The 132,558-nt window shown below is 47.8% G+C and overlaps 2 protein-coding genes and 1 long non-coding RNA gene across 6 annotated transcripts; all 3 read left to right on the top strand.

The window, feature by feature from the left end:
* The first annotated feature begins 12,279 nt into the window (after window positions 1-12,279).
* Window positions 12,280-14,915, top strand: LOC118476398 (uncharacterized). The gene is made up of 2 exons (XR_004856390.1): window positions 12,280-12,566; window positions 14,655-14,915. It is a non-coding gene; the product is annotated as an uncharacterized lncRNA (long non-coding RNA).
* Window positions 14,916-59,051: 44,136 nt separating this feature from the next.
* Window positions 59,052-68,823, top strand: LOC103647398 (malonyl-CoA decarboxylase, mitochondrial). 4 transcript variants are annotated; one of them, XM_035965409.1, is made up of 13 exons: window positions 59,053-59,742; window positions 59,842-59,986; window positions 60,078-60,168; window positions 60,599-60,657; window positions 60,925-61,002; window positions 61,106-61,189; window positions 61,465-61,640; window positions 67,422-67,544; window positions 67,646-67,718; window positions 67,991-68,076; window positions 68,160-68,244; window positions 68,367-68,418; window positions 68,543-68,823. In XM_035965409.1, the coding sequence occupies exons 1-12, from the start codon at window positions 59,213-59,215 to the stop codon at window positions 68,379-68,381; spliced, it is 1,545 nt and encodes a 514-aa protein (XP_035821302.1). In that variant the 5' UTR covers window positions 59,053-59,212; the 3' UTR covers window positions 68,382-68,418; window positions 68,543-68,823. The 4 variants fall into 4 exon arrangements, with proteins under 4 accessions (XP_035821300.1, XP_035821302.1, XP_008670161.1 ...); XM_008671939.4 differs by having other exon boundaries at window positions 68,364-68,418; window positions 68,543-68,815; XM_035965407.1 differs by having other exon boundaries at window positions 59,052-59,742; window positions 68,364-68,821.
* A 51,075-nt stretch (window positions 68,824-119,898) lies between these two features.
* Window positions 119,899-124,180, top strand: LOC100281696 (EDS1-like protein). The gene is made up of 3 exons (NM_001154616.2): window positions 119,899-120,411; window positions 122,085-122,849; window positions 123,298-124,180. Exons 1-3 carry the CDS (start codon window positions 120,034-120,036, stop codon window positions 124,012-124,014), a joined length of 1,860 nt encoding a protein of 619 aa, NP_001148088.1. The 5' UTR covers window positions 119,899-120,033; the 3' UTR covers window positions 124,015-124,180.
* Window positions 124,181-132,558: the final 8,378 nt, after the last annotated feature.

Here is a 132,558-nt window from a genome sequence, read left to right as displayed (position 1 = left end):
AGATCGTCTACTACGACAGCGACGAATCTTCCTCTTCCCAAAAGGACGACGACGACTACGAGAAAAAGAAAACGGTCAATTCGAACTTTTCTTTTGATTACTCTCGTATTCCTCAAAGTACAAATGCTCATTTATTATCTATTCCACTTGGTAAACCTCCTCATTTTGATGGAGAGGACTATGGATTTTGGAGTCACAAAATGCGTAGTCACTTGTTCTCTCTCCATCCTAGTATATGGGAGATTGTAGAGAGTGGAATGCACTTTGATAGTACGGATAGTCCCATGTTCATTAATGAGCAAATTCATAAAAATGCACAAGCTACTACTGTTCTTCTAGCTTCATTGTGCAGGGATGAATACCACAAAGTGAGCGGCTTGGATAACGCCAAGCAAATTTGGGACACCCTCAAGATCTCTCATGAGGGGAATGACGTCACAATGCTCACCAAGATGGAGCTGGTGGAGGGCGAACTCGGGAGATTCGCTATGATAAGGGGAGAAGAGCCAACCCAAACGTACAATCGGCTCAAGACCCTTGTCAACAAGATAAGAAGCTATGGAAGCACGCGATGGACGGACCACGACGTCGTCCGCCTAATGCTAAGGTCTTTTACTGTCCTTGATCCTCATCTTGTAAACAATATTCGTGAGAATCCTAGGTACACCAAGATGACGCCCGAGGAGATACTTGGAAAGTTCGTGAGCGGGCGAATGATGATCAAGGAAGCAAGATACGTGGACGACGCATTGAATGGTCCAATCAATGTGCCTCAACCTCTTGCTCTCAAGGCAACAAGAAGCAAGGAGACGCTACCTAGCAAGGTGGCACAAATTGAGGCGGCTGGACTTAATGATGAAGAGATGGCTCTCATCATCAAGAGATTCAAGACGACGCTAAAAGGTCGCAAGGGGCAATCAAGCAAGACCAAGACAAAGGGGAAGCGCTCATGCTTCAAATGTGGTAAGCTTGGTCATTTTATTGCTAACTGTCCCGACAATGATAGTGATCAGGATCAAGGGAACGAGAGGGAGAAGAAGAAGAACTATAAGAAGGCAAAGGGCGAGGCACATCTAGGCAAGGAGTGGGATTCGGATTGCTCCTCTTCCGACTCCGACAATGAAGGACTCGCCGCCACCGCCTTCAACAAGTCATCCCTCTTCCCCAACGAGCGTCACACATGCCTTATGGCAAGGGAGAAGAAGGTATGTACTCGAAACTCTACTTATGCTTCTTCAAGTGAGGACGAATCTAGTGATGAGGATGAAATAGATTATTCATGTTTATTTAAGGGCCTAGATAGAACCAATGTAGATAAAATTAATGAATTGATTGATGCCTTGAATGATAAGAATAGGCTTTTAGAAAAGCAAGAGGATTTGTTATATGAAGAACATGACAAATTTGTAGAAGCACAAAAATCTCATGCTCTAGAAGTTAAAAGAAATGAAATGCTTTCTTGTGAATTATCTTCTTGCCATGAGACAATTTCTAACTTAAGGAGCATTATTGATGATTTGAATGCTAAGTTAGAAATTGCTAGAAAATCAACATCTTGTGTAGAAATTGTTGCAACTTGTAATAGGTGTAAAGATTTTGACATTGATGCTTGTAGTGAACACCTAGTTTCAATTTCCAAACTTAATGATGAATTGACTAGTCTTAATGCTCAACTTAAGACTAGCAAGAGCGAATTTGATAAGCTAAAATTTGCGAGGGATGCCTACACGATTGGTAGACACCCCTCAATTAAGGATGGACTTGGCTTCAAGAGGGAAGCCAAGAACTTAACAAGCCATAAGGTTCCCATCCCCGCCAAGGAGAAAGGGAAGGCTCCTATGGCAAGTAGTACTAAAAAGAACCATGCTTTTATGTATCATAATAGGAGACATACTAGAAATGACTATAGAAGTTATGATTCACATACTTATGATTCACATGCTATGTTTGCTTCTAGTTCTTCTCATATGCATGATAGAGATATGTCTAGGAGTTATGTTCATCATGTGCCTAGAAAGAATATTGTTCATGTTTCTAGGAAAGTTATGGATGGTCCTTCCATAATATATCATGCTTTAAATGTTTCCTTTGCTATTTGTAGAAAGGATAGGAAGATAGTTGCTAGAAAATTAGGGGCAAAATGCAAGGGAGACAAAACTTGCATTTGGGTCCCTAAGGATATTTGTGCTAACCTTGTAGGACCCAACATGAGTTGGGTACCTAAGACCCAAGCCTAAAATTGCCTTGCAGGTTTATGCATCCGGGGGTTCAAGCTGGATTATCGACAGCGGATGCACAAACCATATGACGGGGGAAAAGAAGATGTTCACCTCCTACGTCAAAAACAAGGATTCCCAAGATTCAATAATATTCAGTGATGGGAACCAAGGCAAGGTAAAAGGGTTAGGTAAAATTGCAATCTCAAATGAGCACTCTATTTCCAATGTGTTTTTAGTTGAGTCTCTGGGATATAATTTACTATCTGTTAGTCAATTATGCAATATGGGATATAACTGTTTATTCACAAACATAGACGTGTCTGTCTTTAGAAGAAGTGATGGTTCATTAGCTTTTAAGGGTGTATTAGACGACAAACTTTACTTAGTTGATTTTGCAAAAGAAGAGGCCGGTCTAGATGCATGCTTAATTGCTAAGACTAGCATGGGCTGACTATGGCATCGTCGCTTAGCACATGTGGGGATGAAGAACCTTCACAAGCTTCTAAAGGGAGAACACGTGATAGGTTTAACTAACGTGCAATTCGAAAAAGATAGACCTTGTGCAGCTTGTCAAGCAGGTAAACAAGTGGGAGGAGCACATCACAGCAAGAATGTAATGACCACATCAAGACCCCTGGAGCTGCTACATATGGACCTCTTCGGACCTGTCGCCTATCTAAGCATAGGAGGAAGTAAGTATGGTTTAGTTATTGTTGATGACTTTTCCCGCTTCACTTGGGTATTCTTTTTGCAGGATAAGTCTGAAACCCAAGGGACTCTCAAGCGCTTCCTAAGGAGAGCTCAAAACGAGTTTGAGCTCAAAGTGAAGAAGATAAGGAGCGACAATGGGTCTGAGTTCAAGAACCTTCAAGTGGAGGAGTACCTTGAGGAGGAAGGGATCAAGCACGAGTTCTCCGCTCCCTACACACCACAGCAAAATGGTGTGGTAGAGAGGAAGAACAGGACGCTAATCGATATGGCGAGAACGATGCTTGGAGAGTTCAAGACCCCCGAGCGTTTTTGGTCGGAAGCCGTGAACACGGCTTGCCACGCCATCAACCGGGTCTACCTTCATCGCCTCCTCAAGAAGACGTCGTATGAGCTTCTAACCGGTAACAAACCCAATGTATCTTACTTTCGTGTATTTGGGAGCAAATGCTACATTCTAGTGAAGAAGGGTAGAAATTCTAAGTTTGCTCCCAAAGTTGTAGAAGGGTTTTTGTTAGGTTATGATTCAAATACAAAGGCGTATAGAGTCTTCAACAAATCATCGGGTTTGGTTGAAGTCTCTAGCGAAGTTGTATTTGATGAGACTAACGGCTCTCCAAGAGAGCAAGTTGTTGATTTTGATGATGTAGATGAGGAAGATGTTCCGACGACCGCTATACGAACCATGGCGATTGGTGATGTACGACCACAGGAACAAAAGGAGCAAGATCAACCTTCTTCCTCAACAATGGTGCAACCCCCAACTCAAGAAGATGAACATGTTCATCAAAAGGAGGCGTATGATCAAGGGGGAGCACAAGATGATCAAGTAATGGAGGAAGAAGCACAACTGGCACCTCCAACTCAAGTCCGAGCGATGATTCAAAGGGATCATCCCGTCGATCAGATTTTGGGTGATATTGGCAAGGGAGTAACTACTCGATCTCGATTAGTTAATTTTTGTGAGCATTACTCCTTTGTCTCTTCTATTGAGCCTTTCAGGGTAGAAGAGGCCTTGCTAGATCTGGACTGGGTGTTGGCCATGCAGGAGGAGCTCAACAACTTCAAAAGGAATGAAGTTTGGACACTGGTGCCTCGTCCTAAGCAAAATGTCGTGGGAACCAAGTGGGTGTTCCGCAACAAACAAGGCGAGCACGGAGTGGTGACGAGGAACAAGGCTCGACTTGTGGCAAAAGGTTATGCCCAAGTCGCAGGTTTGGACTTTGAGGAGACTTTTGCTCCTGTGGCTAGGCTAGAGTCCATTCGTATTTTGCTAGCATATGCCGCTCACCATTCTTTCAGGTTGTTCCAAATGGATGTGAAGAGCGCCTTCCTCAACGGGCCAATCAAGGAGGAGGTGTACGTAGAGCAACCCCCTGGCTTCGAGGATGAACGGTACCCCGACCACGTGTGTAAGCTCTCTAAGGCGCTCTATGGACTTAAGCAAGCCCCAAGAGCATGGTATGAATGCCTTAGAGACTTTTTAATTGCTAATGCTTTCAAGGTTGGGAAAGCCGATCCAACTCTTTTTACTAAGACTTGTGATGGTGATCTTTTTGTATGCCAAATTTATGTCGATGACATAATATTTGGTTCTACTAATAAAAAGTTGTGTGAAGAGTTTAGCAGGGTAATGACGCAGAAATTCGAGATGTCGATGATGGGCGAGTTGAACTACTTCCTTAGGTTCCAAGTGAAGCAACTCAAGGATGACACCTTCATCTCTCAAACGAAGTACACGCAAGACTTGCTAAAGCGGTTTGGGATGAAGGACGCCAAACCCGCAAAGACTCTGATGGGGACCGACGGACACACCGACCTCAACAAAGGAGGTAAGTCCGTTGATCAAAAGGCATACCGGTCAATGATAGGGTCGTTACTTTACTTATGTGCTAGTAGACCGGATATTATGCTTAGCGTATGCATGTGTGCTAGATTTCAATCTGATCCTAAGGAGTGTCACTTAGTGGCAGTGAAGCGAATCCTTAGATATTTAGTTGCTACGCCTTGCTTCGGGCTCTGTTATCCAAAGGGGTCTACCTTTGACCTGATTGGATATTCAGATTCCGACTATGCTGGATGTAAGGTCGATAGGAAGAGTACATCGGGGACATGCCAATTCTTAGGAAGGTCCCTGATGTCATGGAATTCTAAGAAACAAACCTCCGTTGCCCTATCCACCGCTGAGGCCGAGTATGTTGCCGCAGGACAGTGTTGCGCGCAACTACTTTGGATGAGGCAAACCCTCAGGGACTTTGGCTACAATCTGAGCAAAGTCCCACTCCTATGTGATAATGAGAGTGCTATCCGCATGGCGGAAAATCCTGTTGAACACAGCCGCACAAAGCACATAGACATCCGGCATCACTTTTTGAGAGACCACCAGCAAAAGGGAGATATCGAAGTATTTCATGTTAGCACCGAGAACCAGCTAGCCGATATCTTTACCAAGCCTCTAGATGAGAAGACCTTTTGCAGGTTGCGTAGTGAGCTAAATGTCTTAGATTCGCGGAACTTGGATTGATTTATAGCATACATATGTTTATGCCTTTGATCATGTTCCTTATGCATTTTGTTGCTTAATAATGGTGCTCAAGTTGTACAAACACTCCCTGGACCTCACAAGTCCGTTGCAAAGTGATGCACATGTTTAGGGGGAGATGTGTTACAACTTGACCCTTTGAGACTAACCATGTGCTTGAGTTTGCTTGATTTAGTCTCAAAGGAGGATTGAAAGGGAAAAGGTGGACTTGGACCATGCAAGACTTCCACTGCACTCCGATGAGAGGGTAACTTATTCCAAGTTCATCTTTATGACCTTATTGCCTTTGTACTCTTATTTGAAGATTTTGGTGAGGCAATGGGGTTTAAGGGGCCAAGATTAATCCCGTTTTGGTGCTTGATGCCAAAGGGGGAGAAAATAAAGGCCAAAGCGATAAATGGATCAACTACCACTTGAGAGATTTTGAAAATAGTAGAATAGAGCTTTTGGTTTGTCAAAACTCTTTTATTGTCTCTCTTGTCAAAAGTTGGCTTCTTGTGGGGAGAAGTGTTGATTATGGGAAAAAGGGGAGTTTTTGAAATCTTGAATCAATTTCTCTTGGAATGACTCTCTTTATGTCTTAACATGTGTGTTTGACTTAGAGATAGAAATTTGAGCTTGATTTGCAAAAACAAACCAAGTGGTGGCAAAGAGTGATCCATATATGTCAAATTTGAATCAAAACAATTTGAGTTCTTGTTTGAATTGATTTTGTATTTGTTCTACTTGCTTTATATTGTGTTGGCATAAATCACCAAAAAGGGGGAGATTGAAAGGGAAATGTGCCCTTGGGCCATTTCTAAGTATTTTGGTGATTTAGTGTCCAACACAAGTGCCTAAGTGTAAAATGGTGGACAAAGTACAAATCAAGGATAAAGGTATGTTTCTCAGACTTAGTACATTGTTTTAGAGACTAATGTATTGTGTCTAAGTGCTGGAAACAAGAAAAATCAAATTGGAATTGTCTTGGCTCGAGCAGCCAAGACTCTGCTCAGTCTGGGAGCACCGGACTGTCCGGTGGTGCACCGGACAGTGTCCGGTGCGCCAAGCTGGCTCGAGCGAACTGGCCGCTCTCGGGAATTCACCGGCGACGTACGGCTATAATTCACCGGACTGTTCGGTGTGCACCGGACTGTCCGGTGGGCCAACGGTCTGCCGGGCCAACGGTCGGCCGCGCGATCTGCGCGGGACACGTGGCCGAGCCAACGGCTAGAAGAAGGCACCGGACTGTCCGGTGTGCACCGGACATGTCCGGTGCGCCAACGGCTCCAAGACTGCCAACGGTCGGCTTCGCCAAAGAAGAAAGAAATCGGGCACCAGACAGTGTCCGGTGTGCACCGGACTGTCCGGTGCGCCAGACGACAGAAGGCAAGAATTGCCTTCCTAGATTGCTCTCAACGGCTCCTAGCTGCCTTGGGGCTATAAAAGGGACCCCTAGGCGCATGGAGGATAATACGAAGCATTCCTTGAGCACTCTTGATCACTCACACTCCATTCCTGCGCACTTGTTCGACATTCTAGTGATTTGAGCTCCGTTCTAGTGTGCTAGTCTCTTGAGCTTAAGTCTGGGTCTTGTGTGTGCGTATTTGCTGTGATCTTTGTGTCTTGTGTGAGTTGCTAATCCCTCTCTTACTCCATGCTTCTTGGTGAACATCATTGTAAGGGCGAGAGACTCCAAGTTGTGGAGATTCCTCGCGAACGGGATTAAGAAAAGCAAAGCAAAACACCGTGGTATTCAAGTGGGTCTTTGGACCACTTGAGAGGGGTTGATTACAACCCTCGTCCGTTGGGACGCCACAACGTGGAGTAGGCAAGCGTTGGTCTAGGCCGAACCACGGGATAAACCACTGTGCCATCTCTGTGATTGATATCTTGTGGTTATTGTGTTTTGTTGAGACTACTCTCTAGCCACTTGGCAATTATTGTGTTAACGTTAATCAAGTTTTTGTGGCTTTAAGTTTAAGTTTTTACAGGATCACCTATTCACCCCCCCCCTCTAGGTGCTCTCAGTTGCGCCCTGCCATTGGTCTGCACACTTAGGCCTAGTCATGATAGGTCTTGGGTGCGTCGTAGGCTGAGGGACGCGTGGGCCATAAATGCGCCACAGTTTGAGGGGTTTGTAGTTGATGAGTGCTCTATGGTCCGAGGGGCTCGTAGGTCATGAGTGGGAGGTGGACCGACACCTCCGCTGCAGCCTGGTGCTAGGTGTAGTTAATTGTAACACCCGAAATCCTATTTTAGGATTTATAGGGGTTTTTTCTAGAAAGTTGGAGTAAAAATGTCTTTTAATAGGTTCCTTTCTTTATAAAGTATATCTCTCTAAAGTAAATGAATACTAATTGAAAGTGCATTCATCCCTTTTGTGGGTTTTGGTGATTTGGATAACAACACATTTAAAGGTCTAACAAGTTTGCTAAGTGTTGAACAGGAAATTCAGTATGATGAACATACTTGAATAGTGTATAATGATTAGTGAAAGGTTCAACACAAGGTTAAATAATCAGTGAGACAATGAAAATGGATAAAATATGGTCTCTATATTGGTTTGAATATATGGATAAGACTTGAGAAATCACTATGCATAAATATGATCAGAATAGAGGTTGAAGTGATTAAGAGGATTGGTCAAGCCAAAGTTAATAAGATATGAGCAATCGTGAATTGGCTTGACCATATTACTATTAGTCCATATATGCTTCTATGAGAATCAAACTAGAGCTTGATTGATCTTAGCATTTATATCTAGATGACATTCAAGCAAGGTTCACAATATCAAAGAAATTATTCTCTCAATGGAAGCTCAATATGATGTGACTCAAGAATGGCTTGATAGGGTGAAGATAGCAAGGAAAGGGCTTCGAGGAACTAAGCGAAGGTGAAGGCCAAGCGATGGCTTGTGGATCGAGGTACCATTGCTAAGGTGAAGAAGAGAGTACTTGCACTAAGAGCGTGTTTGGCATGACTCTGCTCCACCCTAGAGCAGCTCTACTCCAAAACTCTGGGTGGAGCAACTCTGCTCTAGAGTTTAGATTGTTTCTCATAACTGGTGGTAGTGACGAGTAAATAACACCAAACTCTATGACTAGGTTGCTTTTTTGGAGTTTTCGGAGCAGCAAAAGAGGTACTCCAAAAAATTGTACTGCAGCTCCAAAAACTCCATAGAGTTTACAACTCTGAAGTTAGGGTGTTTGACATGCTCTGGCCAGCTCCTCCTTAGAAGTTTGCTCTAGAGCCATGCCAAACAGACCCTAAGTCGATGAACTAATCAGCTATGAAGAGTTATATTGTGTTGATGCATCAGGAAGGTGACATGAAGCCATGAGTTGAGCTCATATATGGTGAAATGGTTCAAGTCACATGCTCGATTTGTGTTTGCTTCAAAAGGTGAGACAAAGATGTTTGTGATCCTTATGAAGCAATGCCATGGATAAATCACACATGAGACACCAATGACTCAAGGAGTTTGCTTAATTATATTTTATTTAACATGAGTATTGGAATCGTCGTACTATCAAGGGGATCCAATAAGAGGTTGGTGTTGGTACTAAAGCTCAAAATTGTTGATCCAAAACTTCTATTTTACCCTTGTTAATCCTTAGTGAAAGTATGTAGTACAATCTTTTTATGTTTATCTTGGCCAAAATTGTTGTCTGGAAAATACTGGTTCAGCTAGTTTTCAAGCTGGTTCAGCTGATATTCAAATACCAGCTCACTTGGTTTTTGGACCAGCTCAGCTGGTTTTGGCCCTAGTCCACCTTTCTACACAAGTCTGTGTGCAGTTTTTTGAAAACCAGCTCAACCGGTTTTGGACCAACTCACCCGGTTTTGGCTCTGGTCCACCCACCTATTCAGCCGGTTTTAAAACCGGCTCAGCCGGTTTCTGAGCAGAAAAGTCAAAAATGGCTAGTTTTGGAGCCCCACCTATATATACTCACTCCTACCTCTCTCTCCCACACAATAGCATGACTCAAACTCCATTCCTAACCTAAGAAACACCTCCCGCTCTCTCTCTCACACCTCTTGCCTCTCCCATTTCAAATCTTTGGAGAAAAATCTATGAGTGAGATTGAGAGCTGCAGTTTTTTGTGCTTCATCTCTAAATCCTTCTTGTTCTTCTTGATTCGAGCTTTGGTACTACATCGAGTTCTTTGTGGATTCATTACTCTTGGAGCTTCTTGCTCCTAGACGACTAGGTGTCTCTTGTGAGTCTTCAAATCTTATGGAAGACCACAAGAAAGTTTGTATTATCCGCTCGTTTGAGCAAAGATTAGAGTGTGGGCTTGACCTTTGTGGTCGACAAAGGGAGGATTAGGGTTGAAAGAGACCTGACTCTTTGTGGGCGCCTCAACGAGGAAGTAGGGCACCTTTTGTGGTGTGACCGAACCTCGGGATAAATCTTGTGTCTCTTGTGTTTGTTTGTGCTCTTCGTTCTCTCACCATTCCGTGGAAGATTTGTTTATATCTTTTTGGTGTGTGGATTTTGAGAAGTGCCCTTCTTAGATCTACTACTTTGAACCATGTGGATCATCTAAAACATCTCACTTTCAAAGTTAACTGGGTGAATTTTGAGATCAATTCAGTTTTATATCTCATTTTTTAGTTGAGCTCGTGCAAACCTGTTGAACCGGTTTGGAACCGGCTGAACCGGTTTCACCCAGTTCGTTTCTAGTTTTTGTTGAAAAAGTTTCCGCTTGCCTATTCACCTCCCCCTCTAGGCAACTTTCACTAATATTGAGGGTTGATATTCAAAACCTAGGTAAAGAGAAACTAAAAGTTGGTAGAATAATTAAAAGAAATGCTTTCAATCTATTTATTGGTCCCTTTATAACTATGTAATTAAAGCACTCTTTAAAAATATTTAAACCAAAATAATTCATGGTGAGGAGTATATATTAACTTCTCCCAATCTACATAAAGTGTTAAGCATTGAAAATTATGGCTAAAGTTGTTGCAATGACCACACTTTCAAAAGCAACCTTTTTTCCAAAAATATGGGTTTCTACATAATTAAAATATATTGCACATATATATATAATATGCATTCATGCTGGCACTTTGGTTGAGCATTTGAGTTTTAGTGTGAAGTTTGAAAAATTAGAAATTGAAAATGAAAGAGAAAAGAAAAGAGAAGAAAAGGAAAAGAATACACATTATAAATTAAAATATAAATAAATAAATATAATTCCTCATGTCGGTACCTTTAATTGTGCACTCAATTTGGGAGTAAGGCTCACAAACAAATTTGAAATCAAATTCAAATCTAAAATTCAAATAGAAAATAAAAATAAAGGTAAAAAAGAGAGGAGAGCGTAATCGGGCCTAGGGGCGCCAATTTGGCCCACTTGGCCCTCCTTCCGCGTGGCCTGTCCCGCTCGCCGTTGACCACCCGGCCCCACTGGGCAGCCGCTGAGCCCTCTCCCCCTCGCATCGCGTCCCGTCCGTCTAACACTGTCATGTGGGCCCAACCAGTCTGGCGCTGTAGATCTTCCCTGGCGCACGCTTGCTGCGGGGGGCTGGACATCTGCCGCCAATCTCATGGTTGTTACAACAAACCCGCGAGTTGGCTCCTACCTAGTGAGAGCACCTAGAGGGGGGTGAATAGGTGATCCTGTAAAATTCAACACTTAATAGCACAACTTGGTTATGAAAAGTTAGTAAGATTAAAGCCAAGTTGCTATAGCGAGAACTCTTGAGAAGAAACCAATCACAAAGAAAAGCGACACAAGAGACACGGTGATGTTATCCCGTGGTTCGACCACGTAAAACACTTGCCTACTTCCACATTGCGGTGTCCCAATGGACGAGGGTTGCACTCAACCCCTTTCAAGTGATCCAATGATCCACTTGAATACCACGATTTTCTTCCTTATACTTGTTTTCCCGTTTGTGAGGAATCTCCACAAGTTGGAGCCTCTCACCCTTACAAAGTTGATCACAACAAGAGCAAAAGAGTAAGGGAGGGAAAGAAACACACACAAGACTAGTATTGCAGCAACAATACGCACACAAGTCAAGAAGAGAGCACACAAGAACAATGCCACAAGTTCACAACACACTTAGTGCTCAAATCTCAGTCACGATGATCCAAATGCGTATTTGCGGAGTCTAGGCGTCTTAGGATGTTTAGTGAATACTTGGTGTAGTGCTCCATGCGCCTAGGGGTCCCTTTTATAGCCCCAATGCAGCTAAGAGTCGTTGGAACTCCATTTGGTAGGCAATTATTGCCTTCTGTTCGTCGATGCACCGGACTGTCCGGCGGCGCACCGTACAGTGAACAATATGCGCACATTACATGGAAGAGAATCCCCTGATTGGCTAATTTCCTTTTCTATGGGGCACCGGACCGTCCGGTGCGCCAAGTGGCCGTTGGCTCCTGTCGACGTGGCAGATAGCCTTTGCACGGCTGGTGCACCGGTCTATCCGGCGCCTAGCACGGACTGTCCGGTAAATTATAGCCAACGTAGCCAGGGAAAAACCCGAGAGCGCAGAGTTGCGCAGACCGTGCACCGGACTGTCCGGTGAGTGGCACCGCACCGTCCGGTGCTGCACAATCAGCACCTTTTTCTTCGTTTCTTTGTCTGTTTTCCTCTGACTCTTTTGGCCTTTACTTAGTTGAGTCCTGTCACTTAGACAAGAGTGTTTAGCATATAAAACTATTGATAAAACGTTTAGATCTTACATTTATTCTTTATTTGCATCTCTTTAATACTTGGCACACATTACTTCAATACGATGTGTGTTGGGCATCTAATCACCAAAATATTTATAGAAATGGCCCAAGGGCACATTTCCCTTTCACATGGCGCACGACCGAATGCGGCCGTATGCGCCTCCGCGCCAAATCCGCTAGAACCCTGCTATTTATACCCAAATGCGGCGCTCGTTGTGCATGTTTTTGCGCCCGCACCGGAGCAACAAGAGAACCTCGCCCGCCATAAGCAAATCACGCCGAAGTCGCGTCCCTGCATCCTGACGAAGTTCTCGGCATCGTCGATAGGCGGGAGCAACATTATCGCACCTTGAAACGCTCACCGGTGTGGGGATGGATCACGAATCCACCCCTCATCGTGGTCGGGGGTTCTGCGCGTCTACCGCCGGTGAGATTCAACTCCTTCCCTTGATCTTCCACCGTCAAGTTGGGTCTGTGTCAACCCACCCCGTAGACCAGAATCGCTTGACTGGATCTTGCAGCCGTCGTTTCCCGCTCATCCCTGTGGATGGGAACCTGTAGATGTCCGCTCGAGTATAGGAAGATCCGATCGATTCGCCATGCATCGAGTTATGTTTGGGACCTGACAGAATCAAGAATAGTCGCGGTTTGGGCTGAATTGTCGGTCTCTGCGAGGTTCACCATCGCAGGGCATTGCGTCGCTGGGTCTGGTGTTGGCTGGGGAAGACAACGGTCTGGCCTTCGATCCGTAGATGGATAGTTCAGATCTGGTCAAAGATACCTCTTCGATGCCTGTGATCCTGGGCGTCAAATCGGGCAATGGACGGTGTGGTGTAGATCGCGTCTCATTAAAACTGGGTCATTGATCGTCGATCTGATGGCCGCGACTGCGTACCGGTTCGGTCTAATACTTGATTTAATCTGGAGCGTCCGGAGTCGATCGGACGGATCTGATCAACCGACACCCTTTCGGTCGTGCCATTTTGCGTAAGAGCCCCTGAGTTTTTATAAAATAAACCCCTCATCCACATCAGTTAGAAAGTAATTGCAGCTGAGTCCTAATATTTATGAATAGGACCCGAGCTTTCTAGAATTTATGTGCGCAATCCAAGGATTTAATAAATTAGCTAAATTAATATAGGAAATGATTTTTAGTATAAAAATAATTACATAAACTTGTTTAATCCATATTTAATTCATTTTAACTCGTTTTAGATCCATTCCGGTTGCATTAGTCTTATATTAATATTGTTTACCATCTAGTAAACTTATAATACTATGAAATATATGGTCAAAGTCATGCACTTAATTTGTTTTATATTAAACACTTAAATCATCGAAAAATCATAACTTTATAACCGTAACTCCGAATTTAGTGGTTCTCGAACCTATGATCTAGTTGCGAAGCGTAGATCATTATTAAGCGGTATGTTCTCATGTTTGGTATGATGTTAATATTTTCCTATACTATGTCTGTTTGTATTGCTACGAGTATCAGCGAGGTTTACGAGTCACTTGAAGACCAAGTTGGTACCTTGGAATCTCAAGTCTAAGGCAAGTTGTGCCCTTGATCACTTTTATCTACCTAATAATGTTCTTTGGTAATCACTGTGACATGCTCAGGTTAATTTGATGGGACCTAATAGGTTTCCCTAGTATTGTTTATCCCCCACCTTGCAAACAAATGAACTATTGGGTAGTGTTGCTATTGCTCTATCTGGTTTTGGGATTAATGCTATATTTTAATTATGATCATGTTCCAATTATATTGTTGTTTTAATTATTGTTCATGACAAGATCATTGTGTTAATTGGAAATGGAGCTTAACTTGAGATAACAGTGTACCACAAGGGTGGAATGGGACGCTCTTGGCCAAGTAATTAGAAAAGCTAGGGAGAGATTACCTTACTCGAATGGGGTAAGCGGGGAGGCGTCACTACAGAGTATAGGGAGGTTCTCGGGTTGAACTGCTGCGATGGTAGTTCGGACGATGGATTCATATGCTTCCTTTGTCCTGAAACCGTAGTGGGTACTCTCGAACTAGTGGAACTTTGGAAAGGTCTTGTAGTGCTACCTTGCCTCGCTTCCTTGGTAGAGGTGTATGGAGTCCGTACAACCCCGTGGCAAATGGGTAACACGACTTGTGGGTAAAGAAGTGCAACCTCTGCAGAGTGTAAATTTGGTATATCAGTCGTGCTCACGGTCAAGAGTGACTCAAGACTCTCGCATGATTAATTTATAGAACTAAACTTAATATGTCATATCCATTGCATCGCGGGTGTTATTATCAATTTTGATCTCTTTCTTATTTGGGTTGGTATCTACTTATACTTAGTAACTGCTAATAAAATTTTGACCAACTCTAAAAACAATGCTCAACTTTAACCATCTCCTTTGGTAAGCCTTACACTTCACATGAGCTCCCACCTTTGGTGAGTTCATGCATATTATTCCCCACAACTTGTTGAGCGATTAACGTATGTGAGCTCACCCTTGTTGTACTCACATCCCCCAGGTCAAGAATAGGCACCGCAGGATGAGGCGCATGAAGGATGTCGCGATGATGTTCGTGAGAGGTCTAGGCCGTCGTCTCCCGGTCAACTTTGGTTGCTAGATCATTGTCTTCGTATAATTTAATTATTTAACTATTTTGTACAAAACTTTGTTATATATTAATGATGTGACATTCGTTTCTGTACCATGAGTCATCATATGTATGAGACTTGATTCCATCACACGTGTGAGCCGCACCCGAGTTTGGACCCCTAAATCCGGATGTGACATTATTGTGGCCAGTTATTTATGATGGGTCAGTTTTGGACCAAGCGCGGATCCACTCGAGTGGTTTCCCTCCAATACGCTCGACCCCGAGCTTGGTGTCGTGAGGTTCATCCGGGGGCGGGTGCCTCCAAGGTAGACAGTATCCACCTCCTTTAGTTGATCAATGGGCTCCAATGACCAGAGGCTTTACCTCAGCGCGCTCCCTGATGGATGGGTCCCTGGGAAAAAATTTGAATGCTAGTTTGGGGTATGGTCGATTCACCACTGAACTCTGGGCATATGGTTGTAACTTTAGGAGTACTTGTTCTCCAACTTGGAATTGGCGATCCACACGATGGCGATCGGCGAGCTGCTTCATTTTGTTTTGAGCTCTAGCAAGATTTTCCTTCAGTTGTTGCATATGAGCATCCCTTTCAGTGACCCAAGTGAGAGCTTCGGTTGGAGTGTCTTGTGTAGGAGCAATTGAAAAACCGATGTCAGGCTCATAGCCATACAATGCCTTGAAGGGAGAACAACCCAGGGAAGAATGAAGACAGGCATTGTACCATATTTCAGCCAAGGAAATGCAGTGCTTCCAACGCTTGGGATTGTCATGAACTGCACATCGCAAGTACATTTCAAGACATTGATTGGTCGTCGGTTTGAGGGTGATAGGCTGTGCTCCACAGTAAACCAGTGCCAAATAAAGCAAACAGTTCTTTCCAGAATGCGCTGAGAAAAATGCGGTCGCGATCTGAAACAATGGTCTTGGGAAAACCATGGAGCCTCACCACATGTAACACCCTGAATTTGGGGGTATAAAATTTCTTTGCTCATATTCACAAATTCAGGTGTTACTTCCCTTTTCTCATCCTTCCCCAATCTTTTCTTTCTCATTTCTATAGGAGAAAAGTGCTTATTTTAATTGTAATTATAGTCTATTAACTCAAACTCCAAGGGAGTATGAATTGTTGCATCATGTTGAACCCTAGATTTCACTTTTGTTTGGTGCATAATTCTTGGAAAGTCTAATTTGAGTTTGTGGCTTATTTGGATTTGAATCAAATAGAATAAATAAAAGAAAAAGGGAAAACAATTCCAGAATAAAAGAAAAAAGGAAAGAAGCCCACTCCCCCGCCCCCCTCAGCCTTTCGGCCCAGCTAGGCCCATCCCGCCCGCGCGCGCTCTCCCCCCCCCCCCCCCCGCTCTCTCTGCCCTGGCGGGCCCGCCCGTCAGCGCGGCCGCCTTCCGCGCGCCCGTACCCGCTTTCCCCTCTCTCTCTGCTCGCGGGCCCGGCCTGTCAGCCCCGTCTTCTCCGCGTAACTGCCGCCCGAGCTGCGCGCTGCCGCGGACTCCGCGCCCACGTCGCGCGTGGAGCTCGCAACCGCCCCGCCCCCGGCCACTTGAGCCAGAACCCCACTCGCCCTCTCCCCCTCCCTCATTTGCGCACCAGCAGACCCCTCTCTCTCACCTCCCCCTCGCTACGCACACGCCAGAGCGCCGCCGCCACTAACCATCGCCGCCCGAGCCGTTTCCCCGTCGCCGTCGGAGCTCCGCCGTGCTCTCTGCCACGGTGAGCTCCGCCCCGACGTCCGCAACCCGGGACGCGCCCCAATTCCCCCTCCCCCTCCCTATTTCCCTCTGCCCGCGCTCACCCGCCGTCCTCCGTGCAGCCGCGAAGGTCCGCCACCGTCGCCCCGGGCCGCCGTCGCGCCATTGCCGCCACCGAGGAGTCCCCGGAGCCCGCCTTGAGGTAAGGAACCTCTCCCGCCCCCTATCGACCTTTGTATTGCTCTCTGCTGCGCTTAATTCCTCGTCGGAGTTGATTAACGCCGCCGCCGAGCCGCTTCGCCGTGAACCGCCCCCCTCCGGTGCCCCTGTCCCGACCTAGCCCCCACCAGAAGACTCCCCGCGCCTTCCCCAACCTCCCCGGCCGCTCAGGTCGCCCCAGGGACCCGCCGAGCGCCCGCGCCCCTCGTCTCCGGCGAGTCCTCCGCCGCGGGGACGAGCGCCGCCGCCCCAGCTAGCCGTAGGAAAGGCCAAGGCCGGCCACCCGACCCCCGCCGTTCATCCCGGATCGGGTGGCCCTGATTCAATTAGCCTGGGTCCAATCCTGGCCGCCTACCGGAGATCCAACGGCCCAGGGCCGCTTCCCTCACACCCCGCGCCCGCTCTGCCCGCTGGCCCCGCCTGTCAGCCCGCCCGCGCCCGCGCTGCCCGCTGGCCCCGCCTGTCAGCCCGCCCGCGCCCACGCTGCCCGCTAGCCCCGCCTGTCAGCCGCCGCGCTCGCGCTGCCCGCCCGGCCCCGCCTGTCAGCCGCTCAGGCCGCCGCGCGCTCGCGCGCCCGCCCGCGGATCTAATCCTGCGCGTTGATCTGAGATCCGACGGCCGTAGGAGCCCGATACCCCTTCGTCCGCGCGTTTTCTTAAAGAGACCCCCGATTTTCTGAAATTTAAACCCGCCGTCCCTGGTTTCTTACAGTTAGGTCCTCGGACCTTTTATTTAATTCAAAATAAGTATTTAGGGTATATTTTTAACCCCTAAACTTGTAAAATTCATAACTTTGTCATATGAACTCCAAATTAGGTGCCTCAAATTGCAAAATGCTCATGGTATTTTTGTCTATCTATTTAAACAATGTTTCCCTACTGTCTCCATGTACCAATTAATAGTTAATCATTAGGATAGGATTAAGGTTATTGGAACCCTATTTGAGATAATTAGAAGTTGGTAGACTTTAGTAAAAGTTGGAGCACCTAAGTTTATGGACTTAAACACCTAAGTTTAGGAACTTAAAACCATGCAATGATTCAACCCCACCACTGACTTAAACCTGATTAGTGGATAATGAATCACTTTGTATAGTCCTCTACCCTAGACCTAGGGAACACCAGAGTGCCTATCCCTTTTCTACTATGAACTTGTGATCTCTCTGCTGCATATGTTTGTTATGTTGCTTTTTGTTTGTTATCTTCCCAAGTGCATAGTGTGAATGATTACTTTACGTAGACAACGAGCAGTCTGTGTTTCCCGAGGAGGTTGCAGAGGAAGTCCCTGATCAGCAGTTTGGTGAAGGCAAGTGTCCTCTGTCCCATTATGTCCTATTCATTCATAACTTACTACCCCGCATTACTTACTTGAAACCTAAGGATTTACTAGCTTTCCACTTTACTTTATCCTTGATGACCTTATGGGCTGTTATGGTTAGCACTCTGCTATTGCCTTAACTTGATCAATGAACATGATGTGACTATTTATGATACTGTTATCTTGATGATGTTGATGATCTGGGGATACTCTAGGGGGCTCAGGCTGTTTCCTGAGTACCTCCCCGTAAGGACCTGTTCGTTGAGAGACCACCCGGGATAACAGTGCAACCATGAGGGTGAAATGGGATGCCCTTAGCCAATTAATTAGAGGAACTAGAGGTGTAGTTGCTTAGCCGTCGTGCCGTCAATGGGGTCCAGGCACAGTGCTTGCTCTGCCGAGGCTGAGTGCCGAGGTTCTTTCGTTTTGCTCTTTGTTAGTCACTCTCCTGCGGGGAGGGTACTATGTTTATCAAACTGGAGAAACCTAACGGGCAGCTATGATCTCTAGGGAATCTTTGTAAAAGCTACATAGTGATGCCCTGCCGGACCACCTAGGTAGTGGTCAATGGGGATTAGCTCTCCCCGGGTAGAAAGGGAATCATGACTCATGGGTAAAGTGTGCAACCTCTGCAGAGGGTAGTGAAACTGATATGTCAGCCGTGCTCACGGTTAAGAGCAGCCTTGGGATCCTCTTTGATTAGATATACAGATGGTTCGAGAGACAAGGATTATGTTATGGTTTTGGTTCGACTATGATGATGTTGTTCCTCGATGAGGAAATGGTTTATGGGTTGTTAAATGCTAAAATCTGGCTTCTACTAATGATAAATACTTGACCAACTAAAAGCAACTGCTAGAGCCTAACCCCACATAAAGCTAGTCCACTTCAGCCAAACGGGACATTTGCTGAGTACGTTGATGTGTACTCATCCTTGCTTTACCACAAAACACCAGGTTGTCCGCATTGTAACCACTGCTCAGGAGAAGGTGAAGCCGTGGAAGGAGACTTCCAGGAGTTCCAAGATTACGACGAATTCTAGGTGTGGGTTGGCGGCAACCCCCAGTCAGCTGCCTGTGGAGGCCTTGTCTTTACTACGTTTCGCTAGTACTTTGATTTACCTGTTAAGACGATGACTATGTGGATGTCTATGACTCTGTGATGTAATAAGTTAATACTCTTTTATGTTATTATTCGGGCATTGTGCGATGATGTTCATTTATGTAATCGCTGTGTACGTGAGTTCTGATCCTGGCACGTACATAGTTCGCATTCGGTTTGCCTTCCAAAACCGGGTGTGACACCACATTGTCTAGAACAGCCCGCGCCACTAGCTGTGTTGTGAATGGATGTTTCAATGGAATGAAATGTGCGTACTTAGTGTACCTATCCACGACCACGAGTATGCAATTATAACCCTCAGATGATGGTAGCCCTTCGACGAAGTCCATAGTGATGTCTTGCCATGCGCCAGCAGGAATGGGCAATGGCTGTAAAAGACCAGCTGGATGAGTGTTACTGTGTTTGGCGTGTTGGCATACTGAGCACTGACGCACAAAATCCTCCACAACACTTTTGAGACCTTTCCAGTAAAACAACTGGTTGATGCGATGATAAGTCCCTTTAGAACCTGAATGACCCCCAACCGCAGTTGAGTGAAAACTGTTGATCAACTTGGTTTGCAACGCTGAATTATTGGCCACCCAAATCTTGTTGTTGTAGCGAATGATACCCTAGGATAAAGAAAATCCTTCCTCATCCGGAGAATGGAGGGCCAGTTTAGCAAGTAAGTCCTGTGCTGCTAGGTCCGTATTGTAGCTGTTCAACAGCTCTTGCAGCCAAACTGGTTGGACATGAGACACTGTTGTAGTGCTGCAAAGGTGCCCCACCCGGGACAGGGAATCAGCCACAATGTTCTCTTTGCCCTTGCGATAGACTACTTTGAATTGCAGACCCATCAGACGAGTCATGGCCTTTCTCTGCATGTCTGAATGAAGATGTTGCTCAGTGAGGTATGAGAGGCTTTGATGGTCAGTTCGGATGATAAACTCCTGTCGTTGGAGATATGTGCGCCATCTTTCCACCGCCATGATAAGCGCTAGGAATTCCTTCTCATAAATTGAAAGTTTCTGATGTTGGGGCCCAAGTGCTTTACTGAGAAAAGCCACTGGTTGGTCTCGCTGAATTAGTACAGCGCTAATGCCGATATCACTTGCATTAGTTTCTACAATAAAGGGTTGTGAAAAATCTGAAATAGCCAACACTGGGGCAGTGACCATGGCCTGTTTCAATTGATTAAAGGCTTGTTCAGCTGTTGGGGTCCATACAAATTGTTTAGTACGAATCAAACCAGTCAGGGGTCGAGCTATAAGACCATAATGTTTGATGAATTTGTGATAGTAACCGGTGAGTCCCAAAAAACCCTGAAGTTCAGTAACTGTGGTGGGAATGGGCCACTGTAACATCACATCTGTTTTTGCTGGGTCAGTAGCAACGCCCTCCTGAGAGATAATGTGGCCCAAATAATGCAAAGAAGTTTGGCCAAAGGAGCATTTACTCACTTTCATATAGAGCTGATGCAGTCTGAGTTGAGCCAACACTTGCTGCAAATGAGAAATATGTTGCTGCATAGAGCAACTGTAAATGAGGATGTCATCCAAGAAAACCAGCATGAACTTCCGAAGGAATGGCTCGAGTATGGTATTCATAAGACATTGGAACGTAGCCGGGGCGTTGGTGAGTCCAAATGGCATGACGCGGAATTGAAAATGACCATGGTGCGTCTTAAAAGCTGTTTTGGGTTCATCCTCAGGCCACATGCGGACTTGATGGTACCCAGATCTCATGTCCAACTTAGTAAAGAATTTGGTGCCCGCCAGTTCATCGAGAATTTCATCAATCACTGGAATAGGAAACCTGTTTTTCACTGTTATGGCATTCAACTTCCGGTAATCAACACAGAATCGCCAGGTACCATCTTTCTTTTGAACGAGAAGCACTAGAGAAGCAAAGGGACTAGTACTGTGCACAATCAGACCAGTCTGCAGAAGTTCCTTAACTTGTTTTTCGATTTCGTCCTTATGTAAAGGAGAATACCGATATGGTCTGGAGTTTACTGGAGGTTGGTTGGGCAGCAAAGGAATGCGATGGTCGTGGAGCCTAGGGGTTGGTAGTTTCTTCGGATCCTCAAAGACATCTGCATATTCCTGTAGGACAGGCCGAAGTTCCAGTGGAACTTAGGCATCTGGCAACTGTGAAAGAATTTCGATGACAGCTAAAGCTGCAATATCATTGCCTGCTGCCCACTTGGCCAACTCATGTGGAGAAACCTCTGGAAGAATGGACTGATTTTGGATAATTCCTTGTAGATGCACTGACTGGTGACGATACTGAAAATCCAAAGTTCTATCTTCCCAATGGCAGATCATGGGACTAAGCGGAGCTAACCAATCATAGCCTAGAATGGCATCAAAAGCCCCAAAGTCCAGTGCCAACATATCTGAATAGAAGGTGTACCCCTGAATCCACCACTCTAGTTGATGAACTTGCTGGTCAACCACCAGTAGCTCTCCATTGGCTACTTTCACTGTTAAAGGCGACCGAGGTGTAGATGGAATACCACAAGTCTTAAGGAAAGCGGCACTGACGAAGCTGTGCGAGCTCCCACTGTCGACAAGGGTCAGCATGACCTTGTTTTTGACCATAGCTCGTAGTTTCAATGTATGGCCCGTATCAGTTCCTGCAAGTGCATTTAGGGACAACTGACCAAACTCAGAGGAAAGAGCATCTTCCATGTCCAACTAATGAAGAATATCTTCTGTGAGAGGAATATCCAAATCATTCACCACGACAGCATTCAACTGTGTTTTGGGACGCTTGGGACAGTTGGCTAAATGAGCATGGTCAAAAGGAGCTAGACAATAGAAACATAGATTATTGGCCCGACAATAGTCCCTCTTCTGGCGTTCTTTAGTCAATGGGGAATTGAAAGTAGAACTCATCTTTACCTCAGGGCGACCAGAAATTCCAAACTGAGCCTTGTGTGGAAATGCAGGTTTACTGTACTTGAATTGTGGACGATCGAATAAGGCTTCTTGGATCTTGGCAATATGCACTGCATGTTCCATTGTACGAGGTATGTGAGATTGGACCATCACAGCCAATTCGGGTTTTAGATTGTGAGTGAATTGATTGATGAAGAACATTCTGTCAAAACCACTGTTATGCATCTCTAGCCGAAATTGCAGAGACTAAAACTGGAAATAAAATTCCTCAACTGAACCAGTTTGCTTTAGAGTGAACAAATCCTGCATAGCATGATCATAATCATAAGCACCAAATTTATCCTCCACATCGGTCATGAATTGGGCCCAGGAAGGAAAACCCCCTTTGAGGCGCTGCACCTCCATTGTCACACCCGGTTTTAGAAGGCAAACCGAATGCGAACCATGTACGTGCCAAGATCAGTTATTCACGTACACAGCAGTTACATAACATGGACATCATCACACAGTGCTCAAAATAGTATTAAAAGGGAAATAGTCGATTACATCATACGTCTGAGACGTCCATATAGTCCTTACAATAAATCAAAGTGTGGAAAAGAAACGTAGATAATCGCGGCCTTCACAGGCAGCCGACTGGGGGTTGCCGCTAACCCGCGCCTAGAACTCGTCGTAGTCTTGGAACTCCTGGAAGTCTGCTTCCACAGCTTCATCTTCGCTTGAGCAGTGGTTGCAATGCTGACAACCTGGGGATGGGGGGGTTTGGTGTGTAGAGCAAGGGTGAGTACACATCAACATACTCAGCAAGTATCCTGTTTGGCTGCAGTGGACTAGCTTTATGTGGGGATAAGTCAAGCAGTTGCTTTTAGTTGGTCAGATTATTATTTACTAATAGAGAGCCAGGTTTTAGCTTTAACCCAAGTTATTAGCCCGATGTACCCTTTCCAAACGGAAAGAATACCACTTACCAGCACCATAGTCATAACCAGAACCATCAATCTCATAACCACCTGTACCATAATGTCTCTGATCAAGTACCACTAATCACTGGAGCTCCCTTGGCCGCTCATAACCGTGAGCACGGCTGATATATCAGTTTTCAAACACTCTGCAGAGGTTGTGCACTTTACCCACAAGCCGTGATTCCCTCTTGCCTCGGGTCGATCAAACCCTTAAACACTACCAAGGTGAATAGGCAGGGTTTCACTACGTAGCCTTTACAAAGATTCCCCGGGGCTGTAGTCGCCCGTTAGGTTTCCTAAATGTACCGCACTCCTCCCCAAGGGACAAATCAACCTTGGCAGAGCGAGCCGCATACACCGAGCCCCATTGACGGCACGACGGCGAAGCGAACTACACCCCGGATCCTCTAATTATTCAGCTAAGGGCACCCCATTCCACCCTCATGGTTGCACTGTTTTCCCGGGCGGTCATCCATAGAACAGGTCCTTACGGAGAGGCACTCGAGAAACCGCTCGAGCCCCCTTAAAGCCACAAGTACAACATCATAATAAGAGAAGGGAAAACAGCGTATCATAGATAATCTCATCATGTTCATTGATTAGAGTTGAGCAATAGCATAAAGCTAACTAATAATAATCCAACCCATATAGGTAAACAAGGATATGGATAGCAAAAGCTAGTCAGTCCTTAGGCATAAATGTGTAAAGCGGGAGGTGAATTAAATAATGAATAGGACAGAGATAGGTCAAAGGACACTTGCCTCCACCAACCGACTGCTGCTCAGGGGCTTCTCCTGCGAGTTCCTCGGGCTCTTCAACCGGATCGTTCTCTAAGCGGGTGCAAACATACATACATACATCCATTGAAATTAGGAAACCAACAATACACCATACAAGAGAACAAGTAGAGCAAATATGCATAGAATACCACATACGATAATGGATTTACCTTGGTTAGAAAGAAACGAGGGAAGGTCTCGCAGGGGTTAAGGCTTATGCTCGAGGGGCACTACGGGTAAACGAATGACTAGACGTCACGCGCTCTCGTTCCAGTTGGTTCTAACAAAAGGATTAGCTACATGCACTAATGTAAACGCGATCACTTTTAGTAGATTAACATTGAATAAGATAGACGATTGACTATACAAATTAACTAACGTAACCAATTTCCAAATTGAGACTCCTACCTTATTAATATAAACAACGTGATTAGCGCATATAGGAGACGGGGGGTAGACGATCGCGTCGCGGGCACGACGAGCTACGCCGGAACGCTGCGCGAACACGCGCACGCGCAAAGCCACACTTAACGTGCTGCGAACGAGTCGCGCACGCGTCGGGGCCATGCGCTGGCCGAGCTCGAGGCCACGCCGAGGGCCGACACGACGCGAGCAAGGCACGGCGGGGCGAACGGGCAAGCACGCCGGGGAAAGCGAGCGCGGGCGAGCGAGGATACGGCCGGACGAGGCCGAGCGCGAGGACGGGCGGCCGAGCCGGGGCACGGGGCGGTTGAACCGGGGGGGGCCGAGCTCGCCGGGAGGCGGGCGGCCGAGCCGGGGGCGGGCGCGCGCGGGCGAGCGGGGCTCGCCGCGCCGCGGGAGGACGCCGGGCCACCACGGCCGGCCGAGCCGAGGGGCGGGGCGGGGCGCAGGTGCCGGCCAGGGAGCCGGGCCGAGCGGGCGAGGCTCGCCGAGCTGGGGCCGGGCGCGGCGAGGGCGGGTCGCCGGGGCCGAGCGGGCGGGGCGGCGCGGGTCGCTGGGGCGGCCAGGGAGCCGGCCGAGAGGGCGGGCGGCGCGAGCTCGCCGGACGAGGGCGCGGCCGGGCGCGAGCTCGCCGGGGGCGAGGCGGGGCCGGCGCGGGCGCGGCTCGCTGGAGCGGGCGCGAGCGCAGCCGGGCGCGGGCGGCGCGGGGTGGCCGGGGCCGGGCCGAGCTCACCGGGACGGCCGAGCCGGGGGCCGAGCCGGGCGGGGCCGGGGGCGCGGGCGGCCGAGCGGGACGCCGGGGGCGCGGGCGGCCGAGCTCGCCGGGCGCGGGCGCGCGGGGAAGGGCGGGGCGCGGCCGGGCGGGCGGCGCGGGGTGGCCGGGCCGGGCGGGGTCGCCGAGCCGGGGCCGAGCCGGGCGGCGCGGGTGAGGGGAGGGCGCCGGAGGGAGGAGAGGGAGGAAGGAGAGGGAGGGGAGGAGGGGGGAGGGGGGAGCCTCACCGGCGGGCGGGGAGGGGCGGCGGCGGCGGCTCGGGCGAGCAGGGGAGGGCGGCGGCGGCGGTTAGGGCAGGGGTTAGGGTGAGGGAGGGAGAGAGAGAGAGAGAGATGACGGGCGGGGCCCGCGGGAGGATTTTTGGAAAAAAGAAAAAGGGTGGGGGGCGGCTGGGCCGGTTGGGCCCAAAGTGGGGGAGGGAGGGGGCGCGCGGCTAGGCCGGCGCGGGGCCCACGCGGGAGAGGGGGGGAAAGGGGCGGCTGGGCCGGCCGAAGGGGGGGACGGCTGGGCCGAATAGGGGAAAAAGGGGGGGAAAGAGAGGGAAGAAAAAGAAAGAAAGAAGAGAAAAAAAGAAAAGGCTTTTTCTTTTTTTTTCTAATTTCTAATTTTCTCTAGACGAAAGCATTCACATTTTTAATCAAACAAAAAGTATGCATGGTTCGGCATGGTGCATCACACAAAATAAAGTGTTTTAAGGTTTTGCTTTACACGAGGTCTAAAGCCAAAACCCGCTTCGACTTTGGAAAAGATCAAGGTTTAGCGAGGGAACGAGAAAAGAAAAGGGTAATGCCTGAATTTGGTGAGAGAAAAGAAGAAAAAATTCTACCCCCAAATTCAGGGCGTTACATCCATCCACCTCCCAACATTATCCCTCATATGCATTGTTGCAGAAGTAACCCAAAGGTGCTCAGGAACATTGTAGAATAGAAAGTAATCCTCACAGTGCCGGTGCCAGATACGTGGATCGCGCCTAGTAAACTATGGAAAGTTCAACTTGGGTGTGGTATGACGATACCCTTGCATGCCTTCATTCCAATCACGAGGAATAATCGGTGGGGGCGATGATGATGATGCTCACCAGGGTGGTAACCAGAGGGACGTGGTGGACGCTGATGCAGAGAGGGTTGCGCCTCCGTGGAGAACTGTGAGGAAGTGTCCCACTTCGCCGAAGGTCGACGCTCGCGTGTGAGAAGATCCACCGCCTTGCTTGTGGCTTCGAGTTGTTGCGCGAAGGTGGCTTTATCTTTGAGAACCTGCTCCATAGCCTTCACCCCCAAGTCCTGGTGGATCTGCATCTGCTCTTGCGCATGCGTGACGTCGCCCAGCCTTGTAAACAGCAGATCAATGCTCTGATTGAGGTGATTCCAGCGTTCCTCTTCACGTTCCCCTGCGGCGGCCATCTCGTCTAGGACGAAACGAGTCTGGACAGAAGGTTTCGGCGGCACCGTGGTGACTACCCGCAAATCAGACCGTGGTGGCGTGGGAATTACAGGGATTCAATCGACGCCGCCGGTGCTGCGCGACAAACGTCGAGAACTCACCAAATCCGTGCCTATGACGGTGACGATCGACGGAATATGCAGACACCCACGGTAGCGTGCCGAAGATCAACTGGTCTTTGATACCAACTGTTGTGCCCCGTGGCCACCGAGGATCTCCGATGGCGTGAGGTACGTACTCAAACGAACGAGAGAGAGAGGTGGGCGCTCACCAGGAAAGGTTCCGGCGGCAGGTTTCTGATTTCTTTTCTTTCTTGTCTCTCAAGTTCTCCGGTCTCGCTTATTACATACTCTGCACTTAGGCACTGACGACTGGGCCCACAGGTGGTGCCCTGATTACAGACTCCATGACATCTGACATACTTAGGCCACTAACCAGGCTTAGACACGTCGGCTTCAGTCATTGAGGCGCGTCCGGCACACCGGTCGCGACAAGATGCCAGCTGCTTCGATGTGCGTTTGCCAAGTGCTCCATTGTAGCTACCTTGTTCGCCATCGCGGCAACCCTCGCCTCCCGGTGGAGGGACCTCGGCCACCTCGGGTGGGGCTCCGCCCTAGTGGCAGTTCCTGGGATGGTAGGTCAAATTGGGGTAGGGCATACGTTGCGACATACATCGTGGCATCAGCGAGAGACCCCTCAAAGCTTTTCGCGAACATGTAGGGGTCCCCTGCGAAAGTGACCATGAGACACTCCTAGGCCAAGATATGGGTGATCCCGCTCGATGGGGAACCAGGTCTGCTTTCTGACCCTGACGGGGGGAGGACATGGAACAAGTGCTCGACAGGATCTAGTATTCCCACGATCTTGGCTAAAGCGGATTGCGGCACACAACATCGTCTGTTACCACTTCCTGGGGGACAAAGCCGGAGGTGGTCAAGGCTTCCAATGATGTCGAGCGAATCACCCATTGGGGGAACCGGGGATTCCATAGCCTTGTCCGTTGTTTCTTCATTACTGATGGCGAAGTCAAACTCCTAAAGTTGACGGTTGCTCCGAGGGTCCAACTACATCAATGTTGTTTCCAGCCATCCGGAGCTTGGTGAACTTCGTCATGGAACGTGCAAAGTCCCTACCTGGCGTGCCAACTATTGGTGTTTCGAACCTGGCTCCGACAAGTAAATTTATTATGCGTGTTCCGTGCTCTGAAGAGTGTGCACAGTGGACGCAAGATTTATACTGGTTCGGGCAGAACGTCCCTACTTTCAGTCATCGGCGGCTTGCGCTACCAGCACCATTAATGATCAAAACTTGTAGTAGGGTTACAAGCGGATGAGAGAGGGAGGAGAGGGTCTGAAGTCTCTTATCTAGGTGGAAGTGGAGCTAAAGGTACAGAGTGGAGTCCCTAGCTAAGTCTTGGCTTCGTGGCGGGCTCCAGCCTCCAATCCTCGTCGGTGCTCCTCCTCTAGTTTGGTGGTTCATCTAGGGTCCATCCTTCTAGGTGCATATCCGAAAGAACTCAACCCCTTGCCTGGGAGCCAACCCCTCTCCTTTATAAACCGGGAGAAGCAATAAGGCAAGGGTAAAACCAAATGTTCTACTTGGGGTAAAGCCACGCGTACTCGTGGGCCCCGGGGTCACCTAGATGTCTCGTATTTATCATGGCGGATGGCGCAGGCTGCATGAGTCCTAGGCGCCATCATTGAGGCTATGCTGACCCCTAGCCTTTGTAGCCTAGGGCTCGACGTGAATTGTTGTGTTGTGCCCTGCCATCGATTTGCGCACTTAGACCTAGTCTTGACGGGTCATGAGTGCACCGTAGTCCCAAGGGCATGTGGGCCATAAATGCATCGCAGTCCATGGGGTTCATAGGTCATGAGTGCTCTGTGGTCTGAGGGTCTCGTAGGTCATGAGTGTGAGACAGACCGGCGCCTCCGCTGCGGCTCGGTGGTAGGCATAGTTAATGTGGTTAGTTATTTATGATAGGTCATACTCTCGGGACGGCACAGGATCCACTCGAGTGGTTTCCCTCTAATACGCTCAGCCCCCTATCAGGTTCCACCACGCCCGACCCCAGGCTCGATGCCGCGGGGTTCGTCCGGGAGCGGGTGCCTCTAGGGTAGACGTTATACATCTCCTCCAACTGACCAATGAGCCCCAATGACAGGCTTTCCCTCTGCGCGCTCCTTGATGGATGGGTCCCAGGGACCAGGGATCGTATCCCCGACAAACCTATTCAGACATACAACCTCTAAACAAGCAGGACCTGCGCTAGATGGAGCCAATATTCACACCTAAGGCAATACTCGTTTACTTATGTCACACCCGGTTTTGGAAGGCAAACTGAATGTGAACCATGTACATGCCAGGATCAGAACTCACATACACATCGATTACTTAAATGACTCATCATAGCACAATTCTTTGAATAATAATAAAGAGTAAGTAATAATATTACAGACTAGAGTCATTTACATTATATGAATCAAAGTGCACATAATAGAAACGTAGCCAACCTAAATAAACCCACCACAGGCAACTTACTAAGGGAGGTTGCTATCCTAATCCTCGAACTCGTCAAAGTCCTGGAACTCCTGGAGATTCGCCTCGACACCTTCTTCTTCTTCTTCTTTACCTGAGCATAGGCTGTACCAAAGGCAACCTGGTGTTTTGTGAAAGCAAGGGTGAGTACACATCAACATACTCAGCAAATGTCCTGTTTGGCTGAGGTGGACTAGCTTTATGTGGAGTTAGGCTCAAAGCAGGTTGCTTTTACTTTGTCAGGTTTTATTCATTAATATAAGCCAAGTGTTATCATAAATCCCAAGTTTTTATCCCAAAGAGTACCTCCTCAAAGAGGAAATACCAAAACCCATAGATACAAACATCATTAATAGAACCATCATCATCATATTGTAACCAAATCCATAAATGGAACTATAATATCTCGAACCATCTATATCTCTAATCAAAGAAGCTCCCAAGTCCGCTCTTAACCGTGCGGACTACTGGTATATCAGTTTCATAACACTCTACAGAGGTTGCACACTTTACCCACGAGTCATGATTCCCTTTTTGCTCGAGGAGCGCTACTCCTCATTGATCACTTCTAAGGTGAACTAGCAGGGTTTCACTACGTAGCTTTTACAAAGATTCCCCCAGAGGTCATAGCCGCCCGTTAGGTTCTCCAGTTTGATAAACACAATACCTCTCCCCATAGGAAGGGTGACTAATAACAGCACCCGGCCTCGACAGAGCAAGTATTGTGCCTAGACCCCATTGATGGCACGACGATGAAGCAGACTACACCTCAAGTTCCTCAAATTAATCAGTTAAGAGCATAACACCCTCATGGTTGCACTGTTTTCCCAGGTGGTCATCCAACGAACGAGTCCTTACTGAGAAGTACTCAGGAAACAACCTGAGCCTCCTTTAGTGCCACGAGTTCATAATCATAATCAGAATGTAGAGCATCATATCATAATTGTATCTCATCATGTTCATTGATTAAAATAAAGCGCTAGCATGAAGCTAACCATAATAACCCAAAAGGTAATCAAGGATGAGGTAAATAAAAAGCTAGTCAATCATTATGTTTTAATTATGTAATGCGGGGAAATGAATTATCTTATGAATAGGACATGAGTAGTTTAGAGGACACTTGCCTTCACCAAATAGATGCCCAGGGTCTTTAATCTCATAGAACTCGAAGAGCTTAACCACTTGGTCATCAGAGCTTGATCGTCGATTCCTCGAATCTCGGGAACAAATCGTGATCTATTTGCGACATGCTGCGAAGACAAACAGACACAAGCAACAAACATACACATGTATAAGAATATTACACCATACAAAGGAAAACATTATAAAAAAGTGCAATACGAAATAAAGCTCGCTTCTACGATCGTGCGAGAAAATAAGCGCTGAAATCAAAACCATGGTTGAGACTATATGGTTTTCGGAATGTTTGCAGAATAAACATGTAACATATGTTCTAGGTCGTTTTTAATTAATATAAATCATTTGTGAAAGATACTCCAAAGAAATATCTAATGTGGCATTAATCCAAATTGTAATTTGATTGGAAACCATATTTTAAAATTGGTCGGATTTTATTTATGAACACGACGCATAAGACTCACTACGTTTAAACATATAATAAATTTATAAACGACGCGAGATATGAGTACTGCTAAATTATATCGTGTTCATACTAACTAAATATTAAATACAACATTTAAGTTGGCATAAACACATTAACAAGTATTTACAAACACATAATTAAAATTATAAATTTGGTTCAATCAAACTGTAATATTAAATAACCGACACTAGACAAGTAATTAATTATTTAATATGAACGATGTGGCAAAATGACTTTATTTAATCACGCGAATAACGACTTGCGCGAACAAAACACACACGACTAGCACGCGAAATCAACACACATGAACATCGTGCGGATGGCACGCGAACAGTTAGACAACATGCGCAAACACGGCAGCGAGGCGACGATGGGGCTATGCGCAGGGGTAGACATAGAGTAGATGGGGGTAGACGGGGATAGATGGCTCACCTCGGCGACGACAAGAGCAGTGTAGACCCTCCTAGGCAGTGACAAGGACGGTGCGATAGCGATGGTGTGGCGGTTTCTAGACACGTGGCCTAGTACGACGGCGACTCCGGTGCGAGTTCCCGGCACGATAGCAAGGGTGGGCCTGGGCGCGGTGCAGACGCACACGACGAGACGAGCTCGCGGCTCAGCGAGTGCGGCAATGTGAGGCACAACGACCACGACGTGACACAGCAGGACTCCGGCGCGCGACGACGTCAAGGCTTCAGCACGGTGACGACGAGGCATGCAGGCTGCACGAGGACAGCTCTTGTGTCTGCGGTTCAGTGGGCACGCGGTGCGACGGATGGTGAGGACGAGCATGGCGCGACAATGACGAGTGCACTTCGGTTGCGACAAGTGTGCGAGTGCGCAACGACGATGGTTGCTGTCAGGCACGATAAAGGGGGTTGCGCACGCGAGACGGTTGCACGGCGCGGCGCACGATGAGGTGTTGTGCACAGCTAGACACAATGGTTTCGACGGCTGAGCGAACACGGTGGCGAGGTGAGGTGTGGGGAGCGGAGCGCGGAGAGGAGTGCCTTGGCGGTTTGGAGAAGTGAGGAAGGGGAGACGCGGCTCAGACGTTTGAACGGGGAGGCGTGGGTGTAGTTGCCGGGATCTTCGCGTCGTGGGTAGCTTGGGGGCTTGGGCGGGATAGGCAGTTCGGGTCAGATGAAGATGATGCCTAGGGCCTTCAGCGTCGGCGCTGGTCGTGCTAAGTAGGAGAAACAATTTTGGGGAAGAGGAACAGTGGTGCCCGGGCTGGCCGGTGGGTCCGGCGGCGGCTGGCGCATGCCCATGTGCGAGCGCGCTGAGCGCGAGCTGGGCCGCGGCCAGGCCTCGCAAGCGCGAGCGCCGCGGGGGGTGGCCTGGCTAGGGGGAAGGGGGCGCTGGGCCGCACGCGCTAGGCAGGCCACGCTCATGCGAGCCCAGGAGGAGGAGAGGGGGCTTGTGGGTCGCGACGCTAGGCTGGAGCGCGTGTAGGTCGTGGGCGGGGCAAAAAAGGGGCACTGGGCTGGCCCACACGACTGAGGGAAGGAGGCCAGGTTGCTAAGGGTTTTGGGCCTTTTTACTTTGTATTTTTATTTTCTTCTTCTTTTCTATATCTATTTCTTTTTAGACTCATGCAAGACTCAAATTAAATGAATGCACATTAAGTTCACTCATCAAACAAAAATAGGTATGCTCAAGCATGATGCAACAATCATAACTCTCCTAGGGTTTTATTAACAACTATATTTGAAGTAAAATTCCCTATTACTTGGGAAAAATGAATGAAGGATCGAAAAGAAAGAGGAACAAGAAGGTAACACCTAGATTTGATGGATATTAGAAAAAGAAATTTTGTACCCCCCAAATTCAGGGTGTTAAACTAAGACCGATCACACAATATGACCATGAAGTTTAGAGACAATGTTGATTACAAATACTAAAGTCTCAGTATTGAAAGCGCTGACAAAAGAGACAAAGCATTAGACCAACATACAACTAATTCATGGGGAGAACGCATCTGATAGCAGCACCATTGGAAAATGAAGCAAATCGATCAGCAAATGCGCCTCTCTAACGACGCCCATCCTAGATCTCGGCTGAAAACCTCTTTAGCCATTCTTCTGATGTGGAGGCTTCCGGTCGCTAGCTTCTTTCTTTCCATCTCTCTCTGCAACAAAAACAAAAAGAGTCTAGCCAGAAGCAACAAAGAAAAATAACATCAGCGGGATCAATCATAATTCTGTTGTTGAAACAGAAAATGTTCTTAATTCTCCATATATACCAAAGCGCAGCACAACACAACACAACAAGGGCCAATGATCAAGTTTCTGTAAGCTTTATTAAATCTCCTAACCCAACCATCAAAAAGCATCTCGACATTATTAGAAATGATGTGAATGTTGAGCGCATTTTGCACAACTCTCCACGTGTAACAGGCGACTGTAGGATCAAGGACATCGACTAGAGGGGGGTGAATAGACGGTTTTGACTAAAATCAACAACACTAGAGAAATTTAATCAATACGACAAGAGATTTAAATTCTCTAGCTAATGTAAGTAAGCAACTAATTGGAAACAACAATAACAAAGCTAGAAATGAATGACAATTCAATAATCACTAGCTACTAGCAATGAAATTAACAAGAGGGAAAAAAGAGACACCAGATTTTTTCCCATGTGTATCGGTGATTTGCCGATCACCCATAATCCATGTTGAGGTGGACTCTAAACTCTCACTTGCTCCTCTATCAAGACACAGATTGATCTTTGAGCCAAGTGGACAAGGAATCACTCGTTACCTCGATTCCACTAGTGTCGCCTTTGCCGCTCCAACGAGCTAGGCGCGAACCCCTCACAATCACAACCACGACTTCTCCACAACCTTCACGGAGAGCTCGACGGAGACACCACCAAGCCGTCTAGGAGGCGGAAACCTTCAAGAGTAACAAGTAGATAACGCTTGCCGATGTATCACCTAGTGCCTCAAAAATCACTAATCGATGCAAATGCACTGGAAGCTCTCAATCTCTCACTAAAATGCAATCTCAAGCAAAATGTGTGAGAGAGTGAGGTGGAGGATCACAAATGTGTTCATTGTGTGCTAGGTGAAAGGGAAATAGGATTAACCTTTTCCCACAATTAATTTTGGTGGTTGAATGCCCAACACAAATAAATGGACTAACTAGTTTGCTCTAGAATACATGTTCTACAGGTGCAAAAAGGTTCAATACAAACCAATAAATATTCAAGTTAGGGATCAAATTCAAAGGAGCAAAGAAACCAGAGTGTGTTGAGGAACGGCGCACCGGACTGTCTGGTGTGCCAGGACCGTACAGCTCAAACCAGCCACTCTCGGGTTTCTCCAGGCGCCCTCCGCTATAATTCACCGGACTGTCCGGTGTGCCAGCGGAGCAACGACTATCCAGCGCAACGGTCGACTGCAACGGCGCCCTGACGCGTGAACAGTGAAGAACAGTGCGCGCAGAGTCAGAGCCGCAGTGTTAGAGGCACACCGGACAGTGAACAGGACCTGTCTGGTGACGCGCCGGACTGTCCGGTGCCGCATGAGGACAAAGTCTCCAACGGTCGATTACTCCAATACCCTAACGGTTGGGTGACGTGGCGGCACACCGGACTGTCCGGTGCGCCCATCGACAGCAGCCATCCCCAACGGCATGTTGGTGGTTGAGGGCTATAAATACCCCAACCACCACAACTCCAAGTTTCCAAATCTTCTGAAGTTTTCATTCAATACAAGAGCTAGTGCATTCACTCCTAGACACAAGTCAAAAGATCAAAGCCTCTCCAAGTCCCAAATTCACTCCAACCACCTAGTGACTTGAGAGAGTGTTTGTTCGTGTTCTTTTGCGCTCTTGTGCTTGAATCACTTTTTTCCTTCCTCATTCTTGTTCCCAAGAGACTTGTAATCAAAGCAAGAGACACCAAGTGTGTGGTGGTCCTTGCGGGGTCTAAGTGACCAGCTTGATTAAGAAGTAAGCTCACTCGATCTAAGTGACGGTTTGAGAGAGGGAAAGGGTTGAAAGAGACTCGGTCTTTGTGACCACCTCGACGGGAACTAGGTTCTTTGGAACCGAACCTCGGTAAAACAAATCATCGTGTTCATCCGCTTTATTTCTTGGTTGATTTGTTTTTCCTCTCTCTCCCAGACTTGTTTTAAGCTCTAACGCTAACCCCGGCTTGTAGTATGTGTTTATAGTTGTAAATTTCATATTACACCTATTCACCCCCCTCTAGGCGACTTTCAATTGGTATCAAAGCCTGGTACTTCATTAGAGTCTAACAACTCGAAGTGATGTCGAGAGAACACGCCAAGAGGGAGATCGTGACTGGTGACAAGCCCGCAAGCTCGGGGAGAACCCTCTCTAGGGAGTCCGACCACAAGCATAAAGAGGAATCCTCTTCCTCCAACAAGACGCATCGGAAAGGCGATAAGAAGAAGAAAATGAAGAAGGTGGTCTACTACGAGACCGACTCTTCGTCGCCCTCCACGTCTTCAAGCTCCAACTCATTTGTTGCTTCTAAGCACCATGAGCGCAAGAAGTATAGTAAGATGCCCCTTCGCTATCCCCGTATTTCTAAACGCGCTCCTCTACTTTCCGTTCCCTTAGGCAAACCACCATATTTTGATGGTGAAGATTATTGTATGTGGAGTGATAAAATGAGGCATCACCTAACCTCACTCCACGCAAGAATTTGGGACATTGTTGAGTTTGGAGCGCAGGTACCTAAGGTGGGGGACGAAGGCTACGACTCGGACAAGGTCGCCCAAATTTGGCACTTTAACTCCCAAGCCACAACTATACTCCTCGCCTCCTTGTGTCGAGAGGAGTATAATAAGGTGTAAGGGTTAAAAAGTGCCAAAGAAATTAGGGACGTCCTCAAAACGGCGCACGAAGGGGACGAAGTGACCAAGATCACCAAGCACGAAACGATCGAGGGAGAACTCGGTCAATTCGTCCTCAACAAGGGAGAGGAGCCACAAGCAATGTACAACCGGCTCAAGACCTTGGTGAACCAAGTGCGCAACCTCGGGAGCACCAAGTGGGATGACCATGAAATTGTCAAGGTTATTCTTAGATCACTTGTTTTTCATAATCCCACTCAAGTGCAACTAATCCGTGGAGATCCTAAATATAAACAGATGCCTCTCGAGGAAGTAATTGTCAAGGTTGTGAGCTTTGAACTTATGATCAAATACTCCAAACATATTGTCAACTTGGAGCAAGGCGCCACCTCCACACCCGAGGTGCAACCCGTCGCATTCAAGGTGACGGAAGAAGAGAAGAGGGAATCTACACCAAGTAGGCTTCCAATCAACGCCTCCAAGCTCGATAGCGAGGAGATGGCGCTCATCATCAAGAGCTTTCGCCAAATCCTCAGGCAAATGAGGGGGAAAGACTACAAACCCCGCTCCAAGAGGGTGTGCTACAAATGTGGTAAGCCCGGTCATTTTATTGCTAAATATCCAATGTCTAGTGATAGTGACTGGTGCGAGGACAAGAAGGGGAAGAAGAAGGAAAAGAAGAGGTACTACAAGAATAAGGGCGGCGATGCCCACGTATGTCGGGAATGGGACTCCGACGAGAGCTCCACCGACTCCTCCTCCGACGAGGATGCCGCCAACATCACCATCAACAAGGGCCTCCTCTTCCCAAACATCGGCCACAAATACTTCATGGCCAAGGACGGCAAAAAAAAGAAGGTACAATCTAGAACCACCCCCAAATATACAACATCTAGTGATGAGGGTAGTTCTAGTGAAGATGAAGATGATTTACTTACTCTTTTTGCTAACCTCAACATGGAACAAAAGGAAAAATTGAATGAATTGATAGGAGCCATTCATGAGAAGGATGAACTCTTGGATAGCCAGGAGGAAGTCCTTATTAAAGAAAATAAAAAACATGTTAAAGTGAAAAATGCTTATGCTCAGGAAGTAGAGAAATGTGAAAACCTAACTAAAGAGCTTAGCATTTGCCATGATTCGATTACCAGTCTTAGAAATGAAAATGCTAGTTTAAATAATAAGATTGATAAATTGAATGAATCAATTTATAGCCTTAGGATTGAAAATGCTAGCTTAATTTCTAAGGTTAGAGAGTTAAATGTTTGCAATGATTCTATTTCCTATCTTAGAAATGAGAACGTCATATTACATGCTAAGATAGATGAATTAAATGTTTGCAAACCCTCTATATCTACCGTTGATCATGTTACTATTTGTACTAGATGTAGAGATGTTAATGTAGAAGCTATCGATGATCACATTGTCATGATTAAACAACAAAATGATCACATAGCTAAATTAACTAATAAAATCAATGAGCATGAACTTGAAAATGAAAAGTTTAAATTTGCTAGAAGCATGCTCTATAATGGGAGACGCCCTGACATTAAGGATGGCATTGGTTTCCAACAGGGAAGCAATGTCAAGCTTAATGCCCCTAAAAGATTGTCTAATTTTGTTAAGGGCAAGGCACCCATGGTTCAGGATAATGAGGGCTATATTTTATATCCTGCTAATTATCCTAAGCACAAAATAAGGAGAATTCATGTTAGGAAACCTCATAATATTTCTCACCATGCTTTTATGTATAAAAATGAGGCTTCTAGCTCTAGGCATTCTACTCACGATAAAATGCCTAAAAAGAAAACTCTTGCTGCATCAAATGAGCCTAACATTTCATTTAAGACTTTTGATGCATCATATATGCTTACTAACAAATCAGGCAAAGTAGTTGCCAAATATGTTGGGGCCAAACACAAGGGCTCAAAGACTTGTGTTTGGGTACCCAAGGTGCTTGTTCCTAACGTGAAAGGACCCAAGACTATTTGGGTACCTAAGAACAAGGCCTAAATTGTTTTGCAGGTTTATGCATCCAGGGATCAAGTTGGATAATTGATAGTGGATGCACAAACCACATGACAGGGGAGAAGAGAATGTTCTCCTCTTACGAGAAAAACGAAGATCCCCAACGAGCTATCACATTCGGGGATGGAAATCAAGGTTTGGTCAAAGGACTTGGTAAAATTGCTATATCACCTGACCATTCTATTTCCAATGTTTTTCTTGTAGATTCTTTAGATTACAATTTGCTTTCTGTTTCTCAATTATGCAAAATGGGCTACAACTGTCTTTTTACAAATGTAGGTGTTACTGTCTTTAGAAGAAGTGACGATTCAATAGCATTTAAGGGAGTGTTAGAGGGTCAACTATATTTAGTTGATTTTAATGAGAACACAGCTGAACTCAACACTTGTTTAATTGCTAAGACTAGTATGGGTTGGCTCTGGCATCGCCGACTAGCCCATGTTGGAATAAAGAATTTTCACAAGCTTCTAAAGGGAGAACACATTTTGGGATAACAAATGTTCATTTTGAGAAAGACAGGGTTTGTAGCGCATGTCAAGCAGGAAAGCAAGTTGGCTCTCATCATCCACACAAGAACATCATGACGACCGACAGGCCGCTTGAGCTACTCCACATGGATTTATTCGGCCCGATCGCCTACATAAGCATCGACGGGAGTAAGTATTGTCTTGTAATTATGGAGGACTATTCTCGCTTCACTTGGGTGTTTTTTTGTAGGAAAAATCACAGACCCAAGAGACCTTGAAAGGATTCTTGAGACGGGCTCAAAATGAGTTTGGATTAAGGATAAAAAAGATAAGAAGCGATAATGGGACGGAGTTCAAGAACTCACAAATCGAAGGCTTTCTTGAGGATGAGGGCATCAAGCATGAGTTCTCTTCTCCCTACACACCTCAACAAAATGGTGTAGTGGAGAGGAAGAATAGAACTCTACTGGACATGACAACGACCATGCTTGATGAGTACAAGACTCCGGACCGGTTTCGGGCCAAGGCGATTAACACTGCCTGCTACTCCATCAACTGGCTCTACCTTCACCGAATCCTCAAGAAGACATCATACGAACTCCTCACTGGTAAAAAGCCCAATATTTCATATTTTAGAGTCTTTGGTAGCAAATGTTTTATTCTTATTAAAAGAGGTATAAAATCTAAATTTTCTCCTAAGGCTGTAGAAGACTTTTTACTAGGTTATGACTCAAACACAAGGGCATATAGAGTCTTTAACAAATACACTGGATTAGTTGAGGTTTCTTGTGACATTGTGTTTGATGAGACTAACGGCTCCCAAGTGGAGCAAGTTGATCTTGATGAGCTAGATGATGAAGAGACTCTGTGCGTCACGCTAAGGAACATGTCCATTGGGGATGTGTGTCCTAAGGAATCCAAAGAGCCCACACAAGCACAAGATCAATCGTCATCTTCCAACAAAGCATCTCCACCAACTCAATATGAGGAACAAGCTCAAGATGATGAAAATGAAGATCGAGAGGATGAGCCACCTCAAGAGGAGGACAATGATCAAGGGGGAGATGATAATAATAAAGACAAGGAAGATGAGCAGGAAATTCAAGGTCAAAGATCGCCACACCCAAAAGTCCACCAAGCAATTCAACGAGATCACCCCGTCAACTCCATCCTTGGTGACATTCATAAGGGGGTATCCACTAGATCTCGAGTTGCTCATTTCTGTGAACATTACTCTTTTGTGTCCTCTATTGAGCCATACAGGGTGGAGGATGCACTAAGAGATCCGGACTGGGTGCTGGCAATGCAAGAGGAACTCAACAACTTCACGAGGAATGAGGTGTGGCATTTAGTTCCACGTCCTAATCAAAATATTGTAGGTACCAAATGGGTATTCTGCAACAAGCAAGATGAGCATGGTGTGGTGATAAGAATCAAAGCCCAACTTGTGGCCAAGGGTTATTCACAAGTTGAAGGTTTGGATTTCGATGAAACCTATGCACCCGTAGCTAGGCTTGAGTCAATTCGCATATTACTTGCCTACGCTACTTACCGTGGCTTTAAGCTTTATCAAATGGACGTGAAAAGTGCCTTCCTCAATGGACCAATCAAGGAATAGGTCTATGTTGAGCAACCTCCCGGCTTTGAAGATAGTGAGTACCCTAACCATGTGTATAAACTCTCAAAGGCGCTTTATGGGCTCAAGCAAGCCCCAAGAGCATGGTATGAATATCTAAGAGATTTTCTTATCACTAATGGCTTCAAAGTTGGAAAAGCCGATCCTACACTCTTTACTAAAACTATTGCAAAAGATTTGTTTGTATGCCAAATTTATGTTGATGATATCATATTTGGGTCTACTAACAAATCTACTTGTGAAGAGTTTAGTAGGATCATGATACAAAAATTCGAGATGTCTATGATGGGGGATTTGAAGTATTTCCTAGGATTTCAAGTCAAGAAACTCCAAGACGACACCTTCATCAGCCAAACAAAGTACATTCAAGACATACTTAACAAGTTTGGAATGAAAGATGCCAAGCCCATCAAGACACCCATGGGAACAAATGGGCATCTCGACCTCGACACAGGAGGTAAATCCGTAGATCAAAAGATATACCGGTCGATGATAGGATCTTTACCCTATTTATGTGCATCTTGACCGGATATTATGCTTTCCGTATGCATGTGTGCAAGGTTCCAAGCCGATCCTAAGGAAGTTCACCTTAGGGCCGTGAAAATAATCATGAGATATTTAGTTTATACTCCTAAGTTTGGACTTTGGTACCCCAAGGGATCCACTTTTGATTTAATAGGATATTCCGATGCCGATTGGGCAGGGTGTAAAATTGATAGAAAGAGCACATCAGGGACTTGTCAGTTTCTGGGAAGATCCCTGGTGTCATGGGCTTCAAAGAAACAAAACTCAGTAGCTTTTCCACTGCCGAAGTCGAGTACATTGCCGTAGGCCATTGTTGTGCGCAATTACTTTAGATGAGGCAAACCCTCAGGAACTATGGCTACAAATTGAGCAAAGTCCCTCTCCTATGTGATAATGAGAGTGCAATCCGCATGGCGGATAATCCTGTTGAACACAGCCGCACTAAGCACATAGATATTCGGTATCACTTTATGAGGGATCACCAACAAAGGGGGGATATTGAAATAGCTTATGTCAACACCAAAGATCAACTAGCTGATATCTTTACCAAGCCATTAGATGAGAAAACCTTTATGAAACTAAGGAATGAGCTAAATATTCTTGATTCTCGAAATTTTGATTTAAACATTGCACATATAGCTCATTTATATACCTTTGATCATATCTCTTTCTTTTGGTACAAATGCATATCTCTTATTACTTATGTACCAATGCTACGACTAATGTGTTTTCAAGTATATTTCTATACTAACTCGTAGATTAAAAGGGAAATGGAGTCTTTGGTGAAGACAAGGCTTCCACTCCACTCTAACGGTATCATTTACCCTTCGCCGTCACTCCACATCACTCTCAATTGGTATAATCTTCACTCTTATCTACTTGTACCAATGGGGAGAAAGTAAGAAGGGCTCTCAACGTCTCTGTTTTTTGGCGATTAATGCCAAAGGGGGAGAAAATATTAAGCCCAAAGCAAAAGGACCGCACCACCAATTTCAAAAATTTTCGAATTGATTTCATAAATGTTTGTTTTTCAATTGATATCATAAATAAAGCCTTAATTGATATTTTTTATTGGTATCTATGTCATGACAATATATCAATTGATATCCTTCTCTTGAGAAAACAAAATCTCAAGTAATATTGTTTTAAATCTTCAATTGGTATCTTGTTATGACAATCTCTTCAATTGGGATGCTTATTTTCAATTGGTATATTTAAAGATAAGAATTTCAAAAAATGGTATCCATTAAAACCCTCTTGAAAACTAAGAGGAGAATTTCATTTAGGGGGAGTTTTGTTTAGTCAAAGGAAAAACATTTGAAACAGGGGGAGAAATTTCAAATCTTGAAAATACTTCTTGCAATCTTATTCATATACCTTTGACTATTTGCAAAGTACTTTGAAAAGATTTTCCAAAAGAATTTGCAAAAACAAAACAAGTGGTGCAAATGTGGTCCAAAATGTCAAATAGAAGAAGGCAATCCATTCATATCTAGTGAAATTATAGATTGGTTTAATTCCAAGTAACCTGTGCACTTACCTTATGCAAACTAGTTCATTTCTGCACCCTGTATTTGCTTTGGTTTGTGTTGGCATCAATCACCAAAAAGGGGGGAGATTGAAAGGGAAATAGGGTTAGCCTTTTCCCACAATTAATTTTGGTGGTTGAATGCCCAACACAAACAAATTGACTAACTAGTTTGCTCTAAAATACATGTTCTACAGGTGCAAAAAGGTTCAATACAAACCAATAAATATTCAAGTTAGGGATCAAATTCAAAGGAGCAAAGAAACCAGAGTGTGCTGAGGAATGGCGCACCGGACTGTCCGGTGTGCCACCGGACAGTGTCCGGTGTGCCAGGACCGTACAGCTCAAACCAGCCACTCTCGGGTTTCTCCAGGCGCCCTCCACTGTAATTCACCGGACTGTCCGGTGTGCCAGCGGAGCAACGGCTATCCAGCGCAACCGTCGACTGCAACGACGCCCGGACGCGTGAACATTGAAGAACAGTGCACGCAAAGTCAGAGCCACAGTGTTAAAGGCACACCGGACTGTGAACAGGACCTGTCCGTTGGCGCACCGGACTGCCCGGTGCCGCATGAGGACAAAATCTCCAACGGTCGATTACTCCAATACCCTAACGGTTGGGTGACGTGGCGGCAAACCTCACAGTGTCCGGTGGCGCACCGGACTGTCCGATGCGCCATCGACAGCAGCCATCCCTAACGACTTGTTGATGGTTGAGGGATATAAATACCCCCAATCACCACAACTCCAAGTATCCAAGTCTTCCGAAGTTTTCATTCAATACAAGAGCTAATGCATTCACTCCTAGACACAAATCAAAAGATCAAAGCCTCTCCAAGTCCCAAATTTACTCCAACCACCTATTGACTTGAGAGAGTGTTTGTTCGTGTTCTTTTGCGCTCTTGTGCTTGGATCGCTTTCTTCCTTCCTCATTCCTGTTCCCAAGAGACTTGTATTCAAAGCAAGAGACACCAAGTGTGTGGTGGTCCTTGCGGGGTCTAAGTGACCCGTTTGATTAAGGAGAAAGCTCACTCGGTCTAAGTGACCGTTTGAGAGAGGGAAAGGGTTGAAAGAGACCCGGTCTTTGTGACCACCTCATCGGGGACTAGGTTCTTTAGAACCGAACCTCGGTAAAACAAATCACTGTGTTCATCCGTTTTATTTCTTGGTTGATTTGTTTTTCCTCTCTCTCCCGGACTTGTTTTAAGCTCTAACGCTAACCCCGACTTGTTGTATGTATTTAAAGTTGTAAATTTCAGATTATGCCTATTCACCCTCTCTAGGCGACTTTCACTAGAAATGGCCAAGAGAGATCTCACACACGAGCACCCCTTCTATTTATAGCCTCCCATCCAATTTCAACCGTTATGTGCAAGTTACTCACTTTCTGCACACACGCGGACGATCCGTGCCCTTAGGTCGGACGGTCTGTCGTACATAGTAACGACTATATTCCCGTTTGAAACCTTGTCAGAGCTGCCAGAAAAGGTGAGCTCTGTCAGAAAGTCACTTCTGTATTTGACATATAGCGATTTCACATAAAACCTTTTTTTACTTAGAACCCATTCCACTTTATCCACATTGCCAGATAAATTTTGCTTGTCACATATTTCATTTAACTCTGCCAAAAGGCCAGCCCCTTCTTCGACTAACCTTCTTGTGAAGGTTAGGCTACGACAATTTGAAGACAACACTTTACTGCCACTAATATCTTTATTAAAAGAGAAGTCAAACAATCTCTTGAATTTTTCGGATAAAGGGTAGTGGCCATGCCAGGTATCTTTCCAATAGCTTGTCCTAGCCCCATTGCCAATAACCTTTTTGCAATGTCTATAAAAGACATCTTTCACCTTCTTAAGAGCATCTCCAACAATGCCTCAAACTAGTGCTTCAAATTAAAATATGGGGCTCTACACAAGAAAAACTATTCCAACGGTGCCCTATTTCATAAAATTTTGTCAAAAAGCTATAGGGCACCCTCTCAAGTGACTCAAATATACTACACCGTAGTGGGCTGCCCTATAATCTAGATTTGAGGCTTTACTGTTGGAGCGGGGTGTTTTGTTGGTGCCCTAAATTCTATAAAATATACTTATTTTCAAATTATAGGGCATTTTTATAGGTCAAGTTGTTGGAGATGCTCTAATACTAATGTCTTTTTGCAACACACTTAGGCCTAGTTTTGATACTTTTGGATTGAAGTGTTTTGGAGAGATTGAAGGGTGTTTAAATTCCTAGTAGATCAAATCATCCCTGGATGCATCTCAATCCACTTCAATCTCATTCAAGAGTATTCAAACTAGGTATATAGTTATCAAATATGATTGTGTGACATCACAACACACTAACATTATACTAGTCTAACTTTATCATACACTAAACAAAAGTTTAACAACATGTAAACGTAGGTAGATTTGACATTTTTCCCCAATCCAACGCTCCAACTCACCCTATGTTTAGTTTAGTGTCCTTCGTTTGAAAGTAATCAAGTCGTTCGTGAGTCTCGTGCAGGAGCAGGAACACGCTGAGGCTGTCTCCAGCAGGAGACTGTAAAGGGTCCTGTACTCTAAATGTAGGGGACGGTCAGGTCCTTTATCCCTCCAGTAAGTGTCGGTGACCATAATTAGGGGTACCCTCAAGACTCCTAATTCTCAGCTGGTAACCCCATCAGCACAAAGCTGCAAAGGCCTGATGGGTGCGACTAAGTCAGGGATCGGCCCATTCGAGGGACTCGATCACGCCTCGCCCGAGCCCAGCCTCGGGCAAGGGCAGCCGACCCCGGAGGATCTCCGTCTCGCCCGAGGCCCCCCTCCAGCGACGAACGAACTTCCGGCTCACCCGAGGCTCAGTCTTCACCAAGAAGCAACCCTGGCCAAATCGCCACGCCAACCGACCCAATCGCAGGGGCATTTAATGCAAAGGCGGCCTGACACCTTTATCCTGACGCACGTCCTCCAGTCGACAGAGCCGAAGTGACCGCAGTCACTTCGCTGCTCCACTGACCGGCCTGACAGAAGGACAGCGCCGCCTGTGCCACTCCGACTGCTGTGCCACTCGACAGAGTGAGGCTGACAGGCAGTCAAGCCCGGCCTCAGGCACCATAGGAAACTCCGCTCCGCCCGACCCAGGGCTCGGACTCGGGCTCAGCCCCGGAAGACGGCGAACTCCGCTCCGCTCGACCTAGGGCTCGGACTTGGGCCCATCCCTGGAAGACGGCGAACTCCGCTCCGCCCGACCCAGGGCTCGGACTTGGGCTCAGCCCCGGAAGACGACGAACTCCGCTCCGCCCGATCCAGGGCTCTGACTTGGGCTCAGCCCCAGAAGACGACGAACTCCGCTTTGCCCGACCCCAGGGCTCGGACTTAGCCCTGGCTTCAGCCGACGGTCTCCGCCTCGCCCGACCCAGGGGCTCGGACTCGACCTCGGCCACGCAAGACAGACTCGACCTCGACCTCGGAGGAGCCTCCACATCGCCCAACCTAGGGCGCGGACCTACCACGTCAACAGGAGGTGCCATCATTACCCTACCCCAAGCTGACTCAGGCTACGGGGAACAAGACCGGCGTCCCATCTGGCTCGCTCCGCCAGACAAGTAATGATGGCACCCCGCACGCTCTATGACGACGGCGGCTCTCAGCCCCCTTACGGAAGCAAGAGGACGTCAGCAAGGACTCAACAGCCCCGACAGTTGTCCTTCCACCAGGCTCCAGCGCTCCTCCGACGGCCACGACACCACATGAACCGGGTGCCAAAACCTCTTCGGCTGCCACGATGACATGTACTTAGGGCGCTAGCTCTCCTCCGCTAGACACGTAGCACTCTGCTACACCCCCATTGTACACCTGGATCCTCTCCTTACGCCTATAAAAGGAAGGACCAGGGCCCTCTTATAGAGGGTTGGCCGCGCGGGGAAGAGGACGGGACAGGCGCTCGCGTGAGGCCGCTCGCTCCCCCTCCTGCATGGACGCTTGTAACCCCCTACTGCAAGCGCACCCGACCCGGACGCGGGACAAACACGAAGGCCGCGAGATTTCCACCTCTCTCTCTCTCTCTCGCTCCGGCCGCCTGTTCTTCCCCCTTCGCGCTCCGTCTCGCGCCGACCCATCTGGGCTGGGGCACGCGACGACATTTCACTCGTCGGCCCAGGGACCCCCCGGTCCCGAAACGCCGACAGTTGGCGTGCCAGGTAGGGGCCTGCTGCGTGTTGACGAACAGCTTCCCGTCAAGCTCCAGATGGGCAGTCTCCAGCAACCTTTTCAGCCCGGGACGGTGCTCCGTTTCGGGAGTCTTGAGTTCATGTCCCTCGACGGCAGCTACGACATGATGCTCCTTCCCCCGCCGTGCGACAGCGACAATGGCGGCCGACAGCCCACCCGCCGGCGGCGGAATCGACGACGTCTTCCCCGCGTGGCGGAAGAACAACATTCAAGCTCACCCCGCCCTCTCCCCCGCCGACGGAGGAGGAGGCGGGGCAACCAAGGCCAAGCAGGAGGTAGCACCTCGTCGGCTGTCGAGCGAGTCGACGGCGCCGGTGCCCCAACGGGGGGCGTGTCGAGCATCGACCTCGCGTTTGAGACGAAGACGAGCGACGTCTCCCCGCAACACGCCAATTCCAAGCAAACGGACGACGCCAGCATGCTCGTGAAAGGCTTGTTGGGCGTCACCTTCGTACCTGAGACGACGGTGCAGTCAGTCCTTGACGTGACTTCATCACCGCCCGTCGACCAAGAGGTACCGACCGATTCCCATCTCACGCCTCTTGGATTCAGCCTCGACCCGCCGAGCGGCTTCGCTTTGGCGGACGCTCTCGTGGAGGCGAGTCCGAACCCTCTGGGGTATCGTATGCGGTCACCCTCGGACCGGCTGATGGACGTCTCGACCTACGGGCCCTCGGGGTCCGAGGAAGATGACGAGCCCGACTTCTATTGGGACTTCACCGGACTTGGTAACCCCAGTGCCGTGCGGGACTTCATGACCGCATGCGACTACTGCCTTTCCGACTGTTCCAACGGTAGCCGCAGCCTCGGCGACGAGGACTGCAGCCCAAGTCGCGATTGTTTCCACGTCGATCTAGGGGGTCCCTCCGAAGGCAACCATCTTGGTATACCGGAGAACGGCGATCTCCCTAGGCCTGTGCCTCGCGTTGACATCCTACGGGAGCTAGCTGTGGTCCCCGTTCCGGCGGGGGGTCATGACCCACAGCCGGAGCAAATACGCGGGGTGCCGGCCAGGATCGACGAGGGAGCGGGAGCACTTGAGCCGATTCGCCGGGACGTCGGGCAGGAATGGGCGGGCCAACCTCCGGCCGGAGAAGTGCGCCATCTACCCCAGGGTATCCAGCACCGCATCGCCGACGATGTCAGGGCAAGGCCGCCACCCGCTTCCAGTGGAGTCGACCAAAACCTGGCTGCAGCGGCAATGCTTCTCCGCGCGACGCCGGAGCCATCAACCACCGAGGGGCGGCGAATCCAGGGAGAGCTCAAGAATCTCTTGGAGGGCGCCGCGGTCCGACGGGCCGAAAGCTCTGCCTCCCGAAGGCAGGGGTACCCCTCGGAACATCGCGCCGCGACTTCCCGATTCATGCGGGAAGCCCCAGTCCACACCGGGCGCACGCGCAACACAGCGCCTGCGGCCCCGGGATGCCTCGGCAACGAGCACCATCACCGCGACCGTCGGGCCCACCTCGACGAGAGGGTGCGCCGAGGCTACCACCCCAGGCGTGGGGGACGCTACGACAGCGGGGAGGATCGGAGTCCCTCGCCCGAACCACCCGGTCCGCAAGCTTTCAGCCGCGCCATACGACGGGCGCCGTTCCCGACCCGGTTTCGAACCTCGACTACTATCACAAAGTACTCGGGGGAGACGAGACCGGAACTGTGGCTTGCGGACTACCGGCTGGCCTGCCAACTGGGTGGGACGGACGATGACAACCTCATCATCCGCAACCTCCCCCTGTTCCTCTCCGACACCGCTCGTGCCTGGTTGGAGCACCTGCCTCCGGGGCAGATCTCCAACTAGGACGACCTGGTCCAAGCCTTCGCCGGCAATTTCCAGGGCACATACGTGCGCCCTGGGAACTCCTGGGACCTCCGAAGCTGCCGGCAGCAGCCGGGAGAGTCTCTCCGGGACTACATCCGGCGATTCTCGAAGCAGCGCACCAAGCTGCCCAACATCACCGATTCGGATGTCATCGGCGCGTTCCTCGCCGGCACCACCTGCCGCGACCTGGTGAGCAAGCTGGGTCGCAAGACCCCCACCAGGGCGAGCGAGCTGATGGACATCGCCACCAAGTTCGCCTCTGGCCAGGAGGCGGTTGAGGCTATCTTCCGGAAGGACAAGCAGCCCCAGGGCCGCCCACCGGAAGATGCCCCCGAGGCGTCAACTCAGCGCGGCGCCAAGAAGAAGGGCAAGAAGAAGTCGCAAGCGAAACGCGACGCCGCCGACGCGGACCTTGTCGCCGCCGCCGAGTACAAGAACCCTCGGAAACCCCCCGGAGGTGCCAACCTCTTCGACAAGATGCTCAAGGAGCCGTGCCCCTATCATCAGGGGCCCGTCAAGCACACCCTTGAGGAGTGCGCTATGCTTCGGCGCCACTTTCACAGGGCCAGGCCACCCGCGGAGGGTGGCAAGGCCCGCGACGACGACAAGAGGGAGGATCACCAGGCAGGAGAGTTCCCCGAGGTCCGCGACTGCTTCATGATCTACGGTGGGCAAGCGGCAAACGCCTCGGCTCGGCACCGCAAGCAAGAGCGTCGGGAGGTCTGTTCGGTGAAGGTGGCGGCACCAGTCTACCTAGACTGGTCCGACAAGCCCATCACCTTCGACCAAGCCGACCACCCCGACCACGTGCTGAGCCCGGGGAAATACCTGCTCGTTGTCGACCCCGTCATCGGCGACGTCAGGCTCACCAAGGTCCTCATGGACGGAGGCAGCAGCCTCAACATTATCTACGCCGAGACCCTCGGGCTCCTGCGTGTTGATCTGTCCTCGGTCCGGGCAGGCGCTGCGCCTTTCCACGGGATCATCCCCGGGAAGCGCGTCCAGCCCCTCGGACAACTCGACCTTCCCGTCTGCTTCGGAACACCCTCCAACTTCCGAAGGGAGACCCTCACGTTCGAGGTGGTCGGGTTCCAAGGAACCTACCACGCAGTATTGGGGAGGCCATGCTACGCGAAGTTCATGGCCGTCCCCAACTACACCTACCTCAAGCTCAAGATGCCGGTCCCCAATGGGGTCATCACCGTCGGCCCCATGTACAAACACGCGTTCGAATGCGACGTGGAGTACGCCGAGGCCCTCATCGAGTCCGAGGCCCTCATCGCCGACCTAGAGAGCCTCTCTAAGGAGGTGCCAGACGTGAAGCGTCACGCCGGCAACTTCGAGCCAGCGGAGACGGTTAAGTCTGTCCCCCTCGACCCCAGCGGCGACGCCTCCAAGTAGATCCGGATCGGCTCCGAGCTCGATCCCAAATAGGAAGCAGTGCTCGTTGACTTTCTCCGCGCAAACGCCGACGTTTTCGCATGGAGTCCCTCGGACATGCCCGGCATACCGAGGAATGTCGCCGAGCACTCGCTGGATATCCGAGCTGGAGCCCGACCCGTGAAGCAGCCTCTGCGCCGATTCGACGAAGAAAAGCGCAGAGCCATTGGCGAGGAGATCCACAAGCTAATGGCGGCAGGGTTCATCAAAGAGGTATTCCATCCCGAATGGCTTGCCAACCCTGTGCTTGTGAGAAAGAAAGGAGGGAAATGGCGGATGTGTGTAGACTACACTGGTCTAAACAAAGCATGTCCGAAGGTTCCCTACCCTCTGCCTCGCATCGATCAAATCGTGGATTCCACTGCTGGGTGCGAAACCCTGTCTTTCCTCGACGCCTACTCAGGGTATCACCAAATCAGGATGAAAGAGTCCGACCAGCTCGTGACTTCTTTCATCACACCCTTCGACATGTACTGTTATGTCACCATGTCGTTCGGCTTGAGGAATGTGGGTGCGACGTATCAGCGGTGCATGGACCATGTGTTCGGCGAACACATTGGCCGGACGGTCGAGGCCTACGTCGATGACATCGTAGTCAAGACGAGGAAAGCCTCCGACCTCCTTTCTGACCTTGAAGTGACATTCCGATGTCTCAAGGCGAAAAGCGTGAAGCTTAATCCTGAGAAGTGTGTCTTTGGGGTTCCCCGAGGCATGCTCTTGGGGTTCATCGTCTCCGAGCGGGGCATCGAAGCCAACCCGGAGAAGATTGCGGCCATCACCAGCATGGGGCCCATCAAGGACTTGAAAGGCGTACAGAGAGTCATGGGATGTCTTGCGGCTCTGAGCCGTTTCATCTCACGCCTCGGCGAAAGAGGCCTGCCTCTGTACCGCCTCTTAAGGAAGGCCGAGTGCTTCACTTGGACCCCTGAGGCCGAGGAAGCCCTCGGGAACCTGAAGACGCTCCTCACCAACGCACCCATCTTGGTGCCCCCCGCTGCCAGAGAAGCCCTCTTGATCTACGTCGCCGCGACCACTCAGGTGGTTAGCGCCGCGATTGTGGTTGAGAGATGAGAAGAGGGGCATACATTGTCCGTCCAGAGGCCAGTTTACTTCATCAGCGAGGTACTGTCCGAAACCAAAATCCGCTACCCACAAGTTCAGAAGCTGTTGTACGCGGTGATCCTGACGCGGCGGAAGCTGCGACACTACTTCGAGTCTCACCCGGTAACTGTGGTGTCATCCTTCCCCCTGGGGGAGATCATCCAGTGCCGAGAGGCCTCGGGTAGAATCGCAAAGTGGGCGGTGGAAATCATGGGCGAAACAATCTCGTTCGCCCCTCGGAAGGCCATCAAGTCCCAGGTCTTGGCGAACTTCGTGGCTGAATGGGTCGACACCCAGCTCCCAACAGTTCCGATCCAGCCGGAACTCTGGACCATGTTCTTCGACGGGTCGCTGATGAAGACAGGAGCCGGCGCAGGCCTACTCTTCATCTTGCCCCTCGGAAAGCATCTACGCTACGTGCTACGCCTCCACTTCCCGGCGTCCAACAATGTGGCTGAGTACGAGGCTCTGGTCAACGGGTTGCGGATCGCCATCGAGCTAGGGGTCCGACGCCTCGACGCTCGCGGTGACTCGCAGCTCGTCATCGACCAAGTCATGAAGAACTCCCACTGTCGCGACCCGAAGATGGAGGCCTACTGCGATGAGGTTCAGCGCCTGGAAGACAAGTTCTACGGGCTCGAGCTCAACCACATCACCCGACGCTACAACGAGACTGCGGACGAGCTGGCTAAAATAGCCTCGGGGCGAACAACGGTTCCCCCGGACGTCTTCTCCCAGGACCTGCATCAACCCTCCGTCAAGATCGACGACACGTCCGAGCCCGAGGCACCCTCGGCTCAGTCCGAGGCACCCTCGGCTCAGTCCGAGGCACCCTCGGCCCAACCCGAGGCACCCTCAGCTCGGCCCAAGGCACCCTCGGTTCAGCCCGAGGTACCCTCGGCCCCCGAGGGTGAGGCACTTCGCGTCGAGGAGGAGCGAAGCGGGGTCGCGCCTAATCAAAACTGGCAGACCCCGTACCTGCAGTATCTCCACCGAGGAGAGCTACCCCTCGACCGAGCCGAAGCTCGGCGGTTGGCATGGCGCGCCAAGTCGTTCGTCTTGCTTGGAGATGGGAAGGAGCTCTACCACCGCAGCCCCTTAGGCATCCTCCAGCGATGCATTTCCATCGCCGAAGGCCAGGAGCTCCTACAAGAGATACACTCGGGGGCTTGCGGCCATCACGCCGCACCTCGGGCCCTTGTTGGAAACGCCTTCCGACAAGGTTTCTACTGGCCAACGGCGGCGGCCGATGCCACTAGAATTGTCCGCACCTGCGAAGGGTGTCAGTTCTACGCAAGGCAGACCCACCTGCCCGCTCAGGCTCTGCAGACGATACCCATAACCTGGCCTTTTGCTGTGTGGGGTCTGGACCTCGTCGGCCCCTTGCAGAAGGCACCCGGGGGCTACACGCACCTGTTGGTCGCCATCGACAAATTCTCCAAGTGGATCGAGGTACGACCCCTAAATAGCATCAGGTCCGAACAGGCGGTGGCGTTCTTCACCAACATCATCCATCGTTTTGGGGTCCCGAACTCCATCATCATCGACAACGGCACCCAGTTCACCGGCAGAAAGTTCCTGGACTTCTGCAAGGATCACCACATCCGGGTGGACTGGGCCGCCGTGGCTCACCCCATGACGAATGGGCAAGTAGAGCGTGCCAACGGCATGATTCTACAAGGGCTCAAGCCTCGGATCTACAACGACCTCAACAAGTTCGGCAAGCGATGGATGAAGGAACTCCCCTCGGTGGTCTGGAGCCTGAGGACAACGCCGAGCCGAGCCACGGGCTTCACGCCATTCTTTCTAGTCTATGGGGCCGAGGCCATCTTGCCCACAGACTTAGAATACGGTTCCTCGAGGACGAGGGCCTATGCCGACCAAAGCAACCAAGCTAGTCGAGAAGACTCGCTGGACCAGCTGGAAGAGGCTCAGGACATGGCCTTACTACACTCGGCGCGGTACCAGCAGTCCCTGCGACGCTACCACGCCCGAGGGGTCCGGTCCCGAGACCTCCAGGTGGGAGACCTGGTGCTTCGGCTGCGACAGGACGCCCGAGGGCGGCACAAGCTCACGCCTCCCAGGGAAGGGTCGTTCGTCATCGCCAAAGTTCTGAAGCCCGGGACGTACAAGCTGGCCAACAGTCAAGGCGAGGTCTACAGCAACGCTTGGAACATCCAACAGCTACGTCGCTTCTACCCTTAAGATGCTTTCAAGTTATTCATATACCTCGCTCCCACGCAAAGTTTAGTCATCAAGGAAGGGTCAGCCTTGCCTCGGCAAAGCCCGACCCTCCCTCGGGGGCTAAAAGGGGGGAACCCCCTCTGCGTCGAAATTTTCCTCGAAAAAGATCTTTTCTACCAGAATGTCTTTCGTGTTTTTCGACTGCTTCGAAAGTGGATCCTGAAAACGACGGAGTACACGTAAGCAGCCAAGGCTGACCGAGCCGAGGGACTCCTACGCCTTCGGGATACGGATACCTCACTCATCACCTTCTGTGATAAGTAACTCGCGTTCGGATAAGTGATTCCGTGGACCGAACAAGTCTTCACGTTCGAAAGCTCTTCTGCCGAAGCGATTCTTCGGGCTTTCTCGACTACGCCGGTGACAGAACCCCATGGACGGGCAAGAGTGCGCGTAAGCGGCAAGGCCGACCGAGCCGAGGGATTCCCACGCCTCCGAGATACGGATACCTCACTCATCACCTTCCGTGAAAAGCAACTCTCGCTCGCACAGACAATTCTGTTACCGATGAAAAAGTCCAGATACTCGAAACAAGAGGAAAAGAAGCGCAGCTTTACAACATGGCGAGGGTGTGTTTGGGCCTCGGCGGCCGCAGAAAATGCACACTACAAGATAACCCGATCCTGCAGGCTCGGATCTTGACGGTTGAAGGGAGCAGCAGCACCCTCGGCGTCGACTACACCTTCGGCGAGGTCCGACCTAGCCTCGGACGGCGACACGGTCCGAGGATCCCCACTCTGAAGGACGACATCATCATCATTCCCGGGCCATCGCCGCCAGGGTCTTCTCCAAGAATCCGGCTCGAGCAGGTGGCTCGGCTGGTCGCCCCGAGGCCTCGGCCAGCTGTCCCCTGAAGACATCATCCCGGTCCGAGGCCTCGGCAGATCAACTCCGGCGTCGGTCCCGCTAACGGACGACCCGGCCAGGCTCCGGCCGACCAAGTCTTCTTTTCGAGCCAACTCTGCCTTTGTCCATGCTGACACCGCTACCCCTGGCTTCGGCTCATCGAAGAGCGGCCGAGGGGTTCCTTTAACTAAGCAAGAGAAGCCTTGGACAGTAAGGTCGACCGAGCCGAGGGACTCCTACGCCTCCGGGATACGGATACCTCACTCGTCACCTTTGTATGGGGCGACTCACGCTTGGTGAAGCGGTTTAGACAACATGGCTCCGCGCCAAAAATACATACACGTTCAGGCCCCGACAGCCACAATGAACAAAAACACTGGCATTCAAGGTGCCATTACAAACGGAACTCCGGTTCCGTCCCCGCGGGTGTGAACGACCTCCACACCGGGGAGCCTGCGGAGCGACAAGTTCCGGGCGACTCGCCAGCGACCTCTGCACCAGCAGCTATGGTCCCAGGACGGGTGCGGCGACCGGAAGGCTCTCGTTCGCGTCCCCGCTCAAGGGGCGCGAACCAGACATCAAAGCCAAAGAGCAGGCCGCTCCAAAGCGCACCGGCAGGTCCTCGCTACCGTCCTCGCCACGAAAACGAGGAAGAGGGCGGAATGTTGCATCCTAGCTGGGCAGCAACAGTTCGCCTTCCCCGGCATGGCTGGAGGACGCCTCCTCCGCAGAGCTGGGGGATGGTTTCCACCACCAGAAGCTGGAAGAGGAGGTGGCCAGCCGACCCGTGTGGGAGGTAGAGCCCTGGCTCGCCTCGCTCTCCGCCCCAACAAGGATGGTAAGCATCCTTGAAGCTGAGGGAGAGGCGGGGGCCGCCGCCCGGCTTGCTTCTCCCCATCCAGGGGCTGGTGGTTATAGGTGTACATTTGGGCCGGGCCAGATGGGCCGGCCCGAAGCACGGAAAAAAAAGCACGGCCCAGGCACGGCACGGCCCGAAATAATTTAGTGCCGGGCCGGCACGACCCGTTATATCAGGCCGGGTTTGGGCCGAGGTCACGGCCCATGGGCGGGCACGGGCACGGCCCGTTTAAGGCAGGCACGAAATGGCCCATATAGAGGCACGAAAAGGCCCATATATTTATTAAAACCACACTTCATTCCACACTTTCATATACTTGATAAAGAACACAAAGCTAGAGATAATGCTAGTTAGATGTTTTTTGTAGCTTTGAATTAGAGTGTGTGATGTAATTTTGCTTTTGTTATGAACATTAGACAATAAACTGAACTTACGAACTTTGTATAGAGCTGGTTATACTCTTTTTCCTTCTAACAAAATGATTTATAAACGAGATAGTCATTACATAGCTGTGGTAACTTTAATTAATACAAATATTAATTTTAATTTTGTTCAAATTTATTTGTCTTATCTTTTATTTGTTTTATTATTTTTTTTGAATTTAGAGGTCTAATGTGAATTTCGGGCCAAAAATTGAATTTCGGGCCAAAAATTGAATTTCGGGCCCTAATGTGAATTTCGGGCCAAAAAATGAATTTCGGGCCGCCCGAAATGAGCCCGGCACGTTTAATCAATTACGGGTCGGGCCGTGGGCCGAGGGCTAGGCCCATGGGCCGGCCCGACACGGTCCGAAATTCAAACGGGCCGGACCAGCCCGAAATTCAAACAATACGAGCCTTTTCGGGCTTGGGCCGGGCCGGGCCGGGCGGCCCGAATGTACACCTATACTGGTGGTCACCGTCTTGGGTGACCACCGGCGGAGGGGTGCAGCCGGGCCGCGTGATGAAAATCCTTGAAGCCGAACGATGGCTGAAAGGTACCAACTCCCCCGGAGTTGCGTTCCTCCAACGACAAGGCGGAAGGATTGCGGGTGTCCCCCATCCGGGGGCCCGGAAGGTGGAAAGACACGATGCATAAGGGAGCGCGAAGACATGGTCGCCTTCCAAGGGGGTCACCCTCCTTTTAAAGGCGACTCTCCCTACTTGCGTCCCCAGCCGTCGTGGGCTGAGTCTTCTCCAACACGCTCCAAGGTCCTCCCCCTACGGCGCGGGGGCTGGGTCCCACGCGTCATGCAAGCTGGCCCAGAGCAGAAGAAGCCAAACCGCCGCGCGCGGTGCATGCAACCGCCCAACGGTTACGAGCATTCCTCCGCTTTTGCCCAGACCAGCGGGCGAAAGGGCGGGCAGCCATGCAGGCGGCATGCAACCGCGCCAAGTGGGCGCGTCCCTCCGACTTCCAACGCACCCAGCACGGGGGCCCACGCCCACGCGTCACGCCACCGGCGCGCCGGTCGCTACGTGCAAGCAACTGCACCGCCACTCGCACCACTGCCACGCCTCCTCGACTGCGGAACCAGTACCGCGACTCGAGGCAACCCTGCGTACGACCCAACAGTGCCAGCCAGGCGCGATGGTCAATACGGCCAAAAATGGGCCGGCAGTAATGGCGGTGGCAGGCGGGCAGGAGCAGCGGTCACGTCGTCAGACAAGCCCACGTCCCATCCTGGGGCAGTGAGAGAACCCTCTCTCACGGCGTGAAGACGGCGCGCCTGTGTTCCGTTCCTCGAACGGCTCGCGCACGCGCAACGGCCACCCCGCGAACCGCCCACTCCGTCGCATTAACTCCGCGGCGGGACAGGCGGCGCCTCTGGCAGGAGAAGCAAGCGACGCTTCGCCTTCGCCATAACGACCGCGTCCAAAAAGGTACGCTGCGTCATTCGATTTCGTATCCTTTTCCTTTTCCTCTTTCTCTCTCTTACAACAGGGACCGGGAAAGGGGGATACCCCAAAAAGGATCCTTCCCCGTGAAGGAAACAGGCTCCGAGCCTCCCTACTGATCAGGGGTTCGAAGGCTGGCCCCTCGGAGGGGTTCAACAGCCGCCTCAGAGCGCGTGGGCTCCACACCCACTACTGGTCAGAGGTTCGAAGGCCGGCCCCTCGGAAGGGTTCAACGGCTGCCTCAGGCCACTCGGGCTCCGCGCCCACTACTGATCAGGGGTTCGAAGGCTGGCCCTCGAAGGGTTCACATCCGCCTCAGACATAGAGCGAGGGATGACCCTGGGTACGTTCGATACATAACCAAGGCTCGGGCTACGCTCCCGAGGTACCCTAGGACATTTCCGAGACCAGCGGGAACGATCTTGTAATGGAATCCCATCAGAGGGAGGCATCGAGCCCTCGGACCCCGTCGACAGGGGACCGGGTCCGGCAGATCACCCGCAGGTACTTTTGGGAGCGCCTCTGGGCCTCTAGCCGACCCCTAACAAATGGGGCACGGACGTCCGCTCGGATTACCCGCCAGCAGCTCACCGGAGACACCATGTTCGGCGCCCTTCGAGGACAACATGGCGCTTCCCCCCTCCTCCTTGCGGAAAGGCGACGCAGGGGCGTATGTAAAAAAGTCGAGTCTGTCCCTGACCGTCCTCTCGCCCTGTGCAGAGGCTCGGGGGCTGCTCTCGCAAACCCGGCTCTGGCCAAATCGTTGACAGCGTCAACTTACCAGCCCGAGAACTTGGGACCCGACCATGCACCCGGGCTACGGCCAGCTCGCATGAGGGAACGACCAGACCAGCCGAAGCATTGCGCGAGGCATTAAGACCTCGGAGGAGTCAAACCACTCCTGTGAGGCCTCGGGGGCTACATCCGGCGGGTGCGCTCGCGCGCACCCACCGGAACAAAACGCAACCAAGAAAGGCTGGTCCCCTTGCAAAAAAGTGCGACAAAAGCCTCCAAGCGAGTGTTAACACTCCCTTTGAGGCTCGGGGGCTACTGTCGGGGACCATAATTAGGGGTACCCTCAAGACTCCTAATTCTCAGCTGGTAACCCCCATCAGCACAAAGCTGCAAAGGCCTGACGGGTGCGACTAAGTCAGGGATCGGTCCATTCGAGGGACTCGATCACGCCTCGCCTGAGCTCAGCCTCGGGCAAGGGCAGCCGACCCCGGAGGATCTCCATCTCGCCCGAGGCCCCCCTCCAGCGACGAACGAACTTCCGGCTCGCCCGAGGCCCAGTCTTCACCAAGAAGCAACCCTGGCCAAATCGCCACGCCAACCAACCAAATCGCAGGGGCATTTAATGCAAAGGCGGCCTGACACCTTTATCCTGACACACGTCCTCCAGTCGACAGAGCCGAAGTGACCGCAGTCACTTCGCCGCTCCACTGACCGGCCTGATAGAAGGACAGCGCCGCCTGCGCCGCTCCGACTGCTGTGCCACTCGACAGAGTGAGGCTGACAGGCAGTCAGGCCCGGCCTCAGGCACCATAGGAAACTCCGCTCCGCCCGACCCAGGGCTCGGACTCGGGCTCAGCCCCGGAAGACGGCGAACTCCGCTCCGCCCGACCCAGGGCTCGGACTTGGGCCCAGCCCCGGAAGACGGCGAACTTCGCTCTGCCCGACCTAGGGCTCGGACTAGGGCTCAGCCCCGGAAGACGGCAAACTCCGCTCCGCCCGACCCAGGGCTCTGACTTGGGCTCAGCCCAGAAGACGACGAACTCCGCTTCGCCCGACCCCAGGGCTCGGACTTAGCCCTGGCTTCAGCCGACGGTCTCCGCCTCGCCCGACCCAGGGGCTCGGACTCGACCTCGGCCACGCAAGACAGACTCGACCTCGACCTCGGAGGAGCCTCCACATCGCCCAACCTAGGGCGCGGACCTACCACGTCAACAGGAGGCGCCATCATTACCCTACCCTAAGCTGGCTCAGGCTACGGGGAACAAGACCGGCGTCCCATCTGGCTCGCTCCGCCAGACAAGTAATGATGGCACCCCGCACGCTCTATGACGACGACGGCTCTCAGCCCCCTTACGGAAGCAAGAGGACGTCAGCAAGGACTCAACAGCCCCGACAGCTGTCCTTCCGCCAGGCTCCAGCGCTCCTTCGACGGCCACGACACCACATGAACCGGGTGCCAAAACCTCTCCGGCTGCCACGATAGCATGTACTTAGGGCGCTAGCTCTCCTCCGCTAGACACGTAGCACTCTGCTACACCCCCATTGTACACCTGGATCCCCTCCTTACGCCTATAAAAGGAAGGACCAGGGCCCTCTTACAGAGGGTTGGCCGCGCGGGGAAGAGGACGGGACAGGCGCTCGCGTGAGGCCGCTCGCTCCCCCTCCCGCGTGGACGCTTGTAACCCCCTACTGCAAGCACACCCGACCCGGGCACGGGACAAACACGAAGGCCGCGGGATTTCCACCTCTCTCTCTCACTCCGGCCGCCTGTTCTTCCCCCCTTCGCGCCTCGTCTCGCGCCGACCCATCTGGGCTGGGGCACGCGGCGACATTTCACTTATCGGCCCAGGGACCCTCCGGTCCCGAAACGCCGAAAGTAAGGAACTCTAAAGCGTCCTCTAAAATTTAGAGGATGGCATGCGTCTCTATCTATCTGTAGAGGGTGCTCTATACACTGTACACCTTTTTTGTGCATGTACGCTCACGTGGTGACGAGTAGTAAAAAATAATATAGAATGTCAAATCTAGTACACTGTTGATATAGAGGATGGAATTTAGGGGATATTGCTGGAGATGAAGAAGATATAGAGTATAGAATGTTTTATGAGATGTTTGGTTTAAGGAATCACTACATTCAAATTGAGGTGATGCATCATGAGTTCATTCCTCAAATTTGGTGGGATGACCCCATTACTCATATTAGTACTAACTAACTAACTATGAGGAATGAGGTGGTGATGCATCAACTCATTCCATTCCACAAACCAAACAAAAATAGTGAGGAATGAGAAGATGATGGATTAGCTCATTCCTCAAACCAAACGCCTTATTAGAGAGTGCTGTAAAGGACAAAGAATATTTCTTTAGAGGATCAAATTTAGTGGACGTTGCTGGAGACAGCGCGACACCTACCGGTCACCGGCCGAACCCAACCGCAAAAGTTGGCACCGCGGCACGGCGGCACCGCCCGCGAAAACGCAACCACCGGCGCCGTCACCCTCCCTGGCTCCGGCCTTCAGCCGCCTCGCCAGCGACGACCACGGCTGCGTCACATGACAAGACACAACATATCGAAGTCGCTCGCCGTCGTCCTCCGCGCCCGCATGCAGCCCAATCCCATCTCCTCCCCGCCTCCGCCGACCCCTCCGCCGCCGCCCACGGACCCCGACCCCGCCGCCCCGCTTGTGGCTTCCGTCAGCCACTGGCTCCACGTATCTGCCTCCGCCGCCTCCCCGCCCCCCGCGGCGCTCGACAGCTTCTCCGATGGGTACCGCTCCCTCGACCTTGTCGGGCGCCGCGAGGTCCTCCGTTCCCTCGCCGTCGACTACGATGTGCCCCGCGCGCGTGTCCGGGATCTCATGAAACAGTACATGAGCGTCACCTCCGCCGAACCATCAGGCGTGGATGACGTGGAGGCGGAGGAGGGGAAGGAGGGCGCCGCGTCGGCCCTGTACCGGATGGAGAGGGGGCTCCGGGATGCACTCCGGCCCCGGTACGCCGGATTCCTTGAGGCCATGAACGCGCAGCCAGGTGGGCTCAAGCTCCTCGCCGTGCTCCGTGCCGATCTCCTCGCCTTGCTGGGGTGAGATTGATTGCAATTAACACTGCCTTATTTTCATTACGAGAAACTTGGGGATTTGTGGTGCCTGGGACCCTGTCTGATCTCAATTTTACAATGCAGAGAGGAGAACGTTTCAGCGCTGCGGGCTCTGGACTCGTACTTGAAGGAGAAACTGGTGACTTGGCTTAGTCCTGCTGCATTGACGCTCCACCAGATAACCTGGGATGATCCTGCCTCGTTGCTAGAGAAGATTGTGGCATATGAAGTTTGTGACCGGCTCCCCGTTCATTTGGCTTGGTGCAGCATGAATTGTTACTACGGTGTTTCAACTGATGGTTTTGAGTTCAATTATTTAGGCCGTACATCCAATCAGGAATCTGATAGACTTGAAGAGAAGATTGGGCATTGGTCGCCGATGCTTTGGGTACTTCCATCCAGCAATACCAGGTAGGATTGAGATCCCATTTGGCATAGATGCAAACAGCTCGGGCTCTTTGATACTTTACATGGAAGAGCTAGAAGCCGGTGAAGCCAAAAATGTCTGTTTACTGGTCGTGGCTTTCTGAACTTCTAGAGTATTGCTGGCTACTGTTACTAGTCATGCTACAAGCTAATCTAGTTTTGTAAGTAACTCTGCAAATGTGCCTAATCTAATGCAGATATCTAGTTTATAGGTTCACCTTATCCTAATATGTATCAATTTTCCCATCATCTAAAAAATAATAATTTTCTATTAGGGCGAAATTAGTGTATGACTGCATGTTTGCATCTATACTGTTTGTGGTTAAGATGTTGAGTGCAGCAATCGGCTGTTGCAATATTACTTGTGCTGCAGTTGGCTTTTTTTAGTGCTCTCACTATCTTCTTTTAACATTAGGGGAACCACTGATTTTCATTGAAGTTGCTTTACTCAAAGATATGGAAGCATCTATACAGGTTATTAAATTTTTTCATATCGATTAAATGGGTAGAAGGGCAGGTCTGGTGTAGTGGTTAGAGCTGGTCATAGATGTATAATTGAGTCATCAGATCACGGGTTCAAAGCAGTCTCTCCACATTTGCAAGGGGAAGGCTTGCCTTGGTTTTTCCCTTCTCCAGACCCCGCTCATGTGGGAGCCTCCAGCACTAGGTCTGCCCTTCTTTATCAATTAAATGGGTATCATATTCCTCTGCAGCACCTTATTCTCTTCTTTTATCTTGTAGGAGGTCTTGTGGGATGACCCCCCAACTCCTGAATCTGAAGCTAGTTGTGCACTATTTTACTCAATATCGTCAACCCAGGTGATCAAAGTTGCTAAACATAATTCACAAATATAGTTCTATTATAGGCACTAGCTTGACAACAAAATGGTGTCTCAAGCTAATCATCTATTAATGTTATCAGCCGGGTTTATCAGGTATTAATCTAGGGAAGTTTCTTCTCAAGCGTGTGATTGACATGTTGAGAAGAGATATGCCATCAGTACAGGTACCACTTATAATATCCAATATTAATCATCACTGTCAAACATGTCATTTTTATTTTGTTCTAAACCACTGGGATGCAATAGCCTTGTGCTTCTGAGTGTCAATTAATTGCTTTGCTTAAAAATGTAGTACTTACTAGTTCACTCAAAATTAGTTGAGGCATTGATAGTAACATTACAAACTAATTCCTCAGGCTCATGAAGTTCGTATTAAGACATTGGTTGTGTTTCGTAATACTTTAAATGTTATATACTTCTTTTCTGGTATTTCATGCAGAATTTTGCAACACTTAGCCCAATCCCTGGTTTGATGCAATGGCTTCTTGCTAAGCTGGCCTCCCAAATAAAATTATCAGAGGCAGAATCACGGGAGGGGAATTCACTAGGAGCCTGTTCTACTTTCAAAGAATCCATCCTTCTTCCTGATGAAGAGAGAATGATTCATGATGCCATGTATGTTCGTTCTGAGGCAATGTCTGAAATTGAGCTTCATGCCAATACTATACTTGTATTATGCTTCTACGTTTTCTAACTTCTTTTCCCTTTAGGTAGTTTGTCGTTGTGAACGGTATCCATGGGATTGTAGCGCATGAGTCTAGATTAGGAAAAGATATTACTTGGAGATAAGATTGAGTTGGTTTAGGAAATAGATTTGGCTTGTTAGGAAAAGAAGGGTCCAAATCTATAAGGATCCCTCCTCTGGATTGCTTGGAAGGTAAGTCCTCTAAGGACTATAAGTAGGCAATATAACCTTTTGAAGGAAGCAAGAATTAAGAAGGAACTGTTGGGGTGAAGGCGGCAAGGGTGAGTCCAGCAACCCTATTCTTAGAAATGGTTCACCACGATGAGGCGAGTCCAAACTCAACACCTCCCTTTTCTGAGCGAGAAGTGGAGGATATCATTAAAAGGCTCCCTGCTGACAAGGCCCCTGGGCCTGATGGTTTTACTGGTCGCTTTTACAAGGTATGCTGACCCATTATAAAAGTTGATATGATGGCTGCAATCTCCGCTATTTGGGGTAGGAAGTTTGATAATTTTGGGCGCCTTAATTCTGCATATATAACCATGATCCCAAAGAATGATGGAGCTGAAATGGTGAAGGATTTCAGGCCTATCAGCCTTGTGCATAGCTTTGCTAAGTTGATCACAAAGATCCTAGCCAATAGGTTGGCTAAAAGGCTTAATGAGATGGTGTCACCTAACCAGAGTGCGTTCATTAAAGGTAGATTCATCCAGCACAATTTTATGTTGGTTCAACAAACCTCAAGACTGCTTCACCAACAGCATAAGGCTTCTTTGCTCTACAAGTTGGATATTACTAAGGCTTTCGACTCGATTTCTTGACCTTTCCTAGTTGAAGTATTGAAGCAGCTTGGTTTTGGTCAGATTTGGAGGGATATTATTTGTGGTTTGTTGACCTCTTCCTCTACTCAAGTGATGCTGAATGGGTTTCCAGGACAGCACATCATCCACCGGAGAGGACTTCGGCAAGGGGATCCCCTATCTCCTTTATTGTTTATTCTTGCCATGGACGTCCTGGTATATATGTTTTCCAAGGCAGAGGAGGAGGGTTTACTCCAGCAGTTATCCAATAGGAAAAAGCTCCATCGAATCTCCTTATATGCTGATGATGTTGCCCTTTTTGTTCACCCATCAGCAGCAGATTTATCTATCACTCTTGGCATTCTTCAGCTTTTTGGGGATGCCTTTGGGCTGCACAATAATGCCCAGAAATTTAATGTCATTCCTATCAGATGCTCAATGGAGGATATGGTGGAAACCCAAGGTCTGCTGCCTTGTGGAATATCTTCGTTCCCCTGCCGTTATTTGGGTCTTCCTTTATCCTTGCACAAGCTGTCTAGGCAGCACCTCCAACCTTTTATTGATAGAATTGCTGACCAGCTATCAAATTGGAAGGCAGGCTTATTGACGAAGGCAGGGAGAAGAACCCTAGTTCAGCATGTTCTTACCAGCATGACGGTTTATATGGCAATGACAGTGGATATCCCACAATGGGGTTTAGATGCCATTGACAGATTAAGGAAAGGTTTCCTTTGGCGAGGTCGAAAAGAGGTAAATGCGGGGCACTGCCTTGTGGCTTGGAGAAAGGTTTGCCGCCCCCTTCAGCTTGGTGGGCTGGGTATCTCCAGTTTAAAAGAACTCTGCTGGGCCCTACGATTGAGATGGCTATGGCTGTCTAAAACAGACCCCTCCAGGCCCTGGATTGGTCTCCCAATGAAAATCCCAAAAAAGGCCACTTCCTTCTTTAATGAGGTAGTGCTCACTGAAGTTGGTGACAGGGCCAACACCAAATTCTGGAAAGACAAGTGGTTACACGGTAAAAAAATTGCAGACCTGGCACCTAGACTCCTAGCTACAATTCCTAAGCGGATTGTGAACAACAGAACTGTGATTGAAGCTTTGACTAACAGAAAATGGATTGCCGATATAAAAGGGGCTCTGTCGGTGTTTTGGGTCCGATCGCGCACCCGGGGTTGCCCCTCAAGGTGCTTTTTGGAGTAGAACGGTGTTACCGACTGTAGCTCGATGGTTCGTGTCAGATGCACGAGAAACAGTAGACGATCTTGTACAGGTTTGGGCCGCTTTGAGATGCGTAATACCCTACGTCCTGGTGTGGATCTTTTGTGTGGTAGGTTACAAGGGAGTTCTCTAGTATGGAGGATACTAGAGAGTTGAGTAAATGGCTAAGGAGTGAGATGCTTTTGAGGGGGTGCCCCCTAGGCCTTATATACTCGACCGTGGGGCGTTACATGTGAATATAATAACAGCGTGTGCCTAAGTAATAGTGAATCGACTGAGCCTATCTTCCTATAATTCCGCCGACCTATCTCCATTCAGTTCCGATGTATGAGGACACTATACGGGAAGGTCGGATCACTGCTGCGGTCGTTGCTCAAATTCAGGGCTCGCGTTGATCCAATCTTGTGTCAATCCACTTCACTAGACGTCCTTCCCCAGGCCCACGAAGGGATGACCTTGCGAACTATTGGGCCCAAGGCCTTTCGTGAGGTCTTTTAGCCTTCCAGTGGACTCGGGGGATATCTGTCCCCCACAGGCTCTCTCAGTGGGTGTGTTGATTGATTACCTTTAGCTATGGGAGATGCTCTCAGCCATTGAGCTGTAGCCTGGAGTTGAAGACAGACATATTTTCAGTATTGCCCCAGATGGAATGTATTCTGCAAAATCTGCTTATAATGGACTGTTCATGGGTTCAATTTCCTTTGGACACTTCACAAGGGTTTGGAAAACTTGGGCCCTGCCAAAGTGTCGTTTTTTCATTTGGCTTGCTGCCCATAATAGATGCTGGACAACAGATCGTTTAGCTAAGAAAAGCCTAAACGACCATGAGAAATGTCTGCTTTGTGACCAAGCTGAAGAAACCCTTGATCATCTTCTGGTGGCTTGCTCCTTCTCGAGAGTCTTTTGGTACCAGCTTTTCTGGAAATTTGGGCTTCACTCCCTAGCTCCCCAGCCGGCGGTCACCTCCTTCATGAATTGGTGGGAGGAGGTTTCAGAGGTGGTCTCAGGTGTCACCAGAAAAGGCCTTAACTCCCTCATTATCCTGGGTGCTTGGACTATTTGGATTCATCGGAACAAATGTGTTTCAATGGATTGTCTCCTTGCCTCACCTATATCCTTGCTTGGGCAGACGAGGAGAGAAGTCGTTGGGAGGCAGCTGGGGCGAAGGGCCTATGTTCTCTGGCTGCTTCTGCAGCTGCTCTCTAGAGTGGTGTGTTGTTTGTTCCTTTCACATGATGAGTTCTTTTTTGTATGCTATTTTCTGGCCCCCGTGAGGAGGCCTGCTGTTGTTTGGTCTATTTTAGACCTTTTTCCTATCTTCTTAATATATAAAGGGGCAGCTCTCCTGCGTGTTTTCGAGAAAAAAAGAATTAAGAAGGAAAACCCTTTTCTCTTGCTCAGCTGTGGGCAAGGCCCTTGGAGGGGCACCTTGTGCTCTCCTAACCCTAGTCATCGCCATAACAATCTGATATTAGAGATGTCAGGTTTTGACACTATTATTACGATTGACGTCAATATTTCATCTCTGTCAGCACAGCGGGTCATGTCGTTGGCGCCACAGGAAGTGCCGCCATCCACCCTCGACGCCATGACAAAGTCCCTCTCCGAGGTCATCCAGTAGGTGGCCAACCTCCACGCGTAGCATACCACCGTGGAGAGCAAGTTGTTCGGGTTCGACTTTGCAGTGGAGTACCACTCGGGACGCCTGAACTCAGCGGTCAATGCCCTGTCCTGTTGTGACTTTGACTCAGCAGTTGTAGCCACCAACACCGACTCGATACCTGCATTCGTTGAACAGATCGAACAGTTGACGAACATCGCGATGGAGCTAACGGTGAAGATGCTTACCCGCCAAGTGTTAGCAGCGGTGCGACTACAGGCTGCTATTGTGGCCTCCTAACATGTCGATGGATGTGGGAGATGCATGATCTACAGTTGATTCAGTCTCACACCCCTTCGCAACTCCTCCAAGTTGCACAATGTTGTGTGGAGGACCTCAATCGCGTCTGCTACATCGGGGATGTTGGGCATGGGGTTCCCCCTATGGGTAGCGGGCATGGTGTTCCCCTAGTGGGTGGCAAACTCAAAGTTTGCAGGGCTTCGGTTGGGAAGGCACACCCCTCGTCGTCGTTCTCCATCATAACTCGTCCTCTCTTCCCTGTGTGGCATGGACTAGCCACCAACCGATGGGGAGAAGGCATGGGGTCCCTTGCAGGCGCGCACTACATACCGCCGCCACATTCCATCACCGGCCTCCACGAGGGTGTCTGTACTGGTCGTTGTTGCGACCACTTCTAGGTCTCAAGACCCGTCTAGACTACGTTGTGGGATCCAGGTGGTTGTATAGCCAATGGCGTCGAGGCCCGGTGCAACTCGTTGTCGGGGCAACTCGCTTGTTAAGGCCTAGGGCCACCAATCGTTGGGGCCTGGGGCAACTCACTGTCGAGGCAACTCGTCGCTGGGGCCTAGGGCAACTCACACGCCAAGGCCCAGGGCACCTCACATGGGTCCCCGAGCACTCGACGTATCAGATATAGGGCACTCGGTGCCGCCATCCTTCTTCGAAGTGGTCGTACACGAAGGGATCAGAACGACCCTTCAGCGCCCACGCGAGGACTTCTGTATCCCAGAGGATCGAGTACTCGTTCGCGACTTCATCCGCGCGTGCGTCTCGTATCAGCGCAACACGATGTCGACCCTGCAGCCGGCCGGTCTCCTTCAGTCGTTCTTATAGACCGCTACCCAGACGTTTAGCTGTTTGAAGTGGGGGTGAGAGATGTTATGAACAGTATCCGCGGGATTGAAGCGCATGAGTCTAGATTAGGAAAAGATATTGCTTGGAGATAAAGATAGAGTTGATTTAGTAAATAGGTTTGGGTTGTTAGGAAAAGGAGTGTCCAAATCTATAAGGATTCCTCCTCTAGTTTGCTTGGAAGTCAAGTTCTCTAGGAACTATAAATATAGGGGCAATATAATCTTTTGGAGGAAGCAAGGATTAAGGAGGAAAAACCTTCTGTCAGGGCCCAAGAGGGCCCGTTACGGTGATGGCGATACTGTAGCACACCCTTAGGTTGGTTAGATAAAGATAAGGCTAGTTTGGGATAAGATTAGAATTAGAGATAAGATTAGATCTAGTGCTTAGAGGTCAAGTAACCCTCTCTATATAAGAAGAGGGATTGTATCAATTGAAGGTAAACAAGAGATTAGAAGGAAATCTCTTCTCTCTTGCCCGTCATGGGGAAATCCATGCGGCCGGCCTCCCCAACGTCCCTAACCCTCGCCGCCCATCCAGTGGACAGTACCACGGGTACTATAGTATTGTTCATCCGTGTGAACAGTACCGTGCCTCCCCATCCAACAGCCCGACGGCGTCCAAGCGTCGGGGTCCTGGTTCTAGACCCCAAACCTACCACTCGTACAACCTCCATATCACCTTCCCTCTTGCTTGGTCATGGACAAGGCTCCTGGGTGGCCCCTCGCGCTCCCCCAACCTTGCCTCCGCCATAACATTAGTACTACCTAGTAACTCCATATATTTCTGTTTTCTTGGAATTTGGATGCATCTGTTTTGCAATTTATCAACTCATGTTCATGTTTGTTGTGAATATATTTCTATTCAACAAAGCAAGAGGGTAAAAACTTAAAAAGTTCATTATTGATCTTTGATCAGCTGTGTTGTTACTGTTGCTGCAGCGAACAAGCTGATGGAAAACAAGGGATTGAACTATTGCAAGATATACTGAAATCAAGACAGTGGGTAAAGTCTGACAAATTATCTGCTGCATTAAAATCACCTCTTATGCGTTTATGTGCAAGGTATGTAACAACATTATTTCCACCGTATGTGCACATTAGAAAACACAAATTAATTAGTTGCGATCATTGATAGTTTTTTGCTAATGCCTTATTATGTCTAGGTATCTTGCCAGAGAGAAGAAGCGAGGAAAAGCTCTAGACGCTGTTGCAAATTTTCACTTGCAAAATGGAGCAGTAAGCTACTATCACAAATTCAGTTTGAAATGGTGCTGCTGAAGAACAGATGTGGTTTTGTCATGTTTGGTTGACCTGTACCTGAAAAAAATAAACAAAGGGCAGACCCGGTGATTTTTTTAAATAAAATTGTAAAACGATGTTGTAGTACCTTCTTTACTATGTAAGACATTATATGATATTTTTCATGTGTAAACTTGGGGCCTAATCAAATCAGATAACTAGCTATTTGAAACAACCGCTTCACATAACAGCACTTGCTATTTTGGTAGATGATTGAGAGAATTAATTGGATGGCTGACCAATCAGAGAAGGGCATTCAACAAAGTGGAGGTATCATGGTCAATTATCTTTACAGGTACGCTCCTATTGATGTACTAGTGATATGATTAATACCTTTGGATGGGTTTCATGGGTAATATGCTGTAACTATGATAACAGATTAGAGAACATAGAAGAGTATGCATTGTCATATTCGAGTACAGGGCTCATCCATTCTTCACCTAGCCTGTCTGAGTATCTTGAGGTTAGTAATATTGGCTTGTGCCTTATACTGATATATATATATTTTGATTGAACCACCCCCATTTATTACTTCTGCTATTTTTGTCATCCTGCTTTTATATCTCACTGAGAATTCTGTAGCAGCCGAAGGATTTATGAGACAAAATATTTCTGGAACGGACTTTTGCTTCCTGAGGTATTTTTTTCAGTCATTGGATACTTTGGACCAAGATGATTTACATTGATAGGATACTGCAGCTCTTCCCCTGTTCATTGTGAACACGAGTGTTCATAAAATAATACTGTACTGCACAATGTAGGTCTTAAAAGCTTCTGGCATATGTTTCTGAGTTGGTCCTCGTGTATACTTAACTAGTTTGTAAAAGGGTGACAAATTGACTGCTGTAACTCGGTCTTTATGATTTCCTTTTCTTTTGGAACATGTTGCAGAAAAAAGATACTGCAGATATGTCATATGCGTATGTCATGCGCGTGAGACTATATCTAGCTTATCCATACTTATACCCATATTTAAACATATGTCATATGTGTATGTCACGAACGTGAGACTATATCCAGCTTATTCATACTTATACCCATATTTAAACTCCACTCTATGAACAGTGCAGTTTACAATTAGAAGTTTTTTATACCCATATTCCTGACTAAATTTTAGTTCTTATTACATCAGATTTTTATATGATAGTTAGGAGTATTAAATATAATTTAATTACAAAACTAATTATACAGAAGATGACTAAACGATAAGACAAACCTATTAAACCTCATCAGTTCATGATTCGCTTATGTGATGGTATAGTAAACATTTGCTAATTATGAGTTAATTAGGCTTAATAAATTTGTCTCGTCGGTTAATCTTTAACTGTGTAATTAGTTTTATAATTAGACTATATTTAATATTCGTAACATGCATTCAAACATTTGATGTGACACGGAGTAAACTTTAGTCCCTGAACTAAACGTCCCCTAGATGTGCGTGCAGTCCACATTTTTTGCCCGGCTTGATGGTGAGTTAACCCACAACAATTAGGCCCGGGCATTAGGTTCCTCAGTTCGGTATTTTAGAGAATTCAATTTCCAGAAAATTAGAACCAAATATGTATCCAGTGGAACCGAGAAATTTTTGATTCAGTTATTTCGGTTTGGTTTCGATTCTAACGCAACAGATTCTAACGCAACAGACCGAAGTTTAGCAAAAACAAAAAAGCAGAACAACATAATTTTAGAGTTGAGCAAAAGTGTGTAGATGATTGAATGAAGGATTAGGATTGAGAATGGATTGTTTTGGAGGGGTTATGTGTTTATATACTTAGGATTTAAAAAGGTTATATTGGGCCAAGGCTAATGGTCGTCGTTGATGAATTGATGTTTCTGTCATCCCCATACATTCTATAAGGATCCATGCTAGCCTTCAAGGAGAACGACACAAGATGGTGTACCTAGATGTGGATTCACTCTGTACTTGTTCGGTTAGGAGTAGATTGGTCGACAGTAGTGGTGGGAGGAGGTCATCGTGGGAGACGAGGAGGTTCACATGATGAAATTTGTTTCTAGTCAAAATTGAATAGAAGAATATTTAGGGGTGTTTGGTTTTTAGGGACTAATGTTTAGTCCCTAGATTTTATTCTATTTTAGTTTCAAAATTGCCAAAATATAGAAACTAAAACTTTATTTTAGTTTCTATATTTAGCAATTTATACACTAAAATGGAATAAAATCTAGGGACTAAACATTAGTCCCTAGAAACCAAACACCCCCTTAATCCCCCTCAATTCACTATTTCACTCTTATCCCCATACAACTAAACAATACCTCATGGGGAAATCGTATGCCGGTAGTGGAATGAGGTCATCATGGGAGACGAGGAGGCTCGCAGGATGAATGCGTCGAGCGGTTAAGTCAGGGGCACAGATGTCTTTTCACGAGCCCGATGAAAAATTGGCCTACTTTAGCATATATTTGTGGACTAATGGACTAATTGTTAGCGCATGGATGGGCTAACAATTAGCCCCTCAATTAGATGACCTATTTGGATGAAAATAGGCTAAAGTTTAGTGACAAATAGTTAGTCCTTGCAATCCAAACAAGGTTAAGACTGGATCCAACACAGGCAGTCTGTATTGTTTGTAACATCAGCTACCGACCATGCCATCAAATTTCTTATTGATCGTTATTAGTCCTTATTTATCGTAATGTTCTGATGTATAGATTTTACCGTAGTCTACAACTACCTAAGTATCACATCAGATTTTTACATACTCTATATTTAAAAATAAATATGGGTTTTTATTTAGAAAAAAAATTAGTGTATACATTATTTAAGAGATTTTTTTATAATCTAAACAAAGTAAATAAAATACAAAAAAATTACACATAATTTAAGGAAAAAATTTCATGATTTAAATAAAGTAAATAAAATGTAAAAAGTAAAGGTCCAAATTACTTCCCTCACCTATGGACAATGTTCACATACCCTCCTAAAGTATTTTTTGTTCATTTTACCCCTCCACTTGTTTGGGTTGGTTCAATTTACCCTTAACAAAATTTGTTTTTTATTTCTTTATGTGTAGATTGAGTTTTCAGTTCAAATTTTATTGGTTAGTAGCTAATAGCATAATTTAGCATAGAAAATCTATTATAATTTTTATAATTATTTTGATAAGTTAGAGATCAGATAAGATAATAACGTTAATAGCATAAACTTGAAATTCAACTTATACATGGAGAAACGAATAAGACATTTGTAAGTTGAATGAGGAAAGAGAGCTTGAGGAGTTACGGAACAGGGATGAGCATGAGCGCCCTCTCATCGATGATAGATAAGAGAAAGATCGTTGAAAAGGACTTGCCCCATACTGTGAGGGGCTCGAGACGTTGAGGAGATATGCTCATTAAGCAAGTTCATGAATGTATCAAAGTTGGGACTCCATTTGGGATCCATACTGAGATTGTAAAACTACTGAATCGAAACAGAGAGTGGAAAGGTACGAATGGAGGATAGGGCTTGTGAATTGGTGGCAAATGCCATGAATGAACCCAAGCATCCTCCTCTATTTATAACGTGGACTTAGGATCTTTTAAAAAAAATCAAATTCAAACGGATGAAATAACGCTAACCAATCGGACGCCGCCATGTCAGCAATCGACGCCTCCTACAAACCGTGCCTAGTTGATAACTGAAAGGGAAATAGGGTCAAACCTTTTCCTAAATGATTTTGGTGGTTGAATTGCCCAACACAAATAATTGGACTAACTAGTTTGCTCTAGAATATAAGTTCTACAGGTGCCAAAGGTTCAACACAAACCAATAAAAAGATCCGAGTTAGGGTTCAAAAGAAAGGAGCAAAAGAAACCGAAGAAGACCCTGGTCTAGCGCACCGGACTGTCTGGTGCACCACCGGACAGTGTCCGGTGCACCAGGGTGGATCGACTTCAAACTCTTCACCTTCGGGTTTCTCCAGGCGCACTCCGCTATAATTCACCGGACTGTCAGGTGCACCAAGCGAAGCAACAATAATCAGCGCAACGGTCGACTGCACAGTGCCCTGACAGAGCTACAGTTCGCGGCAGAAGTCAGAGCAGGCGTCAGAGGCGCACCGGATAGTGAACAGTGCCTGTCCAGTGCGGCACCGGACTGTTCGGTGCACCAAGATGTCAGAGCTCCAACGGTCGAAACCGTCAGAACCCTAACGGTTGGGTGACGTGGCTGGCGCACCGGACTGTCCGGTGCGCCCATCGACAGCAGCCCAACCCCAACGGTTGGTTTGGTGGTTGGGGCTATAAATACCCCCAACCACCACCATTCAAGGCATCCAAGTTTTCCAGCCATTGCATTCAATACAAGAGCTCTAGAGTTCACTCCAAGACACAAACAAGAGATCAAATCCTCTCCCAAGTCCAAAATCACTCCAAACACTTAGTGACTAGCGAGAGAGAGATTTTCGTGTGCCTTTGAGTTCTTATCGCTTGGATCGCTTTTCTTCTTCCCCATTCTTGTTCTCAAGAAACTTGTAATCAAAGCAAGAGACACCAAGTTGTGGTGGTCCTTGTGGAGTCTAAGTGACCCATTTGATTGAGGAGAAAAGCTCACTCGGTCTAGGTGACCGTTTGAGAGAGGGAAAGGGTTGAAAGAGACCCGGTCTTTGTGACCACCTCAACGGGGAGTAGGTTTGCAAGAACCGAACCTCGGTAAAACAAATCACCGTGTCATCCGTTTTCATTTGCTTGTGATTTGTTTTCGCCCTCTCTAACGGACTCGGTTTTATTTCTAACGCTAACCCGGCTTGTAGTTGTGCTTAAAGTTTGTAAATTTTAGATTTGCCTATTCACCCCCCTCTAGGCGACTTTCAATTGGTATCAGAACCTGGTACTTCATTAGAGTCTAACTACTCGAAGTGATGTCGGGAGGATCCACCAAGAGGGAGATGGAAACGGACACAAGCCGCGGGAAAGCTCCATCGAAGGAGTCCGGCGCCAAGGGAAGGGAGGAATCACCTCCCCGCGTCAAGTCGCATCGGAGTGGCGACAAGAAGAAGATGATGAAGAAAGTGGTCTACTACGAGACCAACTCTTCGTCGTCATCCACCTCCGGCTCCGACACACCGTCCGTCACTTCTAAGCGCCATGAGCGCAAGAAGTTTAGTAAGATCCCCTTACGCTACCCTCACATTTCTAAACGTACTCCATTACTTTCCGTCTCATTAGGCAAACCACCGGTTTTTGACGGTGAAGATTATTGTATGTGGAGTGATAAAATGAGGCATCACCTAACCTCACTCCACTCTAGCATTTGGGACATTATTGAGTTTGGAGCGCAGGTACCTGTCGGTGTTTCGACCCCGGGGGGTCCCTGGACCGACGAGCAAATTGTCGCTGCGTGTCCCAGCCCAGATGGGTCGGTTGCGGGACGGAGCACGAAGGGGGGAGAAACAGCAAAAGGGGAAACTCGCGGCCTTCGTGTTGCCCTGCGCCTAGGTCGGGTGCGCTTGCAGTAGGGGGGTTACAAGCGTCCGTGTGGGAGAGAGAGAGAGGGAGCCCTGTGCGTCGGCCCGTTCTCCCGCGCGGCCAACCTTCTCGTATGAGAGCCCTGGACCTTCCTTTTATAGGCATAAGGAGAGGGTCTAGGTGTACAATGGGGGGTGTAGCAGTGTGCTAACGTGTCTAGCAGAGAGGAGCTAGAGCCCTAAGTACATGCCGTCGTGGCAGCCGGAGAGGTTTTGGCGCCCTGTTCATGTGATGTCGTGGCCGTCGGAGGAGTGCTTGAGCCTTGTGGAAGTACAACTGTCGGGGCTGTCGGATCCTTGCTGACGTCTCCTTGCTTCCGTAAGGGGCTGAGAGCCGCCGTCGTCATGGAGCACGCGGGGTGCCATCATTACTTGTTTACCGGGGCGAGTCAGATGGGACGCCGGTCTTGTTCCCCGTAGCCTGAGCTAGCTAGGGGTAGGGTAATGATGGCCTTCCCTGTGACGTGGCGGGTCCGAGCCCGAGGTCGGGCGAGGCGGAGGCTCCTCCGAGGTCGAGGTCGAGTCTGGGCCCTGGGGTCGGGCGAGGCGGAGTTCGTCTTCCGATGTCGAGGCTGAGTCCGAGCCCTGGGGTTGGGCGAGGCGGAGTCCGTCTTCCGGGGTCGAGGCTGAGTCCGAGCCCTGGGTCGGGCGAGGCGGAGATCGTCTTCCAAGGCCGAGGCTGAGTCTGAGCCCTGGGTCGGGCGAGGTGGAGACCATCTTCCGAGGTCGAGGCTGAGTCCGAGCCCTGGGGTCGGGCGAGGCGGAGACCGTCTTCTGGGGTCGAGGCTGAGTCCGAGCCCTGGGTCGGGCGAGGCGGAGCTTCCCATGGCGCCCGAGGCTGGACTTAGCTGCTGTCAGCCTCACTCTGTCGAGTGGCACAATAGTCGGAGCGGGGCAGGCGGCACTGTTTTCCTGTCGGGTCGGTCAGTGGAGCGGCGAAGTGACTGCGGTCACTTCGGCTCTGTCGACTGAGGAGCGTGCGTCAGGATAAGGTGTCAGTCGATCCTTGCATTGAATGCTCCTGCGATACGGTCGGTTGGCGTGGCGATTTGGCCAAGGTTGCTTCTCTACGAAGTCTGGGCCTCGGGCGAGCCGAAGGTGTGTCCGTCGCTTGAGGGGGCCCTCGGGCGAGACGTGAATCCTCCGGGGTCGGCTGCCTTTGCCCGAGGCTGGGCTCGGGCGAGGCGAGATTGTGTCCCTTGAGTGGAATGAGCCTTGACCTTAATCGCGCCCATCAGGCCTTTGCAGCTTTGTGCTGATGGGGGTTACTAGCTGAGATTAGGAGTCTTAGGGGTACCCCTAATTATGGTCCCCGACAGTACCATCCGTAGGGGATGAAGGATATGATTCGGATGAAGTTGCCCAAATCCGTCACTTCAACTCCCAAGCCACTACTATACTCCTCGCCTCTCTAAGTCGAGAGGAGTATAATAAGGTGCAAGGGTTGAAGAGTGCCAAAGAAATTTGGGACGTGCTCAAGACCGCGCACGAAGGGGATGAGGTGACAAAGATCACCAAGCGGGAGACGATTGAGGGGGAGCTCGGTCGGTTCGTCCTCAACCAAGGAGAGGAGCCACAAGCCATGTACAACCGGCTCAAGACCTTGGTGAATCAAGTGCGCAACCTCGGGAGCACAAAATGGGATGACCATAAAATGGTCAAGGTTATTCTAAGATCACTTGTTTTTCTTAATTCTACACAAGTTCAATTAATTCATGTTGATCCTAGATACAAGCTAATGTCTCCTGAGGAAGTTATAGGAAAGTTTGTGAGCTTTGAGTTGATGATCAAAGGCTCCAAACAAATCATCGAGCAAGGCGCCACCTCCACACCCGAGGTGCAACCCGTCGTATTCAAAGCGACGGAAGAAAAGAAAGAACAGTCTACATCAAGTAGGCTCCCCATCGACGCCTCCAAGCTCGACAATGAGGAGATGGCGCTCATCATCGAGAGTTTCCGCCAAATCCTCAAGCAAAGGAGGGGGAAGGATTACAAGCCCCGCTCCAAGCAAGTTTGCTACAAATGTGGAAAGTCCGGTCATTTTATTGCTAAATGTCCATTATCTAGTAATAGTGACAGGGGCGACGACAAGAAGGGAAAGAGGAGGGAAAAGAAGAGATACTACAAGAAGAAGGGCGATGATGCCCATGTATGCCAGGAGTGGGACTCCGATGAGAGCTCCACCGACTCCTCCTCCGACGAGGATGCCATCAATAAGGGTCTCCTCTTCCCCAACGTCGGCCACAAGTGCCTCATGGCAAAGGACGGCAAAAAGAAGAAGGTAAAATCTAGAGCTTCTACTAAATATGCAACATCTAGTGATGAGGCTAGCTCTAGTGATGATGAGGATGATTTGCTTACACTTTTTGCCAACCTTAACATGCAACAAAAGGAGAAGTTAAATGAATTGATTAGTGCTATTCATGAGAAGGATGAACTTTCGGATAGCCAAGAGGACTTCCTTATTAAGGAAAATAAGAAGCATGTTAAGGTGAAAAATGCTTATGCTCAGGAAATAGAGAAATGTGAAAAATTAACAAGTGAGCTTAGCATTTGCCATGACACTATCTCCAACCTTAGAATTGAAAATGCTAAATTGATTTCTAAGGTTGAGAAGCTAAAAGTTTGTGATGATTCAATTATTAGTCTTAGAAATGATAATGCTAGTTTAATTACTAAGATTGACAAGTTAAATGAATCAATTGCTAGCCTTAGGATTGAGAATGATAAATTAATTGCTAAGGCTAAGAATTTAAATGTTTGCAATGATATTGTTTCCAATCTTAGAAATGAGAATGCTATTTTACATGCTAAGATTGATGAATTAAATGTTTGCAAACCCTCTACATCCACTGTTGATCATGTTTCTATTTGCATGAGATGTAGAGATATTAATGTTGATGCTATTCATGATCATCTAGCTTTAATTAAACAACAAAATGATCACATAGCACAACTAACTAGTAAAATTAATGAGCATGAGATAGAAAATAAAAAATTTAAATTTGCTAGAAGTATGCTCTATAATGGGATACACCCTGGCATTAAGGATGGCATTGGTTTCCAACAGGGAGACAATGTCAAGCTTAATGCCCCTAAAAGATTGTCTAATTTTGTAAAGGGCAAGGCTCCCATGGCTCAGGATAACGAGTGTTACATTTTATATCCTACTGGTAATCCCGAGCATAAGATTAGGAGAATTCATGCTAGGAAACCCCATAATGTTTCACATCATGCTTTATCTATAAAAATGAGGCTTCTAGCTCTAGGCAATCAACACATGTTAAATTGCCTAAAAAGAAAACTTCTACTGCATCAAATGAACTTAATGTTTCATTTAAGACTTTTGATGCTTCTTATGTTTTAACTAACAAATCAGGCAAAGTAGTTGCCAAATATGTTGGGGGCAAACACAAGGGCTCCAAGACTTGTGTTTGGGTACCAAAGGTGCTTGTTTCTAATGTCAAAGGACCCAAGACCGTTTGGGTACCTAAGAACAAGGCCTAAACTTGTTTTGTAGGTTTATGCATCCGGGGGCTCAAGTTGGATCATTGATAGCAGGTGCACAAACCACATGACAGGGGAGAAAAGGATGTTCTCCTCCTACGAGAAAAATGATAATCCCCAAAGAGCTATCACATTCGGGGATGGAAATCAAAGTTTGGTCAAATGACTTGGTAAAACTGCTATATCACCTGACCATTCTATTTCCAATGTTTTTCTTGTAGATTATTTAGATTACAATTTGCTTTCTGATTCTCAATTATGCAATATGGGCTACAATTGTCTTTTTATGGATATAGGTGTTACTGTCTTTAGAAGAAGTGATGATTCAGTAGCATTTAAGGGAGTACTCGAGGGTCAGCTATACTTAGTTGATTTTAATAGAGCTGAACTCGATACTTGCTTAATTGCTAAGACTAATATAGGTTGGCTCTGGCATCGCCGACTAGCCTATGTTGGAATGAAGAATCTTCACAAGCTTCTAAAGGGAGAACACATTTTGGGACTAACCAATGTTCATTTTGAGAAAGATAGGATTTGTAGCGCATGTCAAGCAGGGAAGCAAGTTGGTGTTCATCATCCACACAAGAACATCATGACGACTGACAGGTCGCTTGAGCTACTCCACATGGATCTATTCGGCCCGATAGCTTACATAAGCATCGGCGGGAGTAAGTACTGTCTAGTTATTGTTGATGATTATTCTCGCTTCACTTGGGTGTTCTTTTTGCAGGAAAAATCACAAACCCAAGAGACCTTAAAGGGATTCTTGAGACGGGCTCAAAATGAGTTCGGATTGAGAATCAAAAAGATAAGAAGCGACAACGGAACAGAGTTCAAGAATTCTCAAATAGAAGGCTTTCTTGAGGACGAGGGCATCAAGCATGAGTTCTCTTCTCCCTACACACCTCAACAAAATGGTGTAGTGGAGAGGAAGAATAGAACTCTACTTGACATGGCAAGGACCATGTTTGATGAGTACAAGACTTCGGATCGGTTTTGGGCGGAAGCAATCAACACCGCTTGCTACGCCATCAACCGACTCTACCTTCACTGAATCCTCAAGAAGACATCATATGAACTCCTCACCGGTAAAAAGCCCAATGTTTCACATTTTAGAGTCTTTGGTAGCAAATGTTTTATTCTTGTTAAAAGAGGTAGAAAATCTAAATTTGCTCCTAAGGCTGTAGAAGGTTTTTTATTTGGTTATGACTCAAACACAAGGGTATATAGAGTCTTCAACAAATCCACTGGATTAGTTGAGGTTTCTTGTGACATTATGTTTGATGAGACTAATGGCTCTCAAGTAGAGCAAGTTGATCTTGATGAGCTAGATGATGAAGAGGCTCCATGTGTCGCACTAAGGAACATGTCCATTGGGGATGTGTATCCTAAGGAATCTGAAGAGGCTCCATAAGCGCAAGATCAACCATCATCTTCCATGCATGCATCTCCGCCAACCCAAGATGAGGATCAAGCTCAAGATGATGAAAATGAAGATCAAGAAGAGCCACCTCAAGAGGAGGACAACGATCAAGGGGGAGATGAAGTTGATCAAGACAAGGAAGATGATCAGGGTCCAAGACCGCCACACCCAAGAGTCCACCAAGCGATACAAAGAGATCACCCCGTGAACTCCATCCTCGGTGATATTCATAAGGGGGTAACCACTCGATCTCGTGTCGCTCACTTTTGTGAATATTACTCTTTTGTGTCTTCTATTGAGCCATACAGGGTGGAAGATGCATTAAGAGATTCAGATTGGGTGTTGGCAATGCAAGAGGAACTCAACAACTTCACGAAAAATGAGGTATGACATCTTGTTCCATGTCCTAACCAAAATGTTGTAGGAACCAAATGGGTGTTCCGCAACAAGCAAGATCAGCATGGTGTGGTGACAAGGAACAAAGCCCGACTTGTGGCCAAGGGATATTCACAAGTCGAAGGTTTGGATTTCGGTGAAACCTATGCACCCGTAGCTAGGCTTGAGTCAATTCGTATATTACTTGCCTATGCTACTTACCATGGCTTTAAGCTTTACCAAATGGACGTGAAAAGTGCCTTCCTCAATGTACCAATCAAGGAAGAGGTCTATGTTGAGCAACCTCCCGGCTTTGAAGATAGTGAGTACCCTAACCATGTGTATAAACTCTCTAAGGCACTTTATGGGCTCAAGCAAGCCCCAAGAGCATGGTATGAATGCCTAAGAGATGTCCTTATCACTAATGGTTTCAAAGTCGGAAAAGCCGATCCTACTCTCTTTACTAAAACCATTGCAAATGATTTGTTTGTATGCCAAATTTATGTTGATGATATCATATTTGGGTCTACTAACAAATCTACTTGTGAAGAGTTTAGTAGGATTATGATTCAAAAATTCGAGATGTCTATGATGGGGGAGTTGAAGTATTTCCTAGGATTTCAAGTGAAGCAACTCCAAGAGGGCACCTTCATCAGCCAAACGAAGTACATTCAAGACATACTCACTAAGTTTGGAATGAAGGATGTGTAACACCCTGAATTTGGGGGTATAAAATTTCTTTCCTAATATCCACCAAATTCAGGTGTTACCCTCCCTTTTTTTGTTTTTCTTCTCTTTTTCCTAAATAATGAAGAGTTATTTCATATTATATATAAGTGTTGAGCGTTAGCGAGATAAACCCCCCCCCCCCCCCCCCCCGCACACACACACAAGTTTTGAAATGCTGCATCACATGCTGGGGCATTGTTTTTGTTTACTGCGGGGTTGAAAGAGTTTTTACCATTTAATTTAGTCTCTTTTTGCGAAGCCCAATTTAATTAATGATAGAAATGTACCAAAAATTATTTATTGAATATTTTATTTAGAAATATTATTGTTTTTAAATTATTATAATTTGGAATTATTAAAAAAATAAACATATATTTATTTATATATTTTGAATAACTTACGTCAAGAAAAAAAAGGAAAGGAAAAAGGAATTTCGAAATAAATAAATAAATAAAAGGAAAGAAAAACCTCACTCAGCTCCCACGTCTCCCACTCCTCCCCTAGGCAACCGTCACCTCACCTTCTCATTTCCCAGCCGTAAGCCTCTTCCTCACGCACGCCCTTCTATCTTCAACCTCTAGCAACTCCCTTGTTCCTGGTGGCTGGCGCCCTACACGACTTCCCCCTCCCTGCACCCTCTCAGCGCCCAAGCCCTCCTCCATCCCCTCCGCTCGACACCCTCCCCTTCCCTGGCGTCTTCCCCTAGGCAGCCAGCCACCGCCATGGGAACTCATCTCCCTAGAGCTCGGCTCCCCTGCACCTTCACCAATTTCGTCGGTTTCCCCTAGTCTTTATCGACCTCGGCGTCTACTGAGCTCTGGTCCATGGCGCCCATCTTCTTCTCCATTTGCGAGACCCTGCTCCTCTGCACCTGTGCACCCATTCCATGGATGTGTCGTTCCTTTCCTCATCCATGGCGCCCCCATGCCATTTCCCCACCTCCGACAACTGTTGTATCCGCGGCTGACCAGCAGCAGGGACGCTGGCTTGGGACACCAACAGCTGACACAGGAAGCTCTCCAGTAGGGCGCCCCTTCCCAGCCAACCCCTGCAACGCACGGCTCCTGCTCGCCCTGTTGATGCTCGACATAATGCCTAGGACGAGCATTGCGTTGCATACAACCAACGTTTCATCCAAGTGACCCATCCTCCACAACCAAGGTCCCTCGTCATGCCCCCTGCAAATCGCGCACCTTGTTATCCCACGCCTTGTCCTTGCTATTCCTTGCTATGTGCTCACCATTTCGTGCCCCGTCACAGTCTGCGCGGCGTAGCGGCAGCCTTGCCGTCGCTTCGCGTCGTGCGCGCAACACGTCATCGTGGCTCGCCACTAGCTCATCTGGCTGTCTACCGTCGTTGCGAGGTGAGCATCGTCTACGCGTTGGTAACCTTGTTCCACGATGTCGCGCGTTTTAAATAACTAATTATATTATATTTTGGTTTAACTAGCATTAATTAATTAGGCTTTGAAATTAAACTAATTTATAGTAGTTAACTTACGCTTTATAAATCCATGTCGACATAATTAATACTAACTCAAATGTTTTCGCTCGGTAAGTCGTTATTCGTGCGCTTTAATAACATCACTTTGCCATATCGTTCATGTTAATCACTTGATTAATTGTTTAGTTGTTAGTTATTAAAACAACAGCTCAATCGAATGTAGTTTATAATTTTAATTAGGCATTTGTAGATAGCTGGTAACGTGTTGATGCTGACTTGAAGTTATATTTAACACCTGATATATATATATATAAGAAAAACGACGCAGTTTAGTGGTTTCGCATGTCGCGCCGTTTTCGCGAGTCGCGCGCTGTTTGCGCGTCGCCATTGTTCGTTCGCGCGTTCGTGCCGCGCGTCTGGTGCGCGTGTTGTCACGCACGTTGTTCCCACGTGTGGCGCTCGTGGTCGTCGTGTCTTATGTTTTAGTTGAATAATTAATTATTGGTTTGTTCGAGGATAATAAAATAATAATTTAATTAGAACGAGTCCATAGTTTTAACCAGTGATTTCATAAATATAAACGTTGAATAACTTCTTTAATACCAGTGTAAATACTTTTATTTAGTAATTGTTTGTTGTGCTCGTGGTTGCGTTGTTCGCGAGCGACATCTTTCGCGCGTCGTCACGTTGATTCGCGCGTGTTGTTTCGCAGCCGCAGTGTTGTTTCTCGCACGTCTTCGCGTGTAGTTCGCACGCGTTGTCGCGCGAGTGTCGCGTGTCGCCACAAGTCGTTTGTATGCGTCGCGTGTGCCATTTACATGTGTCGCTTGCCTTGCCACGCGTTGTTAGCACGTATCTCGCGTGTCGATCACGTGTGTCGCGCATCGTCTGCGCGTGATAATAAATTATTTGCACTTATAAGCATTCACGTTAATAACGTTAATTTGTTAGGTCTCATATTTTAAATAATTTATTTAATGTTTGCTCGACTAATGCGGATTAGACTAATATTCCGATTAGGTTATGAATAGTTTCCAACTTGCGCTGTGATAACAAACACTAATATGGTTAACGTTAACTTAAATTCTTTTTATTTATTTAATATTTGTTTAGTATAAACGCGTCGCCTATTTATTTCCTTCTCGCCGTCACGCGTGTTGTTCCGCACGTGGTGACGTGCTGGTTCACGCGTCGTTCGCGCTGGTCGCGCGCACTGTTTCGTGTGTCGTCAGCGTGCTATGTCGCGTGTGGCTGTGCATCGTTCGCGCTGGTCGTGCGCACTATTTCGTGTGTCGTCAGCATGCTGTGTCGCGCGTGTCCGCGTGTCGTTTGCACGCTGTCGTACTGTTTCGCTTGTCATAAATTCGTCTCGCTTGGAATCTCTTGTGTTAATTAAATTACTTATTTATTTGACAGTTGTTAGTGTAGCAGATTAATCAAACTAAATAGTAGATATAATTTATAATTGATAAGGTCGAATTAATTGTTAGCGTTAATACTTGTTTAGCGTAAACGCGATATTTTCCCGATCGTCGCTTCGAGTTCGACATTTCTTTCCCTCGCGTGACCATAGAATCGAGCTCTGTTTTATGCTGCATATTTTTATATCATTTTATCTTGTATGGTGTAATGTTATTATGTATTTATATATGTTTGTTTGCTTGTGCTTGTTCGTCTTCGCTTCGTGTTGCGATTAGATCGTGATTTGTTCCCGCGCTTCGAGGAATCGATGATCAAGCTTCGACGATCAAGTGATCTAGCTCTTCGAGTTCCATGAGGCTGAAGACCCTGAGCATCTGTTTGGTGAAGGCAAGTGTCCTCTGACCCATTATGTCTCATTCACTTTTAATGCACTATCCCGCATTACTTAATTGAAACCTAAGGATTGACTAGCTTTCCATTTACCTTATCCTTGTTTACCTTTTGGGTTATCATGGTTAGCATTATGCTATTGCTTTACTTGAATCAATGAACATGATGTGAATACTTATGATACTATGATGTTATCCCGATGATGTTCCTGTGATACTTTAGAGGGCTCAGGCTGTTTCCTGAGTGCCTCTCCGTAAGGACCTGTTTGGGGAGTGACAATCCGGGATAACAGTGCAACCATGAGGGTGAAATGGGGCGCCCTTAGCTAATTAATTAGAGGAACTAGAGGTGTAGTTGCTTCGCCGTCGTGCCGTCAATGGGGTCCAGGCACAGTGCTTGCTCTGCCGAGACTGGGTGCTGAGGTTCTTTCGTTTTGCTTTTGTTAGTCACCCTCCTGCGGGGAGAGGTACTGTGTTTATCAAACTGGAGAAACCTAACGGGCGGCTATGACCTCTAGGGAATCTTTGTAAAGGCTACGTAGTGATACCCTGCCGGACCACCTAGGAAGTGATCAATGGGGAGTCATGATCCCCGGGCAAAACGGGAATCACGGCTCATGGGTAAAGTGTGCAACCTCTGCAGAGGGTAATGAAACTGATATATCAGTCGTGCTCACGGTTATGAGCGGCCTTGGGATCCTCTTTGATTAGAGATACAGATGGTTCGATATATATAATGGTTCTATTTAATATTTTGGTTCGATGATGATAATGATGTTCCTCGATGAGGAAAAGGTTCACGGGTTGGGTATATGATAAAACTTGGCTTCTACTAATTATAAATACCTGACCAACTAAAAGCAACTGCTTGAGCTTAACCCCACATAAAGCTAGTCCACTTTAGCCAAATGGGACATTTGCTGAGTATGTTGATGTGTACTCACCCTTGCTTTCACAAAATACCAGGTTGCCTTTGGTGCAATCTATGCTCAGGTAAAGAAGAAGGTGTCGAGGCAGATCTCTAGGAGTTCCAGGACTTCGACGAGTTCGAGGATTAGGATAGCGACCTCCCCCAGTCAGCTGCCTGTGGTGGGTTTATTTACGTTGGCTACGTTTCTATTCTGTGTACTTTGATTATATTATGTAAATGACTCTAGTCTTTCATATTATTACTTATCTTTATTGTTATTCGAAGCATTGTGCTATGATGAGTCATTTATGTAATCGCCGTGTACGTGAATTTCTGATCCTGGCACGTACAGGGTTCGCATTCGGTTTACCTTCCAAAACCGGGTGTGACATAAGTGGTATCAAAGTCGTGCTGACTGTAGGACCGCTGACCTAGAATAGCACTGGCCGTTTTAAGGATTTATTGATTTTCACTTCACCTCATCCTTGATTCTGCTTCAAAATATTAGTCACCTCGACTAATTCTATGTTGTGCTCCTATATGCCGCTTGCCAAAAGTATTTTATTCTAGTATGGTCTATACTTATCTCAATCCATTAGATCTGATCTCACTCTTATGCTTGCGACATCTTTGTAGATGCCCCTTGACCATAACATTTTTGTCTGTTGGGATTCTTCCCTCCTCCATCATTAAATCGCTACCTTTTGACTATCTTTATTCCCTTAGTATTGACATGCTCATACCATTAGATTCTTCAATACTCTTGTTCAAATACTTACATCTGAATTCCTACTGCCTACTTAAACACTTCAGTTTATATGTCCATGAATGTCTTGTCTTCTGAAATCCCTTCTTATTCCGTGGTTAAGTCGTTATCCTTTGGCTTTTCTATTCCCTTGTCTGGGTATGCCCGTATCCTTGGAATCTTGCATACCCCAATGATTGTTCAAGACATTTCAGTTAACATGCCCTTGACCACCCTTGTTTCTTAATGATCCATGAGCGGTCATTTTATTTTGCACATCCTTGGTGATCTCGTTAATTCCTTGTAACTTTCTTCAGTAATGATTTTTTTATTTTCAACTCTTCTGTCGGAACCTCACTTGTCTTATCATTGATTATTTTCTCCACTTCGTCACTTTGCGAGTCTTGCCCTAACTCTATCCTTGGTTATGCTTACACGATTATCACCTTTACCCTTATCACCTCTATATCGCCTTGATGTTTATCTTATACCGGCCCTTTAAAATCTCCTCTTTTCATCTCAATCTGAGCGTTGTACTTTATCTATTTTCCCCTTGGTCGTATCCCCTTCCTTGTCGCTTGCGAGTTTTTAACTCCATCCTTTGTGGTGCTCCGGTTGGGTATTACCTTTACCTTTCTCATCTCTCGATCTTACCTTGGTAGTTACACTATGTCCGTTCTCTAAAATCTCCAATCTCCTATCCTAATGTGAGAGCAGTGTTTTACTTACCTCACCCTTGGCTATATCCTCTTCTTTACCACATGTAAGCTTGGGTGCAACTCCATTATTTTTTTGTAATCATACCACTAGTTCTTCAATGCCTTCATCTTCTCTCTCACACCCATGTCTGTTATTGCCTCTGTCCCTTGTGATATTTATGTCTTCTACTTAAACGCTTACCTTGAACTTATCCTTTAGAAGCCTCCCCTTTCTTTCAACCCAGTTTGAGAATTGTGAGTTATCCATCTCTTCCTTGATTTCTTTTTCACTCCTTGTCGCCTCACAAGTTTTGTCTTAACACCATCCTTTGACATGTTTTTATTTGCTATCACCCTCACCTTGTCGTCTATCGATCTTGCCTTGATACTCATCTTTGTTCCTACTCTTTAAACATCCCCTCTCTTCCACCTCACTTTGAGTGCAGCAATTTACCTATCTGTCCCTTGGACGCACCCTCTCCTTTTCCATTTGCAGGTCATGTCTTAACTCCATCCTTTATGGTACTTATATTCTTTGTCTTATGCCTATTTGCCTCTTCTACTACATCCTTGTTTGCTATTACCTTTAAAACCCTCATGATATCTATGCCCTTGCCTTCCTGCTTATCATGAACCTATCCTTTGAAGCCTCCTCTATTCCATCCCTGTTCGAGGATAATGCCTCATCTATCTCATCATTGACTGGTCCCCCTTCTCTGACACTTTGCAAGCTTTTCCTCAAATACGTCCTTTGTCGTGTGTTTGTCCGTTATCACCTTAACCCTTGTCATCCCTCGATCTTTACCTTGATGCTTATCTTGTACCTGCACTTTAAAGCCGCCTCTTCCATTCCATTCCATTCCAAGAGTGATGTCTTGCCCTTCTCGATCTTGTCTGTTCCCTTTTCCTCTGTCGCATTGTAAGTCCTAGCTTTTGCTCGATATCACCCCTACCTTCCTAATATCTAGATCTTTCCATGATGCTTATCCTATACCTACCTTTTGAATTATCATCTTTTCCATCTCGATTTGAGAATGGTGTTTTACCTATCCTAACCTTGGTTGCATTCTCTCCCTGTCGGATACAATCCTTGCTTTAGCTCCATCCTTTATTATGCTCATGCCCCTATCCTGCATGTCTTATTATTCCCCTTGCCTTTCAATGGCCTTAGAATAGTTTCCCCTTGGTAAGGAAATACCACCATTTAATTAAAAGTTACGTATAGCAACGAGATGTTTATTGTTGTATGCTTGTGTTGTTTGTCTTTGTGTTATGACTGATTTGCTTATTTGTGATGAGTGTTGGTGTGTTGTGGCCCCTGGGTCCGCAATGGCATCCGTTTACTAGCTGAGTGCCATAGAGTTAAGTAGTTGGGTTATCCCCCTGCTCTCTCTAATCCGTCTATGCTTACCTTTTCTCGCTATTCTTTACTCTTGCACCTGTCCACTTGGCAACCTCCAACCTCTCTTAGTCAATCAAGATCGAAGCCGACTGCATCTTCATCAAGTGCGTATCAATGCTCCTGTTAAAGGGGTTAGCCGCTAACCCCAATGAAGACAATGCGATCAACATCAACCAACAGGAATCAAGTGGTCCAACGGAAGCGTGTGTGGGTCCTAACCTACAAGTCCAAGAGATCCTCAAGAATTGCATCGATCGGTCTCAAGCATCTAAAGGTCAAAGCAACCAGTCCACAAGTTAATCTTGAAGAGTCAAAGTCAACTCAAGAAAGCCGTGAACAACCTATGAACAAACCTCGATTTCTTGCTAGCTTCTTCTTGAATCTTGGGGGCGAGATTCCTGTTAAGGGGGTTAGATTTGTAACACCCTGAATTTGGGGGTATAAAATTTCTTTCCTAATATCCACCAAATTCAGGTGTTACCCTCCCTTTTTTTGTTTTTCTTCTCTTTTTCCTAAATAATGAAGAGTTATTTCATATTATATATAAGTGTTGAGCGTTAGCGAGATAAACCCCCCCCCCCCACACACACACAAGTTTTGAAATGCTGCATCACATGCTGGGGCATTGTTTTTGTTTACTGCGGGGTTGAAAGAGTTTTTACCATTTAATTTAGTCTCTTTTTGCGAAGCTCAATTTAATTAATGATAGAAATGTACCAAAAATTATTTATTGAATATTTTATTTAGAAATATTATTGTTTTTAAATTATTATAATTTGGAATTATTAAAAAAATAAACATATATTTATTTATATATTTTGAATAACTTACGTCAAGAAAAAAAAGGAAAGGAAAAAGGAATTTCGAAATAAATAAATAAATAAAAGGAAAGAAAAACCTCACTCAGCCCCCACGTCTCCCACTCCCCCCCTAGGCAACCATCACCTCACCTTCTCATTTCCCAGCCGTAAGCCTCTTCCTCACGCACGCCCTTCTATCTTCAACCTCCAGCAACTCCCTTGTTCCTGGTGGCCGGCGCCCTACACGACTTCCCCCTCCCTGCACCCTCTCAGCGCCCAAGCCCTCCTCCATCCCCTCCGCTCGACACCCTCCCCTTCCCTGGCGTCTTCCCCTAGGCAGCCAGCCACCGCCATGGGAACTCATCTCCCTAGAGCTCGGCTCCCCTGCACCTTCACCAATTTCGTCGGTTTCCCCTAGTCTTTATCGACCTCGGCGTCTACTGAGCTCTGGTCCATGGCGCCCATCTTCTTCTCCATTTGCGAGACCCTGCTCCTCTGCACCTGTGCACCCATTCCATGGATGTGTCGTTCCTTTCCTCATCCATGGCGCCCCCATGCCATTTCCCCACCTCCGACAACTGTTGTATCCGCGGCTGACCAGCAGCAGGGACGCTGGCTTGGGACACCAACAGCCGACACAGGAAGCTCTCCAGTAGGGCGCCCCTTCCCAGCCAACCCCTGCAACGCACGGCTCCTGCTCGCCCTGTTGATGCTCGACATAATGCCTAGGACGAGCGTTGCGTTGCATACAACCAACGTTTCATCCAAGTGACCCATCCTCCACAACCAGGGTCCCTCGTCATGCCCCCTGCAAATCGCGCACCTTGTTATCCCACGCCTTGTCCTTGCTATTCCTTGCTATGTGCTCACCATTTCGTGCCCCGTCACAGTCTGCGCGGCGTAGCGGCAGCCTTGCCGTCGCTTCGCGTCGTGCGCGCAGCACGTCATCGTGGCTCGCCACTAGCTCATCTGGCTGTCTACCGTCGTTGCGAGGTGAGCATCGTCTACGCGTTGGTAACCTTGTTCCACGATGTCGCGCGTTTTAAATAACTAATTATATTATATTTTGGTTTAACTAGCATTAATTAATTAGGCTTTGAAATTAAACTAATTTATAGTAGTTAACTTACGCTTTATAAATCCATGTCGACATAATTAATAGTAACTCAAATGTTTTCGCTCGGTAAGTCGTTATTTGTGCGCTTTAATAACATCACTTTGTCATATCGTTCATGTTAATCACTTGATTAATTGTTTAGTTGTTAGTTATTAAAACAACAGCTCAATCGAATGTAGTTTATAATTTTAATTAGGCATTTGTAGATAGCTGGTAACATGTTGATGCTGACTTGAAGTTATATTTAACACCTGATATATATATATATATAAGAAAAACGACGCAGTTTAGTGGTTTCGCATGTCGCGCCGTTTTCGCGAGTCGCGCGCTGTTTGCGCGTCGCCATTGTTCGTTCGCGCGTTCGTGCCGCGCGTCTGGTGCGCGTGTTGTCACGCACGTTGTTCCCACGTGTGGCGCTCGTGGTCGTCGTGTCTTATGTTTTAGTTGAATAATTAATTATTGGTTTGTTCGAGGATAATAAAATAATAATTTAATTAGAACGAGTCCATAGTTTTAACCAGTGATTTCATAAATATAAACATTGAATAACTTCTTTAATACCAGTGTAAATACTTTTATTTAGTAATTGTTTGTTGTGCTCGTGGTTGCGTTGTTCGCGAGCGACATCTTTCGCGCGTCGTCACGTTGATTCGCGCGTGTTGTTTCGCAGCCGCAGTGTTGTTTCTCGCACGTCTTCGCGTGTAGTTCGCACGCGTTGTCGCGCGAGTGTCGCGTGTCGCCACAAGTCGTTTGTATGCGTCGCGTGTGCCATTTACATGTGTCGCTTGCCTTGCCACGCGTTGTTAGCACGTATCTCGCGTGTCGATCACGTGTGTCGCGCATCGTCTGCGCGTGATAATAAATTATTTGCACTTATAAGCATTCACGTTAATAACGTTAATTTGTTAGGTCTCATATTTTAAATAATTTATTTAATGTTTGCTCGACTAATGCGGATTAGACTAATATTCCGATTAGGTTATGAATAGTTTCCAACTTGCGTTGTGATAATAAACACTAACATGGTTAACATTAACTTAAATTCTTTTTATTTATTTAATATTTGTTTAGTATAAACGCGTCGCCTATTTATTTCCTTCTCGCCGTCACGCGTGTTGTTCCGCACGTGGTGACGTGCTGGTTCACGCGTCGTTCGCGCTGGTCGCGCGCACTGTTTCGTGTGTCGTCAGCGTGCTATGTCGCGTGTGGCTGTGCATCGTTCGCGCTGGTCGTGCGCACTATTTTGTGTGTCGTCAGCATGCTGTGTCGCGCGTGTCCGCGTGTCGTTTGCACGCTGTCGTACTGTTTCGCTTGTCATAAATTCGTCTCGCTTAGAATCTCTTGTGTTAATTAAATTACTTATTTATTTGACAGTTGTTAGTGTAGCAGATTAATCAAACTAAATAGTAGATATAATTTATAATTGATAAGGTCGAATTAATTGTTAGCGTTAATACTTGTTTAGCGTAAACGCGATATTTTCCCGATCGTCGCTTCGAGTTCGACATTTCTTTCCCTCGCGTGACCATAGAATCGAGCTCTGTTTTATGCTGCATATTTTTATATCATTTTATCTTGTATGGTGTAATGTTATTATGTATTTATATATGTTTGTTTGCTTGTGCTTGTTCGTCTTCGCTTCGTGTTGCGATTAGATCGTGATTTGTTCCCGCACTTCGAGGAATCGATGATCAAGCTTCGACGATCAAGTGATCTAGCTCTTCGAGTTCCATGAGGCTGAAGACCCTGAGCATCTGTTTGGTGAAGGAAAGTGTCCTCTGACCCATTATGTCCCATTCACTTTTAATGCACTATCCCGCATTACTTAATTGAAACCTAAGGATTGACTAGCTTTCCATTTACCTTATCCTTGTTTACCTTTTGGGTTATCATGGTTAGCATTATGCTATTGCTTTACTTGAATCAATGAACATGATGTGAATACTTATGATACTATGATGTTATCCCGATGATGTTCCTGTGATACTTTAGAGGGCTCAGGCTGTTTCCTGAGTGCCTCTCCGTAAGGACCTGTTTGGGGAGTGACAATCCGGGATAACAGTGCAACCATGAGGGTGAAATGGGGCGCCCTTAGCTAATTAATTAGAGGAACTAGAGGTGTAGTTGCTTCGCCGTCGTGCCGTCAATGGGGTCCAGGCACAGTGCTTGCTCTGCCGAGACTGGGTGCCGAGGTTCTTTCGTTTTGCTTTTGTTAGTCACCCTCCTGCGGGGAGAGGTACTGTGTTTATCAAACTGGAGAAACCTAACGGACGGCTATGACCTCTAGGGAATCTTTGTAAAGGCTACGTAGTGATACCCTGCCGGACCACCTAGGAAGTGATCAATGGGGAGTCATGATCCCCGGGCAAAACAGGAATCACGGCTCATGGGTAAAGTGTGCAACCTCTGCAGAGGGTAATGAAACTGATATATCAGTCGTGCTCACGGTTATGAGCGGCCTTGGGATCCTCTTTGATTAGAGATACAGATGGTTCGATATATATAATGGTTCTATTTAATATTTTGGTTCGATGATGATAATGATGTTCCTCGATGAGGAAAAGGTTCACGGGTTGGGTATATGATAAAACTTGGCTTCTACTAATAATAAATACCTGACCAACTAAAAGCAACTGCTTGAGCTTAACCCCACATAAAGCTAGTCCACTTTAGCCAAATGGGACATTTGCTGAGTACGTTGATGTGTACTCACCCTTGCTTTCACAAAATACCAGGTTGCCTTTGGTGCAATCTATGCTCAGGTAAAGAAGAAGGTGTCGAGGCAGATCTCTAGGAGTTCCAGGACTTCGACGAGTTCGAGGATTAGGATAGCGACCTCCCCTAGTCAGCTGCCTGTGGTGGGTTTATTTACGTTGGCTACGTTTCTATTCTGTGTACTTTGATTATATTATGTAAATGACTCTAGTCTTTCATATTATTACTTATCTTTATTATTATTCGAAGCATTGTGCTATGATGAGTCATTTATGTAATCGCCGTGTACGTGAATTTCTGATCCTGGCACGTACAGGGTTCGCATTCGGTTTACCTTCCAAAACCGGGTGTGACAGAATGCCAAGCCCATCAATACACCCATGGGAACCAATGAGCATCTCGACCTCGACACGGGAGGTAAATCCATAGATCAAAAGGTATACCGGTCGATGATAGGATCTTTACTCTATTTATGTGCATCTCGACTGGATATTATGCTTTCTGTATGCATGTGTGCAAGATTCCAAGCCGATCCTAAGGAAGTTCACCTTAGGGCCGTGAAAAGAATCTTGAGATATTTAGTTTGTACACCTAAGTTTGGTATTTGGTACCCCAAGGGATCCACCTTTGATTTAATAGGTTATTCAGATGCTGATTGGGCAGGGTGTAAAATTGATAGAAAGAGCACATCAGGGACTTGTCAGTTCTTGGGAAGATCCCTGGTGTCTTGGGCTTCAAAGAAACAAAATTCAGTAGCTCTTTCTACCGCCGAAGCCGAGTACATTGTCGTAGGCCATTGTTGCGTGCAATTGCTTTGGATGAGGCAAACCCTTAGGGACTATGGCTACAAATTTAGCAAAATCCCTCTCCTATGTGATAATGAGAGTGCAATCCGCATGGCAGATAATCCTGTTGAACAAAGCCGCACTAAGCACATAGCCATTCGGTATCACTTTTTGAGGGATCACCAACAAAGGGGGGATATCGAGATTGCTTATGTTAGCACCAAAGAACAATTAGCCGATATCTTTACCAAACCACTAGATGAGAAAACCTTTACCAAACTTAGGAATGAGCTAAACATTCTTGATTCTCGGAACTTTGATTGATACTTTGCACACATAGCTCATTTATGTACCTTTGATCATATCTCTTTTATGCCTATGAATAATGAGTTTTCAAGTGAATTTCTACTAAGTCATAGATTGAAAGGGAAATGGAGTTTTCAGCGAAGACAAGGCTTCCACTCCACTCTATCGGTATTATTTACCCTTCGCCGTTACTCCGCACCGCTCTCCACTTTGGTATAATCTTCACTCATATTCATTACTCATACCATTGGGGAGAAAGTGAAAGGGCTCTAAAGACTCCGTTTTTGGTGATTAATGCCAAAGAGGGAGAGAGCATTAGCCCAAAGCAAAAGGACCGCACCACCACGCCAATTTCAAATTTTTCGAAACAAAGTTTTTAATGTTTTCAATTGGTATCTTTTAAATTAGTATTCCTCTAAGAAATTCTATCTCAATTGGTATCTATATTTTAAGGAGGAGTTTTTTTTCAAAATTGGCATCTAAAATATTTGATCTTCTTTCAAATAGTAAAACTCTCTTGAAAACTAAGAGGAGAATTTCATTTAGGGAGAGTTTTGTTTAGTCAAAGGAAAAGCATTTGAAACAGGGGGAGAAAATTTTAAAATCTTGAAAATGCTTCTCGAAATCTTATTCATATACCTTTGACTAATTGCAAATGGACTTTGAAAAGATTTTCCAAAAGGATTTGCAAAAACAAAACAAGTGGTGCAAATGTGGTCCAAAATGTTAAAAGAAAGAAAGCAATCCATGCATATCTTATGAAAGTATAAATTGGTTTAATTCTAAGCAACCTTTGCACTTACCTTATGCAAACAAGTTCAATTCTGCACTTATATATTTGCTTTGGTTTGTGTTGGCATCAATCACCAAAAAGAGGGAGATTGAAAGGGAAATAGGGTCAAACCTTTTTCTAAATGATTTTGGTGGTTGAATTGCCCAACACAAAAAATTGGACTAACTAGTTTGCTCTAGAATATAAGTTCTACAGGTGCCAAAGTTTCAACACAAACCAATAAAAAGATCCAAGTTAGGGTTCAAAAGAAAGGAGCAAAAGAAACCGAAGAGGACCCTGGTCTGGCGCACCAGACTGTCCGGTGCACCACCGGACTGTGTCCGGTGCACCAGGGTGGATCGACTTTAAACTCTTCACCTTCGGGTTTCTACAGGCGCACTCCGCTATAATTCACCCGACTGTCCGGTGTGGCACCGGACTGTCCGGTGTACCAAGCGGAGCAACGGCTATCAACGCAACGGTCGACTGCACAGTGCCCTGACAGAGCTACATTTCGCGGCAGAAGTCAGAGCAGGCGTCAGAGGCGCACCGGATAGTGAACAGTGCCTGTCCGGTGCGGCACCGGACTGTCTGGTGCACCAAGATGTCAGAGCTCCAACGGTCGAAACCGTCAGAACCCTAACGGTTGGGTGACATGGCTGGCGCACTGGACAGTGTCCGGTGGCGCACCGTACTGTCCGGTGCGCCCATCGACAGCAGCCCAACCCCAACGGTTGGTTTGGTGGTTGGGGCTATAAATACCCCCAACCACCACCATTCAAGGCATCCAATTTTTCCAGCCATTGCATTCAATACAAGAGCTCTAGACTTCACTTCAAGACACAAACAAGAGATCAAATCCTCTCCCAAGTCCAAATCACTCCAAACACTTAGTGACTAGCGAGAGAGAGATTTTCGTGTGCATTTGAGTTCTTGTCGCTTGGATCGCTTTTCTTCTTCCCCATTCTTGTTCTCAAGCAACTTGTAATCAAAGCAAGAGACACCAAGTTGTGGTGGTCCTTGTAGGGTCTAAGTGACCCATTTGATTGAGGAGAAAAGCTCACTCGGTCTAGGTGACCGTTTGAGAGAGGGAAAGGGTTGAAAGAGACCCGGTCTTTGTGACCACCTCAACGGGGAGTAGGTTTGCAAGAACCGAACCACGGTAAAACAAATCACCGTGTCATCCGCTTTCATTTGCTTGTGATTTGTTTTCGCCCTCTCTAACGGACTCGGTTTTATTTCTAACGCTAACCCGGCTTGTAGTTGTGCTTAAAGTTTGTAAATTTCATATTTGCCTATTCGCCCCCCCTCTAGGCGACTTTCAATAACAACGCTTGCTCTAACACGTCAGTGGCTACTAACTGATCGGTACTGACGGGCCTCGCCCCACGGTAACCGTTGTTGCACACCACGACCGGTTGGCCCTATTGTCCATCGTTGACACCGCCAGGTCACTAATTGTCGGCCGCACCATGCTAGCAGTTGGTATTGCCTGCCATTGGAACCCACCTAATGCACTCGATCTTTACTGCCTGCCACGTTAGCTAACGACCACACTACCAATCGTGTCGCTCGCCACATCAACTACTAATCACACTACAGATCACGCTATTGACCATCATTAACCCTTATCACCATAACACTTTAGTGTAGTCTTTACTTTCAGCTCATAATCTTATCAACGTTTGAAAGGGAAATGTGCATTGAGCCATTTCTATATTAGTGTCGGCGTTTCGAACCCGGGGGGTCCCTGGACCGACGAGTAAATTGTCGCCGCGTGCCCCAGCCCAGATGGGTCGGCGCGAGACGGAGCGCAAAGGGGGAAGAAGCCGGAGGGAGACAGGCGTAAAAGGGGAAACCCGCGGCCTTCGTGTTTGTCCCGCGCCCAGGTCGGGTGCGCTTGCAGTAGGGGGTTACAAGCGTCCACGCGGGAGGGAGCGAGCGGCCTTACACGAGCGCCGTCCCGTCCTTCCTCGCGCGGCCAACCCTCTGTAAGAGGGCCCTGGACCTTCCTTTTATAGGCGTAAGGAAAGGATCCAGGTGTACAATGGGGGGTGTAGCAGTGTGCTAACGTGTCTAGCGGAGGAGAGCTAGTGCCCTAAGTACATGCCATCGTGGCCGCCGGAGAGGTTTTGGCACCCGGTTCGTGTGGTGTCGTGGCCGTCGGAGGAGCGCTGGAGCCTGGCGGAAGGACGGCTGTCGGGGCTGTCGAGTCCTTGCTGACGTCCCCTTGCTTCCGTAAGGGGCTGAGAGCCACCGTCGTCATAGAGCATGCGGGGCGCCATCATTACTTGTTTACCGGGGCAAGCAAGATGGGACGCCGGTCTTGTTCCCCGTAGCCTGAGTTAGCTTGGGGTAGGGTAATGATGGCGCCTCCTGTGACGTGGTCGGTCCAAGCCCTGGGTTGGGCGAGGCGGAGGCTCCTCCGAGGTCGAGGTCGAGTCTGTCTTCCAAGGCCGAGGTCGAGTCCGAGCCTCTGGGTCTGGCGAGGCGGAGACCGTCGGCTGAGGCCAGGGCTGAGTCCGAGCCCTGGGGTCGGGCGAAGCGGAGTTCGTCGTCTTCCGGGGCTGAGCCCGAGTCCGAGCCCTGGGGTCGGGCGAAGCGGAGTTCGTCGGCTTCTGGGGCTGAGCCCGAGTCCGAGCCCTGGGGTCGGGCGAAGCGGAGTTCGTCGTCTTCTAGGGCTGAGCCCGAGTCCGAATCCTGGGGTTGGGCGATGCGGAGTTCGTCGTCTTCCGGGGCTGAGCCCGAGTCCGAGCCCTAGGGTCGGGCGAAGCGGAGTTTGTCGTCTTCCGGGGCTGAGCCCGAGTCCGAGCCCTGGGGTCGGACGAACGGAGTTCGTTGTATTCCAAGGCTGAGCCCGAGTCCGAGCCCTGGGGTCGGGCGAAGCGGAGTTCGTCGTCTTCTGGGGCTGAGCCCGAGTCTGAGCCCTGGGTCGAGCGAGGCGGAGCTTCCTATGGCGCTCGAGGCCGGACTTGGCTGCTGTCAGCCGCACTCTGCCGAGTGGCGCAGCAGTCGGAGCGGCGCAGGCGGCGCTGTCCTTTTGTCAGGCCGGTCAGAGGAGCGGCGAAGTGACTGCGGTAACTTCGGCTCTGTTGACTGAAGGGCGCGTGTCAGGATAAAGGTGTCAGGCCACCTTTGCATTAAATGCTCCTGCGATTCGGTCGGTCGGCGCGGCGATCGGGCCAAGGTTGCTTCTTGGCGAAGACTGGGCCTCGGGCGAGCTGAAGGTGTGTCCGTTGCTTGAGGGGGCCCTCGGGCGAGACGTGAATCCTCCAGGGTCGGCTGCCCTTGCCCGAGGCTGGGCTCGGGCGAGGCGAGATCGTGTCCCTTGAGTGGACTGATCCTTGACTTAATCGCACCCATCAGGCCTTTGCAGCTTTGTGCTGATGGGGGTTACCAGCTGAGATTAGGAGTCTTGGGGGTACCCCTAATTATGGTCCCCGACAGTAGCCCCCGAGCCTCGAAGGGAGTGTTAATACTCGCTTGGAGGCTTTTGTCGCACTTTTTTGCAAGGGGACCGGCCTTTCTCGGTTGCATTTTGTTCTGGTGGGTGCGCGCGACCGCACCCGCCGGGTGTAGCCCCCAAGGCCTCGGAGGAGTAGTTTGACTCCTTCGAGGTCTTAATGCGTTTCGCAATGCTTCGGTCGGTCTAGTTGTTCCCTCATGCAAGCTGGTCGTAGCCCGGGTGCACGGTCGGGTCCCAAGTTCTCGGGCTGGTATGTTGACGCTGTCAACGGTTTGGCCGGAGCCGGGTTTGCGAGAGCAGCCCCCGAGCCTTCGCACAGGGCGAGAGGACGGTCAAGGACAGACTCGACTTTTTTACATACGCCCCTGCGTCGCCTTTCTGCAAGGAGGAGGGGGGGGAAGCGCCATGTTGCCCTTGGAGGGCGCCGAACATGGTGTCTCCAGTGAGCTGCTAACGGGTAATCCGAGTGGACGCTCGTGCCCCATTTGTTAGGGGTCAGCTAGAGGCCCGGAGGCGCGCTCCAAAAGTACCTGCGGGTGATCTGCCGGACCCGGTCCCCTTTTGACGGGGCCCGAGGGCTCGATGCCTCCCTCTGATGGGATTCCATTACAAGATCGTTCCCGCTGGTCTCAGAAATGTCCTAGGGTACCTCGGGACCGTAGCCCGAGCCTTGGTTATGTATCGAACATACCCAGGGTCATCCCTCGCTCTGTGTTTGAGGCGGCTGTGAACCCTTCGAGGGCCAGCCTACGAACCCCTGATCAGTAGTGGGCGCGGAGCCCGAGTGGCCTGAGGCGGCCGTTGAACCCTTCCGGGGGGCCGGCCTTCGAACCTCTGACCAGTAGTGGGCGCGGAGCCCGAGCGCTCTGAGGCGGCTGTTGAACCCCTCCGAGAGGCCGGCCTTCGAACCTCTGATCAGTAGGGGGGCTCGAGGCCCGTTTCCTTCGCGGAGAAGGATCCCTTCCGGGGTATCCCCTTTCTCGGTCCCTGTTGTAAGAGAGAGAAAGAGGAAAAGGAAAAGGATACGAAATCGAAACGACGTGGCACACCTTTTTTGACACGGTCGTTATGGCAAAGGCGAAGCGTCGCCTGCTTCTCCTGCCAAAGGTGCCGCATGTCCTGCCGCGGAGTTAATGCGACGGGGCGGGTGGTTCGTGGGGCAGCCGTTCGAGGGACGGAACACGGGCGCGTCGTCTTCACGCCGTGGGAGAGGGTTCTCTCACCGTCCCATGAGGGGACGTGAGCTTGGCTGACGACGTGACCGCTGCTTCCGCCCGCCTGCCACCGCCATTACTGTCGGCCCATTTTCGGCCGCATCGACCGTCGCGCCTTCTCCCGCGGCTGACTGGCCTGTGACCGATGCGCCTGGCTGGCACTGTTGGGTCATACACAGGGTTGCCTCGAGTCGCGGTACTGGTTCCGCAGTCGAGGAGGCGCGGTAGTGGCGCGAGGGGCGGTGCAGTTGCTCGCACGTAGCAACCGGCGCGCCGGTGGCATGACGTGTGGGCCTGGGCCTCCATGCTGGGCGCGTTGGAGTTGAAGGGGTGCGCCCACTTGGCGCGGTTGCATGCCGACTGCATGGCTGTCCGCCCTTTCACCCGCTGGTCTGGGCGAAAGTGGAGGAATGCTTGTAACCGCTGGGCAGTTGCATGCACCGCGCGCGGCGGTTTGGCTTCTTCTGCCTTGGGCCAGCTTGCATGACGCGTGGGACCCAGCCCCCGTGTCGTAGGGGGAGGACCTTGGAGCGTGTTGGAGAAGGCTCAGCCCATGATGGCTGAGGACGCAAGTGGGGAGAGTTGCCTTTAAAAAGAGGGTGACCTCCTTGAAAGGCAACCATGTCTTCGTGCTCCCTTATGCATCGCGTCTTTCCACCTTCCGAGCCCCCGGATGGGGAACACCCGCAATCCTTCCGCCTTGTCGTTGGAGGAACGCAACTTCGTGGAAGTTGGTACCTTTCAGCCATCGTTCGGCTTCAAGGATTTTCATGAGGCAGCCCGGCCGCATCCCCTCGCCGGTGGTCACCCAAGACGGTGACCACCAGCTCCTGGGTGGGGAGAAGCAAGCCGGGCTACGATCTTGGTCCCGCCCTCAGCTTCAAGGATCTTCATCATCCTTGCTGGGGCGGAGGCCGGGCTGAGCCGGAGCTGTACCTCCCGCGCGGGTTCGTGGGTCAGCCTCTCCTTCAGCATTCAAGGGAGAGGGCGCTCACCGGCCTAGCGGGAGGGGCGGACTTCGACAACGCGGGGCCGGTCGGCGGCGAGTGTCGTCAGCTTCAGCGCGTCGGGCTTGCTGGCTCAGCTGGCTCTGGCTTGGCTCCCAGTGCCTCCTCTCGCTGCAAGGGCGGTTGTTGCGCCGCGCGCACCGGAGGACCGCCCAAGACGTCGCGCGCTGCTAGGGCGACGTTCATGTTCTGGGGCTGTCCTGCCTTTGCCCCGGTACGGCGCCTCTGCGTGGAGGTCGGTGCTCCGCTCGTCCGGGAGGATCCGAGTGGGGATCTGCCGGTGGGCAGACGGCTCCTGTCGTCGGTGCTGAGGTGGCGGCGGCTGGAGAAGTCCTCGTCGCCAGCGGGATCACCGCCACCATCCGCGCTCTGGGCCTCCGGCTCTTTGTACTTGTCCTCGCCCCTCAAGCGTAGATGTGGGCGAGGGCATTGTTGCAGCGGCGTCCGCCCTGAGGCCATCGCTGCTGCAATTCGGCCACCTGGAGCGAAGGTCGTTGTCGCTGCTGCTGGAGCGGGCGACGGTGGGCGACCTGGAGCCTTATCGCCTCACGGGCCCTCCAATGTGGGGGGGTTGTTCGTACCCGCGGGGACGGAACCGGAGTTCCGTTTGTAATGGCACCTTGAGTGCCGGTGTCTTGTTCATTGCGGCTGTCGGGGCCTAAACATGTATGTATTTTCGGCACGGAGCCATGTTTTTTCCTCATTTCGAGCACTAAGACTCGCCTGTCGGCTATCTGAACTGCTTCACCAAGCGTGAGTCGCCTCGTGTGAAGGTGACGAGTGAGGTATCCGTATCCCGGAGGTGTAGGAGTCCCTCGGCTCGGTCGGCCTTGCTGTCCGAGGCTTCTCTTGCTTAGTTAAAGGAACCCTCGGCCGCTCTTCGATGAGCCGAAGCTGGAGGTAGCGGTGTCACCTCTGCTGCTCGAAAACTCCTCTGTTGCTCGAAAACTCCTCTGCTGAATCTTACTCGTCCATAGGGTTCTGTCACCGACGTAGTCGAGAAGGCCCGAAAAATCGTTTCAGCAGAGGAGTTTTCGAGCGTGAAGACTTGTTCGGTCCGCGGAATCACTTATCCGAGCGTGAGTTACTTATCGCAGAAGATGATGAGTGAAGTATCCGTATCCCGGAGGCGTAGGAGTCCCTTGGCTCGGTCAGCCTTGGCTGCTTACGTGTACTCCGTCGTTTTCAGGATCCACTTTCGAAGTAGTCGAAAAGCACGAAAGACATTCTGGCAGAAAAGATCTTTTTCCGAGGAAAATTTTTACACAGAGGGGGTTCCCCCCTTCTAGCCCCCGAGGGAGGGTCGGGCTTTGCCGAGGCAAGGCTGACCCTTCCTTGATGACTAGACTTTGTATGTGACCGAGGTGTATGAACGACTTGAAAGCATCTTAAGGGTAGAAGCGACGTAGCTGTCGGATGTTCCAAGCGTTGCTGTAGACCTTGCCTTGATTGTTGGCCAGCTTATACGTTCCGGGCTTCAGAACCTTGGCGACGACGAACGGCCCTTCCCAGGGAGGCGTGAGCTTGTGCCGCCCTCGGGCATCTTGTCGCAGCCGAAGCACCAGGTCGCCCACCTGGAGGTCTCGGGACCGAACCCCTCGGGCGTGGTAGCGTCGCAGGGACTCCTGGTACCATGCCGAGTGTAGTAAGGCCATGTCCCGAGCCTCTTCCAGCTGGTCCAGTGAGTCTTCTCGATTAGATCGATTGCTTTGGTCAGCGTAGGCCCTCGTCCTCGGGGAACCGTATTCTAAGTCTGTGGGCAAGATGGCCTCGGCCCCATAGACTAGAAAGAACGGTGTGAAGCCCGTGGCTCGGCTCGGCGTTGTCCTCAGACTCCAGACCACCGAGGGGAGCTCCTTCATCCATCGCTTGCCGAACTTGTGGAGGTCGTCGTAGATCCGCGGTTTGAGCCCTTGCAGGATCATGCCGTTGGCACGCTTTACTTGCACATTCGTAATGGGGTGAGCCACGGCGGCCCAGTCCACCCGGATGTGGTGATCCTCGCAGAAGTCCAGGAACTTTCTGCCGGTGAACTGGGTGCCGTTGTCGGTGATGATGGAGTTCGGGACCCCAAAGCGATGGATGATGTTGGTGAAGAACACCACCACCTGTTCGGACCTGATAATGTTTAGGGGTCGGACCTCGATCCACTTGGAGAATTTGTCGATGGCGACCAACAGGTGCGTGTAGCCCCTGGGTGCCTTCTGCAAGGGGCCGACGAGGTCCAGACCCCACACAGCAAACGACCAGGTGATGGGTATGGTCTGCAGAGCCTGAGCGGGCGGGTGGGTCTGCCTTGCATAGAATTGACACCCTTGGCAGGTGCGGACAATTCTAGTGCGTCGGCCAGTAGAAGCCTTGTCGGAAGGCGTTTCCAACAAGGGCTCGAGGTGCTGCGTGATGGACGCAAGCCCCCGAGTGTATCTCTTGTAAGAGCTCCCGGCCTTCGGCGATGGAAATGCATCGCTGGAGGATGCCTGAGGGGCTGCAGTGGTAGAGCTCCTTCCCGTCTCCCAGCAAGACGAACGACTTGGCACGTCGCGCCAACCGCCGAGCTTTGGCTCGGTCGAGGGGTAGCTCTCCTCGGTGGAGATATTGCAGGTACGGGGTCTGCCAGTTTCGATTAGGCGTGGCCCCGCTCCGCTCCTCCTCGACGCGCAGTGCCTCACCCTCGGGGGCCGAGGGTGCCTCGGGCCGAGCCGAGGGTGCCTCGGGCTGAGCCGAGGGTGCCTCGGGCTGGGTCGAGGCCTTCTCGGGCTCGGGTGTGTCGTCGGTCTTGACGGAGGGTTGATGCAGGTCTCGGGAGAAGACGTCTGGGGGAACTGTTGTTCGCCCCAAGGCTATTTTAGCCAGCTCGTCCGCAGTCTCGTTGTAGCATCGGGCGATGTGGTTGAGCTCGAGCCCGTAGAACTTGTCTTCTAGGCGCCGAACCTCATCACAGTAGGCTTCCATCTTCGGGTCGCGGCAGTGGGAGTTCTTCATGACTTGGTCAGAGCCGCAAGGCATCCCGTGACCCTCTGTACGCCTTTCAAGTCCTTGATGGGCCCCATGCTGGTGATGGCCGCGATCTTCTCCGGGTTGGCCTCGATGCCCCGCTCGGAGACGATGAACCCCAAGAGCATGCCTCGGGGGACCCCGAAGACACACTTCTCAGGATTGAGTTTCACGCCTTTCGCCTTGAGACATCGAAATGTTGCTCCAAGGTCGGAAAGGAGGTCGGAGGCTTTCCTCGTCTTGACTACGATGTCATCGACGTAGGCCTCGACCGTTCGGCCAATGTGTTCGCCGAACACGTGGTTCATGCACCTTTGGTATGTCGCACCCGCATTCCTCAAACCGAACGGCATGGTAACATAGCAGTACATGCCGAAAGGTGTGATGAAAGAAGTCGCGAGCTGGTCGGACTCTTTCATCCTGATTTGGTGATACCCTGAGTAGGCATCGAGGAAAGACAGGGTTTCACACCCAGCAGTGGAATCCACGATTTGATCGATGCGAGGCAGAGGGTAGGGAACTTTTGGACATGCTTTGTTTAGACCAGTGTAGTCTACACACATCCGCCATTTCCCTCCTTTCTTTCTCACAAGCACAGGGTTGGCAAGCCATTCGGGACGGAATGCCTCTTTGATGAACCCTGCCGCCATTAGCTTGTGGTTCTCCTCGCCTATGGCTCTGCGCTTTTCTTCGTCGAATCGGCGCAGAGGCTGCTTCACGGGTCGGGCTCCAGCTCGGATATCCAGCGAGTGCTCGGCGACATCCCTCGGTATGCCGGGCATGTCCGAGGGACTCCACGCGAAGATGTCGGCATTTGCGCGGAGAAAGTCGACGAGCACTACTTCCTATTCGGGATCGAGCTCAGAGCCGATCCGGATCTGCTTGGAGGCGTCATTGCTGGGGTCGAGAGGGACGGCCTTGACCGTCTCCGCTGGCTCGAAGTTGCCGGCGTGGCGCTTCACGTCTGGCGCCTCCTTAGAGAGGCTCTCCAGGTCGGCGATGAGGGCCTCGGATTCGGCGAGGGCCTCAGCGTACTCCACGCACTCCACGTCGCATTGGTACGCGTGTCGGTACGTGGGGCCGACGGTGATGACCCCTTTGGGGCCCGGCATCTTGAGCTTGAGGTAGGTGTAGTTGGGGACAGTCATGAACTTGGCGTAACATGGCCTCCCCAGCACTGCGTGGTAGGTTCCTCGAAACCCGACCACTTCGAACGTGAGGGTCTCCCTTCGAAAGTTGGAGGGTGTCCCAAAGCAGACGGGTAGATCGAGTTGTCCGAGGGGTTGGACGCGCTTCCCGGGGATGATCCCGTGAAAAGGCGTAGCGCCTACCCGGACCGAGGACAGATCGATCCGCAGGAGCCCGAGGGTCTCGGCGTAGATGATGTTGAGGCTGCTGCCTCCATCCATGAGGACCTTGGTGAGCCTGACGTTGCCGATGACGGGGTCGACAACGAGCGGGTATTTCCCCGGGCTCGGTACGCGGTCGGGATGGTCGCCCTGGTCGAAGGTGATGGGCTTGTCATACCAGTCTAGGTAGACTAGCGCCGCCACCTTTACCGAGCAGACCTCCCGACGCTCTTGCTTGCGGTGCCGAGCCGAGGCGTTCGCCACTTGCCCACCGTAGATCATGAAGCAGTCGTGGACCTCGGGGAACTCTCATGCCTTGTGATCCTCCTTCTTATCGTCGTCGCGGGGCCTGCCACCTTCCGCAGGTGGCCCGACCTTGTGAAAGTGGCGCCAAAGCATGGCGCACTCCTCAAGGGTGTGCTTGACGGGCCCCTGATGATAGGGGCACGGCTCCTTGAGCATCTTGTCGAAGAGATTGGCACCTTCGGGAGGTTTCCGAGGGTTCTTGTACTCGGCGGCGGCGACAAGGTCCGCGTCGGCGGCGTCGCGTTTCGCTTGCGACTTCTTCTTGCCTTTCTTCTTGGTGCCGCGCTGAGTTGACGCCTTGGGGACATCTTCCGGTAGGCGGCCCTGGGGCTTCTTGTCCTTCCGAAAGATGGCCTCATCCGCCTCCTGGCCAGAGGCGAACTTGGTGGCGATGTCCATCAGCTCGCTGGCCCTGGTGGGGGTCTTGTGGCCCAGCTTGCTCACCAGGTCGTGGCAGGTGGTGCCGGCGAGGAACGCGCCGATGACATCCGAGTCGGTGACGTTGGGCAGCTCGGTGCGCTGCTTCGAGAATCGCCGGATGTAGTCCCGGAGAGACTCTCCTGGCTGCTGGCGGCAGCTTCGGAGATCCCAGGAGTTTCCAGGGCGCACGTACGTGCCCTGGAAATTGTCGGCGAAGGCTTGGACCAGATCGTCCCAGTTGGAGATCTGCCCCAGAGGCAGGTGCTCCAGCCAGGCTCGAGCGGTGTCAAAGAGGAACAGGGGGAGGTTGCGGATGACGAGGTTGTCATCGTCTGTTCCACCCAGGTGGCAGGCCAGCCGATAGTCCGCGAGCCACAGTTCCGGTCTCGTCTCCCCCGAGTACTTTGTGACAGTAGTTGGGGTTCGGAACCAGGTCGGGAACGGCGCCCGTTGTATGGCCCAGCTGAAAGCCTGCGGACCGGGTGGTTCGGGCGAGGGACTCCGATCCTCCCCGCTGTCATAGCGTCCCCCACGCCTGGGGTGGTAGCCTCGGCGCACCTTCTCGTCGAGGTGGGCTCGACGGTTGCGGTGATGGTGCTCGTTGCCGAGGCGACCGGGGCCGCAGGCGCTGTGTTGCGCGTGTGCCCGGTGTGGACCGAGGCTTCCCGCATGAATCGGGAAGTCGCGGCGCGATGTTCCGAGGGGTACCCCTGCCTTCGGGAGGCAGAGCTTTCGGCCCGTCGGACCGCGGCATCCTCCAGGAGATTCTTGAGCTCTCCCTGGATACGCCGCCCCTCGGTGGTAGATGGCTCCGGCATCGAGCGGAGAAGTATTGCCGCTGCAGCCAGGTTCTGGCCGACCCCACTGGAAATCGGTGGCGGCCTTACCCTGACATCGTCGGCGATGCGGTGCTGGATGCCCTGGGGTAGATGACGCACTTCTCCGGTCGGAGGTTGGCCCGCCCATTCCTACCCAATGTCCCGGTGGAACGGCTCAAGTGTTCCTGCTCCCTCGTCGAGCCTGACCTGCATCTCACGGATTTGCTCGAGCTGTGGGTCATGACCCCCCGCCGGGACGAGGACCACAGCTAGCTCCCGAAGGATGTCAACGCGAGGCACAGGCCTAGGGGGATCACCGTTCTCCGGTATACCAAGATGGTTGCCTTCGTCGGGACCCCCTAGATCGACGTGGAAACATTCACGACTTGGGCCGCAGTCCTCGTCGCCGAGGCTGCGGCTACCAGCGGAACAATCGGAAAGGCAGTAGTCGCATGCGGTCATAAAGTCCCGCATGTCACTAGGGTTACCAAGTCTGGAGAAATCCCAACTAAAGTCGGGCTCGTCATCTTCCTCAGAACCCGAGGGCCCGTAGGTCGAGATGGCCGTCAGCCGGTCCCAGGGTGACCGCATACGATACCCCAGAGGGTTTGGACTCGCCTCTATGAGAGCGTCCACCAAAGCGAAGTCGCTTGGTGGGTCGAGGCCGAATCCAAAAGGCACGAGATGGGAATCGGTCGGTACCTCTTGGTCGACGGGCGGTGACGAAGTCACATCAGGGGTAGACTGCACCGTCGTCTCAGGTACGAGGGTGACGCCCAGCAAGTCCTTCGCGAGCGTGCTGGCGTCGTCCGTTTGCTTGGGGTTGGTGTGTTGCGGGGAGACGGCACTTGTCTTCTTCTCAGACGCGAGGTCGATGCCCGACGTGCCCCCCGTTGGGGCGCCGGCGCCATCGACTCGCTCGACAGCCGACGAGGTGCCGCCTCCTGCTTGGCCTTGGTTGCCCCGCCTCCTCCTCCGTCGGCGAGGGAGGGGACGGGACAAGCCCGAATGTTGTTCTTCCACCACGTGGGGAAGACGTCGTCGATTCCGCCGGCGGCGGGCAGGTTGTCAGCCGCCATTGTCGCTGTCGCGCGACGGGGGAAGGAGTATCATGTCGTAGCTACCGTCGAGGGACATGAACTCAAGACTCCCGAAACGGAGCACCGTCCCGGGCTGGAAAGGTTGCTGGAGACTGCCCATCTGGAGCTTGACGGGAAGCTGTTCGTCAACACGCAGCAGGCCCCTACCTGGCGCGCCAACTGTCGGCGTTTCGAATCCGGGGGGTCCCTGGACCGACGAGTAAATTGTCGCCGCGTGCCCCAGCCCAGATGGGTCGGCGCGAGACGGAGCGCGAAGGGGGGAAGAAGCCGGAGGGAGACAGGCGTAAAAGGGGAAACCCGCGGCCTTCGTGTTTGTCCTGCGCCCAGGTCGGGTGCGCTTGCAGTAGGGGGTTACAAGCGTCCACGCGGGAGGAAGCGAGCGGCCTTACGCGAGCGCCGTCCCGTCCTTCCTCGCGCGACCAACCCTCTGTAAGAGGGCCCTGGACCTTCCTTTTATAGGCGTAAGGAAAGGATCCAGGTGTACAATGGGGGTGTAGCAGTGTGCTAACGTGTCTAGCGGAGGAGAGCTAGTGCCCTAAGTACATGCCATCGTGGCAGCCGGAGAGATTTTGGCACCCGGTTCGTGTGGTGTCGTGGCCGTCGGAGGAGCGCTGGAGCCTGGCAGAAGGACAGCTGTCGGGGCTGTCGAGTCCTTGCTGACGTCCCCTTGCTTCCGTAAGGGGGCTGAGAGCCGCCGTCGTCATAGAGCATGCGGGGCGCCATCATTACTTGTTTACCGGGGCGAGCCAGATGGGACGTCGGTCTTGTTCCCCGTAGCCTGAGTTAGCTTGGGGTAGGGTAATGATGGCGCCTCCTGTGACGTGGTCGGTCCGAGCCCTGGGTTGGGCGAGGCGGAGGCTCCTCCGAGGTCGAGGTCGAGTCTGTCTTCCAAGGCCGAGGTCGAGTCCGAGCCCCTGGGTCGGGCGAGGCGGAGACCGTCGGCTGAGGCCAGGGCTGAGTCCGAGCCCTGGGGTCGGGCGAAGCGGAGTTCGTCGTCTTCTGGGGCTGAGCCCGAGTCCGAGCCCTGGGGTCGGGCGAAGCGGAGTTCGTCGTCTTCTGGGGCTGAGCCCGAGTCCGAGCCCTGGGGTCGGGCGAAGCGGAGTTCGTCGTCTTCTGGGGCTGAGCCCAAGTCCGAGCCCTGGGGTCGGGCGATGCGGAGTTCGTCGTCTTCTAGGGCTGAGCCCGAGTCCGAGCCCTGGGGTCGGGCGAAGCGGAGTTCGTCGTCTTCCGGGGCTGAGCCCGAGTCCGAGCCCTGGGGTCGGGCGAAGCAGAGTTCGTCGTCTTCCAGGGCTGAGCCCAAGTCCGAGCCCTGGGGTCGGGCGAAGCGGTGTTCATCGTCTTCCGGGGCTGAGCCCGAGTCCGAGCCCTAGGTCGGGCGAGGCGGAGCTTCCTATGGCGCTCGAGGCCGGACTTGGCTGCTGTCAGCCGCACTCTGCCGAGTGGCGCAGCAGTCGGAGCGGCGTAGGCAGCGCTGTCCTTTTGTCAGGCCGGTCAGAGGAGCGGCGAAGTGACTGCGGTCACTTCGGCTCTGTTGACTGAAGGGCGCGCGTCAGGATAAAGGTGTCAGGCCACCTTTGCATTAAATTCTCCTGCGATTCGGTCGGTCGGCGCGGCGATCAGGCCAAGGTTGCTTCTTGGCGAAGACTGGGCCTCGGGCGAGCTGAAGGTGTGTCCGTTGCTTGAGGGGGCCCTCGGGCGAGACGTGAATCCTGCGGGGTCGGCTGCCCTTGCCCGAGGCTGGGCTCGGGCGAGGCGAGATCGTGTCCCTTGAGTGGACTGATCCTTGACTTAATCGCACCCATCAGGCCTTTGCAGCTTTGTGCTGATGGGGGTTACCAGCTGAGATTAGGAGTCTTGGGTGTACCCCTAATTATGGTCCCCGACAATTAGTTTTGGTGTTTGATGATCATGCTAATTTTATGGACTAACTAGTTTGCTAAGTGTTTGGTCATAGGATCAGAAGATTGAATTTGGAAGACCAAATGCAAAGAAACAACTTAGAGTTAGACAAAAAGGGCATATTGAGTAGAAAATAGACTTTGGGCCATTTCAACATTTGGATAAGTTCTAAAAGGCCCTAACAACAATTTGGAACCTATTGGAATAGGTGGAAAGTTTAGATTTAGAATTTGGTGTTCTAGGGGCCATTTGAAACAAAACCTGGAAGAAACCGAGCAAATGGATTTCGATGATCAATTGATACAAGACCTATGACTTAAAGTATTTGTATGAACTTAAAATATATATGTCTAAGTCATAGAAGTGCCCAAGACACTAGCCAAATGAAGCCAAATGAAAAGATGCCAGGTTAGAAGAAGTTAGGGTGACTAAAGGTGCACCAGACCTACAGTAACATGTCTGGTATGCACCGGACCAGGCACATAGAAAGCATGTTTTCACGACCAACAGAGTTTGGTGCACCGGACCGGGTCCTGTGTGAACCGGACTTCCTTCCGGACCGGGTATGCACAGAGCTTGTTTTTGGGACATCATGTGCCGGTGCACTAGACCGGGTCCTATGTGCACCAGACCAACAGTTTCTAGCGGACGGAAGGGAAGATCCAACGGTTGGCTAAGGTGGCTCTAACGTGGTAGGTTCAGGTGCACTGGACCAGATCCAATACACACTGACAAGCTAACACCTTTACTCAATGATCACTTATATGGCAGAGCAGAATCAGAGGTCTAATGCACCGGACCAGCTACAGTGAGAGGTTTGGTGCACATAGTTTCTAGGCAGATTTCTGGACAAATTGTGTAGTGTTCTTAGATAGAGCATCCATTTGAGTGATAAGTGATAGAGCACTTGTATTTGAGATGCAAGCAGAATGTGTTGTGATCTTGAGTCTTGGAGCAAAGATCTCATTGATAATTGTAAAGCGGGCAAGTGCCTCCAAGTTGTGGAGAGTCTTGCGAAGACTCGGTCCTACCATTTGAGCAAAGATAAAGGGAACTCAAGCTTGATCTTTGGATCACTTGAGTGGGGAAAGAGTCGAGATAGACTCGATCCATTGGAACACCTCAATGGAGATGTAGGTTTTATTGGAAACCGAACTATGTAACAAATTGTTCTGTCTTTGTGCCTTTTTCATTTGCAATTTGATTTCCACCTTTCCTCCCTAAGTTCATACTTGATTTGCGCCTAACTTACATTTCATATCGTTGCTAAAGTTCAATTCCACACTTCATTTGTTAGCAATATATTGCAAGCTTTGTGCTTATACTAATCTCAGACTAACCTATCTTGTTATAAATACTTGGAATTAAATATTTTGGATCAATTTTTGTCATTTTGAGTTAAATTTCAGGTTCTGCCTATTTACAAAAAAATAAAATTAAAATCACATACTCCCTCCGTTCTTTTTTATTTGTCGCCGTTTAGTTCAGAAATGAACTAACGGGTGACAAATACTCGAGAACAGGTAGTAGTTTGTAAAAAATACAATACTACTACTCATCATCATCATCCACCTTTTTTGCATTTTTGTCATGTAGTTTTAATTATTTGATCAATTTTGTACAACCAACCTATGGGTCGTATTTATGTTATCATTCATGGCGATAGTGGACTAATTCAACAACTTAGTGAAGTGCTCATACGATTTTAATTGACTTAACTTCTCATTAGCCTTGTAGAGTTTGTTCACCATACTCTTCTCCATGGTAGGGGACTAAATGCTATTCGTTGTTTGCACCTTCCCTTTGCGTTGCGTTATTGCCCTATTGCGGACAATAGGGTGTGTTGGTCAAACATTGTTCGACGATGCAAAGCTATAATCATCATCCACATTCGTTGGAGTTGTCATCACTGTGTTGCGCACACCACTGGGCTGATGGCGAAGAGCACGATGCATGCTCTAGCTCGAAGTCCATTTAATCGAACCTATTGTGGAAGATCTCCTTTGCTACTTTGAGTAGCATAACATCATTTGATCCGCTCGACTAGGCCACAAATAATCGACTTTTCAGATGCCATTGAACATGGTGACCTTGCTTTTGCTCATGGATCACCAACCCTTTAGCTTCTTATGGGTACGATTGCAAGGAGGTTTGACGGTGGAGTTATACATAGACGTTATTTGGTCCTAAAAGGTTGATCCTATTATGTTGTTTCCCTCAATGGGGTCAACAAAGTGCAGTAGACAAGCATGGACCTATAAATTTATGAACTAAAAAATTGTTCTCGACTTTAAAATGGAGTCCTTTTGTCCTCTGTCTTAGTCTAGTCCCATCTCCATTGGAACTGTGACACACGGGGGTACGCAGACTGGTTGGAGGCTACATTGTTGTGGCTGTTTAGAGGAACTATTGTACATGCAAGAGGACAAAAAGGAGCACACACTGTATGTGGGAGGAACATCATATGCACTAGTACACATAAGCTCTATAGAGGCGAGTGTGAACCTATTTGCACTGGCGTTTTTTAGAATAGCTAGTGCTAGGGGCTAGTAGAAACAATTATTTGTATAGGTGGGTAGCTGAGAACCGATGGTGGAAATCGATTTCCACCAGCGTTTGAGCTAAGAAAACTACCTGTGAAAATCTTTTCCAAGAAACAAAAGGTGTTTTAAAAATAGCAAAAAAATATTTTAATTAGGGGAGGGCCTCACCCAGGACTCGTTCCTCCGTCTTCGTCGAACTTGCAAGTCATGACATTTTTTGCGCAAAATTTGTGTGCTATGTGGCCGGTGGGAATCAAACCCAGCCCCCTTTGCCACTCCACTTATCACTTACTTCATATCTAATTGTAATTTTGTTGTCCACATATTAGAATAATCCAAGTATAAATCGACTATTTGAGGTTGTAAACGAATTCAAACGAAAAAGTTGTCAACTAAAAAGTTTCATAACTTTTGAAGTTCTACAACTTTTATTTTTATACTTTTCTCATTTGAGCCCGTTTGCAAAATTTGCATTTTAAATTTGACAAATTTAGATGCAATTTTTAGAGCCAAAATGGTTTCAGATATAAAAGTTGTCAACTACAAAGTTTTATAATTTTTATAGATCTATTTATGTTGGTGGTTTTTTCATATGTGGTCATTTGAAAACTCAAAAAATTCAGGATAAAATGATTCTTAGTGATGATTCCTTAAGAAACTCGCATGTAGAAATCATGGATTTCTAGTGGCGATTTTCTTAAGAAATAGCCACTAGAAATACCACTGACGCTTGATAACTGAAACCACCTGTAAAAATTAAACCCCCATCGTAGGTTTACAACTAGTGATGGGTGTTCGTACGAGAACGAAGGTGGATATGAATAAGCAAAAGGTTGTAAAGGAGGAGCATCAGCCGAAGGAGCTTTAATGATAGGAGGAGCGTTAGTCGTAGGAGGTTTAGCAATAGTAGGAGCATCAACACATGGTTATTATGGACATGGAGGAGGATACAAATATGGAAACAAAGGTTGCAAAATCAAGAAAAGAATACGAGTAGGAATGTCCTCTCATTAATGATGGATGGGAGAAAGATTGTCGAAGAAAACCTATCCCACACTGACATGGGTCTCAGGACGTTGCAGAGATTGCTCGTTGAGTAGGTATGTGAACATACCAAAGTTAGGACTCCACCTTAGATCTATATCAAAATAGAGAGTGGAAGACTACAAATGAATGAGATTTCTTGTGAATCGAAGAGTGAGAGGTGTGAGTAAATCCAATCACCCCTCTAGTTACAGGGTGAATTCAGTTTTTTAAATCAGAATGATTAAAATGAACTAATCAAGAGATGTCATTTTAGTAGTAGTGGTCAATAATGACTAGATCTGGTCGGTACCGACTCAGACTTCAATGTGGCAGTCGGTATCGACCAATATGGTCCCAACACGGTCGATACCAACCATACTAATTGGTTGGCAGGCACATCGATCGGTCGGCCTACCGTTAAGGCTAGGACAGTCGCTACCGACCTCGTGTTGAGCCACATCAGTGGGTGGTATATCCATCTAATGGATCCAACCTAAGTACATCGAACGGGAAGTCGAGCATAATATTTAAAGATAGGCATGATATTTAAAGATAGGCCCGACGATAGCATGGTAGAAACCACGATCAACGTTTGGATACATAGTCCATATCAAATTGAATGCTTGATGCTAGTTAGAAGTATTAAATATAGTTTAATTATAAAAGCCTAATTACACATATTAGGACTAAACACCAAGACAAACCTATTAAGCCTACTAAGTCCATAATTCGCTCATGTGATGCTATAGTAAGCATTTTCTAATCATAGATTAATTAAGGTTCATAAATTTGTCTCACCATTTAATATTCGTCTATGTATTTAGTTTTATAGTTAGAGTATATTTAATACCTGTAATTGACATTCAAACATCTGATGTGATACAGAATAAACTTTAGTCAAGGAAACCAAACGTCCACAAACTCATATATTCTATCCTCTAAGGCTATGTCCAGCAGCGGATGCATCTACATCCGCAAAACGGTGGTGTACAAGGTGAATGCGAGCGTGTAAACGAGTCGTCGTTTCTAACGGGCGCACATGCAAACATGCAAATAGATCCGGAGAGGAGAGAATATCTATGGATTTTGGGTACGGGGATGGTGAGCGCATATTTTTCGCGTCCTCATCTGCACTATATTAGAACAGTTTATAAACTTTGCTTGTGAGTGTGCAAAATACCGCGCGTTCGTTTGGGGCTATAGGTCATCTCCAACAAGACCCTCGAAAGGGTCATCAAACCTAAATTTTAGAGACAGAGTCGTCCTCTACACACCCAGCAGCAGCATTTTCTAAACGATTCTCTAAATCGAGAGGACGTTGTTGAATCTTCTATATATATAGTTTCTCCCATCTTCTCTATCCATTTTAATACTTTAAACAACAGATTTAGCAAACTAAAATATGTGACTAAGAGCATGACAAATAGTGAAATAGGTATGTATAAAGATTAAAAATAAAATATGTCTCTAGTACATGTGTTTACGTATAGAGGACGAGATATATAGAACATTGATGTAGAGGAAGAAGATATATAAGAGAATTTTTAGAGGATACGGCAAATGATAATTGATAAATATAGATGACGTTGGTGCAAATAGTCTTAGAGACTACTTGGATCATGGTGCTAATGTTAGCACTATATCTTTGGACCAAGTGCCCCTACGGCACATGCATCACGCGATGCATAGGCCATATGCCTCGCCCACAGTCACTGTTCTCGTGAAAAGCACCTTCCAACAGTGCGCATGCATACCAGTGATGCATTTTACGTGGCTTGGTCGAGGAGGGTTAAAAATGCACACGCTCTCTCTCCTCTATGCGTAATGCTCAGCAGTATACGGTAGTCGCATGCACGCTATGAAGTAATAGATATGTTGCCTTTTTGTCTAATACATTACCATATGCATCGTCGTTGCTGAATGTCTTTCCCTTTTTGCGCGCATACATTGGTTTGTCTCGCCCATTTAGACCATTTCCGGTGAAAGTATCATTGCAGCGTTTCTAAAAATGTGTATCATGAGTTTCATCTAGATGAAACACTCTTGACCTCAATGCATATGTATTGAGGTAGATTATAGTGTAACTTAAACTAATTTACATACTAATCCACCTCAACACATATGGATTGAGGTCAATACTAAAATATCCAAACAAAGTCTAAACTATCTCCAACTCTCTCATTATAAATACCATATCGTGCCTGTTTGTTTCAGCTTCTGCCAGCTTCTGGTCACCAAAAGCTGCTGCGGACTGCCAAACGCTCAGCTTTTCAGCCAGCTTTTATAAAATTCGTTAGGGCAAAAACCATCTAAAATCAACATAAACACATAATCGGTTGAGTCGTTGTAATAGTAGGAATCCATCACTTTTTAGATCCTGAGCTCTATGAACAACTTTATCTTCCTCCACACGTAATCGTAATGATACTCAGATTCTCCTTACAGCCAGATTCTCCCTACAGCCAGATTTTCAGAAAAGTTGGTCAGAAAAAAGCTGAACCAAACAGCCCCATCATGTTATCAAATATGGTGATGTATCATTTCATTTAATAAAAATGAAACTATGATAAAACTCTCGCTTATAATTTAGAATGACCTTACACGGCTTAGCTGGGTCAATTTTAGCTAAACTTTAGCACATAGATGTACAAACAGAATTGCTAAAAAGTGCTTAAAATGCCTTTTCCCTACTACTAATTAAGGACGTAGTGTGGGCGCCTGGTGCGGCCATGCCTCCGCCTCGGCGCCCCCTCCTCTACGCGTCGTACGCAATCCGCGTCAGCCGCTCCCTTGGTCATCTCGCTCGTGAAACCTCCGCTTCACCTTCACGAAATATCCTCCTCCAATCACGTAGATGCCGCCACTCCCCTCCCCCGCCTGCCGGCGGCGCCCACGCCATCCCTGTGCAAGCAGCCTCCGCGCCGTTAACCCCGGGCGCGCCTACCCTCCTCATTCATGCCCCAAATCCTCACTCGTGTCTCTCGACACCATGCTGCCAACCCCAACCGCGCACGCGGCTTCGGTGCCGCGACCACCATCGCCCCGCACGCAATAGCCGTCATCCATTCTCCTCTTCGCCGAGACAGGCGGAGCATTTGGCGCCCCTCCTCCAGACATCCCGCGCCCCCATCCCCTGGCCTCGGCTTGCTAGCACCCGTCCCCCTGGCCTCGGTTTATGCTACCACTTTCGGTGCTTGATGATTGTTTGTAAGCTTTCTTCTATTATATGCTGTCTTTTTCATCAATCAGTCACTTTAATTTAGACGGTTGTCAATCCTTATCTTATTGGGAGTGATTTTGTGTATAATCTTACATACGCCGTATAATATGAGTTCATTAAGATACTACTGGCCAAAATCATAATGTCATTATGTGCAAATATTATACGATATATGGTATTTTCAGAAACGTCTACTCCATAGGAAGTTCAGATTGCCAGATGGACCTTCATGGTAGATGATTTTTTAGCAAGACTGCAGACTATATTTGGAGTCTCAGCTCGACCATGTAAGTATCTTGCATCCTATGCCTCTTTAGATAGTGGCATAAGCTAGACGTTGCTTTCATGAATGGGTCCATACAATGAGTTATCTCTGATATCAAGCTCCTCAATATTTGCCATATTTCAATGAACCAGAGGACAACAGAAATCTGTATATTATTCCTCAAGCCCCAAGCAAGAAATGCATACAGTCTATAATTTTTTATTGCTATATGGAATAAATTGTCAGTTAAACTCGAGCACCAAATATTCTCCATGGAAATTTCAGTTGTCATCATCTAAAAACTAGGATGTGTACTAATTGCCAAACTAAATTTAAGATTTATTGTTTTTAATGCGCAAAGATGCAAATACCCTGGTGCTCTTATGTGGCAAAGAAGCGGTTGCTAACTGAATTATAAAAAGTTTTTGTGTTATGGTCAGTTCCATGCAAGTTCTTTATTGTCAAATGTTTTAGTTATGAAATCAGGTACTCCATCCGTCCTAGAGTAGTTAATGTTATATGATTAAATTTTGTCTCTAAATAGTTGTCATTCTCACTTTTTCGGTGCATATTTCTCTTCTAACAATACATCTTTTTTAGCAACACATTTCTATCTCTATTTCTCTCTTTCTTGTTTTTTTTCTGCACCACACATCTTTACTTCTAAATTCCCACGTTTGAAATCTAAAACCTAAACTAATTTAGGATGGGTGGATTTGGGACAGAGTGATCACTTCTTTTTGATTTTTTTTCCTTGTCAACAAAGGGCCTATACATATTCTCTTTTCTGATGAATTGGAGTTCCCACTGATCTATAACTGTGTTAAGCAATACAATGAAAATATGCATATTTATTCTATGGCAAAGCATATGGTAAATAAACTTTAGTTTTAATTCAGAAAACCATCATTAGACAAATAAAACAGTTCTTTTCTATATGTATTATTACCTTGTTCAGTTGTACTCAACAAAATGAATATGTTTTTGTAGATTTTAGTTGGTATGAAGTTTGTTCATAGTTGGCCATTTCTGGGTCGTGTAAGACTATTTTATGGAGACACCTTATTTGTAGATGACTGTGAAACCACTCATTAATCATGGGCTTGATGTCACTGAGTTTCCAGGAATTTTAGGATGACTGGTAAGATTATCCTCTATTATAGTTTTCCTTACTTTACAATTGGTGATTTTGTTTATTACTGATTACTCAGCTTACCACGTCTCTGTTTTTAGCGCTCTTGCTGCCAATTCCTATTCTTTTTTGTCTCTTCGCAACCTGGCCTATGAGTACCCGGTTGGATCTCTTTAATTATTTTTCAAGTCAGAATCTATTTGTAGAGTATTGATCATGAGCATTTCTGCTGGTTTAATCATGAACCATAATGTACCATTGAGTAACAAGTAGTTCTTTGAGATCTAAAATGTGAAGGATATTATTTTATCTTGTATAATTGAATGCAGAAAATAGGTACATGTGCTATATTATTGAATTGTTATGATCAAATAGATTTATCATTGCAGTACACAAATGAAAAAATATCCATATGTTATTCAAGATATGATTTCTATGGGTTTGCATTACAATTCAGTATGTATTAAGATGCACATCAGCAACATCCGCTACCTTCCTTTGCAGAATTTGTTCAGGCTTCAGTGAACTGTTGACCAGGATGTAATGTGTTATCTCAGTTGGAATTGGGAGACTTTTCATGTTAGAGAAAAAAAGACTCGTGTTGAGCTGAATCATCGCTTAAATTCATGTAAACTTTGTTGTGTAGGTATATGGAATAGCTGCACTTGATGTGAAAAAACTCAAAGATGCTGGTCTATGCACAGTGGAATAAGTAGCATACTCTCCGAGGAAATACCTTTTGCAAATTAAAGGGATTAACGAAGCCAAAGTCGACAAGATAATTGAAGCAGCTAAGTAATTGTTTGCTTCTGTTTTAGAGCACAATGCACATTTCTATTTGTATGAAATAAAATTTGCGTGTAAATCATAATCTTCATAAACATCTAGAAGCTTACAAGTTGGTTCATATGGATAATGTAGTAAGTATTCACATAATCACATGACAATGGTGGAGGAAGAGTAATGTTTACTCCATTCATTTTTGTTCATTGTTTTACCTTGTTATGGGTGTTATTTTTTGTTTGTCATGATAGGAATTTGTGGAGAGACATAGCAACATGTTTATAGCATATTTAATATTTACTTCGTTTTTTGTTTAACATTTAAACTTCCTAAGGTCTAGCTTCTTCAGCACCAACAGTGCTCCAACTGCCAAAAAGTTTCATGGCGGTAGCAGGCGCTGCTTGTGGGGACATCCAGGCTCAGGCCTCGGATCTGGTGGATCTTTTTTATTAATTTTTTGTGATAGTTTTTAATTTATATGGCAAAGCAGTAAGGCATAGACACAACAATCTTTGGCTCCCACTTTAAGTAACTTCTGTTTTCAGGTATAAGGAAGGCAACTGCCAACTTGTTTTCAAGTTGTTCTCAAAGCTGCTTGATGATGAGGTATGTTTCACAATCCCACCAACAATTCCATATAGTCATTTCAGTTAAAAAATAGACAGATTAAATGCACATCAGATGATCTCATCTAATTTTCCTTGTCAGATTGAAAATATTGTGCAGTTTATGATGGAACAACAAGGACTGTTTGCAAAGGCTTCAAGTTTTAGGGAAGAAAGAGGCAAGACTTCAAGAATTGCCACTTCTACAGGAGATATCTAAATAAGAGAAGCCTACAACTACAAGGAAGTTAACTTGGATCTTGTAAAGCTCTTAAAGTTTGTTGATATCAATGCCAATGCAGTTCGTAAGGTACTGAAGAATTTTGATGAACCTTTGGGTTATAAATGTACAGATTAATATGTTAGCAGCACATTAAACCATCCCTACTCTTAGCTTCAACAGTTTTCAGGGATGTGGTACGTTACTTGGGCAACATCTTAGTCATTTCTATCTATTAAAGCACGACACAAAGCTCTTCAACCAAAGTGTCCACGTTATCTTTTTATTTTTCAGTCGTCCGATCGTATCTCAACGGCGACGAGCAGCCTTCCTACCTCCTTATCCAGCGGGCCGGCCGCTTTCAATAAGTCTCGAGTTTTCTAGCTAGATAATGTCGAAGAGACACTTGCTCCAGCATTTCTCCTCTCGCTTCTTCCATTTTGAGGCGCTACTTCGAACAGGTATGAGCCATCCTCATGTTTTAGATCTGAGGTTTTTTTGCTTGCTTGCTTCTTGCGGACATTGCCACGATTCACACTCGGTGAGCAGTCTCGCGTCTGCTCCACTGTGCCGATGACCCATCCCTGCTTTCCATTGCCTTCGCGAACCCTAGCGGATGCTGCCGCATTTCTAATCCTTGCACAGATATCACCGTTTTCGTCGCTCCCCTCCACGGCCCTGCTCTGCCTGATGCACAACTGCATGGTGCCGCCGGTGTACGCGCCGTGCCTGATCAAGGCCGGGTTGAAGAACACACGGCTAATCGACCAGTGCCCTGGCGGGAGGGGCTGAGCTGATGTCAGGCTCACTGATCGTGTCTCAGCAACGCCAATGCCAATGCCGGATCACCTCGGATCAGTGGTTGGAAATAGCGGGGGAAGCAGAACTAAAGTTCCGATTCTTTGATTGTTTTGTCCAGTTGTTACTAACGTTCTTATTCTTTTTCCGATTTCTGGTTAGTTACAGGCAAGTAATTGCTTTAGTGATCCTGATTTACAGGTGTTTTCTTAGTTAGTGTATGTGCGTTTGTGTATCTCTCTACTGCATAATGAACAGTACTCCCGGAGCTTCAATCACACTGCCGCATGACACTGTTACATCTGATGATGGATGGTGTTAGTAGGAGCCAGCGATGTTATTTCCAGATCATGTCAGTGATCAATTCAATACGAGAAAGCACGCACAATGCTTGATTTTATTTGCCACGTTATAGTGACCTTTTTTTGTAGTGTGTCACCAGGTGTCCGGATGCAAGGATGTTGTTTTGGATCCTACATTTCTACCTTCCAACTTTTCAGTACTGCAAATATACTCATGATGTTAGCTGACTCAGTTGAACAAAGGACCTGGCAGCGTGCCCCCAACCCCACCCTCATCTATTTTCCTTCTATTACTTTGCTTTGTTTTTGTTTCAGTTGCATCAATCGACTCCTCAAGCTGTATTCCATCATCTATACAATTGAAATTTGTTATTGCATCAGTGTGATTTTTGTCAGATGACAGCTAATGAAAGTCACACAAACAAAACTATGAACCTATAAAAATCAAGCGTCTTAGATTTTGAAACAGTACGAGAAGTAAATATATTTACATAGAAGTTATTTTCTGGGAATAGTAATCTCTCCTAAGTGGGGGCGATTTTGTCCCGTCAAACGTGATGTAAACAAAAGGTTTGAACTTTCAAGAAATATTATGAAAAGACCACATCACTTTATTAGTTGTGAGCAAAGTTAGTGTGTATCATCGAACTACAACCACAGTCGTTTAAATAAAGTTAGTGTGTCCCAACGAAGCAAATGTTTTGCACAAACAATTACATATTGTATCATTGACATATGTTTCCAGAAAACTCCTGTATCAAGTTTTCCCCAGTATGGGCCAGATTAGAGGCCACATCATCTATTTGTTCATCCTACACGACAATATTTTCTTTTTACATAAGTAAGTACTTACACGAAAAGATATTTTTTGTTGTAAAATAAATAAGTACAACACGTCAAGTCAAAACGTTATATTCACCACAGGTCCACATCCACTGAATCTATCTAAAAAACTTTGCAAATTCCTAAACACAATTTTCATACTATGTATCTGCTTCCATGTATATAAATAGACCTATATATTGCTTATATAAATATACAATGCCATTTTTGCTTACTGTTTACATATCCAATTGATTGTTTAAATAAACAATTGTCAGAACGCTCGCGCAAAGCGCGAGCAAGCTACTAGTGTTGATTATTGAGCGTGCATAGTTACCTGGTCCTTCCTTGCGTCGCCATTTGCATGAAGCCATGGTCATATGTGTTAGTTTTTTCTTGTGTCGCCATTTGCACGAAGCCATGGTCATATATGTTTGTTTTTACATAATTACTGTACACTAACATTTTATTGTATCGTCATTGCAACGTACGAACATTGTACTATATTATATATTTTATCGTCAATATAATATTAGTGTTGCGATGATATTTTACCACATAGAATTTGCAAGTTATAGTAATATTTTTTGTTCTGTATCTATATTTTATACTAATTTTTAACTATCGTGACCATGCACCTGGTAGCACCTGCAAGTTATAGTAATATTTTTTGTTCTGTATCTATATTTTATACTAATTTTTAACTATCGTGACCATGCACCTGGTAGCACCATGTATCCTATTATTCGGCTCTTCCAACGAACTCTTCTCCTCTCTCTCAAGTCTTCGCTCTTCCATATCGGCACGCTCCCAGGTCCCAGCACTGCTGACAACCTCCTCCTCCCTCTCAGCTCCACGCCCCTAGACCCAGCACCACCGGCGAGCATCCCCTCCACGCCTCTCACGCCGGCCTCTAAGCTCTCCACTTTGACTCTTCCCAGTCCGGCCCAACCCCTCCCGATGCCGACGGACTCCGCGCCGCCGAACGCAGCGTCGCTGTCCGAAGACGACCGACTGCTCGTCGCCCACTGCGCCACGCTCTCCTTCCCCTCCAGCTCCCCCACAGCCGCCGCCGCCACTACCCATTCCGCCTCCTCCTTCCAGGTACACCATGCGTCCCACCCCTACCCCTGCGCCGCCTTCGTCTTCCCGCCCTCCTGGTCCGCTGCCGACTGGATGGGAGGCGATGGCGGCCATCCGCCGTTCGGGGACGCCGAGGTGGACCCGGCCCTGTTCCCGTCACTCCGCGCTGTCGGGAGCGGCATCCCCGCGCGCACCAACGCCGCCTTCCTCGGGAACTTCCGTCGGCTGCTCGACGGATCGACGCTCCAGTCCGAGGTAGCATCTATTTGAATTTTTGTGACCAGATACTGTTGCTGCTAAAGGAAATTATATTACTTGTTGCACAGTTATTTTGCACAACAGTCGTTGCCCTAAGAGCGTAGTTTTGAAACTTGTTTCCTTCCCAAAACACTTAGAGCATATTTGGGAGTAAGGGGAATGGAAGTGATTGGAGGGGCTAAAATTGTATCGCTATTCAAATTCTCCCAAACAATCCTTATGAATGTATGGGGATTGGAGGGAATCGATCCCTTGCTAGTCAAAATTAAATAGAAGTGATTATATGCCCCTCAGTCCCTCCAATCCCCATGTACACAAACAAGCCCTAAGTATACATGGGTTAAAGTTTTAAGATCAAGGTGTGTTAGGCCATGTTTGAATGCACTAGAGATAATAGTTAGCTGCTAAATTAGTTGAATACATGCAAACAGTCTAGCATATTAACTAATAGTTAGATAGCTATTTGTTAGCTAGATAATTCCACTAGTTTTTTTAGCCAACTAACTATTAGCTCTAGTGCATTCAAACATCCTCTTAAAGATCCAGTGGCTGCCGTTTCTGCTGTATTGAAATATTCCCTCATCTAGTAATGCAAGGCATGTTGTAGAATGAGGAAGTCATCAAAAAGTAGATTTTGACCATTGATTCCTCATCGACCGAATTGTTAATTGCTACAAATCAACAAGCATTAGAAGTATTTTGCTGACACATTTTTTATACATGCAACATGGATGCAGTTTAAAGAAATGTTGGTCAATATTTGTAAAGTTTGACTTTCTAAAAACAAAATATTGTACACCTTATTTATGAACAGAGGGAGTATCAAATATGTCTGGTCATGTATTAGTATGTTGGTTGATATTGAGCTAGTCAGCAGTATGAGATTGGAGATAAAGCTATACTTGTGTGTTTCCTTTGCTGTAGTGGATGCCACCAAGCGTATGTTTTCTGGCTGGTCTTTGACATGATGTTTCTTTAGCAAAATTTTGATTTCACCTATTGTTGTTGGAGAAAAAAGAAAGAAAAACATTTTCGCTCACATTAAATAACCCAGATCTCTTGACACGGACAGGATAGCAGAAACCGTAAAAAAAGTCACGCAGTTGCAAATAAAGCAGCCAGTCTGAGTGAAACATATTTATATAATTACATCTCATAAAACGGTGGCGCAGCATGTTTGCATCTAGGTAAGTTACAGCCATGTAGGTAGAGTATGCAAATATGTTAGCAAATATTCAATTTTTCCTGTCCTTTTTTTTGTGTCACTTGAGCTTATAAAATACATAAGGGGAGGTGATGAGATTCCAGGAACTAGTAAACGTTCAGACAGGTAAGTTCCGTAGCATATTCATAACATTACCACTTTGATGCTCCAGCTCCAACCATCCTGGTGCTTAGTGTTTCATGTGTCGTTTTTATGATATATTGCATTATTTGACATATACACAAAAAATTCATGATTTCTGTTCCCTTCCACCTTTCTTATGGGTGATCTCCATAGTTCCGTAGCATATTTCATAACATTACTATTTCTATACCATGGTGTATAGACTATTGATGTTCCAAATTGAAAATGGTAGTCTTCAAATTATAAATTAGATATGGATTTTGGTTTTACTCTGTTTTCAACAAAGGAAACATAAAGTGTAATTATTTCCTTGCAAATACAGGTATCAAGAGCTGTTGCGGAGGAGAAACGTGTAGTATTCACAGGCCATTCATCAGGAGGTTCAATAGCCACACTTGCTGCTATATGGTTTCTTGAGAAGTGCACCAGACGAGGAAGTGTTAATCAAGCACATCCATTTTGTGTGACCTTTGGGGCTCCCCTTATTGGAGACAATATCTTCAATCATGCTGTTAAAAGAGAGGGCTGGTCACAGTGTATTTTGCATTTCCTTCTTCCACTAGACATTGTCCCACGCATACCACTGACTCCACTTGCATCCTTCAGAGAAGAAACTCAAGCTGTTCTGGATCGGTTATCTTCTCAGACGCCAAACAACTCTCCTGCTGGGAGGTCCCTTGTTATACCTGAATATTATGAAACTTTATTGAGAAGCACACTATCTATTGCCAGTTATGAGGCCTGTTCTTTCATGGGATGTACCAGCTCCATCCTGGGGACATTGACTTCTTTCATTGACCTCTCCCCTTACAGACCTTGTGGGACTTATCATTTCTTGACAAGCAGTGAGCAATTGATTGTTCTCGCAAATTCAGATGCTGTACTGCAGTTGTTATTCTACTGCCTTCAGTTGGATCCCCAGCAACAACTGCTTGATGCTGCTGCTAGAAGCTTAAGTGCTCACTGGCAGTACGAACCAATTAAATACTGCATACAGGATATAGTTTGTGTGGATTACCTGGGAACAATCTCATCAGCTGTTCCTGGTAGGCAGGCAGGCAGAGTGGCCCTTGGAAGCATTGAACTGGTAATCAACCCCCCCCCCCCCCCAACACACACAACTCCTTTATTTGGCAAGTATTTTGCTTTTCCTTCACAGTACTGATCATGCGTTCATCTCGGGAAGTCAGTCTTGATAGTTGCAAACCAGTAAAGTTGTCATTGACCGTCTGCTGTACTGTACTCTAACACAAACATTTTCTATCCTATCTTACATTGTAACATACTCCATCCGTTGTAAAATATAGTTCGTTTTAGACTAAACATGCATTCATTAATTAACCTATGAATGTAATTTGTATGTATGTCTACATTCATTATTATACATTCGAATGTGGATTGGATGGAAAAAAAAGGGCTAGAAAGAACTATATTTTGAGACGGAGGGAGTATTTGTCTTCGTTTACAAACCATTTTCGAACCAACATGCATTCTTCTAATGTAGAAAAGAAAACTCCTTTCTTTTTACATCACAGAGCAGGGAAGCTATACTGCACCTTTCTGCAGCTGCTCAATGGGAGAAGCAAAGACAGAGAAACCAAACAAAAATAGATGAAAGCTGCCAAAAGATTCAGGAAGCTCTCAGGTCCCTAAACGAGTACAAAAGATCAAGGGAACTCGATGGCGTGAGCTACTACGATTCCTTCAAGCTCCAACGTGAGGTGCATGACTTCAATGCAAACGTGAAAAGGCTAGAGCTAGCTGGCCTCTGGGACGAGATAGTGGAGATGCTGCGGAGGCGTGAGCTGCCGGACGGCTTCGAGGCTCGTGAGGAGTGGGTGAGCCTGGGGACCTTGTTCCGTCGCCTGGTCGAGCCGCTGGACATCGCCAACTACTACCGGCACTCCAAGAACGAGGACACCGGCTCCTACCTCTCCAAGGGGCGGCCGAGGCGGTACAAGTACACGCAGAAGTGGCACGAGCAGCTGCAGCGCGTTCCCGTCGGGTCCAGCCTCGAGTCCTGCTTCTGGGCGGTGGTCGAGGAGCTCCAGGCCGAGATGGCCGACGGTAGGGCGTTCGAGGATCTGAGAGAACGGTTGGTTAAACTTGAGAACGATGCGCATGGCTGGTATAATTCTGGAAGTTTGGGCAAGGACGTGTTTCTGGGGAGCTCGTCTTTCGTGGCGTGGTGGAGGACGCTCCCAGAGCAGCATAGGGCGGCGTCGAGCATTGCGAAACTTGTATCTCTATAAAGGGATTTTGGCTGAGGAACTAGCGTTTCTAGATCTTTGTAATTATGCTGCTCTATATGTACTTCCCAAGTTCAATAAGAAGACTAGCATAGTTCTTAGGGTTCGTTTGGATGTAGATATTGAAGATGTTAGAATTAAATTATATCAATATCAAATATGTCTAGTATTGGAAATGAGTTTCAATGTAAATCTGTTATTTGGATGTATCTGGAATTACAATTCCATCCAATACCTAGAGTCTTGACTCTGAATTGTGAGAGACACCTTTTAGTTAAAGTCGAATTCTAAGAAATTGAGCTTTAATTTCAGCTCTGAATTCATTGGACAACCAAACTGCAGAATTCAAAAATTCTGATTCCAATTCACAATTCTAGACTTAAATATCTATATCCAAATGGGGAATTAGAGTTTTCAACCTGTTCAGTTGGTACATGCACCAAACAAATCATATATAACAGGGATGCCAACCGAAACAGGAGTAATTATGTGGCATGTGAACTTGTAAAGTTAATAAAACAAATTGTGCATAAAACATGGGTTTCACGGTATATATAACTCTGCATGAAAAGTGTCGATTGGGAAAATATCTCCACGAGGACAACCTCATCCTCCTCAACGAGCGTTCTCGAAAGGTGTTTGCAGTTGCTTTTAGCCGTTTCTCAGCATGTTTGGTTGTGAGCGGCAGCGGCCTCTAGCGTGTTAGATCTGGCTAGTGTGACGAATTAGTATCAACAACGGTTTTATGGTATTGAGTGGTGGCTTGCTGAAACCGCTATGACAACTACAGTGGCGTTATAGCAGAGTCATTTAGCATTTTAAGAAAAAAAAATACATGTAATTTGTAGGTTACAACTGAAAGCATCTAGGTCTCTAATTAAATTTCGATGAGTATTAATAACTCTAAATTATTGTGACTAGTACGTGGTTTATAGAGACAATTTAAATTAGGTCACAATAATAGTGTTGATTGGAATTGGATGGTATTCAATTCTCGGTTTTCAAAGGATAAGTAAGAAGATTAAGTATTAGCTAGTTCTAAGTGTTAATATCATCAATATATAGATTATCTATATGGATTTTATTATTCTTTTGATCATATTATAAAGGGGGCATGAATAAGTAGCTTGACATAGGTAAGTATATTGATGAGTGGTGACGCACACTTGTGCAATCTATTAATCAAGAGAAGTTTGAGATCATACCCAACTCAAATATGTTTTAAACGGATGGGTTGGTGGTGGTGTAGTGATGTCACACCCAGTTTTGGAACATAAACTGAATGTGAACCATATACGTGTCAGGATCAGAAATTCACGTACACATCGATTACATAATTGGACATCATCACACAATACTCAAATAATAGTGGAAATAAGTATTACTTTATTACGTTAAGGTGTCCAAAACCTCCACATAGTCATTAACTTAAAAATAAATCAAATTGATGAACGAAACATAATAAGATAAGGCCTTCATAGGCAGACGACTAGGGCTTTACCGCTAATCTAGTCTAGAACTGCTCGAAGTCCTGAAACTCTTGAAAATCATCCGCGTTGCCTTCATCTTGTCCTGAGCAATGGTTACAATAGGGACAACCTGGTGTTTGGTGTTTAAGCAAAGGTGAGTACACATGAACGTACTCAACAAATGTCATGTTTGCTAAAGTGGATTAGTTGTATGTGGGGTTAAGCTCAAAACAGTTGCTTTTAGTTGGTCAGGTATTTATCATTAGTAGAAGCCAAGTTTTATCATAGAACCCAAGTTGATGTTCCTAAAAGAAAGCACCTCCTCAGAGAGGAAAGTACCAGATATCATAAGTATAGCCATCATCATTAAACCATCAATATAAATGTATCCAGAGAATCTCTAATGAAAGAGGATCCCAATGCAGCTCTTAACTGCGAGCACGACTGATATACCAGTTTCTAACCCTCTGCAGAGGTTGCACACTTTACCCACGAGTCGTGATCTCATTTTGCCTCGGGTCGACCAAACCATCAAACACTTCCAAGGTGAGTCGGTAAGGTTTCACTATGTAGCCTTTACAAATATTCTCCTAATGTGTAGTCGTTCGTTAGGTTTCATCAGTCGGAAAACAACCCGAGCCCCCTAAAATGCCACAATTTCATAATCATACTCATAATGATTCATTATATCATAAAGTAATTCTCATCATGTTCGTTGATTAGGGTAAAGCACTAGCATGTAGCTGATCATAATAACCCAACCCAAAAAGGTAATCAAGGATAGGATAAACAGAAAGGTAGTCAATCTTTAGGTTAACCATACTATGCGGGACAATGAATTATAAAGTAAATAGGACATAATAGGTTAGAGAACACTTGCATTCACCAAACTGGTGCTGCTCAGGGCTTCTCCTGCAACTTTCTCGGACTTCGCGAACGGAACATTATCTAAGCGAGTGCGAACATACATTCAACATTTTTGAAACAGAAAGGAACAGTAAACCATACAAGGGAAAACATTATAAAAACGTGCAATACAAAATAGTGCTCGCTTCTACGGTCACACGAGAAAAAGAAATACCGAGATCAAAGCTACGATGGAGAAGTTATTGTGTCTATGTTATAAAAATATGAACTAGAATATTTAATTCGACATTTATCAAATGTAAAATAAAGTTATCACCTAGTATTTAAGTAATCTACTACACTAACATCTCTCTGTTAAATAAGTAATATAAATGATATTAGTGACTCTAAGCGAGGCGAATTAATGGCGCAAGACGAAATGCGCGACGTGTGAAACCGCATGACAGCACGCGGCAGCGCACGGCGCGGACCAACACGACGCGTGAGGACTAGATAATACGTTTATACTAAACAATCATTAACAATTATTAATAAAGAACATTTCAGTTAATATTAACCACGTTGGTATTTGTTTATAAATGCGCAAGTTAAAACCCTAAATTAAATTTAATTAGAACGCTACTTTAGTAATCATCTTTCAAACAAACATTTAAATAATTAAATAAAATATGTAACAACGGAGAATAATATTTCTAACATGTAGACAATTTTAATACGAATCTAACATGACTTTAACGGAGCAAATCGAATTTAAAATGCAAAAGATATCATATTTTTAAACTAGAACACTTCTCTACGTACAGTTTTAAAATATCACAGGGACCTTTTCGCAAAACACAATATCCTTCCTCCCTCTATCCTCTTTCTATCACCATGGCAAGGAAGGAGAGGCCGAGTCGCGACCGCGTAGGGGGGCGCCGCTGTGAGCGGGTCAGCAGGCCGCCACGAGCGCGCACCACTGTGGGGAGGAGAGGCCACTTGTGGAGCGGGGAAGGAGGGGGAGGGGGCGCCGGGGGAAGAGGGAGGGGAGGGGGAGGTGTTGTGTGAACGAGAATCAAAGAAATGAAGAACTCCATGGTCAACAATGGAGGGAGAGCTCACCGAAGAAGACCTCGCCAGAGCCGGGAAGAAAATCGCCGATTGGTGACAAACCAACGGCCGGATCAACTAATCGAAAGCACCGGGACGAAGCTCTCGATGAAACGAACGCAGCGGTACCCTCGGATTCCACCAACGACACACTGATTAAAAGTAATTGTTCGCTGGAGTTGTCACCGGAGTTGGAACCATTCCAAACTTTAATCGAACTTCGGCGAGTGATTCCGAGAATTGTGGATCGAATCTGGGGAAACGGTTTCGAGATTTGGAAATGGCTCAACAAGAGGGTTCCTGCCATATATATAGTGCTAGGGTTTGAAGATGTTTTATTTTTTCGTAATTATCCCATTTTTAAAACTAAAATAATTCCAAAAAATACTGAAATCGTTTTTTATGTCCAAAAAATATCTCGAAGGCTCCAAAAATTCTAAGAAAAATCATAGACATGATTTGGCACCCAATGAACTCAAGCAACATATTTAGAACATTTGAAAATGTTTTAAGTACCTCAAATAAATAGATTTTGATTTTCAGAAAATAAAAAAATATTCAGAAAATATGAAAATTTACTGGCAACTTCTACAAGGCATATTAACATGTTTCAAACACTTCTTGCACTTAGGAACACTATGCAATAGCATGAATGTGACAACCAAGACACTTCTAGGGCTCACGCCAATATAGAACAAAATAACTCTCTATTGTTTTAATAAAGGGAGAAGAAAAACGAAGAAAGGAAAGACTAACACCTGAATGTTAAGTACAAAGAAAAGAATTTTTTATACCCAAAAAATTAGGGTGTTACAAGTGATACCAGATGTGTTTGGTGTGCACCGAACACAAGTGTGCCCTATTCAAAATAGAGCATTGATGAATCCTATGTGCACTGGATGAGGCGCCCAGAGAGTGTGGTAGACGAGTGTGAGAGGATATACACTCGCTAGAAGTGTTTAGTGAGCCACCAGATATGGAACCAGATAGGCATTGAGAGAGGCCTACAAATGAGTGTGAGAGGCAGTGTACTCACTGAACATGTCTAGTGAGGCACTAGATACGGCATTGGACGGATTACTCAGAGAGGTCTGCAACTATGCACTTCAAGCTATATACTCACCTGACATATCTGGTGAAGCACCGGGCATAGCACCAAATACCAGTATAGTAACAACTAGTTTGTGAACTAGCTTTTGGAGCATGCACTGGATGTGTCTGATGCAGGAGGTAGGTGTTCATGAGACATGTCTGATGCATCCGCGAAAGGTCAGTGGAAGGGCAATGGCTAGTTTCCTATAATTGAGCTATATATACCCCTCTGTCTCATCCATCTGAGGTTTCTTGCCCATTTTTTTAGGTGAATAAACCTATTAGAGTGAAAAGGAGAGCCTTTGCCTAGTGAGGTGATTGAGATTTCATAATTACAAAATTAGTGGTTTCATTAGTGCCCTAGGAGTAGCAAGTGTGCATCCACCATTATCATTAGCCATGGTCAGGTCTGAAGTGATCAAGATGCCCAAGAGGGAGTGTGAATTGGGATTCTCTAATCCTTTTGCATAATTTAAATCCTAAGGCTATCTCCAGCAGATCCCCTATCTCATACCTTATTTCAAACTTTTCTCTGCAAACAGTGTCATCTACAGTTTCACGTCCTCTATTTTCCATACTCAACTGGAGACAGTCTAAGCACAAAACCAGAGCTTCACACCAAGTGCCTAATGATGTGATAGAGAGATTTGCACCCTAATTTCCAATCATATACTGGCATGGAAATTCTAGGAATATAAATGCTTAAATTGACTTGCTCAAATGTAAATGCACAAAGTAAGGAAAGGATGTGAAGACTCATCGATATTTTGTCGAGGTCTCAAAGAGTTGACACTATCCACTAATCCTTGTTGGAGCCCCCATGCAAGGGTATCGCACCCCTTGGTTTGTGCAAGGACCAAGTGCTCTTTATGAGTTGGTTCTTTGTCGTTCTAGTATGGTGAACCAATAACAATCATGTACGAGCCTAAGTCAAGTGGTCCACAAGCTCTCTAGGTGATTACTGCACTCCTGATCACCACATAGCTATCTAGGTGATGTTGATCATCAAGAGTAACAAGCACTAACTCTCACTTGACTATACCAAGTATAATGAGGATGTTGGATGCACACAAGTTACTCTCAATGCACTAATGAGGTTGTTAATAGTGAGATTATCAACTCTTGAGTTTCTCACTAGGCAAAGGATTTTCCTCACTCTCAATTAGATTCTCCAACAGTTGAAATTAGTAAGAGACTCAATATGGGGAGTTGGTGTATAAATAGTGCTAAGAGGTGAAACTAGCCATTACACCTCTCACTCAACACAATCAGGGAAAGCGAACAACAAACATGTCCAATGCTCACCAACATACTACACCGGACACATTGGTGCCTTCCCAACAACTCGTTTATGAAACTAGCTACTACTATAAGTGCAATCTGATGCACATACTAGTGCCACACCAAACACGTTTGGCGAGTACAACCTTGAGTTACTGTAACACCCAAAATCTTACTTCAGGCATTTAAACAAAAAGGTTATGAATAAAAATGTCTTTTATGAAGAATTTGCCTAACTTTGAGGTTATATTCCTTATAGATAAATAATGATATCAGCTTTAACTTAGATTTAAAACCTTCAAACTATGAAATAAACAAGTTCTATTTATTTATTACTTGGTGAATATTCCTTCCATGGATCTTACATCCAAAAATATGGATCAAAAATAGGTGTATATATATATTATGCATTCATGCTGAGAGTTTTTGTGTGTGCATTTGAGCTTCAAAACCAAGTTTGAATTTGAATGTGAGAACACAATAGAAACAAGAACATAAAATCTAAGGAAAATAGAAACATGAATTTAAATAGAAGGGAAAACTGGAAAAAGAAAATGAAAATGAATTTCCTATGCTTTGGGCCAAAACTCTAGCTCCGCTGTCCATCCTCACCTCACCCCGCAAACCCCGCCTAGCCTAGTAGCCCTCCGCACCATCCCACCTTAGTTCTCCCCTTTTCTTTTTCCCGGTATGGATGACACGTGGGGCCCTACTGTCAGTTGTTTCCCCTCCACAACCATTTCTGGTTTGTTGCCACCATCGTTGTGTGCCCTGGGAACTCCGCTGGCCTTGGGCCCGGATGGCCAGTGGCCGCGTGCGCACCGGGTGCAGGCACTTTCTCCACCGGTAAGTGGGGCTAGGACTCCTGGTCCCTCTCCGTGCTGAAATCCTGCAACAACTCGTGCTCGCCATGGCCGTTGTCGGGGATCTCGGTTCTCCCCCGCCAACTGATTGTCCTCTGCTCGGACTCCCCTGCTCCCAATATAGGCCACATGAATCACCTCCATGCCTTCACCTGCCTTGACCATATCCGTCCATCTCGAAGAGAGAGAGAGAGGTGTGAGTCACCGCCGAGAAGTAGTCGCGCCCCCGCCTTGCCTCCGTTGCAGCTCGCTGTCCGCCGTGTGGTCAGGGTGAATCGCCGAGATACGTGGATCGCGGCCAGGGGAGATTGAAGCAAGAGGAGCAACCAGAAACCAGTGAATTCCTCGTCGGAGTTCCCCTCCGCCGTGGCACCGCTCCTCGCTGTGGCCTGCGACACCTACCCATGATTAGCGGTAAGAACCCCCTCCATGGAGTTCGTTGGGTCATTCCCTTTGCATTCTACTAGCTGGTCATGGGATTAGGGGTCGGGTATGGGATTCGGCTGTGCGCCGGTAATGGCTCCGCTGTGGGGTGTGGCCGGCGCCCCTGTGGTTACCAGCGGGTGCGGGAGGGTTGTTATATGCTGTTGGTTTAGGCACTCATGGATGAGATTATGTCACACCCGGTTTTGGAAGGTAACCCGAATGCAAACCATGTACGTGCTAGGATCAGAAACTCACGTACACAGCGATTACATAATTGGACATCATCACACAATGCTTGAAATAAATAGCGGAAATGTACTTTATTACATCAAGATGTCCAAGACATCCACAGAGTCTAATACATAACCATTGTTCAACATAAATATCAAAGTGTGGAGAAACGAAACGTAGATGCTAAGCCTTCATAGGCAGCTGACTGGGGGTTTGCCACTAAGTAAACTAGAACTCGTCGTAATCCTAGAACTCCTTGAAGTCCTCCATGTTGCCAGCATCACCTCCTGAGCACTGAGTACAATGGGGACAACCTCGAGTGGGGGTGGTGTGTAAAGCAAGGGTGAGTACACATCAACGTACTCAGCAAATGTCCCGTTTGGCTAAAGTGGACTAGCTATATATGGGGTTGAGGTTAAGCAGTTGCTTTTAGTTGGTCAAGTATTTAATATTATTAGTAGAGCCAAGTTTTAGTAATAAACTCCGTTATTACCCGAAAGTACTCCCTCAAAAGAGGAAATACCAGAAATCAGATTTATAACATCATTGTTAACCATCATCATAAAAGTATCCAAAGTTCCTCTAATCAAAGAGGATCCCAAGGCTGCTCTTAACCGTGAGCTCGGCTGATATACAAGTTTCTAACACTCTGCAGAGGTTATACACTTTACTCTGCAAAATGCTAGCCATGATAACCCAAAAGGTAAACAAGGATAAGTGAATACAGACTAGTCAATCCTTAGGTTTAAGTAATGTAATGCGGGACAGTGAATCATAGAGTATGTAGGACATAATGGGTCAGAGGACACTTGCCTTCACCAGGTTGTTGCTTAGGGAGGTCTCCAACAACACACTCAGGAACCTCGGACTGCTCGTTGTCTAAATAAAGCGAGCATGCATTCAATACATTTGGAAAGTACAAATGAACAACACACCAAACATGTACAAACATAGGTATGCATCTTAAAAACACAATAGGGAATAATGAGATCAAAGTATAACATGAACTATAACATAGACTAACTTTCTTTGGAAATAGATTGTTATTTCACTAAGTGTTACTCACAAATATATACATAGTTCAATTTATTTTATTGTGACCTAAAAGTTAAACCAGGGATGAATTCATGTAATACACATTATTAATCTTACAAGATTAAACATGTTTTAAATCTCTAGGGTTCTCTTTTTATTTATTTTATTAAATAAATAAATCTGCACCTACATTA

Source organism: Zea mays, chromosome 2 (genome assembly GCF_902167145.1).
Source record: "Zea mays cultivar B73 chromosome 2, Zm-B73-REFERENCE-NAM-5.0, whole genome shotgun sequence".
Lineage (NCBI taxonomy): Eukaryota > Viridiplantae > Streptophyta > Magnoliopsida > Poales > Poaceae > Zea > Zea mays.
Note: the sequence above shows the minus strand (reverse complement) of the source record. Positions and strands in the feature narration are given on the sequence as shown.

What these genes read in the sequence shown, in the direction of transcription:
- LOC103647398 (XM_035965407.1), top strand. Translation starts at nt 59,213, where the DNA reads ATGACAAGACACAACATATCGAAGTCGCTCGCCGTCGTCCTCCGCGCC. An exon ending in AGAAGATTGTGGCATATGAA is followed by an intron (nt 59,987 to 60,077) that starts GTTTGTGACCGG and finishes TCAATTATTTAG; the next exon opens with GCCGTACATCCAATCAGGAA. An exon ending in CTTCCATCCAGCAATACCAG is followed by an intron (nt 60,169 to 60,598) that starts GTAGGATTGAGA and finishes TTTTAACATTAG; the next exon opens with GGGAACCACTGATTTTCATT.
- LOC100281696 (NM_001154616.2), top strand. Translation starts at nt 120,034, where the DNA reads ATGCCGACGGACTCCGCGCCGCCGAACGCAGCGTCGCTGTCCGAAGAC. An exon ending in GATCGACGCTCCAGTCCGAG is followed by an intron (nt 120,412 to 122,084) that starts GTAGCATCTATT and finishes TTGCAAATACAG; the next exon opens with GTATCAAGAGCTGTTGCGGA. An exon ending in CCCTTGGAAGCATTGAACTG is followed by an intron (nt 122,850 to 123,297) that starts GTAATCAACCCC and finishes TTTACATCACAG; the next exon opens with AGCAGGGAAGCTATACTGCA.